We start from the raw sequence: 121,896 nt of genomic DNA on the forward strand, positions 1-121,896 counted from the left end.
CTATGCAAATGGTTGTCCTTTCCAACCACATTTGCCCTGTGGTAACTGGAACATGTTTTGAGCAACAGCCAAGCTGATGGCACATACCCAGCTGCCCAGCCAGAGTGCTAGAGGGAAACTGTGGAAGGGAGGGGAAATTTGCCTCATTGGTCCCCAGTTGTGCTTTTTAGCCTTCCAGACCTTTGTGAGGCAATTGAGTGATTTCACCACCTTGCTTAATAAAAATAAATAAATAAAAATAAATAAGGAGGCAGATGAGGTGATGGGTTGGCCTGCAGGTATGTGAGGTTCAGGGCTTAAGCCCATCAAGACAAAGTTCAAGAGGAGGCTTGCTCTGCACCAACAACGAAACACAGTGAAAAGGAAAACAGAACGGATCTCTGCTTGCGGAGCCATGTCCCAGTCACAAAAACACCTCCTTCTATCTTCCCCTTATGACGATGCCTTCTGCTCTGTGGCCACCAGCTTGGTGGCACCAAGAAGGAAAAAGCCTGGCAGGCAGTTGCATTGTTCTCCTGGCACGTCTGGCACATTTTAGCAATTTATTTGACAAAAGCCAGCAACCCTTTTATATCTTCCTGGAAAGAATAGTCAGCCATTTGTCCAGACAAAGTGCATCACCCTCTGTGATCTTTACATCAATGCCTGGTGCTGGGTTTGGTAGGGATGCCAGACTGTCCCAGGACCGTTGATGGTTTGAGCAGAACAATCACACAATGTGAACAAATCCTTTTCATATCCCATGGGGAAGCTGGCAGAAATCATAACATAACCCAGAGCTTAACACACCAGCAAATCTCAAAGCACTAAGCACAAACAAACTGGCTACCTCTGATGGAAGGGCATGGGAACAAAGAGGCAGATCTCCAAAGGCATTCACGCATCTACTGGACTCTGAAAAACTGTCGCAGCACCATCCAGGTGCAGAAGTGTGGCCAGATGTTGGGTCTCCTGCTTGCCTCAGTCGTTTCCCCAGTGTCCGCACCACATTAATGCCTTCTATTAGAGGCAGTGTGATGGCACTTCCTCCCCATGGGGTGAAAACCTTGAAAACCTTCATACACCTCACTGCTTGTGATCACTATCAGCATCTTCCTGTACCCTCTCAGAGAGGTTGCTGGCAATGCTCTGGTTTCCGCAGCATCCTGTCCCTCCCATATCACCTGGCCACCGCCATGGTGCACAGCTGTGTTGCTTTGCACGATTCCCAGCTCCCTCAGGCTCTGCTGTTCTCTGTTTCTAATTAGAGCCCAAAATGCCTCCCTCCGCGCTGATTTGTAATTCTAAAAGTGGCCAAGGTTCACGGCTTCCTCTTTGGCTTTTTTGGGGTGTAATCTCATATCTGCAGCAGGGAAATCTAATAAACCTCACCAACCTCAGTGCAACGACACTGTCTTTACCCAGATGTAACTCCTAACAGCAACTGGTCGTTCACTTCATGGGTTTCGGAAACTTCAGCATGCATCTCAACTTGCGCTTCCTTTTCTTCATTTGACACAAATCAATCTCTTTTCTATGTCCTGTTCTCAAAAAACTGTGGATTTCAGCAAAAATAAATAAATAAATAAATAAATAAATAAATGGAAACTTCTCTGCTGTATTCTCTTTCTGCTTGTTCATTTGGGTTGTTTTTATTTCTCAGGACTGGATAGAAGAAGGCAAAAAGGACGGAGGATCACACAATCCTGTTGCCAAGCTGAAAACAGAAGACCTCCACAGTTCCCCCGACCCTGGGGTGGCAGCAAGCCCTCCCACACTGCCTCCCAAGCCCAGGGCAGGACCAGCAGGCTCCATCTGCCCCCTCCCATTCCAAGGGCCTGACTCCTCCAGCATTTCTTCACACCTCCCACACTACAGGCGACCTGGGCCTTTCCATGCAGTCCTCACCTGCTCCCAGGAGAAAGGCAAGGCTCTGCTTCACCCTCCAAAATGCATACTCCCGAGGCTCGGCGATCAGCTGGACTATGGGCCTCCAAGTAACACAACCCAGCTGAATGCCCGTGGCTGTGCAGGGTAGGCAGAGCACATGGAGCCCTGCTGAGCTCATTTAATGGAAAAGCTTTTCCCTTACTGTCTCCTCTGAACATCAGAAGATAAAAAAAAAAAAAAAAAAAAAAAAAAAAAAAGCCTCCAAGACCAACAGAGAGCACCAACTTGGAGCTCAACCCTGTGAAATGGAGGTGAGGCCTCAACCCACTGCCTCAGTGTTTCTCCATCTCCCTGAAGAAGCTACTTTCAGTCCTTCCACTACACCACATGTTATCTGGCCTACGTGGCCAGTGCCACCGTGTCTTCACTGCTCTCTTGACCACTGCTAGATGATAGAAGCTGGCCGGTGTGACCTTGGTATGATGCTGTGCAGCTGGGTGGTCGCTCCCCTAGGGACCAAGGCAGCCCCTTGCTGGGGAAGGCTCCAGCTGTCTCACCTGAGCAGGGGATCAGGGCAAAGGGCTTCTTTGCACTCGAATGCACAGAGGTTTGTGCACTGAGCATCTCTGCAAGCCTTCAGCATGAAAGCCAGCATAATGAGCTTTGCATGGGTATCTCCAGCAGTGGCTATCTGGGAAAAATCAGCTATTTCCCGACAGAAGGCCAAAGGCAGCCATCGGTGTCCTGCTTGTTATCAAGCTCCATCCATGAAAAGAGACTAGAGTATTTGTGTGTTCCTAATGGTTCTAATTTTGATTAAGTAAAATAGAATTGATCTTCCTCTTCTTTCTCTCAGGCCCACAGGAAGCTGAGCTCAGAGCAGGAGCAGTTTTTGCTTCTTTACTTATGAGTAATGCAAGTTTGAACTCAGTTCTCAAAATACGTGTCTCACCAGCTCAAAGCTGCTTCACTGTAGTTATTCTTAGCCCCCAAGTCACCGTGATAAGAAGCTAAATTAAACTGATTTCCAACCAAAAACATATTGAAATGAAAATATTTATCATAACTGCTACTGGAAATGAGAAAGTGTTCTTCATTTTCAGGGCAAACAACATGATGTTTCTATAAGAAACCACTTCAAGGCTGATGCATTACTGGTCCGGACCTTCTGGAGTGAAAGATGAATGCAAGGGACCCTTCCTCCATTCTCCCATCTGGGAGAATATTTTCATTTTTGATGGATAATTCACAGCCCAAGTAGGGCAGATGCAACATGCACATGGGATCCCAGAGGGCTATCACAGTACAAGACTCCCCATGAGCATGCTGTATATTCAGGGAGGGAATGGAAAGAAGTCAAATGATAAATCTCATGCCCTGCATGTGAGATGTGACAAATCTGCTGTTCTGATTTGATAGTTTCTCACACAGATGCAAACAGCAGGGTGAGTTCTGTGGGAAAGAAGGCCCTTTCCCAGCAGAGCTCTTGGTGCAGTTTGGAGATGTGAGCTGTGTGTTCCCCTTTCATTTTCAGTTCCATTCGTGGTGCTGGAAAACATTGCTCAGCACCTACACATCTCCCCAGATTTTGTCTTACAAATCTGTCAGATAATGCCATGCCAAAGCTTTTGGGTTTGTCTTTTAAAGACCATTTTTCCAAAGCTCTTTGCAAATATTTTAATAAATAAACAAAACCTAAATTTAGTATACATAACAACTAAAAAAAATAAAAATAATAAATTGTATATATATATATATATATCCCTTTTTATCTCATGATACTTATGTCCTTACAGCAACACTTTTGCTACGCGAGTGTTCAGGGAGTTCACGACAGTGTTCAACATTTTCAGGCTCTGGTCTGACCTCCTAATTGATAGACTTTGGGATACAGGTGTGAAGCCAAGAGCATCCAGCACTACTGTGGTTTATAGCGTCCGTGCTGGGCAACCATGATGGACAAGAAGGACTGCTCACCCTTAAGATTTGGCAGCCTGAAATGAGACATCTTTAGTGTTTTTTCCAACACAACCAAGAAGCCTTATTGAGCCAAAGCAGGTGTTGGTGCTACTAACCCACCCAAGTTGTGGTCTTTCAGCATGTGTGATTCCTCTGAAATCTGCGTGAGATCTAAATGCAGAAACATGATGCTGGAAATACCCTGCCAAGCTTTCCTGCTTGGGCCAGTTTCTGAAACTGGTGAGGAACAGAGCAAAGCTTCTTTAACCTCTGCAGGTGCACGTCTCCCTCCTGTTTTCACCAGCTTCAGATCCCCTCTATCCTTTTCCTCTGGACATTCAGGAGAAAGGAAGCACTTGAAACTTTACTAAGAAGAGAAGAGGCAGGCCAGACCTTGACCAGGTAAGGACCAGTGCTGCTTTGGCTTTTCAGCTGCCAATAAAAGCCAGCTGCAACGAACCATCTTTCATCTTGGGTCTGGCTTTGTGGGGAGAGGACTGATTTGCCCAGCCCTGATGCAATTAACTGCACAAAGCCAGGGCCACAACCATGATCTTCAGTGTTTATCAAAACAGTTGGGTGAAGGGCAAAACAATGTAGTAAAATGAAAGAAGCATGTAGCAGCATAGACAGCAAATAGCAGGGAAATGAGAGCTAGATAGTGACTTGAAGAGTCACCAACAAGCTAGGTATATCCTGCCCAGCCCTAAAACAATTCTTTCAAGCTTTATGACTCATAGTTTTACCATGAAACACTCCCTTTCTAGTTTCCTCCTGCAGTCAACAGAAGCACTTACTGCTGACCTGTGGCAATGTGCAATGAGAACTCTTCTCATGCTGGCTCAGCTGCCTTGGCCAACCCTGGGATTGGAAGGTACTAACTTGGGATAGAAATGTGGCCCATTCCCCATGCCACCCACCTGACTGCAGGAGGGGACATGCAAGTCTCCAGGCTGCCCAAAGTTCAGACATGCATGTGCCTTGAGCCAGATGTCACAGGTTACATATGCTGCATCCTGAGGTGAATAAATCTCCCCTGGGCTACATGCAGCTGCTCCAGGGCTGGAAGGATGAAAGGGTTTGTTATGAAAGAGGAGGCTGGCACAGCACTAAGCAGTGTGATGGGGAAAGCTGTTGGTCCCCCTTATTCCAACCTACAGCTGGGGTAACCCAGACAGCTGAGCTCTGAGCTTCTGTCTCAGCTTCCCCATTCAGAGTTTAATCAAATTCAGCTTGGAATTAGTCTTTTCTTCAAGTAGTTTTCTGATGAGTAACCAAGTTACATCAGTGGCTGAGTCATAAAAATCAAACCTTTGTGCAGCAAGAGCAAGCTATGGAAACTCCCTGTCACATCAGCTTTATGACTGCCGTTTTCAGATGTTTCAGAAAAAACAGCTTCTCTATACCACAATTAGTTCAAAACTTGTCAGTGGAAGTGAATACATGTTTTGAAAATGTTAGCAACTGATTAAATGGTACCTTAATTGCAAAGAACAGAAGCAGAACTGCATGTGGGAAGGGGGACTGGCTCGGCAGGTCCCATGATACTTAATCCCCTGGGGACACAGAAGATCTAAGAGCACTTGCAGACTGTTGCAATCTCCCCCTGTAACCTTGGAAAAAATGGAGTTTCAAGGTTGAGCCCCAGTCAGTCAGGTTTTAAGAGAAACTTTGCACCCAATTTACCAATCTTTTTTCAACCTGGGGGAGAAGATGAGAACACTTACCACAGGACCATGTATGTACCATATTGCATAATATGCTTGTATTGGATCTTCACAATTCATATCCCCAATGGACTTTTCTCCCTTGAATTTGTCCAGTCACTTTCTGAATCCATTTATTCATCAGCAACTACAACAGAGCAGTGAGCTCTGCAGTTTAATGCAAGACTGTGTAAAGAAGTACTTTGTTCTGTTTGTTTAAAAAATGGACTATTGGAAAAAAATATCATTTTAAGACCCCAGGTTCTCATTTGAGAGAGAGAAAAAAAAAAATATATATATATATATATATATATATATATATAATTTTGTTCTCTATTCACCTTCTCCATTGCACTCTTGATATAGCAAGCTCTACCACAGACCTTTTTAATAATCCTTCTTCCTAATCAGAACAAAGTCTTCTCATGTAGAAACAGTCTTATTCATTTTGCCATTGTTGTTGCCCTTCTCAATATCCTTTCTACTTCAACTTAATTATTTTCAGTAACAGAGTTAAGAACTGCATGCGCTGCTCTGGGTGTGCAGCTTCACAGGTGTGAGTGAAAAATGTTTCTAGAGTAGCTTATTATGTTTTCGCTTTTGAGCTTTCTTCCTGTTTGAACAATACCTAACATCTGATTTGCCATTTTCTCTCTTCTGAACATTGAGTTGACATTTTCATAGGGTTATACGTGATGAGTCTAAGCTCTTCTTTCCGAGTGGCAGTAGCTAATTTTAGACCTCACCACTGTGCATGGTTAGGATTGTTTTTTTCCTTAAGTACATGAATTGCATCTGCTATTTTACCATTCAGCCAATAAGCATTACAAGATCCTTCTGTTATTCTCTACTGTCAGTTTTAATTTTTATTATTCTCAGTAAACTCTGTATCATCAGGAAGTGCTGTCACTTCTTTACTCACTCCTCTTCCAGATCATTTATGAATACACTGAAAAGGAACCCAGCATATATATCTATAGAAGTTTATTAGTTCAACAACTGAAAGTTGTGAAAACTTTTTTCTTCCTGTGTTTTAACCTGTTATTAATACATGAAAGTGGTTTCCTTTTATAGGTTGCGTGATTGTTCCTTTTTTTATATTTGAACCTTTGACCACTACTTTATTCCTCTGTTATTTTTGTGTACCATTTTTTCCAGGACAGTTTGAAGCCTACACATTCATATCCCCATCCTGAAAGACTTGGCTGGTGAGTCCTCCAAAAAAACAGTCAATTTATAGAAGCACTACAATGCCTCAGAGTAAATGCTGATGGTAGTCAAGTGTTTATGTACTTAGAGGTGATGCAGTGTACTGAGTCATATATGTCACCAGCTCTCCTGTTGGAACAGACCTCTGTACTTGGCCTGAATGCTGAAACATACCAAAACTTTAAGTTATTAGAGAACGTTTATGTGTCATTATGCTGTGTGATTTACATAGAAGACAAGTCATTCACGCCAAGCTCTGGCAGCTACCATTGCAAAAGCTCTTGCTTAATGCCAATCAAAGGACTGAAAGTGATCAAAATGTCCAAGCAAAAAAAAAAAATCACCCAGTAAAACAACTGATGATTTGCAAGAGTCTCACTCTGGTTGCTTTGTTCTCAGTTACATCCAGTTATTTGAACAAAGGCTCAGATGTTTACATTACAAACACATTGTGCCTTAAGCCAGCAATTTTCTGTGTTTCCAGTACAGCAACCCAAATTTTCTTTGCATTATAAGCGTAACCACAAAACAAACTGAGCAAATATGTTTTACATTCCTACAGAGCTTTGTTGACAACTTATCAAGAACTAATCTGCAGACCACACTGCCCCATGTACTTAAGCAGATGCTGCTGTTCTGTTGTTGGAACATCTCAGGCATCTAAGGATGGGCTTTGGAAGTTGCATTTTCCCCCTTTTACACAGGGAACAGAAGTGTAAAAGTTAGTCTCTAAATTTACTGTAGCATGGAGTTCAAGTTACCCGTGAAGACCAAGTTCTTCTTGGACTGCTTGCCTGTTGGTTATAAACAGCACAGGAATTCTGCCAAGGAATTTCCTACAGGGATAGGAAAGACAAGTTTGGAATCAATAAAGAATTTTCCTCTAAAATGATGCCTTTTGTTGTTGTTGTTTCGTTGCTGCTGGGCTTGAAACTGAAACACTTTGGCCTCAGTAGCTAGGTGGACAGCTTGCTCAGGAGAAGGCAGACACAAAATTAGCATTTCCTTGCAGTCAGGATGGCAACAGGAAACAGCCTGACTGTATCTGCACACCGGATCCAACCATGGCCCCTTTTATTTACACCCAGGCATGATGTATGCATGTACAATAGCCAAATTAACAAATATTCTAAGCCATTGTTGAGTACAGATTATGGAGTCAGCCGTTGTTCTGCTGTGTGCACCAGCTTTGAAAGAGAGCCTTTGTAAAGGAAAATGGCCTGCTGTTTGTATCAGTTTCCCTCCCCAAAATGAATTCTGCATTTCTCCCAAAAACACACACTAGGCCTAAGTCTCCCTCTCACAAAGGGGCTCTGTCTAGGTGCCTTTGCTTAGAACACAGATTTTATTTATCAAAACTGAGCATGAAATTCAGTACCATGTTGATACTTTACATACAGAACATGCTGCTTCTCAGAAAGCTAGGATAGTGGGAACAGTGAGGCTGGGGTTCCTTCTCCTTTAGGACTTGCCATGCATTCCCCTGCCATGGCACATCCTTCCACCAGCTCAGGCAACCCAGCTAAGTCACTGCTAGCACCAAACTGTCCCTCACAACAACAACAACAAAATCCCATGCCTTGCTCAAAACCAGAAGAAAGACCTTTGAGGGAAGCAGTAAAACAGCCTTTTGCAGACATTATATTGAAGAACAGATAGTGAGACAGGCCCTGCAGATGGTGGAGGGCTACTTCCACCCATGCTGAGCAGGCTAGAAGAAAGCTCAGAGAAATAAAAGGAGCTGTACTGGGCCACACCAAACTTTCCATCCAACTAGCCCCACATTTAGCCTCTGCAAGTAGCCAAACCAGATGCCTCACACTTGCTAGTCCTGTCTAAGTACGGCATATAATGATACCCACCCAAAATACCTCTCCAGCCTCCAGCATTTTGCAGCTTAGAGACTTCCAGAGCCACAGGTTGTATCTTAATAATACTCGGTCTGTTTTTCTTCTGTGAATTGGTCTTCAATGAGTTTTGACATCTGCAACATCCTGCAGCAAGGCATTTCACTGCTTAATGTCATGCTATGTGGAGAATAACCTCCAGTTATCACCTGTCTTGAACGTCTCTTCTACTAGGTTTCTCTGAGATTCTGAACTCTTTTGCTGGAGAAAACGCTAAATAACTGTACTGTGCTGTGCTGGATCCAGCCCAACAACATGTAGGGCCCAACCCTTTGCAAAAATCTTTTCCCAGAAACATAAAATTCTTTTTGCCAAATCTGCAGCTCCAGTATTCTGGGGAGTGCAAAGAGACTGGAGCTGTGTCATTAATGTAGTAACTTGGCTATAGGTAGCTGTTGTAACACACATTTTAAGGTGGATGCTCTTTCTCCCTATGGCTGCAGTTTGCTCCTCCAAAGGACCAACCACCTTCTGTCTCAACGTGCATGAACTACACCATGAAGACAGTATACAAAGGGAGAAAGGAAGCCACCGGTGAACCACAACAAAGACATGAGATGTAGGCTGATCCCAACGTGTTATTGAGGAACAAGGAGGGAACCGTAGGATGGGAGACCTACGGAAAAGCACCCCACCCCATGTGGTAAGAGCAGCTCTCCTCGGTCACCACCCAAAATGAGAGGGCAAAAAATGTACATGTATATCATAGCCTTTCTTCATTCCTGCAGGATACAGAAAGATTTGTAAGTAAAAGGAAAGGAGGATTTAGGACCAAAACCCTCAGTGGTTGCTGAAACTGGCTTCTGCTACTGCAGGCAACCCCCTCATCAATTGCTTTTCATACAGCAATGAAACTCCCTTTTAACTCAGCCTAGGATTTTTGGCCTTTCATCTCCTGACAGAAATATCACTTTTCTGACCATTAAAGAACCTCTTCCCATCTCCAGTGTAAATGCGTTCGTTTCTCATTAACACCCATTTGTTCTCGTGCCAGTGCAGTTCACAGGCTTGAACAGCTGGGGGGATTTTGTTCCTGCGTGGCACTGACACCTCTCCTGAAACGCTTTGAGATGATCACATCCCCTCTCAGCCCTCATTTTGTTACACTCTATCAGCCAAGGTCTTTTAATCTCATGCTGTAAAACACCACCGTCATTCCCCTTCTCAGCATTTGTTCCACTTTAAATTCCCCATTCTGGAACTTAGAGAGAATTACCTGCAGCATTTCAAAGGACACTCCTGGCTGAGTTATTAGCAGCGAGAACCTGCACTCCAGCCAGCCAGACATAAAAGCAGAAGGCTTTCCTACCAGAGCAGGAAACATTTCCAAGCTCTGGCAGGCCGATACATCTTCACAGAGCCTGGCTATGAGGTAGGGGCAGGGACACATCACCTGTACCCACAGTTTGGCTGACAAATGGGCATCCCATCAGCGAACAAGATATGTGGGTAAACTGCCTGTAAATGTTCTCTCCTGAGTTTGTAACCAGTCCCTTGTCCAAGGCAAGTGACAGAAAGTGGTTTTGCTGTACCTAAAGGAGCATCAGGCACCCTGAGTAAGGCAGATTTATAGGGCAGCCACAGTTGTATCAGTTAAAAAATGGTGACCTGTTTGTCCGTGCTTTGAGGAGATCAGTGTGCCTGAATACATCAGCACCAGGACTACAGCGCTTTAAAAATCCCATTAATCAGAAAACACATTCATTAATCCCATATAATGCACTAAACTGAGATTACATGTGTTATGTGGAAATCGGGGGGTGAGGAGAAAGAGGCTTTAGCCTCTTCTTTAACTGCAGTGGACCTCTGTTCTAGAAGCTTTTAGCCCCTTTGATACCACGTTTGAGATGCAATCACTGTTGCTGTGGAAATAAACATGATGGCACATAAAGAAAAAAAAAAATCCTATCAAGTGGGGACGAGGCAATGGGAGCAAATGAGCCCTTATGAAACAAAGGGCTCTCTCATTCTCCAAGCACCACGTCTAACAAAACAAAATATCAGGCAGAGTGACTGAAAACACCTTAGAAAAATTGTCTGTGCTTAGCTGTGTTATATAATGGGACATCATCAGATTGTTATCTAAATTACCCAATCTGAGGCATTTCACCCATTCTGTGTTTCTAGGCTTCCTAAATGTTCTTTTTTTTAATCTTCCTCCCATTACAACCTCTGAAAATGTGTGCCTAAATCCTCATGTATGTATGCACTGTTATTGACTTACCAACGCTAGATTGCTCCCCAGTCTCCTTACTTAATCTCCTGTGGCTCCGGGAACACTAAAACACAAAGATTATTGTGTGCTTGATATTGCAGATAATATCATCATCTTTGAGTCTCGAAACTCTCCTGGGGCCCCTCCCTCAGGAAAATTCAACCGCTGCTACCGCTTTGCAACTCAAAACCAGAAAGCCCTTTTCTTCTGCGCTGTGACCTTCGCTGTAAGCATTGCAAAGGGCGGGAGTGAAGGAACAAATAGATCCAAAAACGCTTCTGTGCAGCACATGCTCTTAACCTCGACTGCTGCTGGAAATGAGTTCTGCTTTAATCCAAGCAGGGACAAACACAAAAACAGCTCTTGTCATGAGACCTTGGGACTACAATTCCTGCAGCTGTGCAGTAATGACATTCTCGGTATGGCAGATCTCTATCTAAACCCCAGCTAATTGTTAGGAAGAGGAATGTCTGCACAAACATTCACGTCTCACATGCATTCCTGAGCTCTTCTGCAATCCTGCCTTCAGATCAGAAACCCCAAATGTTTCAGCACTCCTGAGGGGCAGGGCACTAAGTAATATACCAGGAAGATGACGTGGATCCCAGAACAGTAGGAAGAAACAGATCAAGAGAAAGGAAAAATAATAATAATAATAATAACAAAAAAGTCATCCAAATGTTGATGAAGATAATGTAAATACAGAGCAGTAAAGGCTGAGAGAGTTTGGGCAGTACTTTGCTCCACTGAAAAAAATGATTTTTAAGAGCTCAGTCCATCCAGGGCAACAATCCCCCTGAGCCTTCCAGCTGCTGCAGCATTTCTCTTGATCCTTCCAATCCTTTTTGCTGTGGGACAGAGAAACAAGGGGTAGCCCCACTATGGAGGCACCCAGCCAGGGCTTCCCTCCCTGCCAGGACCAGGTGTGTGCCATCAGCTTTTTCACCCAAGCCAAAGGGAAAAAAAAAGAAGAAGAAGAAGAAGAAGAAGAAAAAAAAAAAAAAAAAAAAAAAAACAGCCAGAATTAGAAGGGAACAATGGTCATGGAGCATCTTTGGTGTAACCAAAGGGGAACTTGGTCCATGTGGTGGACTTTGCATGTTTGGTGTATAATTGGCAGCAATAAGACCAAATGAAAGCAGCAATAGAGATATACAACAGCACCTTTGCTGCTCACACCTTCTCCAAGCAGGAGATAAGGAGCCCAGGGAAATCTCAGCTTGCTTTTTGAGGATGTGAGGTTTCAAGGAGCAAAGCACAGTGCAGGCGCAGGTCCCGCATCCCCACAGCCACACCACATCTGCACCCCCGGACACACATGCACAGCACGGCTTTATCCCAACAAAGGAGCATTTGTGTGCCTGCTGCTCGCCCCCACACTCATATCTGCTTTGGTCAAAAGTGATTGTGGTGGAAACAAGGGGCATTTCCACAGAAATTCATTTTCACTCCTTCTCTTGCCTTTGCTCTTCACTTCTACGTGATGGTGAGAGGCTCCGTGGTTTTAATTTATCATCCGTAATCGATTTTTAGTGCCATGAACATTGTCCCCCCGTGCTCAAACAAGGAAGCATGACTGTCAAGTGTCAAGCATGAGAGCAAGGATGAGTAAAGCAGTGACGCATGGGGGAAGGGGAACAATACCCCTTGTCTTTTACCCACCCAGGGTACAAGGCCATGGTGAGCAGCACGTCTCCTGCATACAGCACAGAGGCTTCCCTGCTGCCTCCCATGCGGCCAACCCCGCTCACGTGCCAGGGCAGTCCTGGGAGGAACAGAGGCAAAAGAAATGAAAAGTGGGCTTGAGTATGAAAGATTTGGCTTCCCTGTGCCTCTTCTCACACTGAAGTAGCAAAAACATGCAGAGAAGGGAAATTGGCTGAAGCAAAAACAACAACAGCAGCAGAAGACGCGGAGTATTTCCTAAACAACAGATAGATCTTTCAAAATCAGGTTTATATCCTCAGAGAGAGATTGCAGGGGACACATCCATTTTTCCTGCCACGTAGATTTGTACAACAAATTATGTACCCATCTGGGTATTGCATAAGACACCGGTTAGAAACATTTCTTTTGAGTAGAAGAATAACTGAGGAGCCGTGCCGGTTAGCTGCCATCCCTGACAGACGCCGTCTTCTCCCATTTCTCTCTTCTCTCACTAGAAACAAAGCAGTGTTTTACGAGCAACCGGTAAAATCTCAGGTCTCATTTTCCAATTTGAAGCCTCTGAGATGCTCATCGCCGTGTTCCTACCCTGTAACTACCCTCCAGTCTCCCGTAATCGCACTCAGCGGCGTGAGGCTCGGCTCTCAGCTCGCAGCAGCCCTTGCAAAAACACTTTAGCAGGATTTCCACGTTAGCTCTCCCCTTCTCCCCCCTTCCAGGATTTTTCCTGCTGGTTTTTCTCCTCGGATGGCCAAGCCCAGCACGGCAGCAGGGCTCTGCCTGAACACGGAGGGGAGTGACCGGAGGGGAGAGCACCCCGACCCGCAATGGGAAACAAACTTTTCCGCCGAACTGTCCCCACCCGGCTGCTAACAGGAGGCTTAGCTCCACAGTTTCACCCTCTACCCCTAAAGCCAAACCTCTCTGTAACAAATAACCCCCCCATCCCCTCTTTCCACCCAACCCAATCAGAGCCCTTCAGTGACATGGACCGCAGCGCGCATCCCCTGCCCGAGGGGACCCCACTCCCCCCAAAACCTCAACCCCAGCCCCTCCTGAAGCTGGGCTGGGCTCGGGGGGAGGATGCTCAGAGCTCAAAAACTTCCCCCCCGCTTTCCCTTCCCTTCCCCACCGCCGCCGCCCCCGCCCCGCCCCGGAACGGGGCGCGGCAGCCTCGGGCGGGCAGAGCCCGGAGGCTGCGGGCTCCGCTGGAGGCTCCGCGGCCACGGTGAGGCCGGGGGAAGGCGGGGGGGAGGCTGCGGAGGCTGCCGAGGGAGGCGGGGGGGGGGACACGCGTGGGCGCCGCTGCGGGCTGCGGGTGCGACAGGGCGGCGGGCAGGTGGGATGCGGGATGCGGGACATGGGATGAGGGATGCGGGATAAGGGATGCGGGACACCGTGGGACGGGGCGGGGGGTGTAAAGAGGGGGGGGGGGGGGGCGGCTGGTGGAGGGTGGGGGGCTGCGGGATCGCCGTGCTGGGAGCTGCCGGCCGAGCGTGCAGGGTTTGTATTTTTGCAGCCTTCTCCTGGTTTTGGAGGAGGTGTCCCGAGTCCTTCCCGGTTTTCTTGCGTGCTCCTCCCGTCCCTCATCTCCCCTTTTTTTTTGCTCGGTGGCTCCGAGGTGATGGAGGGGCTTCTTGCGACATCAGTGCTGGGGGCTGAATTCCAGGGCTTGGGGTCGGGAGAGGAGGGCTTGGGTGCACTGATCCTGCCCAAGTACCCCAAAACTGGAGGTTGTGACCCCCTCCCTCCCCGCACATTGCCTTCCTCAGATTCCTCAGGCTGGGGAATTTCTCCGAGTAAACACCCTGAAGGCTGTGAAACGCACCCGGGCAGCCTGCGAGGAAACTTCTGGCCTAAGTCAGTGAAAAAGAAAAGTTGGAGTCAGCAGAGCTGCAGGAAGGTTGCTCTTGTCCTACTGAACTTGCTTGGGATTTAGGGCAGCTGGCCAGAAATCCCATTTCTCCCCCAGCCACTTCAGCTTGGTTTTTCCACTCAGCGGCTGCCAAAGTTGAGGTGGCAGAGGGGAGTTGCCGGCAGCTATGAGCCCTTGTAATTTTTTGTGTGTGTGCTGTTATAAGTTAATAATCCTGCTCTAGGCTGCTGGCCAAGAATTTTTGCTTCAAAAATGCAAGCAGTGTACGAGGCCCACTGTGTAAAGAGATCATCTGAATGTGGGACAGGAAGGGACCTGGCAGGTCAGCAAATCTACATGCTCAACGATATGACGCCTTATTGCACGCTGCCGTAATTCATTTGTTCCCCATCTCCCAAGAAGGGGAAGTTTCTGAACTTGATGAACAGATATTATACAATTTCTTCCAATATCCATCCTTCCCTAACTTCATATTTGAGCTCAGTTGCTCAGTTCTCTCTCTCTTGTTCTCATTTTTCTTCATACCCATGTAGAAACAGCAGTTGCTTGCTTTTCTCTCTGCTGCGCAATGCCAAGCAGGCCAGAACTTGCCGTCTGCTTTCGTAAAGCAGGCTCCAGCTCCTGCTGATCCCCAGCAGTCCTGTGCCACGCGTCTGCTCACCGGCTACCCCATGGTTGAGCAGAGCTGTCGGGTGACTCTTCTGCTTCGACTCCTCACCGAGAAATAGATCCCTCACCTGGTAGGCATTGCAATAAACCTCCTCCTTGGGCTCTTACTGTCCTGTGATGGGAGTGGGAAACAGGGTGTTTCATTGCTGAGTGCCCACTTGACCTCTGTATTCTGCTGTCAGAGCTGATTTTACCCTCCCCTCCCATTAATCCCACTTTTACATCACATCCCCATGCTCTGTGCTGGTGCAGTCTCCTCCCAGCTTTCTCTCACTTGCTTCTTCCTGTGGAAGTGTCACGAAAGGAGATGTGGGGTGGGACAGGGTCTTCCTCACTCCCAGTAGTGACCCCGCCAAACTCGGACTGATCCCTTCATCCATGTGAGTAGTCCTCTCCTTTTAGACCTGTACCCTATTTATTACAGATTTTCATCCTCTGTGGCTTGCCTCCCGTTTCACTGCGAGCTGTGCAGCAAGCGGCTGTGCTTCAGAGGTGCTGAAAGCTGAACTCTACCCCTTTCTGTGTACCTGATATGCCTGGTAGATTTCTCGAAGCAACCGAGTAGAAAATTGTCCTTATCAAAGCAAACTAAGTTGCATTTTGTCCCTCTTTCCCCACCATTTACTTCTATGTCTTCAATTATTTTTTTCCTGCAGCGATTATTCCATTGACGAGGGGTTTTTAATCCTGCCATTGTACCATAACCAGCCACGAGCAGAAGATGGGAGTAACTGGGCAGTGGGTGGCAACACAATGCAGTGATCAGGCAGTGAACAATATTTGTAGAGCTGAAGCAGCTGGGGGAACTTCAGTCAAACTCCAGGCTTGTATCGGAGCTCAGATTTAACTCCCAGTCGAATATCCTTGCTCTTAGTGTTTGCAATAATGTCTATCAATAATGATTCAGAGAAAGCAGCACCCACTGAATCAACAAAGTCAACTTGTAGGATCATGCAGTGGCTCGGAACAAATCCAGCTCCGCTCAGTGCAAAATGCCGTAGCGGGTAGATAGGACATCATAAGGAGTTATCCCTGTTCCCTGTGTTAACATTGTGCATTGCTTTTTATCTAACTAGGCGAAAATGAGCCAAGTATTTAGCAGGAGCTCGGTACAGCCTTGCACCACGATGCCCTGTGTGCAGGAGAGAGGCTCCCCAGTAAGCTCAGCGCGTCGGCGTGAGAGTGACTAGGTGCTTCGGACCTAATATGTTATAATCCTTTCGGCATTATTCACCAAGATTGTTCCAGTTTCTCAGCATTGCACATGCAGCAGTGGGAAAGAAAGTACTGCAACAGAGCAGGCAAGCAGTTCCCTATTTCATTACGCCGAAAGCTCTTCAGCCCCAGGCTCTCAACTAAGATGCTAAGACCAAATTGGGAGAAGGAAGAAAACTAGGTCAGATTTTGAGCCTTGGCTTTGTCCAAAGCTTAGGCTTTGTTTTGTTAGGAACAGAGGCTGGTTTCTTGCTGATAGGGCTGCTGCAAGCCTAGGTGCGGGGTCATTACGTTCGTGGCACTTCTCAGTAAGGATCTTAGCCGAGGCTGCGTATCACCTGGTTCTCTTTTCCTAGGAAAAAAATCACCAGCGAGCAACAGACAAGCCTTATAATTGCTACCAGATGTCGTCAGTGGTAGACAAGGAGCTGATTTTGTGGAATTGAATGTAGAAACAAATAGGCAGAGGGTGTGTGGAATTCATGAGCCACTGAGTCATAGCCTGTGATGTGCAGGAGTTGCTGCAGTTAAAAGTAAGTGTTTGTACAGTGTGGCAGGTGTATGTTTGCTGCAGTTTTGTCAACACAACCTTTCGCATCTACAGCAAGCTTTGAGAGAAGGTCCATATTAAACAGCGTGATGATTTTTTCTATTTGATGTAACCAGCCAGTGTCATTCATGGATTCAGCTGTTTCTAGTAGTTTGATACCCATGCTGACATTTCAAAGTGCTGGAAATACTGAAGCCACAGATCAATGAAAATCTTAAGCAAGCGATAATGTTTGCAGAAGGCTCTGAGCATTTTCAAGGTGCTCTGGGAAACCTCCTGAGCTGATAAAGGAGACCTGGCAAAGCCAGCAGGAGGGACTGAGATTCAGTGGTTGGAATTTTAGTCCCAGAATTTGAGTCACTCAGCTGATTCCAAAATGTTTTAAATACCCTAAAAGTAGCATCTCAGTTCAGAAGGGACTTTGTTCCAGCACTGTGTCCAATAAAAAAAAATAAAAAAAAAAATAAGGCAGATTAATAACTGCCAAATCTTGTTGGGAGGGTGCAATGTTCAACTTGGTATGGTTATAGTCTGGTTATGGTTATATGTCACAAGGTGGTGCTATTTTGCATTGACATCCCATTTCTTTTTCTTACCATGACCATTATTTTGCCTTGGCTGAAGTGTAAAAGGTACTAATTCAGGGAAATGTTTAAAGACAGAGGGAGAATTTGCTCTTTGCACTGCGGCTCCATTAGAGCCTGTTGTGCAGGTATCCTTAGTCAATCCTTTGTGCTAGGAGAAACTCCAGTCGATAGGTTGTATAGCTGCTCGCAGCACACCCATGGCTTCAGTGGCACTGATTTCTCCCCACATCCAACATCCAAAGCCTTCTGTTGCCTCTGCTGTCCTGAAATGATGGTGAATGCTGAAATCAAAGCAGGACGCTGTCGATGGCTACCTTGGTGCCGCGTGGCTCATCACGCTTCCAGCTGGGAGAGCTGAGTCACGTTTTAACAAGCAGGGACAGCAGGGGAATTTGCAGCGTGCTGGGATAGCTCCAGAAAAGTGTGGGAAAGGAGGCACCATGAAACCATAAAATCTCTAAATTTAGTTCTTCTTTAAAATGGAAAACATTTACAATTTTAACCGTGTGTGGGTCCGACGCAGCAGGGGGAGAGGCGCCTGTCCTCCCAGCCCTGGGGAGGCTTGGAGGGTCGTGGGGTCTGCTCCCTGCCCAGCTCTGTGGCAGGGACATGCCCTGTTTTAGGGCACATAGTGAGCAAATCCCCAGCCAGCAATGGGGATACAGACAGGGAGGCTGCAGCAGCCCTGCATCCCCTGCCCGAGGCAGTGGAAGAGGATGGCATTGTTTCTCTTTATTTATTGTCAGCTTTGGTCTTTAGGTCTGTTTGTGTTGACGCAGCTAAGGAATAGCTGTTACCCTCCACGATGACAGTTAAATCGCATTATTTTTAATAAGGCAGCTATCTCTGCGCTGCTTCTGTTGTGCTGGTTTCTTCTATCTGGCAACTGTCTGCGTCTCATCATCCTGCCTTTCCGTTAAGTCATCGCGCCGTGTTTGCTGCAAGCAGCGAGCGAAGCATTAGCGTTATCTTCTGATGGAAGCTCTGGCTGGAAACAGAAGTCCCCACAGCATGAGGTCGCTGCTTTTTGGGAACGATAGTTTTCCTCCCGCAGCCCTCCCAGGATCCAAGCCATGGTGGATCAACTCCTTTCCCACCACCTGGCCCAGCTCAAGGTATTTCACCCAGATGAAAGGATGGTTCTTGCTACAAAAGGGCTCACGATGAGGGGCAGCAGCAGCTGCTGTGCATGGGAAGGGATTGCTCTGGGGTTTTGCCCCCTTTGCCCAGCACAGCTGTGAGTCCTGCTGCCGCCACGATGTCAGAGTATGTAACCCTTCCTCCTGCCCTGGGAGGTGGCTGCGATCTCCTTTGTGCACCTCTAGCTCAGGAAGGGCTGGTTCATTCCCTGAAGGAGATTAATTACTTCTGCTATTTAAAAAAAAATTCTTTGGGGTTGGTCAGCTTAACTTTCAAACTTTCATCCACGTGGACATTGCAGTAAAGCAAATATACGCCTAGCCCGAGCAAAAATGTTTGCATGGAAAAAGCAAATGGGGGTTGCAGAATTTACCCAGCAGCGGGCTCTGCGATTTATAAAGTGTTCGTGAGTATGTCTTGTTCTTGACTTCTGTGACAAACAGTGCAAAGTTGAACCTGCCATGAAGGTGAGCTGGGGAGCAAATATTTCTATTCCCTGCTGTGTTTTAATGACTTGTTTCCCCTCTGCTTTACATCACGGCGATGTGGCACTCAGCTCCCCAAGTAGCCTGCACCCGAAGCCTGGCCGAGCTGCTGGGCTGCTTCCTCTGCCGGCTGCTTCCCAGCCTGCTTGGCTCTGTGTGCTGTTTATGCACAGTAGTTCCAAATTTCAGAACAAGCTGTCCAATATTCATGAGTTATTTTGTGTTTATCCAGTCCTGAGGCATCTTTCAGAAGCCTGGGGATAAATTCTGGGTTTTTGTTTTTGTTTTTTTTTATAATTTCTGTTACTGGAAATGCACTGACCCTACACAACCAATTCCAGGCCCTAAACGTGGCCTCTGTTTAGCTGGGAGAAAGGTCAGAGAAAGGACTAGCACAAAGCTGAATTGTTTTACAAGCCTACGTTTCCCAAACCCCTGCTCTGATAATACTTGTAAGCAAGTGCCGGAGCAAACCATATGTGTAGAGATGAATCACATATAAAATGATATCCTAATATTAGTTTTATATTTAGTTACAAGATAAATACAGTGATTTTTCTCTTGAAAGTCAGTGACAGCCCCGTTCTCAGCTGATGTGAAGCAGTGCAGCTCCTTGGACTGCAAACTCACGGGTATGACTGAACCACTGATTTCTTCGTGAAGAAAGAAAAACAGTATCAACACCTTGTTTCTGAAGTGTTTCAGGTTATTGTGTGAGAAAAGCTAAAAGATATGAAAATGTTAAGATACCCTGCTTTTATATTAAAACTGCTTATGTTATTACGTTAAAATACATGGTGGGGCCGTTTTGTCCCCAGCATGAGGATATCTCACTGTAAACCTCCAGGTGGTTGTAGCATATTAAAATCCCTTCACATTAATTATAAGACTGTGGGTTAGAGTTGGAATAAGAGGTTTTAGGAGTGACAGCATTAGTTCCTCAGCTGATGCTGTAGCAAAGCAAAGGGTTAAGCCACTCAATGTGCTGGGATTATTGCATTATAAAAGAGGGACGTCAAACTTTTTCACTCAGCGGTGGAGAAAATAGTCTGAAGGCATCTTTGGAGTGGATTAGTTTTGAAATAATGCTAAGCCAGTCCTTTGCTCTCTGCAAGAATTTATTTTAAATGCCTCAGATGCTTAACTTTTTGAATTAACAATCAGGCCTGTTCTCTGGTTGCTCTTAGTAACATCCAGAGTCGTACCAGCTCCCAGCCAAGTATCTGGGTCCGATCTCCTTAATGTGTGCGATAAGCACTTGCCTGTGCCATTAGGAGTCCTGACTACCACCAGCCTTATCTGAACAATAGCGTTCAGGATGTTTGCTCTCGGGCTGTTCTCTCGGTACGATGCCAGCTAAATGGTTCATCAGCAGCTGCAATGGAAAAGCTAATCTCAATAGGAGGGAGTTGGGTTTGCAGCCTATTTGGGGAGCAGCTGGAAGAAGGCTGCCTCCTAAAGAACCCTTCTGCTGTCCCAGTAGCTTTCTTCATCAGGGCTGTCCTCAAACCTTGCTCTTTAGCTTAGCAGTACGTGCAGCCTTCTGCATCCAACCCTTTCCTCTGTGGACCTCTTGCTTTATACCAGCTCTTCTGGAAGAGCTCTTCCCTGCCTGCAGACCTTCTTCCTCATGCGAGTACGCCTCCTGGCACTGCGTAATGCAGGTATGCAAGATAAATAAACTCAATAGAGAGCCAGTGAGAGCACATACATCCTTTAGAGACCCATGCGTGAGGTTGTACCCTTTGCTCTGGGTAGAACTGCTGATGCAGGGCTTTTTGGTGTGGGGGGATTTTTAAGTCGTTTTTTTTTTTCCAGAAAACGTTGTCATCTCTTGTCCAGTGAAAGCAGATATTTCGTAGCTGTTCATGGTTCTTCCCTGGCTGGAAGCACCCTCCCCAAAACAGGATGTTTTTTGTTATAGAAACTTCCTACCAAAAGAGCTGTGGATTTAATGCTTTAGATATTTAAAGCAGATCTGCCCCCATTAAATACAATGTTCCAGGAAATATGCAAGAGCTGGCAGGAGCAGCATCTTTTATTTTCATTATCCAAAGCATCCATCAGATAAAGACTACTTCAAAAGGCCTTTTTTTTTCTCTCCCCCAGCATCAACTTCAGTGAATGTATTTAGCAGAAAGGCAGTCAGAGGTCTGTGACAAGAGGGCTGGGGAGTGTCAGAAACTTCTATAGGTAAAATCTCCTCCTCATTCTCTGATGAAAAAAAAATTAAGCAAGCAGAAGAGCCATCAGGCAGCTTTGCAGCTCCCCACGACTTCCTGAGGGTTCTTGCTCCCAAAGGAGGGAGCAAAGCCCTGGGTTTACATGGGAAGAACATCACCGTTCCACCCCGTCCACTCCCCACAGCTCTTCTGGACCTTCCTGCCTGCCCCTTGGCATGGGAGCATTGTGCATAGGACAGGCCCTTCCTTTCCCTGTGGGCAGGGGTAAGATTGGGCTCTCCTCGTAAATTTGTATGTCCTCACATGGCCAGACCCCCTTACATGCACTTTCAGCGCTTTGACATCAGTCACTCTGGTTGCTTAACCCACAGTTCTGTTCTCAGATGAATGAAAGACTGTTGAAGAAGTCTGGATAATTTAACCTGGCACCCTAGCTTTTCCCTGCAGATCCCATATCCATGTGCTCGTTCACCTGCCTTCACTGGCTCCACAGGGGCTGCAGTACCCAGCGAACAGTAGAAGTGAATATTGCATCGTGACTGCTGGCTGTGTGGGCAGTTAGTGATTGCCTAGTGGATTATAAGCTCCAGCCAGGATCAACTAAAAGGAACTATCGCAGCAAACCTCCAGAAATGAGCTGCACATCCACATTCCAAAAATCCTTGAAACAACTTCCAAGAAAAGTTGCTGGCACAAGAACTGGTTGGTCACATGAGCGTGGAGCAGTGAGAAGACACTGGTTGCTATACGGAGGAATAATCAATTTCTAAGGGGCAAGTGGGGTGTGTTATTTTCTATTTAATTGGATTCCTGTGCTTCATGGACCCATTGTGCGAGCAGAGAAGCCCCTGAAGATGCCCTCATCTCCTCCTGATCTCGTGATGCATAAGCTGGAAGCAGGAGCCACCATCCAAACCTGCTCATTTTTCTCATCTGTTCACGTGCTGATAGGCCTGCAGAGAGACATTGCAGCCCTGGAGCTGTTTTTGTGCTTTTTAGCCTGATTTCAATGCTTCTGCTCTTTTTTTTTTTCATTTTTTCTCTTTTTCTCTCTTTTTTTTTATTTGCAGTATTTTTTTCCTCTTGATTCTCTTATTTCCCCCCAAACCTGCTCCAAGAACCAGGTTAGCAACCGGTCTTCTGAGGCCTTGGGAATTACACTTCAGGAGTACACAGCAAAGTGAAATTTGTTTGCTGATGTAAAATCCACTATAAATGAAAGTTTACCTCAGATCATAGTGCTTTCTACAGCAGGACGGAGAACTGTGCAGTCATTTCCCTTAGCACTGAATTGTTATGGTGAAACTCATAACCCTCACTCACTACAAGGACATCGAGGCCATGGAGCATATCCAGAGAAGGGCTACGAAGCTGGTGGAGGGCCTGGACCACAAGTTCTGTGAGGAGCAGCTGAGGGAACCGGGGTTGTTTAGTCTGGAGAAGAGGAGGCTCAGAGGAGACCTTATCAAACTTTACAATTACCTTAAAGGAGGCAACAGCAAGGCAGGGGTCTGTCTCATCTCCCAAACACCAAGTGATAAGATGAGGGGAAATGGACTCAAGTTGCGCCAGGGTAGGTTTAGGTTGGATCTTAGGAGAAATTTCTTCACCGAAAGGGTTGTGAAGTATTGGAATATGCTGCCCAGGGAAATGGTTGAGTCACCATCCCTGGAGGTCTTCAGAAACGTGTAGATTGGTGCTTAGTGACATGGTTTAGTGGTAGGCTTGGCAGTGATGGGTTAATGGTTGGACCAGGTGATCTCAGAGATCTGTTGCAACCTAAATGATTTTATGATTCTATCATTATAAAACTGCCTTAGTTAGAAAGCACAGGGGCAAATCCTTCTCTTAAAAGCTAACTGAATTTGGGGCCAAAGGACAAGCAGATCAGTGTATTTCTGGTGCATTGATGCTCATATACTCAAGTATTGAGTTTCCCCATTAAAGCAGTAAACTTCTTACTGCAAGCTCCAGCTTGTGATTTATTCAGGTCGGAGGCCTTGTGCAGCAAGAAAAAAACAGCATTCGAGGTCTAATGGCTGTCACGAGCCAGGTAGGAGGTCTCTGCCAACATGGGCCCTGTTGAAATATTCACAATTTGGTAATAGCTGACTTTGAGTTAGCACCTCCCAAGAGGACGAATGGAGCCATTTCACAGCCGTGCTTCACAAGCTAGTCTCCCCAAGAAAAACAGAAAAGCACAAAGATGTTTTCTGTTTAAAGGATCTTTTAAAATCCTCACAGCCTTCTTGGCCCCTAAAGGCCAGGCTGGGATGAGGTGCAGGGGGACCTAGGGATGCCCAGGATTCCTGAAATTGCATCCTGCCATGGAGACCCCTTGTTTGCTGTGGTGCCCTTCTCCGAGCTGCTGACCTAAGTGTGCAGCCCTGTCTGACATTGCCCTTGTTTAAAGTGTTTTAAGCAATCCTGGCCCTGCCAGCATTTCAGACAGCTTGGAAAGCTTACAGTGTAAAGCCCCGGTGCTACAAGGCCTTGAAGCCAAAAAAAACAGCAGGGCTGAGGCAAGGTGCCGCCCCCACCCTCTCCATCCCACCCTAGCCAACTTTCTTCCTCTTTTTTAGTTTTCTTGCCTTTTTTGTTCTTTTTTTTTTTTTTTTTTTTTTTTTGGTTTGTTTGCTCCGTTTCCTTTGCCAGATCATTTCCCTGCTCTGAGTCACCCCACATCAGGGCTGTTTTGTTAAGAGCCCGGGGACTGCGGCCACTGGTAGATGCACGAGCCTCCCACCTTCCCATACGTAGTGCCCTAGCAGTGGCCAGCACAGGGTGAATGAAGTGGGTGACAAATGACATGCAAATGCCTTCCCTGGTGGCTACAGAAAAGTTATTTGCTTGCACCATTCAGAAGGCTGGTGTTTGCATATTATTAAATGCTGACATCCTGTTGAACTTCTTGTAGCATAAGATTTGCAGACAGTGACTCGTTCAGGGATTTGGACTTTATTGACTGAGGGTTGCTTGGCAGAGAAGGAGAAAATGAGCTGGATTGGGAAGTGAGCACTCGCACGGCTATTTGGAGAGGATTCTTCTGTGCGAGGGAGACGGGAGAATAATTTGGCTTCAGCTCCAAGGTAGGGATTCATTTTTTCTGTCCTCTTGGCTTCCTGTGGAGGTGTTTAGGAAAAAAAAAAAAAAAAGGCAATAAAAGAAGCTTTTTGGCTCTTGTAGTATCTGTTTGCGTGACAGCTTCCCACTGCGAGGGAACTGTGAGAATCTTAGAAAGTTACTACCGCACTTTCCATGTTGCTGGGTAACAGTTTCTGGTTCTCACGTGACCCCCCCCCCCCCCCCAAATCATCCTCATAAATTGCATCCAAAAATGCCAAACGATGCTGGCACCGCAGCTGCGGGGGTGCGTGGAGGTGCTGCCCCTGCCAGAGTGCGTGTGCTGGAGCAGGCAACCACAGACCTGTGGTACGTCCCGTTAGGGTTTCTGTGGGACCTGGACTGCAGTTGGGATACCATGAGGAAGCCCAATAAGACCAGGGTACGGGATTTACAGTCCCTTTAGCTGGCGGTGGTACTGTGCTGTGGTTTTTACCTAGTGCAGGCGGGAGCTGACATCTTCTGTGCGTGGGATGAGTGCTGGCTAACACGTGGCAGCCCTCTGACCCTAAATCTGTGGCTCCTCCAAGGACCTGTGGTACTGTGCAAGGGTGCTGCATGGCTCTCATCTGCTGTAGAAATCTTTTTAAATCGGTTTGGCAGATAGGGGAGACTCACATGTTGCTTTTGGCCATGTTTCCTCGGTGGCAGCAGTCATTTCTGATGTGAGGGTCTGATTTATGCACTGATTTCATTTAAACCTGGCTTACCGGGTTAGGGAAAATCCTTTATCAAGTGTCTTCACGCAGTGTTACTGTTGTAAGTAAGAGGGTTTTTAAACCCATTTAAAGCTAAGCTAGAAAAATCTTTAAATATAAATAAGGTTTTAGATCACACTGAAGATCCTAACATAAACATCCTTGAGCATCTCACTTTAGATTGATTTGTATGTGGTTCCTGCAGCAGCCTAATGATTTATTTACTTGTTTGTTTACTGGGGAGGAAAAAGGCACAGGTGATTATTTTTACCAGTGTAGTTAATCCTGGTTTAACCCCACCACTGCCAAAACATTCGGAATGGACAGATTTACCACTTGTATGAGATGTCACACAATATCATTTCTTATATTTGCCCAGGAGAGAGAAGCTGCACTGGTACACAGCATCCTAATGTTGGTGGGTGAGACTGAATGAGTACAACACGCTCTTTCGATGTGCAAGAATAAGCTATGCTAGCATAATACATACATATTTATACCAGTATGAACCCAGTCCTTTTTGTTTATGCTCTGAAATCCATCTCTGGGTGTTTGCTGATGGAAAAAGCCACTGCAACCTTTGTGCCACCTCCAGCTGATGCGTGGCCCCACTCCTGCCCGTTAACTTCTTCAGTAGGGCAGAGAAGGACTGGGTACTCATTCCAAACCCTTTTCATTATTTTTATCATAAATCACTCATTCATGCCTCTGATACAGGTGGGGATAAAGAATGTGTAGATCTGAAGGCAGCTGAGGCTGCTCTGTCCTTTTCTAGCCATAACCAGCAGTGGGTGGTTGGAGTGCCCAGCCTGGGTCTCAGCAAGTTTTGCTGTGCTCTGTTGGGCAAACCTTGCCTCTGTCTCAGTTTCCCACCAGAATGCTTAATTTAGACACCAATCTGACCCTCGTGTGAGCCCACCCTTGGTTCCTGCCAACAGCAGTGGGCTCACATGAGGGTCAGATTGGTGTCTAAAATGGAGTTGCCCCCCTCTTTGGGTGTGTGGGAGGGTGATCTCATTAGTCTGCGTGTGCCGAGCTGTTCAGACACTGCACGGGAAAACACAACAGTGGAAATGAAAGCAAGAAGAGAGGAGGAACGAACCCTTCAGGTTTTCTGAAGTGTTTTTGGAAAGCGCAAAGCCAGGATGTTGTTTCTTTTTACTGACTGAGCAGTCTGACATGTTGCAAAATACAAAGGCTCTGCACATTCCCAGCAGCAGAGTGAAAACTGGAAGTACCCAGAAGCAAAACCTATCATTAGCAGGCAGCCAAGCAGATCAGCCTTCCCAGTGCCAGGAACAGGCACAGAAGGGAGGGAGGGGCTGAGCAGTCCTAAAAGAGCTTTTCTTAGGGGCCAAGTGTGTGCAGCAGCAGCCTCATTGAGAGACGTGAAGGGCTGCAAGGCAACGAAGGCAGTACATGGGGTTGGGGTGGCTCAACCCTCCTCAAAGAGCAGCAGGCAGCTGCTGACCCTCCTTGCGTCCTTCTGTCCAGCAGCATGGGCACTGGGTCTGCTGCCAAAAAATCAGAGTGGCTTTGACCATAATTTTTGTCCTTTTCCTTTTCATCCAGCTATACAGAGCTGCCCAAAGAAATTCCCCTTGTCACGTCTCCCAGGTCCTTGCTGTGATCCACGTCACCCTGGAGGCACGTAATAATTGAGACAGAAAGCTGTGCTGTGCAGCTCTGTGCTCCGCAACTTCAAAGGATGGAGAAAGTATTGACGTGCCCTGATTTATCCCCTACAGATGTCATCTCCCTAGGAGCTGCTTCTACTCGGAGGAAAGAGGGGCACACAATGCTGCAGGGAAGCATCTGATTCAAAAAGAAAGGAGGAGGAAAGTTTAAAAGTCTGGGCTGGATGGGTGCAGAGAGCATCGCAGCTTTGCGAACCCAATGATCCAGACAGCACCATGAACCCCAGTGCTGCTGTGGCTGGGTGCAAGGGGATGAGCACTTATGATATCCGTATGTTTCACAATGGTGTCTCCTTAAATTTGGCTGCTCGGGAGTATTTTTACAGTCCTTTTTCTCCAGGTGTCATTCCCCATAAGGCCTAACCATCCTCGGAGGATGAGAAGCAAGATCAGGAGGGTGTTGCATGTATTCCAGTGGCTGTTGAGTGGTGGCTGTCCCCACTGCAGGAAGCACAGGTTCAGCATCAGGACGTGTCCGAGGGAGTAGCACCCAGCACCCATGCTCAGGATGTAGCTGGGGAGGGCTTGGGTGCTGCAAGCATGGCCAGACACAGGCTGAGCGCATCGCTTCCACCACTGCAGCCTCCCCTGCGGCCTCAGTAGCAGCTCAAAAAAGCTCCTCATGCCCCTCTGTAGGCAGGAGGCAAGGTGTATTCATTGTATTTGGGTCTAGCCCTTGTCTCTTTTGTTAGGGGGCTTTACTTTCCTCAGCCAGCACAATCTAAATTGCCTCCCTGACACAGCCAAATAGATGCTCTCCATTTTAATCCCTTATCTGGCTCACTCTGCTGTGATCACCTACCTGCTAATAAGCTCCTGTGGTCAGAGATAAAAGGTGAAACCAGCAGCCCTGTAAGGATGTAGCTGAGCGGCGTCACAGCACTGTGCTTCATGGAAAACAGGCAAAGATGCTGCATTCATAATATATCACTCATATCTCTGTTTGTAAACAGATTTATCACACCATCTGCAGAATTGTGCTGCGGTCTCCATATTTATTTCCTTTCCATTTATATAGTACAGCTCCTATTTATTTTATTCACTTTTTGTGGTTACATACATGAGTAGTCTTTTTTTTTTTTTTTCTTCCCCACAAAAAAGGGCACGCTCTCTGTGGGAAAGCATGTTTAATCAACCAAATTTGTTCAGCTTAGTGCATAACAGCACAAGCCATTACTGTTTTGAGATTTACCTGCCTGGGTTTGTTTCTCATCTGTTCACATCTGTATGGAGCAGGTGGGGAGGAAAGGATAATTTAGAACAAATCCACTGGTAAACAGGATGCTCTGTCAGTATTTCCTGTCTCCTGTTGCAGTGGTTTAGTTTAGTTTTCAGAAATCAGCTAAATTTAAGGTCAATAATCCTATTATAATCTCTCTGACTTCCTTTAACTGATACTATATGTAAAGATGTATTTGTCCTACAGGAAGAAAAAAGCCAGCCCGCTATGTTATCTGGTTTGATAAGAAAGGTTTAGTCATATGCAAATACAAAGGTGATTTAACGAGTGTAACAAGAAGTCACCAAAAGAGAGAGGGAGCCTGCAGTCAGCAGCCACTCCTGCAGCCCCTCAGTTCAGCAGCACCGGGCAGGAGCACAGGGCTCCTCTGTGCCCCCACTGGGGGCTGCAGGGGGCTCCTTTGTTCCCCCATGGGGTTAAGGGCAGCTGCGAAACTGGCTTCTGTGCCTGGTGCTCCCTTCCAGTTCGTTAAGAGCAAAGGGCCTGGGCTCCAGGAGAGCCAGGAGGAGGGACAGGTCCCAGCCAGTGCATCAGGTGCCAAGAGCGTGGGCTCAGCACTGACACATGCTTGGTTTTGTGCGAATTCTCTGCACAGGAATAAAAACTCCAGGACTCCCATTTACCTGGGTCAGCAGGAGGACAAGGGATCTTGGCTTTTGGGGAAGCCACCGAAGGAGGCTATGGGCAGGACGATCTGTGCTGCACCCTGTGTGGATGCTCCTCAGGTCCAGCCTTGGCCAGCAGACACTGGAAGAAGACCCCTGGGCTCAATGCAAAACACAGGGCAGGGTTTGACCACAGTTCCTTAGGAGCACCTCTGCAGCATGGGACCATAAGTCTGCTGTGGCCAGGGGCATGGGATGCTGCTGCAAAGCCCAGGCTGTGACCATGGGGCTGGACACTTTTGCTTCCCTCCCTCTGGGCAGGGAGGATTTCTGTTCTGTGTGTTGTGCCCAGCCCAAATTCCTGAGCTCGGGTACAGAGGAGCAGCTGGGGGTGACTAACTCCAGTGAGACTTTTGCCAAGAGTGAGTAGGTTCTGAGTTGCAGGCACTGATGACAAATCTTAGAAACTCTAGCCTATACTTTGGCAGGAAGATTTTTGTTTGTTTGTTTTTGTTTTATGGCCCTTTTTATTACTTCTTAGCTGTACAGTGTGTTCTCAGAGGGTATATTTGCAGCTTCACGTTTTTCGATCATGACCATCACCAGCTGGGCACTTGGCCAAGAACTTCTTTCCCCTCGGCAAAAGGGTTTCTCCAGAGCTCTCTAGAAGTGTGTTAGGATTTTCTGTGACCATACACAGCTAACTCCATCACCCCTTCCAATCCATACTCAACACAGCTTTTAATGCTGTGATTTGAGTGCCCCTGCCCAAAAAGTCCCACCCATCACCTTGCCCTGGGGGAACTGTTTGAGATACCTTGAATATCTCATCCCACCACTCTTGGTATCCATCCCAAAGGCAGGTTTAGGCCCATAATATCATGCCCTCAATGCCTACTGCAAATTAATAAGCCAACTATTTGACATGAGGGCTAGAAACCCCAGTGATGGAGTTGGTGATGGAAGGCAAGATTTTCCTATCATCCCTTCAATCCACCCAGTGCTGGGTTTGGGGGGCCAAACAGCCACCAGGTTATTCTGATCTCCATGCAGGCTCAGCAGCCTAAGGAAGCAGAGATGCTGGTGACATGACAGGGAGAGGAGGTAGTTTTGGTGGCTGGCCTCAGGGCACAGAGGCCAGCCCCAGGTTTATCCTCTCTCTGTGGGTCCAGTCTGGGAGCAACTGATCCTTAAAATGATTGCATTCAGCTTTGAAAAAGACTTGCGTTGTATAACTAACTAAAATCATTGCGTATCTGAAAAATGAGGATCCTGCCTCAAACATAAAGTTGGGTTAATTTGGCTTGGCTTTGGTAGTTCTCTGTGCTGAATCAGCTCCTCACCCTCCTTGCTGCTAACGGCGTGGCTGAGACAGACCATGGGAGACGGACCTTGGAAAGATGTGCTGTATCTCCTAAAAGATGCACTGCTGTTTTGATAGCCTCCTGCTGCAGTCTCTCTGCGTGCAACCTGTTGGGCTCGCACATTATCACACACAAGCACTGCATTTTGCAAACATATTTGCGATTACAGCAGACAGGAAGAGATTAAGTGAGTGCTGTAAAATTAACCTCTGCATCATTCAAAAGAAACAAAAGCAAAAAATAACATGGCAATCGGATGCTGTTAAAAGCAGGATATGCTCAAAATGGCCTCTACGTCCCATTACAAATACTTAGAAACTGCAGTCTTTCCACTGCAGTGAGATTTTTAAGTGGTTTAATGGACATAAGGAGTTCAGAGCTGATAATGCCACTTCCAACCTTATCCTTTCACTGCATGAAAACAGGTAGTAGCTATTGACTGGTGTAAATTGGCTACTTTTAAAGCTGTATTTGCTGGCTTAGATGTGCTAAGAGTCTCTTTACAGAGTTTTCAGGGCCTGAATGTAATGTGTGTTTTTAAGGAGGACATATATTTAGTTTCTTCAACAGAGGACTGGTTCCAGTGTGTGCCTGGCATGCTGGAGAGCTGGCCAAGGAGCAGGGACCTTCTGTGGTTATGTTTAACATCCTGAGCCCTAGGAGAAAAAAAATGGGGCTGCCACAGGGTGGTGGGCAGTCTAAATCAACCTCTCACTTTGTCTTTTCTTTCCCTTTCAGGACAAGCTTTTCATGATGTCAATCAAAAAGGAAGGTGCCCACAAGAAATGGGCTGCCCTGAAGGAGAAACTCGGGCCCCAGGAGACCGACCAGTCGGAGGCCAACCTGGAAAATGCGGAGCCAGAGCTGTGCATCCGTCTCCTGCAAATGCCGTCAGTGGTGAACTACTCCGGGCTGAAGAAGCGGCTGGAGAACAGCGATGATGCTTGGATGGTCCAGTTCCTGGAGCTGTGTGGGCTGGACCTCCTCCTGGAGGCCCTGGACAGGCTGTCTGGGAGAGGGGTGGCCAGGATTTCTGATGCCTTGCTTCAGCTCACCTGCATTAACTGTGTGCGAGCGGTCATGAACTCCCACAAAGGCATTGAGTACATCGTGAGCAATGAGGGCTACGTCAGAAAACTCTTCCAAGGTGAGGAAATGTCTTCCTGCTTCACCCATCACATGCAGTGTGGAGGGGGGCTTTGCTGGTGCTTGTCCTCCTGTCCTGCACCAGGCTTCTTGGCAGTTGTTGATTGCATCTGATGAGTGAAAGAGATCATTTTCCTTTTTAAAATAAGACTGCTCTGAAGTGACATTACCTTTGCCAATCAATGTCATTTAGCTGGGCTCGTTTCCACACCAATGTCCTCATAGTGCATTAAAAGGTGGGGATAAACTCTGCCTTAGATGTACATTGGCATAAGAAGTCCATGACCCAGCTTCTCAGCAGACATTTGCTATTTTAGTCTTTGTGAGGCCCAAGAGAAGGAGAGGAATAAAAAGCTTGGAGACTGGTAGCCTGTAGAGAGATGGGAGGGTGGAATGGTTTAGACTCAAGAGAGCCCATTCTCTGTGCTGCTTAGTCTTTTCCTTCTAGGAAGTGGCAGATAACTCCATTTGCTTTCTCCTGCCATTCACTTGGCTCCTCATTAGGTCAGAAACTCATTGGGGCATCTCCTAGGACTTGCTTGTAGAGCACTTAATGACAGTGGGGCTGGGAGTATAACTTCTGTGCTGCTCCGCGGAGCTGAGATCACAGCTGCGCCTGGAAACCTTTATTAATAGCTCTTCCAAATGCATTTAATCTGAAAGCTGGCTTGCTCCCCTCTACAGTCCTCTTTCTTTCCCTCAGCCCTGTATTTTCTTAACCAGCATGAAATACAGAACTGGCATTTTCGTACTGTGCAAGACAGGGGGACACCCTGGGCTTTTCAGCAGTCTAGCATCTTCATGCATTACAAGGGAAAATAAAATAATCTAATCCACTCCCTCCCACCTCCCAGGACTCACAAAGAGTGTAATGGAAGAAAAGGAAATACAAGAGGACTGGTGAGAACAATTGGTTTATTTGAAATGCAAATTGGGCGCTTCTGCACTAAAAATAAGACTCATTAATTGGGGAAAATGGTTTATCTGCTGTTCTAGAAAACACTCATAACTGAAAACTGGAAATAAAATGTGTGACTGCAAGTGCTGAGATCTTGGCTGCTGTTTTAGCACTTCCACTGGCACTAGGAGGAAGTGAACAGCTACAAGGAGCACCAAAATGACAATAGGGTACTTGAACTAGCATTTACTGTTCCAACTAGAGGTTACTACTACATACTGCTGTTGAGATCAGGCATCTGTAAATTGGGATATTTTTCTTCCCATCTTCCATCTATTGGCTGTGTTCCTTCAGTCTTTTTTCTACCACTGGCCACAAGCCACACAGCAGAAGACAGTGAGATTCAGAATACTACGGTGTTATTATAAAGTCTTTTTTTTTTTTTTTTTTCCTCCAGCACTTGACACAACTAATGTCATGGTGAAAAAGCAAGTATTTGAGCTCCTGGCTGCACTGTGCATTTACTCATCAGATGGCCACACTTTGGCTTTGGATGCCCTGGACCATTACAAGGCAAGTCTTGAGCTGCAGTAGGAGGTACTCTGCTCTGCTCTGACCCATGCAGGCAGGTCCATGTACCTCAGAAAAGGACTGGGAATGAATGTAATTTTGTATCATTTTGGTAAGAGAGGCAGGGATTCATGAGGTGAAATCTGGAGGAATTTTGGCCTGATCCCCAGAAGACCACAGGGCTGCTCGACAACTTCTCTCTAGGCAGATGACTTCCAACACAAAGTTATTTTTCAGCATGAAAAAAGCACTACCAGATTAGCAATTAGATAGTGCCACATCCATCAGTTTCACTGGCCACAAGCCTAGTTAGCAAAAAGCATAAAGGTATGCAGGAAGAGTCTCACAGACTTCTTCTGCTGACCTTACGCTGCTCAGTGATGGGAGTGCTGCTTTTACCTATATCTTCCTGTCTTGTACTCAGCAGCGTAAATTGAGAGAGGTTTTAAGATGCTAATTCTATTTGAGAGCCTGCATTAAAGAGGCAGACATTTCTGAACTGTCTGAGCAGAAATGTTGCTTGTGTTATTAACAGAGTGTGAAGAACCAGCAGTATCGATTCAGTGTCATAATGAATGAGCTCTCCAACACGGATAATGTGCCGTATATGGTGACACTGCTGAGTGCTATCAATGCCATCATACTGGGGAAAGAAGACCTAAGAACAAGAACACAAATACGAAATGAGTTCATAGGTAAGGATATTTGTTGCACCAAGTTTTTTCAGAAAAAAAAAAATCAGTTGCTAAGCACAGGGCAGTTTTATGGCTTTATTTTCAGGCGATCCATAAGGTGATTAAAGAGGGCTAGGGAGGAAAACTGCAAATATTAAAGCCAGACTTTTTTTTTTTTTCTGTCTGTTCTCTTTTCCCTTCAGTAACCTTTCTTTAGTCAAGAGAAAGGGACGTTGGGCTACACAGTTCATCTGACTTATTTTAGACATTTGATTTTGAGTGAGATGAATTGTGTCCCAGATGTGTCCCTCCGTAACTCTGGCTCACTCAGCTGCAGATGTGTGTGCTGCAGGCCTCTTCATTTGTCGAATGAACCTACCTGGTTTGGCAGATCCATCTTAAGATATTTTCACTTTTTATCACTGCAGAAAGTGTTTATGAGAATAACATTATATAAAGATCATAATAGATCAGTGCCAAGTAGGTCATAATGCCAATATATATATATTTTTTGTTCTCCCAGGGCTTCAGCTGTTGGATATTTTAGACAAGCTAAGGTAAGGATCACTGCTTAAATTTTCATTTACAAATGAGCTTTACAGCAACAGAGCTATGGAAACTGTGAAACGTACCCACGTGGAGTGGACCACACTGGTGTGTACCCATTACATGGGAACAAAGACATTAGGCCAATGATAAAGCTCTCTCATCAACCACAGCGTCGTGGGGACTGCTGTTCCAGGTGGCATTGGCAGAGGCTCTGGGCACAGATGGAGCACGGCTCAGAGCTGCATTTCAGACTGAACCTGAAGTGATGTTGTGGACTCACTGAGCATTTGCTGTCTTACTCTCTTACTGATGGTGTTTGTCCCAGAGCATCCAGCTAAAACATTTTTCTAATGTATATTTGGAAATACCTGTCTTCACAGGTATTAATTTTAAAATGATGTTCTGTCAGAAGCACCCAGGATAAATCCTAGAATGCTTATATATGAGTTGCAGTTATCCGTGTAATTGGAATTGCTCCATCTAAATCCTTTAACATGAGGGAAGAGAAGGCCTGTCGACACTGCCAACTAGCAAGAGTAGAGCTCCCACACTGAGTCTCTCAATAGTGCTGAAAAACTTGCCTTTAGGGTGTTGTATTTTTTTTTAATCAAGTTTTGAGCAGCATATAAGGAAGTTTTTCAAGCAGAATATCACTGGAATATTTTCAGTTTGTCTTACTTTAAAAAATAAAAGAAGGTGGCAGCCTGCTTTCAAAAATGTGTAAATGACACTCTGTTGTTATAGCTCCAAGGAGAAGTCCATACAAAGCATACCCTGGGCCAGATTATGCCATGAAAAGTCCTATTCATTTCCACATGTTGACTGTAGAAAGAGATACGTTCAGTTCAAGAGAGGATACACTGGTGGCATTTGATCCTTTATCAATAAGGTAGAGTTGGGTACTTTTCAGCGTGAACTGGCTGAGTGAGAAAGCCAAAGAGATAAAAGCCATTTAAGCAAAGATAATTATCTGAAAATCAGTGAGGAGCTCTCCAGTGAAAATGAGTGCTGTAATATTGCAGAGACATAGAGGAGGAGGATCTGCTTATCCAGTGTGATACATTTGAGGAGTTCAAGATAGAAGATGATGAGGAATTATTGAAGATATGTGATGGAATAAACATGAACGATCACCATGAGGTCTTTTCATCTCTCTTCAATAAAGTAAGTAGGCCCTCATGCGGGTTGCACAGCCATGCCATGGCAGAGTTAACAGACTTTGCTTCAAACCAGCCTGGTTCACAGCCTTGCTGTGATTGAAAGCCGCTATGTGTTCCAGGTGAGCCGCTCTCCAGTCTCCATCCAGCTGCTGTCCATTCTCCAGAGCTTGCTCCACTTGGAACCGTCTCATCACTCCAACCTCCTGCTGTGGGAGTCCTTGGATGCAGTAGTGAACAGAGCCCTTTTGCTTGCAAATGACAGTAAGGAAGACATACATCCAGCCTCGTAGTCAGTCTTTTTTTCCCCTTATCCCACCCAGTGCCTACAAAAGTCCTTCCCTGCAAAGGAAGCAGGGACAAAACTACACCAGCTGTATAGGGTCAAGTCATAATGTGAAGCCCCAGCCATGCAGATGCCAGCGAGAGCTGGCCATGTTTATCAGTGGGCTTGGGAGCCATCATCTTGCTGATGGTTAAATCCTGGTGTTGCATTGAGCTTCGGGTTGTGGGAGTCAGGGGGAATCTATTTTCATTGTCATCCTGCCACTGGTGCTGGCTAGCCTTGCTGGCAGGCATGCTCAAAGCAGTGTGTATGGGCCAGAATCATGGGAAGGAAATTGCCTGGAAGTTAAAAGTGCAATTGGGTAAAGTGACTCAAGAGAGTGGGTTTTGTAGCTCCAGGTCTGCTAACTGTGGGAGCTGAATAGCACGAACAAACCATGGGGCCCCATCCCCTTCTCTGACCCTGACCCATTTCTCTAGTCCAAGGAAACACAGTGGAAGAAGTCATTGAGAGGCTGTTATCTGTCAAGAAGCAACCAAACAAGCAAAAGAGAGCTGAAAACCGTCTTTCTGGGAATGCGAACAGAGGCATCCATACCGAAGTAGAACTAGAACCATGCGCAAGTGCAGTTCAGAGCCTGGTGGGATCAGCAAACCCCTCCAAGGCACCAGCACCTCCCTCAGGGCCTCCTGCCAATGAAGAGAAGATCTCATCCTGCCAGCTCTCAGCCTGCTCCGCTTTACCACAGACACCTAACCCGCCACCCAACGCTGCTCCTGCCCCACCACCTCCACCCCCACCACCTCCACCCCTGCCCTCTGGCATGGCAGCTGTGCCCCCCACATCCCCGATGATGAATACGCCTCCAGCCCCTCCACTCCCTGGCATCCCTCCTCCCCCAGTGTCCAACATGGGGGGCATTCCTCCACCTCCACCTCCATTGCCTGGCTTGGGTGGCATCCCTGCACCACCTCCATTGCCTGTCCTAGGGGGCATCCCTCCACCACCACCCCCACTGCCTGGTATGGGGGGCATCCCTCCTCCACCCCCATTGCCTGGTATGGGGGGCATCCCTCCACCACCACCATTGCCCTGCATAGGGGGCATCCCTCCTCCTCCACCATTGCCTGGCATGGGGGGCATTCCTCCTCCACCCCCATTGCCCGGCATGGGGGGCATCCCTCCACCACCACCACTGCCTGGCATGGGGGGCATCCCTCCACCGCCACCCCTCCTGCCCGGCATGGCAGGAGAACATATAGAAGCCGTCGTGGCCTCTCAATTCGGCTGCCCTCTTGGCTCAGCCAGGCCTCCCCGCAAGATGGTGAAGACGCCAACATTGAAGATGAAGAAGCTGAACTGGCAGAAGCTGCCCTCCAACGTGGTGAGAGGTGGGTGCTTCTGGCATAAAGGTACTGCTACTTTGTGGGTGATCCAAGGGAAAACCCACTATTTCTGAGGTTGTCAGATCTGGTTGACTCCATTTAGATACAGAACTTCCCTGATTTCCATTGCATCCCACCTTCAAAGCTTAAATAAATAAAAGCAGGATGAAGCCACTAATATATAAAAACCATTCCAACTAAATCAGTAGTTTTGAATAGCTTGTTTATAAATAAAATAATTTGAAATTAAAAGAAGGGGGGAGGATGAGAAGATTCCTCTAATACACCTTGGCATGCCTTATGCTTGAATTCTCAACAGGCTCTGATCTGGGTATATAAAAGTCATAAGTAAGAGTACAGGTCAGGATCAGTTCACAGTTCAAGAAGGACATTGAAAAAGTTGGAGAGACATGAGAAATATTGACTTGTTTCTTGATTTTTGGGTCACATTTCCCTCTCCTAATGGATCCAAAATGGAGCATGAAATGTGAGAAGCAGCAAGGACAGGTGAGGTCAGTTTTGGCCTAGTCAAGCAAGCCATCTGGTGCATGGAAGTTGGCATAGGTGAAGTCTAAATAAGGCACAGTTTTGATCACAAGGGCATTTAGTTGTTGGGATTATTTCAGTAAAGATTTCTACAGCCAAGTTCAGGTGATTTTTTTTTGAAAAAAAAGATGTTTAAGAAAGTGCAGTGGGGGTTAATTCAGGTAGGCCTATAGCCAGCATTAACACAGGGAGATGATTAAAGAACCAAAATATGTCTCTTGTTTCATTCACCTTCTGAGGAGTTTCCCATCTAGCAACTTACATTGACCCAAAAGCCCGAAGCTCTCAGCCGTCTCTGTAGCCAGTCTGAATACTTTGTGTTGTGTTTTTTTTTTACAGAAAGTCACTCAATGTGGGCTTCAGTCAGCAGCAGCAGCGAGGAAAGTATAGAGCCCAATTATACAAGCATAGAGCAGCTGTTTTGCTTTCCACAGCCAACCCCCAAGGAGAAAACGGCTGCCCCGGTGAAAGCAGAACCGAAGGAGGTGAGGGGGTCACTCGTTCTTTCGAGTAAAGATCACTGCAGACAGCTCACCTAATATGAGATATCTTCTTTTTCTTTAATGAAGATCACATTTTTGGACTCCAAGAAAAGTCTCAATTTGAACATATTTTTGAAGCAATTTAAATGGTAAGATATGGCCAATTTTCATGACAGTTGACAAAACTTTGAGCAGGTTTTGTGTAGTATTTGTAAGGTCCTCAAGAAATCTATTTTAGCAAATGTGTTTTTGTGGCCCGTGTTACTAAAATATCTGAATATTTCCCACTTTGCCATATACTCTCTTTAAAGTACCAGGTTTGGGAGTTTAGTTGAGTTTTTGCATACAACATTCCTGTAAGTTGGAAACAGCATTTGTGTCTCCTTGTTACAGGTAAAGTTATGGCATATACTCTTAGGGTGACTTAGGCTGTGGGACACCTCTAGAGGTCAAACTCTTCCTCAAAGCAGGGAAAGAAAATTAAGGGAAATTAGAATTTATTTTTTTTTAAGGTAGTCGCATACCCAGAAGTAGACATCTGAGTTGCCAGATTGACCTTTTTGGTCATTTGACTAGGGCCAAAAACAAAATTTGGGGCATAGTGAGGATTTGAACCTGGATCTACCAGGTCCCAATTCTGAGTTAATCACTGGGAAGTACCTTTCCTTTTGGATTACAGTGGCTCTCACTAGGGAAAGCACAGCCACTTACACGGGTATATGCCTCAGTAGCGTGTGATTGTGGAAGAAGAGCTTTGGGTGAATGCTTACTCTGCTTGTCCTCCTCCCTGCAGCTCCAATGAAGAGGTGGCTGCCATGGTCCAGAACGGGGACCGGACCAAGTTTGATGTTGAGGTCCTGAAGCAGTTGCTGAAGCTGCTGCCTGAAAAACATGAGGTCAGAAGGGAAAAGTGATACCCTTAATTCACAGAGCTGACTGGGCAGTGGAGTCCTACAGTTTTTGTTCTTTATTTCTCGTTAGATAGAAAACCTGAAGGCCTTCAAAGAAGAGAAAACAAAGCTAGCAAACGCAGATCAGTTTTATCTTCTCCTCCTTCAGATTCCCAGGTAAGGATGGTCATCATGAACTTCAAACCAATCCATTTTTGGTTTTTTCTATGGGAAATTTAAGTTTCTATATAGGAGTCTCACAGGCAGATATTAATGGATACAGCTGATGGATCCCCCCTTCTGCCCTAGCCATCCCTTCCCCCTTACCTTGGATGAAAGGCTATTGCTACATCAGCACCTTTTCTCCCTCTGAAGCAGCAGAATCTGGACCAGACCCAGGGTCAGAGCTGCCGAAGGAGGCCATGTAACTTACTGAAAGGCTCTTGGGAAGCCCAGTACAATGCCAGGAAGGGAGAACCCATATCTCATACCATGATCAGTCTTCCCATTGATGATCTCAGTGCATCAGCAGAAACTACATCCCCACATGGCCAAGGACAGGTTGCAGTGGAGAGTGGCAGCCCTCCACCACCCACCACAAGCACTGGTTTGATGTGGACGTGGTTGGCAGCATTGCAGGGTCGCCAGGCTTAGTGGTGATGTTGGAAGAGGGCTGCTGCATGGGCTAAGACTGTGGTGCCTTTCAGCTTCTAATCCATCTCCATCCCTAGCTACCAGCTGCGGATTGAATGTATGCTGATCTGTGAGGAGACCACCGTTGTGCTGGACATGATTCAGCCAAAAGCTGGAGCCATCCGGAGAGCCTGCGAAGGTAAATGACTTGGCCTCAATTCTGGCTCTTATTTAAGGCGATAAGCTGTAAAGTGAAGCTTGTCAGACCTTCCAGAGGGACTGAAATTAAACAGCAGAATTACAGCTAATTCATCAGCATTATTTGCCACATTAAGATCTCCACACAGCAGTTTTCTCTGCTTCCAGAAAAGCTTAACCCCAAACTTCCCGCAGAAAGTACCACTTCTGTATTTTTTCCCCTGCCTACAAACATAACCAGAAGAGAAAGTTTATTTTGTGTTCTTAGTTGCTGATGCCTAATTTTGTGAACATGTGGAGGAATTACGCAGTAGGTCTCTGCTTCCTGTGGGAGAAACCTCAGGTCCCACTCTGGGGAAAGCACTTCTCAGCGCTGTCAAGTGCCTCCTGTCCTAAAGAGCCAGTTCCTGCCGGGGGTTTCTCCAGCTGGAATTACAGCTGCCTGCTGTGATAAACTGAAGTTCCTCATAAAAAGTTTCTTCCTTGCAGTCCACTTGTCCTTTTAAAGCTGTTCCTGCCTCAGCGCTGAGTGCTTCAGAGAGCACACCACTGCAGCACCCTGTCACAAGGGCAAGGACAGGGACTGTACCCTTTATGCCCCGATAATCACCTCCACCATGCGAGACCAAGAACAGGGGGAGTGTGTCTGGCTTTTGCAGCTGGCAGATAGTTGCAGCCCTGTCAGAACTGGCTTCACTGCACAGCTGAATGGAGTCTGTAAGATTAAAATTACAGCCCACTTACCCTCACCCACACCAGGTTAAATCTGGGTACTTCCACAGAAGACAATGAGTGAGAAGAGTCTAGCTCCACATTATTTTCTATTAAGAACGAGAGACCAGATGTAAAGAAAGAAAGAAATATAGGTAAGCAAAAACTTATTGAGCCCAGCTAGTGCGACGGGTTCTATTTAGAATCAGCTTCTCTGTGGGATGGGCCTTTGGGCTGCACACCTGAAAAATTAGATTTGGTTTGAAGGAATTTAGGATCCCAGTGGTTATCCAATTTAGAAAATATTACGGTTTAAAAGAGGTTTTTGCTTAAAAGCCCTTTATGTTTTTCAGATCTTCTGAACAGTCATCGCCTGCCACTCTTCTGTCAACTGATTCTCAAAGTTGGAAACTTTCTGAACTACGTAAGGACTCGGTTTGGCTTGTCCTGCACCCAGTCATTAGAATATATGGATGATCTTCATATTTAGGGCTGTAATTTGGATGGACACAAGAGTTACATCTGCCTTCTTTTTATCTTGTAGGGAAGCCACACGGGTGACGCTGATGGGTTTAAAATCAGCACTTTACTCAAACTAACAGAAACCAAAGCCAACCAAACCCGCATTACGCTGCTCCACCATATTCTGGAGGTACCACTGCCAAATTCTGGGCAGCAGGGAAGGGGGAAGGCTTTTATTATGGGTGAACCATCTATCCTGCTCTAGTTTCAGTTAACATAACACGTTCTTACTCATATCCTCCTCAGCTAGCTGTGGTGTTGCAAGTTAAAAGTGTTGGTTCACTTAGGCTGGTGGAGGCTACTTGTGGGCACTACTTGGCTCTCAGGGAACTCCTTTTAAGAACTGTTGTCCTGCTTTCCTCCAGCATCTTTACCCACAATTGCTGGAACTTCCTTTTTTCATGTTTGTGCAATCTCCACACATGATCAACTGCAAACTGCTGGTCTATACCCATTCATCCCTTCTGCCTTTTCATGGCCTCTCCTTTTTCCACCAGGCTATGCTTGAGCTTTTCATACTCCCAAGTCCCCATGGCTTTCTTATTTCTTGTATTGCTGTTTTTGTTGTTGTTGTTGTTGTTGGTTTTTTTGTTATTTTTTTTTCTTTTTTCTCCATGCTTTGCCCTGCCATGAGGCAGACCTCAAAGTCTCTCAGTTCCAGTTATGTATAGTTAAGCCCGTCTTTAGTTCACAGTAGCTTCAGCAAGCACAGCCATGAAAGAAATTAGGCAAATAAGATTCAAGCCCTTCTAATGCCCTCCTGGGACTGTTTGAAGTATCAGACTGCATCAAACCACAGTCCTTCCTCCTCCCACGGCCAATAGTAAGCGTCTCAGAAGAGGGTAAAAGAAATTCCCTGTAAGATAAGGCTCAGCAGTGGGTCAGCTTTGCTTTGAACCATAAGCACTTCTAAACATTCATCTCTCTATGCTTGTATAGCCTAGGAGCAATCGCTTTGCTCTCTGAACATGCAGTCATGTTTTGAATCCTTCTCTGGCTCTGCAAGTCAAAGCAGACTGCAGAAAAGGGGCCAGCAGCAAGATCTAGCGCAGTCATCCTTCCTGAGCAGCTCTGCCCATTGCTCTTTCCTTCCAGCTTCCTCTCCCAGTTTGTGCCGCACAGTAAATAACACTTATTTCTCTTTTCTGCTTCAGGAAGTAGAAAACAGCCACACGGACCTACTGGAACTGCCAGAAGATCTTGAATACGTTTCAAAAGCAGCAGGGTAAAATTGCATGTCACTTCCTTCAAATTAAAAATAAAAATAAATCCCATGCACATCGACAATGTACCAGAAATTAGGACACACACAGCTGGTGCAGCATATTAACAAGATGGCATCTTACTTAGTTTTTACCAGAAGATTTGGTTGATGAATGCTGAAACCCCTTCAATATATGATAGCTCTACTACAGCTGGCACCACTTAGGGCTGCCATTTGCGGCACATTGAATTAATATTGCCTCACCCAAAATCTGCACTGTATTTGCAGTAACACAAGCTTCGGAAGGCCAACTACTCAGAAGCATTTCTGAAATGCTTTTAACCAGAGAAAGTGAGCTAATGCTGAGCACTGAGGGGTGGAAATAGTCCTTTGAATGGGTGGATTTCTGGGGCATTTATTTTCTCAGTACATAAAGTTGTGTTTATGTACTTTATGTACTACTTTAGGTAGACTTGGGCACCTTTCCATAAGTGCCATGAAAGAAGGCAGTTTTTCATGAGATCAGACTACACAGAGTTCAGGGCTCAGGTTTCAGTTCATCAAAGTGGGAAGCAGCAGGACAACCAACCCACCAGATCAGACTTGCCCTCTCTTTGGTCAGCACAGGATACCATAACGTGAATTAACATGGGGCATCTATGTGATTTCAGAATTAATCTTGACATTATACGCTCTGAGTCCAGTACCAATCTAAAGAAGTTGCTGGAGCTTCAACGAAAGGTCTCATCATCAAATGACGATGTGAAACAACAGTATGAGAAGCCTATCCAGGTTGGTAATGGAGTTCCCTGGTATTTTTCACCTTACACACACAAAGCCAGTGTGCTGCATTGGAGGCTCAGCTGAGGAGGTTCACAAAATGGTGAAAAATATTGCCACAAAACACATTCTCAGATTTAAAAGTAGGCTGTGATGCCACAAAACCCACTGCTGTTTGTTTGCCACTTCTACCCCAAACCATGATTATTCTCAAAGCCCCTGCCCTGGTGGTTCTCTCTCTGCCCTGCAAAGCCTCACTATGTCTGAGTCATGTTCTTTCTCTGGGTGGATCACCAAAGTAATCCCCTTCTCTTGGGATTAGGCTTTGCATTGAGCTTTCCATGTCTTGCTAAAGCTATCCCCATAAACTGGCACAACACAGTCAACAAGAGCAAAGACCAGGGACAATTCCCTGTTTGTTCCTGCTCCAAAAGCTCTGCTACAGTTAAACACCAAGGCCCCAAAGCTCTGCTACACTTCTTATGTTGACATCCTTTTGCTTTAAGTGTGCTTCACTTGTTATGTTTTTCTGTGAACATTAAATAATTTCAGGATAGCATTGATGCCGCCAGAAAGCTGGAAGAAGAATTTGAAACCATCGACAGGAAAAGAGAAGAGCTTGCAAATTATCTCTGTGAAGACCCAAGCAAGTTGTCCCTAGAAGACATATTTAACACCATGAAGACCTTCAGAGATCTCTTCATTCGAGCCCTGAAGGTCAGTGACTGTGCTCACGATGCTGAGCAGCCCTTGTAGTGGTGCATGCCTCTGCTCCAACAGAATGGTGGGACAGGCACAGTGTTTGGGATGGACAGTGCTGGTTATGGGCCCCTTCTTTTAGCACTTGTCATGAAGTCACCTGGTGAATGCATGCCTGATCCCTGCTCTGTTTTGTCCTCATGTAGTGCTGGTTCTCCTGGCCTGACCCAAACATTGGTGACGTGGGATTTTGGTGTAACTTTAGCTGCAAATACACAAAGATATTTTGGAGTCAAGTGCATACATTTTAGAAGAACAGGCTTATGAAACCTAATCCTTCTCATGCTGGTAGCTGTGTTAGGCAAATCACTGCTGCCACTTCTGTGGGTACTGGGCGAAGTCCTGTACAAACCAGCAGTCTCCCTTTCATTCTCTTGGCAAGACAGCCGTTAACCCCCAAACCCATTTTATTTATTGCAGAGGATTTCTCTTCCTCCTTTGCGACCATCTGCAGATCATCTTTCTCTTCATTGGCTTTCCTAGCAGATATTTAGCAAAACTTCTCATGCCCCTGTTACCTAATTGCAGGAAAACAAGGACAGAAAGGAGCAAGCTGCAAAAGCAGAGAAGAGGAAGAAACAGCTGGAGGAAGAAGAAGGGAAGAGACAGAAGGGAGAAAATGGAAAAGTCAGTGAGTATCTGACAGGGCTTCATAAAACAGAGATGCGCTTGCACTCCCAAATTGACTGGAGAGCTGGTAAGAGCTCTTTGCTGGTCCAGCTTTAATGACCAGTAGTGGTCATTTATTTTGTGGGTTTCCAAGTGCTGGCTGACTAAAGGCTTTTAGGTGTCTTATTAGCCATAGCTAAAAACTGACTTCACAGTTGCAGCTGGGCAGAGAAGTTAATTTTAGGTTTGCTAACTGAACAGCAGGGGAAAGAAAAAATCAAATTGAAACATTTCAGTTATTTCAAATTTTTTAGTTTCTAAATAAAAATTTTGAATCCTAAATCTAACAACAGATGTTTGACCTTCCCCCTTTCCCCAAATCCTCATATGCAGTTGAATAGTCTCACCCCAGTTTATCACAGGCTGCAGACATTCCAAAAGTCTTGCAGGTAACGTAAACCTGCCTTTTTGTGGATGAAAATAAAAGGCATATCTGAAAAGTACAATTGGACTGAAGCTAAGAGGAAAGAAAAATCAAGATCGCTTTCCTTCCATTCAAAAAATAAAAAGCCCCTACTAACAGGGGTAGCAAACAGAAGGCGTTTTAAGGTCTTAACACAACAGCCATCAGCTGGCACGGAGCCTGTAGCATGCAGACTTTGGGGTAGACCCTTTGACTTCACCAAGCTGCAGCAGGTGCTGTGCCATGCCCTGAGCTTCGGTAAGGGACAGAGCCCAGGAGTTCTCTGGGTCTTCTGAGCCCTGGAGGTTGGTCTTGGTTTTTCCTGCAGGATCCACAGCCCCATCTCATGAGTGGAGGGTTGGGGTCAGAGAAGGGTGCAGAGCACAGGCTGCTCCCACGCCTGGCATCAGTATCTTGCTTTTGCCTGGTTTGCACCAGGTACCAGCCCCAAATGACAGCACCACTGTGCCTGCCCATGTGTGTCCTTTTGTCCCTTCTCATGGGCAGATTTAACACCTGTCTCTCTCTATCCCAGTTAAGAAGGGGGTGGTGAAGCAGGAGGAGGTGTGCGTCATTGATGCGCTGCTGGCTGACATAAGGAAAGGGTTCACACTGAGAAAGACGAAGAACAGACATGAGTCGGATGCACCTCCTAAAACCTTACCCGTGGAGAGCCCAGAGGAGAACCAGGCTGGTAAGGACACAGACCTGACAGTCTTACAGTACCTGCAGCTGTTTCCATCTGCCTCTGAGCCTGAGCCAAGCACACAAGTGAGAAGCTTTCCAGCATTTGAGGTATCTTATCTAAGGAGACTCTACAGCCAGTGCTGTGGGGAAGAGGAGGAGATCGCCCTGAAACTCTGCCCCTGAATCAGCAGCGATTCAGGACAGCATGGCCTTGTGCCTGCACTGATAAACCCTCTGAGAGTCACAACCCATGGCTCAGCCACAGTGCCATGCTGCTGGGGCATTGGTGTCACCTCCACACGAGTGCCCCCCTGTGCCACCAAGTCTCATTAGCACAACTTGTCACTGCCTTAGAGATTGGCGAACCCCGTCTCAGTCGACATTTGGGAGTCTAAAGCAGCCCTTAAAATAGGACTAGAATGACCTATCTGCAGAAGTACCCAAGTCTTTGGGGTGTTTGTTAGGAGACAGGCCATGGTTTTATGGAAGGGAGGTCAAAAGAAGCAGCTTATCCTTGGCTGTAGGACAAACTGGTTCTGGCTATGTATGGCTCCTTTAGGGGCAGTGCACCCTCTACAGGCAGCTGTGAGCTTGTAGCCTCCCCCAGTGCCAGAAACACCTTGGCTGATCTCAGCTGCAGTTCTGCATGTGTGTCTGATCTCATGCTTTTTGTTTAAAGGGAAGAGCATTAAGGATCCACAAGCAGGAGGAATGCAGATCGATGATAAGGCCAAGCAAAACAGTGATGGTCATCCCTCAGAAAGCACCCCCACCTCAACCACAGCTCTCCCAGAGATGGGTAAAGATGTTACAGATGCCTCAGCTCCAAACCAGGCATTACCTGAAAACAACACTGGAGTAAATTTGCCACCAGGGTCCCGGACAGAAGGCCACCTGGTGGAAGCTGATGGGACCAGTCAGCCTGAGCAGGGTGCAGAGATGGCAAACCTCCAGCCAAGCACAAAGAGCAGCTCCATTGCCTTCTCTTCCACTAACATAGGTGCTGGGATAAAGTTTGTGAGCGGCATTTCAGGTGCTACTCTGAGAGAGCAGCTCAATGGGTCTGTCTCAGAGGAGCAGGACAACGAACGCCCAGGGAATGGCTTGGAGAGCTGCAGGCTGGCACAGGAGCAGGACACCCAGCTGAGCCAGGACGGGGTCGAGCCTCCATCTGCTCCCTGTGACAAGGCTCACCAGGCAGAGTCAAAAGAGATGGCAAAGGAGAACGAAGACCCTGGTACAGACTCACTTTTGGACACCTCCCAAGAGAAGTCCTTCTCGGAGGAGCCAGCCACCGACTCCTCTTGTTCAGCAACACTGCCCCCAGGGCAAAGTCACACAGACAGGGAAAAGCAGAGGACATCTGGAAAACGGAGGAAGAAGAGACACAGCAAAAGCTACTCAGGTAGGCTATATGGCACTTGGAGATTGAGTTAAATTGAGGGAATGGGATGGGGGACGGGGGGCTTACTAGTATATTTGTATAGATCTGCTCCTCCCCAATCCAAGGTCTGATGCTGTCCATAGGAGGTCCCTTGTCCCTATTTTTAACAGAGCTGTTATTTTTATTAACCTGAAAAAAGACGTAAAAAGAAAAACATGAGCATTGTTCATTCTCTTGACATTTATAAGCACTTTATAAAGGGGTAATGATGAATCAATAATTAAAAAGCCCATTACACATATGCAGTAAAGATGGCAATAAGCACATCTGTCAAGTGTGCTAAAGACAGCTACAAGGCACGGTTATGTGCAAACAAGAGCTCCATTAGACTCCAGAGCTGTGATTAAGAGCAGTTAATACTGAGTACTTAATCAGTGATCACTCCCTCTCAACTACTTATAAATGCATAAAGCCAACAACAACAGCACTTCTGTGGTGGCTTTTTTCTTTCCTAAGCCTCCTCACAAGAGCACTTTGCCTGCAGTAACTTGAAAACCTGCCCCAGGTGTACTTGAGGTGGCTCCATGGGTCCAAGTCCCTCAGACATACAGAGCTGGAGCCACCTTTGGGTGAATACTTGAATCCCAAATTAGAGGCACCACATAGGGAAAACACTTGGGTCTGTCAGCCTTCAGAAAGATACAATATGTTGTCAAAGCCTGTTTTCTGCTAGATCTCGGGGTCAAGCAGATGGGCAGGACAGTGGTCGAAGCTTCTCTTTATCAGTGTTGAATATTTTTGCTTTTAAGGAAAGTGGAGGCAAAAGAAAAGGAGAGTTTGAATATCCACTGCTGAGAGAGGCAGGGAGGGCTGACCATCTACTGCAGAGGAACTTACCCTTTTAGTGACAGTGTGACCTGGGGCTTTAATTATTTATGTTTCTAACATGCCACTGTCCCCTAGCTAAGAACAAGGCATGAAACAGAAGTGTTTTCCCAGCACAGTGGTTTCCAAACTTGTCTCCCAGGAGGCAGCAGGAGGAGCTGCAGCAAAGGGAGCTCCCAGCCATCACCATGCTTTCGTAGTGTCTGTAATGAGTATTTCTAGCTTAAGACATTAATCCCCCACAAAAGCCATAGGAATCTAGAGATGGCATCCTAGGAACCTCTCTGCTACTAGACAATGTTTTCATTTGCCTTGCTATGATCAGATATATTTAGTGTGTCTCTTTTGTTTAAAAGCAGAGGTTGAGACTGATACTGGAGATAATAAAACAAAACTAGGTTGTGTGGTACAATGAGGTATGTAAACTCGCAAAGGCGTTTTTCTGTGAACTAACCCTAGCATTGGGACTTTACAGACCTAATCAGTATTCAGCATATCAGCTCAGCTTTTTGTCTTTGTGTCTAATCACAAATACATTTAAAATAAATTTGCTACTCTGATTTTTACTCTTCAGGGTGTTGATCTTGTGTTGAGTGGAGTCAGTGCTGATCTCCCCACAACACAGGGTCACATCCCACATGTCTGTCCTCTGTGTCAACAGCAGCCAATCCACCTTTCCCTGCAGATAATTAAAAGTCAGTATTCTAACCAAGTAAATCCAGCTTCATGTGACAAACAGTCCTTGCTTTGATCCCGTAATTTTCTCAAAAATAGTAAAAATGCAATTTCAGTACCTACCTTCTGCAAAAGAACAACATTTAGGTTGCTTGTAGGTAGCCACTTTATATAGCACCATGTACATACAGGCCTCTATTAAAGAATAAAACACTGAACCCAGGGAAAAATTCTCATTGGAACAAGATACCAGCTCCAACTCAAAGCCAAGTTCAATTCCTCATGATACTGCACACGAAGTAGTGCATTGGAGCAAACAGACCGTGCATACTTCTCGTGTGCATTCATGCATCTTTCTGGGAGGAGGTAATTTGGCTTTTGTCACTAAAAAAAAAAGTAACACAGGTAAACCCTATTTCTAACAAAAATGCAAACCAAGTTCCCTGCATCTTTCACTGATACTGTCAGCACAGTTGCTCATCATAAGAAAACTTCAGACTGAGACTTTCATTTGTGAAAGTTTGCCTGTTTTTATAGCAGGTAGAAAGAAATGCCAGAAAAAGGAGCAGTCAAAACATGCCTTGTACTGAAATTGCATAGTTACTTGTCGTTTCCGTGCTGATGAGTGTCTCTTATAAACTGAATCAATGATGCCAAATCTCACTCTCTCATTTCTTGAAAGAAATGTGTTTATTCTTCAGCATCCCCTGTGCCTGGGGGGCTGGGAGCCCTGCTCCTGCCCAGCCCAAGGCCCCAGGGGCATGGAACAGAGGAAGCTCTGCGGGATTTCCACATATGGTTACTTTTGTTTCTGCACCTGAAGCATCGCTGCAAACAAGAGAAAATGAGACATATATTGGTGTAGTTACACTCCTGACTATTCCTGCCCACTCCTCTTGTCCCCTTCTGTACTGCACCACTGGATTATATCAAGGGCAAAAGGGAAGTAGCACTGTAAGTTTAGGAGTCCTAATGAAGATTTACAGCAAGAGCAAGAAATAGTAGCAGTGAGGCTTGGGTAAGAAACACAAGAGGACCACTGGTTTTGCTGCACAGGGAGGGCAGCTGAAACCAGGAGCTGTGTAACTCAGATTATGTACATGTATGTTTTAAACACAGGTACTCCAGCACACAGGCTTAAAAAAGTCATATTAAAAAAAAAAAAAAAAAAAAAAAAAAGGATATGCAGACAGCTTTGTAGTCTCCTTTGAAGATGTAGGAAAGCAATATAGAGGAAGGCATGGAAAACCAGCACCTTTAGGAAGTGACCAAGTCAGGCAACTGTTCAAGTACTTCCTCAAAAGGCCAACAGCAACCGCAAGTGCTTGCTGCTGCAAAGGCAGTAGCAAGCAGCACCTTAAAACCTGTAATTTCCCTTTTCCCCTCCTCCCATTGTTATGTCATTTGGCAAGGTTATCAGAAACAAAATCCATTTGCTTCTCTTAGTCTCCAGCTGCAGTGTGTCCTCCCCCAAATGCAACTTAAGTCTGTGCCTCTTGATATGACAGCCTCAGCAAACCTGAAGTGCTCCCCATCAAGTGATAGGGAAACCCAGGAAAAGAAATTAAATATTTTTTCCCAGGGTGATCACCTGATTTTTAACCCTGCCTATCTTTGTTCAGGTCACCTTTGATCTCTTGGCCCAAACACACAGTCTGTTCAGGTCACAGCACCAGTTCTCTTGGTACAGGATATTTCTCTGGCTGACTTGCTGGAGCTGGAACTTGCCGGGTTGAAGTGAAGCTGCAGGAATCTTCCTTCTTGTGCAGATCCAGTTGTAGTGATCAAGACTCAGTCTCCTTTTTCCCTAAATCTTCACAGCTTCTGTAACATCAGAGAAAGGGCCTACCAGGAACAGCCTGTGACTCTATGAAGTAATACTTCAGAGCTGTAAAAGGACAGCTGTAATCAGCTATTCAGCTCTTGCCTTTTGACTATAACTTGTTATACAGCAGTTTTTGTATTACCATCATTACTCTTTAAATGTCAGCTTTCGCAGCCAAAGAGTGGCATCTCATGCTATCTCCATATTCCTGAAGGAAATAGTTTAGCCCATTTCCCATGGGATCAAGGTACTGGTGGTCACCCTGTGTTTGTGTGTGTACTGGTAACATCTGAACTCATTTCCAACCACATTTGAAAAAGAATTTGAAAAAGGAACATTTTACAAAAACTGACAGTCAGAGGACAGTCAAAGGCCTGGACTTGGAGCCATTTGAGTTTCCCTGTATGGAACCAGAATAGTATAATTAAACTAATAGTTGTTTTCCTGTATGATATTTTCCTTCATGTTTGTCATTAAAAATTCTTCAGTTCTTGAGTGGGACAGGTGCTTAAAAATGACAGCACACAGCTCTGTCCTTCTGACCATCCAAACTCCCTCAAGAAACACCTCTGATCAAATGGGAGCCTGCCCACAGGTCAGGGAGCAAAGACACAGGATATGGATGTTGCTGCATCATGCTCTGACAAAAATTACATTCGCGCCCTCTGAGTTCCCCTCCTCATGGCCAGGACCTAGCTCTGCTCCCCATTAGCACCCCTCACACAAGCTGGGAGATCCTTCATCTGCATGAAATGCCACACACAGACTTCATTTCACAACAGTTTGGCAGTGGGGCCCAGGACTAAAGTACTGGACAAAATGTCTTTTGGACAAAACAAGGTGAGTCCCCAGATTTATTAGTTCAACAGTTTAATATCTAGTAGTATATCTACTATCCTGCTTGGAAAACACAAAACTCACATTGCTGGACCAAACTAGCACCTAGCTTAAAAGCAGAGTTGCCCAGACCCTTGAACATCAGTGCCAGTTCTAGAAATATAAGAGAGGCTTTTATCATGTACATAAAGTTTTAGCATGACCAGTTTAAGTTATCCAAGGGACATGAAACCAGTTTCCCTAGATCTCTCTCATTTTCAAGTTGCAAACATTTCTCATCTTCCCCTCCTCCTGCAGGCGTCACAGCAAGGCAGAAGAAATAACGGAGGCCTGGACACGTGCTAACTCGTCCCCAGAGCACTGCCAGCCGTTCGGAAGCCAGGCTCTGTGTCACTGAAACGCCTCCCACAGCCACCTCTGCCCTGACCAGATGTCATGCTCCCCCTCAAGCTGCCTTCCACCCTTTGCCCGAAGACCCAACAAGCTGCCCCGGAGACATCAGCACATTCAGCCCGTGCCTTACATAACCTGCGCTGCGCCCTGGCACCTGCAGGGACACGGGCCTGGTTGATGCGCGGCGGTGGGGAAGGCACGGGTCTCTCGGCCTCCATCCCCAAAGCCAAATTCCCCTGCCTGCTCTTAGGCCAAACTCCTCTTGATGTGCCAGCTGAGTGTGGCCCAAGAAAGGACTGCATCGTTCAGCCCTCGGAGGAATTTTAAAAATAGCAGTGCCTCGACTAAATGAAGGGTATAAATTCAGCAGTGGCTGTACCCTCACAGGGAGAAGCGTGTTACTCCCCCTTCTCATTGCCTACTGTCAATTTATATTCGACTAGATCCAAAACCCAGATCAGACATATGCATTTGCACTCTCAATCATTTAAAGCAAGGAAAATCAGTTATAGGAACAAAACAAAAAATGCATTTTAGTAAATGTCCATATAAACAGTGTCTGGCTCCCAGATAGTGCTTATGTGCAATGAAGTTGAAGCACATCTGTAGCCTTGCAGTAGTCTTCTCACACACACAGGTACGTGCATAAATTTTCGGAGAATCAGGGCCCAAGCTCCTGTTATTAAAGCAACAGAAAGAGTTTTTTCAGGGTGCTTGGTTAGATGTATTTTAAGCTTATTTAGTAAATCTCCAGGTTTTAATACTGTTGTCAGCTGCTTGCACTCAGAAGCCTTCGCATTCGAGCTGCAGAACATGTGCGTTCATGTTACTTTTGCTTTGAAACTGGGAATGTGCAGTATTGTGTTTTAAAGAGTCAGAGCTTTATTTCTTAAGTTTTGTAATAACATTGTATCATAGTTTTGTACATAGCTGTCGATTTAAAATTATCGATGTTTATTGAATTTATGATGTGATAGCGTGCTGAAACATGAATCAAGTGGAAGAGATTGTTACATTTAAGAACTATGCCTTTGTATGGTAACCACTGTGTTTAGACTAATGTTCAGGCTAAAGCTTATTATGCTTTGCTGAATAGGACTTGTAACATCCTTGTAATACTGAACACTTTGCTGGACTAATTTAGAAGTTACGCCAAGAATTAAATCACTTGTTTATTTTAATCTAAGCATTGTTACTGGAAAACAGTTAACAAAAGCAAAGGTGAATTTAGAGTAGATGCATGGGCAGACTCAGGTCAGGAAGCCCCATGGAGCAGCACAACCGTGTTGCAGCTCAAATCCGGTTCGCGGCTGGCAGAAGCAGGCTGAACTCCTCCACCCTTTCCTGCAAAACTGGATAACCCGCCCCAGCTATAACTTGCGTGACTGTCACATTTACAGTTCTCTCTTCCCTTCCTCCCCCTTCTAGTCTCAGAGCATGTCACCCATGTCAGTCTTTCTTGCTCTCATTAATCCAATTTCTCTGCTCTCAGATTAGACCCCAGCCTACAAAAATCTGAGTATCAAAGATTTTCTCAAGCACCTTTGCAACCTCCAAGTTTCCAGCAGGAGCCTGCAGCCCAGGCTGGCAGTGAGCAGCCAGCCTCCTCCAGCCCCCACCTTGTTGTTTTATCAATAGGGGAAAAAAAAAAAAAATCACTGATATTCAGGATTTGGGAGCAAACAAGCTTTCTTGGTGTTACTTAGGGAACATTATCTGCTGATACCCCTGGCAGGCTTATTTCTTCAGATACTGCAGTATTCATCCACTTCTTCATCTGGGTCTTTCAGCTACCCCCATTTCCACCCAGAGAGAAAAACGTATCACACAGAGTTTTTATTGCTCTGAATAGAAAGAGAGAGCATTCAAAAGAGGACCTTCAAGGAGAGGACATTTGGCATTACCTTTCCACTCTCCTCAAGATTTTACAGAGAAATTGGTTATTTTGAGCCACTGCTTGTTCTTTGTTCTGTAGTCATCCGTGAAAATTATATAAAATTATCTATACAATCAGATCCCAATAAAAACAGGACAAAGTGCAGCATTTATAATGTATTACTGCAGAGCAGCTCTGTTACCATTACAGTGATTATTTAACAAGAACAGGGGGATGGAGTCAGAACAGGTCAAAGAAAGATGTTTGACTGGCACTTGCAGTTTTGTTCCAGTTGTGACTTTTAAATAGAGTTCTTGATCCTGAAGATTTTTCTCAGTGTTTGCAAGGCCAAATTAAATGCTGATAAAAGCATTTACTTTTGCAGCCATTTCAACAGGTCTGTGCTCATTTAAGCCAACGGTAAGTTTGGATCTCAAAAAAAGAATTTGTATGGTATATTGCAGCAACTGGACAGAGTCCATTATCTAAACCAGCCTGTGAATGTTTTACCATTCTAGAAACTTGTGGTTTCTAGCTGTCAAATAACTGCATATTCCTTAAATAAGCATTGGCTACATGATGAAAATGAAGCTATGGAAGAAATCAGCAGAAGTTTTTTCTAAGTACTTCGCGTCAGAATTTGGATATGTTAAAGGGGATGGAACTTCAGGGTTTGATTGTTTTTTAATTTCAATACTGAAAATATTTCAAAATTTAGAATAAAAGAAGTCAAAGTACTTGACAAGTCTCCTTTCTTCTATGGGGGTGGGAGGAGCTTATCATTCACCAGAATTCGTCCAACATACAAAGTTCAATATAGAAGCTTTCTGATAATAAAAGCCAGCACCCTATCTGTATATGTGGTAGTAGTAACAACCATGACATATGAGTGAACATGTTAATCATGGGGTTATGTTCACCTAAGGCATCCAAAAATGAATACAATCGTGAACAAACTCCATTGTGAACCATGTCTTTTTACTCACCCCATGACTAAGGTATGGGCAGGATATGAAAAAGAGCTTTACAATGTTTAGAAACTTGGTTACAGAGGGTTAAAAACTGGGCAGTGATAGTGATAGGTCAAATCTAGGTCCCTTCTTATTAGTGATTATTTCTAATTATGATATAGTGACAATCTTGCAGAATATCTATGCCACTGCAAATCCTGCAAACGATAATGTGAGTACAAATAAAATGATTTCCAACTATTTAATGTAGAGCAGGTACCAGACTTTAAATGCCTGTGGAGAATTTGATCACTGCAAGTTAATCAGCATATTCAGCACTGTAAGTACAACTCACTGTCATCCATGCTGAACCAGCACTTAATACACATTAAGGACTCTCTAACACTAGCTTTGCTGTGGCATGAATGACTTCTGCAGGAATTCAGTGTGACAACTCACACATAGCCAGGTGTCAGTAGGAATTAGCAGGACCTCTGCTCTTCCCTAATAGAGACCTTAAGCAGACTCGGCATACATTGCTCAAAGTCATGAAGGATCAGTCTGTGACAGTCAGCTCCTATCAAGTCAGTTTAGATAGATTCCCAGCCTGTCAAAGCAGGTTCTTTCCTAGCATCAACAGTCTGCTGATGACACCCACATCACTGTTAGAGTTGGTTTGCCTAGTTCTCGGCATGCAGAACCTGATGTGTTTGTTCAGTACTTAAGCAGCTTCATAGTACATAATCTGCCATGAGTTGGCGACAAGTAATTACCAAATCCAGCAGTCAGAATAGATGGAGAATAGACAGAAAGATTTTGCCCAAAGGAGGAGCTGCAAAAGCAAGAAGAGCAACAGACTTACTACATCTGCTGCTGCTGTGATCATTTGGAACCCACGAGTCTATTTTGTAATCTAAATGAAGCCCATTATAGAATGATTTTTGAGAGCTATTCTGTAAGGTCAACCAACCTTTCTTATACACTTTGCAATATTTTGTAACCTCCATTCTTCAATGTTTTCATTGCTCAACTATTAAAAACCAGAGCTGATTTGGTCTACAGTGGTGGTAGTGATAGTCCTTTGAATGAGAGCATTGACAAATGATGTTCAGTGTAGCCCCAAAAAAGAAATTTGTAAAATTATTGGTTTAGCAAGAACTAGATATGAGAAATACAGTACTTCAGGAAAAGAGAGGAGGAAGAGGAGTCGTCTAGAAACCCTTTCAGGTGGTCTGTACTTTAATCCTCCTTGGTGAAACAGTGTGATAATGCTTGGAATGATATACCTCCAAAATAGCATTACATTCACTGTATCAGCAGTTCACAAGCTATACTGAATCCCAGACAGTATGGAACAAAGGGTTTGTTTCTCTAAAATACCAGCATAATTGGAAAGAGTCCAAAGAGAACAAAAGAAAGATTTTTGTCCATTCAGTTACTGTCATTGGCTCTACTTTTCTTGCAGAAGTTTGGAGGATAAAGGAGAAACCCTTACCTCTACAAGCCAGGTTCTGTGACACCTACCTGCAAAGGTCTAGATACCTGCAGAGGTCTGGGTGCAGGCCACAATACAACAGCATCTAGATCTATTGACAGCTAACATGGTAATGTCTTCTGAACCATGACCCCTATCCCAAACCTAGCAAACCTCTCAAGGTTAAATTTATTATGCCCTGACAATAATCTCTTCTGATATTAAAGCAACTGCTAAAATTCTTATTCATTTTGAAAAGTTAATCCCTACTCTCCACCAAATCCTGTTAATCCTACAATACATCTTCTCACACCTTTCACACCATTTATATACACCACCACACATTTCCTTGGTTGAAGTGTCTCACTGCCCTGTCACAGAGCACAAGGAGCAGCTCAGGGGTCTTCATAATATCTTCACCCAGTTTTAGTCATCTACAGCTGCTGCCGGCCCGGGTTCCACCTGCAGCAGATCCCAACGCTCCTGCCTTCCTGACAGCTGCCAAAAAGTGCAGCCAGTTCCCTTAAAGAACTTTTTTTTGTTGTTGTTAATTCCATCACTAGGATCAAGCCTACAAGCATCAAGCACGTAGACTTTGCAGCCATGACCATATTAGTGCCTGAATTTCCCCACCCATAAAACAGTTGCAGTAGTATCCCCTGAAACACTTTGAAAACAGTTGATGAAAAACCCAACAAAATAAATAATTTCAATAATAAGCAAATAATATCAGTAACATCAAAACACATTATGTTGTTATAATAGAGTCAAAACGAAAGGAAGACTGTAGTTTTCAGAGTGCTATTGTTCCCCTAAGACCTCTCTGAATCCAGACTGCAGAAAACCTCTGAAAATCCTAGGAATGTAGGTGAAAGGAAGAGGATAAATCTTATGATAACAAGAAAATAAATAAACATCGCTTGTTTAATAAAGGATTATGATCTCTGATTTCTTCAACTTCTTATTTTTATTCTTGTAGGAATGGTAAATACGAGGGATAAATCACATCTGTTGAAAAGTCAGCAGTGAAGGGTACCGCGTAACAAACCTCTTAATGCAAGCAGGACCCTGAATCCAAACCACAGCAAGCGTGTCCCATTGGGAGACAGTGAACAATAACTCTGTAGGGCCTTAACTGCATAACTGAGCAATTAGCACTATTCCCATCTGGGTTATACAAACTGTGGTTCAGTTCTAACTATTTTGCAAGCACATCTTCTTGCCTCTAAGATATCTCACACTACAGAAATTGATTCCTGCGCTGTCACTCTTAGCGGTTACCTTAAATGTTTGTAAGAATACTGTTTTTAAGCAACTTGAAAAAAAATAAAAATAAACATTTGAGAATATAATACAAAAGAGGAAATACCAGGTTTTCTGAAGTAGTCAATAAAATCTCTGCCATCAATATAATAATGACTACTAAACGAATTTCTAAATACAAAGAAAGTTGAGTCTTACTTGATAACATAGCCCTGTATCAGCCCCAAAGCAATGCTAGAAGTGAGGAAGAAAAGAAAAAAAAAAAAAGAGAGAGAGAGAGAGAATACTTACACAGCCCAAGACATAGAAATAAGATGTTTTGGGGATCTAACTTTAAATCTATATTCCATGCCATCAAAATACAACTCACCTTTCCAGGCTAACGAGAAACATGCTTTCTGTGCATCAGTAGGCAGATAAAAACAAAAACATGTACTGTGGCAGACCTCAAATATCAGTAGCTTTTCCAATAAAACAAAAGGTAGAATAGCAAAGTACTAAAATCAACTTCAAAGTTAATTGCAAATTAATTGATTTCAATTGATCATCAGAGTTGAGCTGGTGCATTAAATCAATCTCCATTCCCTGACTTGCCTAAATGGTGCCAGCAAATTAGCTTGTTTTCATGAGCAAGCCAGTCTTGCTTGGTTGCACTGAGATACGTGCATATATTTACCAGAGGTAGATGTTTGTATTTTTCCCAGAAGAAATTTCATGCAGAGATTTTTCTTAAATATACCCACAAGCTTATTTGAACAGTATCAGTAATTTAAGTTACAGCTATCTTGAAGTTATACTGAAGCTCTTATCTTCCTAACAGCATGGAGCTCTCTACGCAGTCTCAAAAGTATAATCTTTGGATTTATATTATTATAAACCTATTTATCTTTCAAAGTATATTAGATGTTTCTTGTGTAATATTCGTATTTTATTAGGTTTAAAAAAAAAAAAAAACCTTCCTGTATACAAGCCCTGTAGCAATTTAGAAGAGCTATCTGATTAGGCAGGGGAAAAAGAAGAAAAGAAAAAGGAGCTTCCTAATTAATAGTGTTTTACCGACTCTTTCAATAGCTTAATTAACATAAATAAGCATCAGAATTTTAACTTGATTATTTCTAATAAGACTTTTTATCAGCTTATTTTACTCCTAATATTTCTAGCAGAAAATAGATTACTCCTCATTAGGTTCTTTCACAGTGCCAAATCCCTTTCTTGTCCCGCTAAGGTAATTACAAACATCTGTACAAGTTCATCACAAAGACTGGGAGATCCTAAAGGGGATACATTAAGTTATTTACATAAATTAAAGTAAGTCTACTTTGCCTTTGGGAATGTGTTAGTGCTTATCTGTGGAAAAAAAAAGAAAATATGAAAGGCAACCAAAAATTAATTCAAGTAAACAGCAAATATATTTAATATTCATTTTCTATTATATGTCTTCAACTTAGCTATTTTAACTGCTTCCATTTTATATGTAAATAAAGATTTTATTTAAAATTTAGTGTCTTTTAATGTAAGTAATTTCTTACTAAATTGTGATTAAAACATGAATCAAAACATTTATGCCTTTCTTTTGCATTGGATTCCCTGGCTCACAATTTTACTGAGGCTGTCATTAGATCTGGACACTGTCGTTAGTAAAAACAGCAAGGTTTTAAAGACAAACTATTTCAAATTAGAAACTGCTGTAGAGGAACACTATAGAATGATGATGCCTCAGTGGAAGGTTTTAATATGGTTCCCTTAAAGAGTTTTGTTTGTGCAAGTCATTACTTAAAATTGCTGTGCTACAGGAAAAATGGTCATTCGTAAATATTAATCTGGTCCTTTGGGAACATAAACATAGTATATATACAACAAGTCTCTGATGCTGTGCTAAACACAAAAATGAAAGTATTCATCCAGTTAACTCCACGAGAACCACAAGTGCTATTGATATATGCTTTATTAAAGACTCATGCAAAGGCTGGGATAATGGGAGCCTTGTTTTCTGTCTACATGCAATCCCTGACGGCTCTGCTTCTGGAACATTGATAGTTCGCTCCTCATTCCCTGTTCAACATTTGGTGTCTTAACGCAAGTTAAGAGTCGCAAGCTAACTAGAGCTACTGGGTCTCAGTGTCCTAGGACACAGTTCATCCATAAAAAAATAACTGTTTACAAAAGAAAGCTTCATTCAGTCAAGCAATTAAGACCAAGTCCTGAGCCAGCCAGGACTGACTATCTCTGGTTGACTTTGGTAGGTCCAGTTCCATGTTTAAAATTGAGCATAAATCCAAACGGGGACATCTGCATGCCGTTTTGCAAGAAGGTTTTAAAGAAATTCTACAGCCTCAGGGCAAAAATAAAGATTTGTTCTAGATTAAAATTTGGTGAAAGGACAAAGCAAGACCATCTTACTCATACTTTTGCTTATAAGTCATTTCCCTGGGTGGTCACAAGTCCCTAAGCAGTTCAGCTCAAGTCATCCTCAGCTGCAGCTTGTTTAATTTATTAGGCTGGCGTTTCTCTTAAAACCCCCACCCTTCTGCATTTGATGTAAGATGTGGTTTCTCAGGAATGAGTGACTGTGTCCCTGCTGCTTGAGAAGTCCCCTGCATATAGAATCTGCAGCTACTGCCATAGGAAGAATTCATCTATCTCTTCAAAAGAGAAATCCCACTGAATGGCTGAGCAACAGGAGCAAAAAAGCAATCAGGTAGAGATTTATAATGCTGATAGAATTTGCCCTTCCTTTATATGCTACAACAAGGAGGTAGAAGGATAAAAATATTTGAATGAGTCTTATGGCCAGTAATACTGCCTTGCTCCTGAATAACACAACTAAAGACACTGGAAAATGTCACTTGTGAAGCAGATTAACAGCAAAAACATTTTTATCTAAATGGGAAGGTGGCTGTTATTTCTGCATTTTTCTGTGGGAGTTAGCAGTAGCCAGCAGCTATGGGGAACCTTGCTAACTCATGCACCTCCTCATTGTCTTGTAGAGCAGCAACAGGGGACCAGGGGAAACCACAGAGAACCTGCTACCAACCAGGCAGTGCTTGAATCATTGCAAATCATCATCCAGAAGATCTGTCCAGAAGGCAAACAAATGTATTCAGGTTGACCTAGACTTGGAAGAGGAGAACTCCAGTGCAGATCTAAGACTTTCTCCAACAACCTGCCTTTCTAAGAAGCCTCAGCAATGTCTAGGGAACACATCACCATCCCAGCAAGGTATTTCCTCATCCTCCCAAGGACAGCCTGCTGTGCCAGCTCTGCTACCACTGCTGCCACCCCCTCCGTCCCTTCCTCCTGGGCATAAGGTACCTCTCACACCTCTTCCTGTGCCTGGCATGTATGCCCCATCGCTCCCACCGCCTCCACCATGCGGTAATCCTGCGTGCAACCATCTCACCTGTGGATACAGAGGGCAGCCCAACCTACAGAAGACACCAACATTGAGGATGAAGGTGCTTCACTGGCAGAAGCTCCCCTCTGATGTGGTGAGACGTACGTGCCTGTTTGTAAAGACCAAGCTGATCGGTCCAATTCCCTCACATCTAAAAAAAAAATGCTGGGGAACTAGGCCTTGGCTCATTAAGTCAGGTCACACAGGAAGGCCCATTTCTTACCCTCACTTCTATAAAAAATAAAAATCAGTAATCACAAACAAATATGGAAAGCCAGAATATTTGCTAATAAATGGAGGAAATAATCGTTTGAGTAAAGCACTGAACTGTGGCTCTGTGGCCACTAAAATTTAACTTTTAATTTCTCTTATTCATCACTAAGTGATGTTGTAGACCTTAATTAGCTTAACATTTAAAAGATCACTTAATGTTTTACAAAACACTCTGAAGTATATTAGGTGTAAAGACGTGTGGAAATGCGATGCCCTGAGGTTCTTTCTAATGAACTCCTGGCACACTATACGGGAGTGTCTTTTCAGCTGAAGCAATTTTGTTTTCTCCCCCCCCTTCTTGCACAGCCAGATCATGCATCAGCCAAGATCTAAGGCTGAAAACCATTGTCAGTAGGGGCTGGGGAACATGTATGCTCAAGGCAGGATGTAGCCTCCGTATTCATTGTGTACTGACCATGGCTACATAATATTTTATTTTTTTTTCCACAAAAAGTAACACTAAGATCTGTGGTTAACATGGTCTGCCAAAGGGGTTTGCATGGCCTGTTCAGCCTTCAGCAAGCAGAGTGTGAACTCAGTTCCCATTTATGCTGCAGGTTTAAAGTTCATGTCATACAAGACATCTTGTAAAATTGCTCCATTGTCCTTATCACACAGAAAGGGAGACAGCAGGGAGGTAAGGATTTGCTGCTATGATAAAATACATAAATACACATGCTAAAAACTGTTTGGGTCACAGCCTACTTTCTCGGACAGTGCTGCAAATCCAGACAACCCCAATGACTTCAGTGACACTATCGCAATCTCCTCTGAAGTAAAGGAGGTGAGACCCTTTGTTAAAGATTCTGGTGTTGTAGATCAGTTCTTACTTCTAAGTACTGTGTGTTATTCAGATGGCTTCTGATGATTCTGGCAGTAATGCAGGGCTTGGGAGTCCTTCCTGCAAGGGGAGACATTTACCTAATTGGACAGTACATCCCCTGTGTGGATCCCACAATTCTGCATTGGTTAGCCAATCAGCAATAGTAACAAGAATTTAGAGCAGCCCCTTGGATTCATCTGCTACCTCCAGTTCAGAGTTTCACACGTGGAGATGATCTTCCAGATTTAATTAGCCTTCAGAACTCAGGAAAGTTGTCTCTGGGATCTGCTACTCTTCAATAATTAATATTAGTCCAGAACTAATGAGCATCATAGAATCATCTAGGTTGGATGAGACCTTCAAGGTCCAACCATCAGCATGACCTACCAAGTCCCATCACTAAACCATGTCCCTTAGTGCCACATCCACATCTCTTAAATACCTTCAGGGTCATATTTGATTCACCTTCTGAAGTGGTTTTGTGTGGAAAGTTTCTTTCCACAAATCACGCTGCCTTGAAAGTGCTCCTCTCTCTGTAGCCCATCTTGAAGAGTGGTTCTCTTCTAGGAAGCCATTGCATGTGGGCCGTTGTACCAAGTGGCAGCAAGGAGCTCATAGAGCCTGACTACGCAAGCTTGGAGATGCTTTTCTGTGTCCCACCAACACCACCCAAGGAGAAAACAAGGCCAAAAAAGAAGTCAAAAGAGGTACTGAGACTGCTCACTTTTTGTAGATCCTGACAAAATTATTGTATGTGAAAAGATTGTTCACTTTTTATTGTTGGCAGCCTTTTATAATAAGGTATAAAGTCTGGGATATTTTGCTACCCTTTGACTAATACCACCTTAAAATGATATAGGAGGGGTTTAGCATTAAACTTGGTGAAGCAATGCTGCTGAGGATGCTGCTTAACATTAACATTAACATCTTCTAATGCTTAACATTAGAAGGGGAGGACTTGGGAATTACAGTACTAATTCTTAAAAATTAGAATATTCTAAACAAATCATCTCCCTTCTGTATGTATTTGTGGATGTTAAACATTTCTCAAATAGATCAGATCTCTCAAATAGATCTTATTACATATGCTTTTGTAAATTGCTGTGAGTTTGATCAGTTAAGAGCGTTAATAATGTTATTACTACAGAAGAATAAATCTGGCCCAACAAATTCTTTAAAATTTTGGTTAAAATTAAAGCAAATTACTTTATTTTTCTGGTTTTGTTTGTTTGTTTGTTTTTGACAGATCACATTCATAGGTCCAAAGAAAAGTCTCCTCCTGAGTATATTTCTGAAGCAATTTAAGTGGTAAGATTTGGAGATCAGTGTATTCATTTGATGAATGTGTTTTTCAGATATTACATAAAATAGATTTAACAGGAATATTGTCTAACCTCTATCTCTCTTTAGCAAGTAGTCAGCATTTAAAAAAAAAAAAAAAAAAAAAAAAAAAGAAGAGAGAGAGAGATGTGGCAGTCTCTTTCCAGACAAGTAACACCATGTCTCAAACTGGCATTGAACCTAAAACAGAACTTCACTAATTCCTAAATAGTCAATATTAACAAAATCACAGAGAAGCATCTCTTTATTTGGTGTTATTGATACAAACATTAATTCCTGGCAGGAACTGTTAGTGAAGATTCCTGATTGGATGTTCCCAATTACTAAATTTTAGGAGATGTCTCAAGGAGTTCAGGTCCAAAATCATATATATATTTTTATTTTTTATTATAAATAGGAAATGGTTTCTATAATTAAGCAAACGGGAATCTGCTAAGTCACAGGCCTTACAGAGGAATGAAATGAAGCAGAATAAAAGAATCTGTATTAAATTTTAGCAAAATATCTTTATTTTCAGATTGCATGAAACCACTGTAGGATGAAGACGGATTTTCTGCTTTGTCTTTGCCTTTTAGTGCAATGACCAAGTTACAAGGGCTTCGAAAAGAAACTGAGCCTAGAAGTTCCTTTATGTTAAGAATAAATCATAATCAATCTGAGGGATTTTTAAAACTTTTTCCATTGTTAACTCTGCTTTCCGGTGGTGAAGAGCTGTGAATAACCTAATCCAGCTGCTATCTACTTTCTCTGATTCCCTGGGCAGTGGTTAAGCTCTCCTGAGAGCAGTAAGTGGTTGTGGGATCAGCGAGGTGATGGATGGGGCTGCTCTGTAGCTGGGTGCTGCCTCTGTCAGCACTGGTCGCTGCCCAGAGCTGAGCTCTCCAGAGCCCAAAGCAGAGCAGACTGGATTCATTTCAAAGACATGTTGTCTGCCAAAGTTACAGGCAACGATTTGGGGTAAAACTCTCTGAGATAGCCATAAATACCTCTCAGTGGGAGGAGAGATGTCAGGTTTAGCCTTAGTTTTGCAGAAAGCAGTGAAAGATATCCAGGAGTAGATCTCTTCTCAGTGATGCTGGACACCCACAGTTAAAGGAGAGCCCTCTGGGTTTGCTGTGTGAGGATGAGCAAAGTTCGGAAAGCACATCTAATCTGTTAGGAAAATTCCTTTAGGCTTCAAAAACCCTTCCACCTGTGGCATCTTTCTGTTTCCTACAGCTCCAATGAAGAGATTGCTGACATGATTCAGAAAGGGGATAGATCCCAGTTTGATACTGAGATGCTGAAACAGCTACTTAAACTGCTGCCTGAAGGCCATGAGGTATGTAGTGAGCATGCTGTCCTGATGGAGCTGGGTGTGCTTGGCACCTGGCTTGAAATTCTTCCACTGGTAGAGCAAGAAGCTGTGAGCAGATCCCGCGTTGGGCACCAGAAGTATCTATATGGGTATTTTACCGTTCTATTTCCTAACAGATAAACAGCCTGAAGTCTTGCAAAGAACAAAGATCAGAACTAGCAAATGCAGACCAGTTTTACCTCCATCTCTTGGAAGTTCCTAGGTAAGCAAAACTTCCTTTTTTTTCAACCCATGAGTGTGACCCTTGCTAGAATCAATGACTCTGTCCCTCTAGTACAGGAGACACTTCTAACAGGGATATTTCTAACATTTCTAACATATTTCTACGGGGATATTTCTAACATTCAGTGTTCAGGATAAACCATCTGACTAGTTGAATGGCTGGCTGGAGAAACATTTCCTTCCCACAGGCCAAGCAGATACCTTTGCCAAACTAGTATTAAATTAACCTTGGTATTAATAAAGTTGTGAGAAAAATTCTGACAGTTACACAGTTACTGTATGGCACAAAGGCACAGTCTGAATCCAGCCACCAGGCTGCTGACTCACTCCATCCCTGTTTGAGAGACTCCATTATACAAAAAGGAGGCCACAAACCCAGGGGTGAGTCACAGCAGTGCCTGTGCTTTGACCACCTCCCAGATTTTAATGAGTTTTACCAAGTCAGATGATATACATACTAAGAAATCTTTGTTCTCCTCTTGAAAATACAATAACATAAATCATAGGAATAGCTTGTATAAATCCGAACGGTTGCCTCTTCCAGAGCCTGAGATGCTTTTTTGGAACTGTAGTGGCGAAAATGGGGCTTTTATTTTTCTCAAATGTATAGCTAGCTTTAAAGTTACTTTAGAAAATGTATTCAAGACTCTTCCAAAAAATTAATCCATGGTTAGACGTAAATATCATTAAGGGGCATCATGGCAAAATAGTCAGAATTTCTATTTTGGAAGTTAAAAGGAAGAACAAAAATTCCAGCTAGTGCTGCCCAGGAACCATCAAGAATTATTGCCTCATTATGCAAGGAAATCACTGCCAGATTTCAGAGCAGCATTGCATTCTGAAAGAGGAGATGATAATTGTTTCTAGGATATCTTTGGAAATGTCAAAGTGTTTGATGTATTTATAATGCAGTTCAGTGAGAATGATCTTGTGTCAGACCGTTAAAAAGAACATAACAATGATGGTACTGCACTTTGCCTAAAATGGGCGATTCTCCTGCTGAATATAAATTAATTAGGCCCATGTTTTTTGCCACCTCCTGTCTCTTGTAGCTACCAGTTGCGGATTGAATGTATGCTGATTTGTGAGGAAACAAAATTTCTGCTGGAGTGTCTGTGGCCAAAAGCAAAAGCCATCAGGACAGCCTGTGAAAGTAAGTGCATTGGTGATGTGTCTATGCCCAGTGCTCAGTCACAGGAAGCTCCTCTTCTGTTCCTACTATTGATGCTATTTCTAACAGCATATGCTATAATCTAATCAAAATTAACCTTTTAATTGCTGAATATGTAGTGAATACCAGAAAGGTTCTGCAGATACCTGCTTCTAGAATTCACTCTGCAGGACTGTAGTTTGTGCTGTTCTGCCTTGATGTGGAGCTTCTGCTGACACAAATAAAACAAACACATTGCCTCTTCTCCTTCAGTGGCCCCTGTAGAGAAGGAGGAAATTTCCTATATGTCAATGCCAGATTTTGTTTGAATATAAGCTGAATTTTTGTGTGTAGCAGTGACTTCTGTCCACAGCAATGAATCTGTTCCAATTTTCCCTCCAGCCCATGCAGGTTGCATGGAGCAGGCTGCAGTGACATACCACAATCTGTTCTGGCTTCCAAAACAGATGTCCCCAATGATGTTTCAGAAGCACCCTCCACACAGGATTAGCCTTGGTTTTAGTTTTAACTCAGTTCTTTCTGAGTAACCCATGGATTCAAGCTTCACTTCAATAGTTTGAGAGACATTGACCTTTTGTTGAACAGTTAAGCAGTAAATTTTTTGTTTATGTTTGCATTGAAAACTTGGCTGTGCCTGGCTGTTTGATGTCAGTGTCATGGGTACTCTGTACTTTTACTATCAACAGCTCCCTGCAGTCTCACTCTGCCCCATTGTGTTGGGTGGGGTCAGCATTTCTTGCTGGTTTTGCCAAAAAATTGATTCTTACCCCCAGTTTCTGATGCCCAAGTGCACAACTTCTGGTTATCATGCTCACCAATGATGATAACGAGGCAAAAAAAATGCCCTTTGCTTTTCTTAACCTAGAATAAATGTACTGAAAATGGGGGCCACTGACTTTCAAAAACTTAAACACTTTTTCCATATGCAGTTCTTCCTCATGTGCAGTGATGACACATCCATACTCCAAGCTTGATGGGAAAAATAGTTTTCCATATACTTGTAGAGAAGAGACCACAATAGAAACTTACTCATTCCACTTCCATTCGGTTGAATTATTTCTGTACTGGTTGATTTCTAAATCCATAACAGTGGCTTTATATAACCTTGGATGAGAATTTTGCTACCCCACTGTCAAACCTAAGGAAAAATTTATTTCAGATAACTTCAATTAATTTATTGAAAATGTCCCTTTTTATTCTTAGCACTTCTTACTAGTCAGCGACTGCCAGTTTTCTGTCAATTGATTCTTAAAGTCGGAAACTTTCTGAACTATGTAAGTAAGCTGGTATTTTAATTGCTATATTTTTAAAAACAGCATAAAATACAAATGAAGCAAGGAATTTTTTTCCCTGTCTTCCAGGGGCATCACACTGGAGATGCTGGAGGTTTTAAAATCAGTGCCTTGCTCAGACTAACAGAAACAAAGGCAAACAAAAGCCATGTTACTCTGCTTCACCATATTTTGGAGGTACAAGGGAACTGTCAAATTATTCCTGTGTGTTATTCTCAAATATTAATTCCTCAGAAGCTAAGGGGCTTTAATTTCAGAAGCACCCCACCATAGACATCTGGAGGGTGAGCTTCTGTGCCTGAAATAGGATGAAAACTTCGCCACAACTCTCTGGGAAAGAAGGATAAAACCCATTTGCAGAGATGTTTAGGAAGCTAACGTTAGGTTTTCTTCCTCAAGTTTGTTTAACATGTCTGCTTGCTGTTTTCTCTCTCTTCTGCAACTGCTCTCTCGTGGTGACATGCCTTCCAAATGCATCTGTCAGATGAGGTTAATTTTAGTGATACAAAGAAGAAAATCTCAGATCAGCTTGTGCACTGTAGCAGCACATGGCATGTAAGCCTGAGCAGTTAAGAGCCTCTTTTTTATTTCTTCTTACCTCCCCGCGGGTGCCACCTATGACAGAAAAGAATAAACGAGGCTAAACTTACCCCAGCACTTATAAGGAGGAAAACTGAAGTGTTAATTTTTCAATCCAGATATTGTTCAGCTTGAAAGACTTTCCTACTCTTTGACTAACAGTGGAAGGTAACCATCTTTCACTTCAATTTTAGGAGGTTGAAAAAAACCATGCAGACCTGCTGCAGCTTCCCAGAGATCTTGACTTTGTTTCCAAGGCAGCAGGGTAGGACATTATTGTTTGTTTTTGTCGTGTATGAATTGCCAGCCTCTTTGTAGCCAACAAGGATCTGAGTCATTTATGGTGGTGTAATAAGGTCACAGGACTTCTCTGCTGTGTGAGCGAGACTTTCCCTTCTGACTCCAAACAGTTTGATTTACAAATCTCAAATCTGGTTACAACTTTTTCTGTGATGTTCAGTACAATTTTTCTTTTCGATGTGCCAGTACTACCTTAGAGGTAAAACTGAGTAAATAATGAGCTTCATTCTTAATGAATCGTATTAAGAATTATGGAAAAAGAAGTATATATTTCCTGAAAATTTTCAGTCATATTCATGTGTAAGGCCATCAGAAGCTACATGAGCAGATCTGGGGCAAGGAGGGAATGGCTAGGGCAATTTACTAGTAATCAGGAACCTCAGGACTCCCTGAGATAAATATCAGCAAAAGCTTCCAATACACGTGGGTGGAGGAAAAAAAAAAAAGCCTGTTTTTGGTGAGTCTAACACCAGCTCATTCTGTTTAGCTCGAAAGAACCATATGGGGGATATGCCAAATTCAAAATCCAGATTTATTGCACCAGGATTACCATTTTTACTCCTGTTATAAATTCATGGGAACGAACCTTGCAGTGTTTTAATTCCCCTTGCAACTAGAAGCAGAGGTAACCTGTAAATCTGGAGGTGGATTGACATTAAGTAGCTCCTAAATAATTAAAAGGAAAAAGTATTTTGATTCAGTAATGCAGAAAGCATTAATATAGGATTAGGGCTTTTTGTGTTAAGGTTTCTGCTAGTTATCTGTGCAGAATTTAAGTTGGATGTTGTTTTGAAGCATCAATTTCTTTTTGGTTTGGGCAATAACAGAGATACTTTTCTTATTTGAAACTAAATCAGGTGAAATAAAAATAATTGCTCTCAAGTCTAGTCAAACCCTCAAACATAAAATTGATCTGCTAATTAACACCCAGACAGCTGTTTATAGTGCAAACCCTGCAAGGCATTCTTCTAACGCTGTTCACATCTGGATGCACCTTGTAACACAACATAAGGTTTTGCCTGTTTCAGTTATTTCTTTTGACAAAAATGTCTGTTTGAAGCAAAAAATACGTTTCTTGGTTCTGCAGCATAACATGTTTCGTCCTCCACGTGAGCTAAACTAACTGAGGAGAGGCATAATTTTGGATTATAAATAGATGAGGGAGAAAAACAGCAAAGACGGAAAAGAACCACTTAAGTAATGACAGTATTGGCACAAGAGATGAGCGTGTGGTGTCTATGAATAAGAACTGGCTGGAAACTGTAGAGGTTTTTGGACGCTAGAACAGCAGGATTCTTCCCTAGGCTGTCTCAGGAGGTAGCACAGGCAGAAGCATGGCTACTTTCTCAGATGGGGAATTTAGAAAGCACTCAGAAAACACTGAGAGAAAAGGGTTTATATGGAGGAGAATTACCTGCAAAAACAGGGTCTGGACTGGGGAACTAATCCTACATTCATTTGGAGAGATGTGTTTACAGTAACCTTTTAACTTAATGAAAACAAAAGATTCACCCCTTCAATTACTATCCCTTTTGTGGGCCTTTCAGGTTTCACTTCAATGCTATGAGGGCTGAGGCAAGTGCCAATTTGAAGAAACTGTTGGAAATAGAGAAGCATTTATTTTTGTCCACGGAGGATTTAAAAATACAGCATGCAAAATCTGTTCAAGTATGTAAAGTGGGTATGATGCTTTTCCCATCCTTCTTCCCAAACACTTTCAGTCTCTTCTCAAAAACACTGAAATTCAGGTGGCAAATTGGCACAGAGGTCTGTGGGGAGGGGGTCCTAATGATGAGTGCTGTGTTAGAAGAGGGTCACCTTTTTTCCCCAATTCTGCAGTGTGATATTGCGATAAGGAAACAGCTGAGGACCAGGCAGCTCTGTGTGTGGGCAAAAGAAAGGAAGATGCTAAAAATGAAATGTAGGATACGGCTATAAATATGTATATGACAGTAACATGTTTTGTCTCGCTGTTCTTTGGGGAGGGGGGGAAGAAGTGAACAGATTTACAGAATGTTTTTTCTGCATATATTTCCAAACATCATAGCGTTAAATGTTCTCAGAACAGGTCTGTGTAACTAAAGCTAAACGGAACAAGCCTTGGTGCTGGGTATTACCAGGATCGGTCACTCCAGGTTTCCACCTGGTTGTATGATGAAAGTGGAAGCATACAGTGATCTGCCTTGGTCCAAATGAAACTGGGGGAAATGCAGACAGTTCAGTTAAGATGACAATATTGCCCACTGTGACCCAATCTTAACAGGCAGTTTTTCAAAACCCAGTTGCTCAGTGGTAACTGACTTGGGTCTTGGTTCTTGGGTGTTACTTCTTAACGTGCATAAACTGTGTTGCAAACCGTTTCTCAGGGCAGCATCAGTGCTTCAAAAAACCTGCAGGAGGAGTTTGACAGCATTGAAAAGAAGAAGGAAGAACTGGCTGATTATCTTTGTGAAGACCGAAAAAAGTTGTCCTTGGAAGATGTATTTAACACAATGAAAACCTTCAGAGAGCTCTTCCTCAAGGCTTTACAGGTGGTTACCTTTTGTGACTCTTTAGAAATAGATTGAGAACTTTCTTCTTTCTTTTTTTTTTTTTTTTTTTTTCTTAATGACAAGAATTTATATTTTTTTTCTACTTCAAACTGGGCTACCTACACCCTGGCTCAGGAGTAAATGAAAGTAACTGCTTATTTACTTGCAGTCTACAGCAAGAAAAGATCATGTGGGCAAATATATATATATTTAATTATAATATATATATATTATATAATATTATATAATATTTATATATTATTTAATATATATATTTATATATTTATATATAAATATATTATTTATATTTATATATAAATATTTATATATAAACATTTAATATATATATTTATATATATTTATATATTATTTAATATATATATAATATTATATAATATATATATATTCTTTTGTTACAGAGAACTCTCAGAGATGTTAGTCCCACTGTAAAATTATTAATTGGGCCTCAACAGAGTAGGAGCTTAGTGGCATGTGAAAGAATGAGCAACCTGATATGTTTTACAGCCTTTGCCAATAGGCAAGAGGTAAATTTTCTAATAGGCAAACTCCAGTTGGAAAATACATTTACATGTAGGTAAATGTATTTTCTGCGCTGGTGCGGCCTCACCTCGAGTACTGTGTGCAGTTCTGGGCACCACAGTATAAAAAGGACATGAAACTGTTGGAAAGTGTCCAGAGGAGGGCTACGAAAATGGTGAAAGGCCTTGAGGGGAAGACGTACGAGGAAAGGCTGAGGTCACTGGGCCTGTTCAGCCTGGAGAAGAGGAGGCTGAGGGGAGACCTCATCACAGTCTACAACTTCCTCGTAAGGGGGTGTCGAGAGGCAGGAGACCTTTCCTCCATTAACACTAGTGACAGGACCCGCGGGAACGGGGTTAAGCTGAGGCAGGGGAAATTTAGGCTGGATGTCAGGAGGGGGTTCTTCACAGAGAGGGTGGTTGCACACTGGAACAGGCTCCCCAGGGAAGTGGTCACTGTGGCGAGCCTGTCTGAATTTAAGAAGAGATTGGACTGTGAACTTAGGCACATGGTCTGAACTTTTGGGTAGACCTGTGCGGTGTCAAGAGTTGGACTTGATGATCCTTAAGGGTCCCTTCCAACTCAGGATATTCTATGATTCTATGATTCTATTTTACTGAATTAGTTCAAAACTGCATGTTTTGTCCACTACAAAAGGGCAAATCTTATTGGCAACTGATTTGTTTATAAGACCTAGTCCTTGCACTGAGGATTAAGAAAAAAACAACTTCACCCTAAAACTTGTGCAGACCATCTCCCAGTTAGTACACTTGAAGTTCACATTCCCTACTGCATACGTAGTGCCTGAAATAATGTACTTAAGGCCTTCCATGGAGGTCTTCAAGAAATGTGTATTAGAACTTGGTTGAATAGTGGATTTTAGTTCTAGGTTAAAGGTTGAACTAGGCAATTTTAGAGGTCTTTTCCAACCTGAATGATTCTGTGGTTCTCTAGGGCTTTCTTCAAGTTGGGTGACAGTGGCTTCACATACATGTATATATATATTACTGACACCAGCAGAACTCAAGTCTGGATTTGATGTTTACAAGCATTGCTGGAATAGAGATATCTTTGCTGGGCAATGTCAGGGCAAGGGAGAGTGAGGGGTGCTTAGGGCAGATATCATAGTTTCAGATGAATACAAAGGGGCTTCTGAGCAAGTGTCTGAAGACAAAGGATGAAAAAGATATTCTCTATGTTCCTACAACTTGCTCCCCCTATGAGACACCAGGCTTCAATTTTGCAAGCCATACCACTGCCCAGGCTCAGAAGCAATGTGATAGTGCCACAGAGAGTCTGGAAAAAAAATCCTACAGACCACACATCCATCAGCAATAAACTTAGCCCTTCAAGTTCCTAAAATATCTAGGCAGGAAGTAAAGAATTAAGAGAGTCAAGAATATCATGGCTCAGGATCTGTGGAGAGCTACACTGGAAAGCTGCCAGGAGGGACAACCTCAGGAAGTGCAGGGCTTTTCAGAAGCAGTCCCAAATAAGAGTTACGTAGTGACCTAGTACAGCTGCAGAAGATTTAAATTACACTTTTGGGTGCTGCTTTTTCACAGTCAGGTTAGACTAACTTTCAAAATATGCTTCCTTTTATCTGCACACCATGCAAACTCCCTTTCACCCTACTTCTTGTTCCGTTTCTCAGCAGCTCCTCACCTCTGAGGTACCACAACCATTAGCCACAATTTATGCATGTTACCTCCGTTACAGACCTGTAATGTAACCTTCTCTGCCTTCTTGCCTTGCTTTCCTTCCTGTCATTGTAGTAAAGACACTGTGCTTGAAATTGCAACATCCTGAAAAGTTTAAGGTTTTCATTTTTAAAGCATTTTATTGTTCTGTGATATTGATTTTTACACTGGAATCAGCCAAACACAGCATTTCTTTCTATTGCCATTTGACTTAGGAATCTTTAAGGATAAATTGTCACTTATATTTTAATGTGAATATTCTGTTTAAGCAGGTCTCTTGGCACTACAAAAATAATTAATGTTATCTTTCTATGTTCACATCAAATAAGAAATCATTCTGATATATAGTGAGCTTTCACAGGGACAGTTTGGTTTTGTTACTCTTTTAAAACAAAGTTCTTCTCAATTCCTGAGGGCTTGTTCTGGTTTCTTATCCCTCAAGTAACAAAAACAGATCTACACAAATGAAATTGGATAATATGAATCCGCTTTCTTGCTCTCCATCTACTCAAAGAGCAAAAAAGTTTTTCAGACACCACCCCTGACACAGAAAGGAGCTGGTTTTCACCCAGGGCTGAACGTTTCCCTACTTCTCAAAAAGTAAAGGGACCAGATGGCAGGAGGAAGGAGATGGAGAGAAAATAGCTTCCCAGCTCAAGATAAAAACCAGAATTGCAGATACACTGAGAACTGAGTTGTAAAATTGCGGGGAAAAAAAAGAAACACTGTGATTATAGAGGATTGGGAGAAACATTTTATTTCCCTTAGCACTTGCAGCTGTTCAAAGAGGGGAGCTCCCCACAAAGAGGCTGTCTAATTTCAGGAAAAGGAGAAAAAATGTTAAACAAAATCTGCTCTAGGAAGCACTCAGATGATCATAGAGGTTATACAGACAGTGCTGCGCAGGGATAGATTCTCTGAGTGCTCCCCTAGGATAACCGAGCTGGAGCAGCTGCTCCTCAGTAGGGTGCATATGGTGCTGGAACAGGATGTGCTTTAGATAGTGTAGGGATAAACAGTTGTCATGGAGCGTCTTCTAATTCAAAGATCAAGTAAGTATCTAACATCCCACAAAGTGTAAATCCAAAATGATACCCCTTTTATTTAATCTCATCCATACAGCTGCCTTCAGTAATCCAGGAGATAGAGAAAGGATTGTGAACATTCATTCCTCTGCCTTGGTGGATTTTCTTGCATTGAAGAAATTCTGTTAACAGCATGTTGGTGTCAAATTGCCCTTTTTTCCTTTTTTTCTTTTTTTTTTTTTTTTTCCCATTCTCTGAACAATTCAGTTTAGGTTGGCTCAACCCATACATTTTTTTCCTAACATTTTAGTTTGCTTTCAGTACAGTGTGTGCTGCTTAGGTAGCAGGACAACATATCCCTGAATTCACCTCTTTAATTTCTTGTGGCATGTTATATGGAAACATTCTCCCAGGGCTCACAGATCTGCAAGCCTCTCAGCAGTCATAATATCTCCATGACATTATGCTAAAACACAGCAGGAATTTATCAGGCGAGCACATGGGAGGCATACGATGATGAAAGGCTTCTAGCCTCCCCATAAAACTTCACCAACTGTACCCCTTTTTTTTCAGAAGCACCCTCCATTCAGGGAAAAATGCATCTTTTTCTTTCTTTGTCAAGAATGCACCATTTTAATCCTTGTTTTCTAGGCATCCAGGGAAGGTCCCCATAACCTCAAGCCTACAATGTTCCTGTATTTCTGAGAGATTAAGTCTTGATCTTCACAAGTTTGTTTCACTTGTTTGGAGGTTTTTGTGGAACAAAGGATCCTAGGCTTTTATCTTCTATAAAAGATTTAAGAAATTTGTGCATGTTTCTTGGGACTGTTTCATGGAAATAGCGGCAGGTTATACATAGCAATCAACCACATCTATCAGTACTATGAGACTTAGTATTATCAGTACTATCAGTACTATTTCTTGCTGCCAAACTCCCTGCAAAGGAGACCAGACGTCTCAACAGGAATCCTATCTGCACCAATCATCAACATCTTCCTGGACATTATTAAATTTTGTAATATGACACAGCGACACACTCCTCTTAGCATCACAGATCCCTACAACAACAAGCCCAACAACCACTGATCTACCTACAACACACAGATTAGCTGCAGACTGGTTGCAATCAAAAGCAGGCGATCTTCCAGGTGGTGATGGCAATGTTCTGATGATGATTGCAGCTCTGGAACAAGGACTCCATAAGCTTTTAAGAAAATGGCTTTTTGTCATCTTGATGTTTTGCTGCAGCTAGCATAGCAGTTCAGAGCTACTCTCTCCTACGACTGTGTTACCTACCAAAACCCAGAACCACTCCTCCACTGAGTTAAAGTCTTCCTCTACTAGAAGTAATCGTTCAGATTCTTTTCCTGCACTAATCGTATCACCCCTGTACCAAAACCTCTAAGGAAACTAGAGTCTTATCTGTCTGCGTGAATGTTAACAGGACTAGGATTTATGCAGCTTGGACGTGTCTGATGCTGAACACTCGTGTAAAAATACATTTGGCAAATTCAGTAGGTGCCTGGAAAGAAACTGTGAAGTATTGTTTAACAGAGTTGAAAGGTTCCTGACATTTTTGGTAGAAATCCCTGAATGCAATAATATAAAATCAAGGTTGCTACAGGATAAATACCTAGAATGCTAATTAAGTTAAATAAATGTGTTTTGTAGACAAAGGGATTCATTAAGAATCCTATTTCAGTCCACAGTTGAATCAATGAAAAAATCAGTTAAAGCAATGAACTCATTTGCTAGTAGCATCATCAGATGAGGAAGGGATTGACCAGGAAGCTTTGTTGTACTGTTTACTCTCAAACCCCAGCAGCTGAGCAATGTCATTTTAAGTGTTTATAGGGCATATTTAGCATACTTAGCATATTTTTTGTTTGGTTTGTTTTTTCCTTTAGTAAGTCTTATTTAATTTACTGTTTGTCATTTTGTCTGAATACAGGAAAATCAACAAAGGAAGGAGCAAGCTGCAAAGTCTGAGAAAAGGAAGAAACACCTTAAAGGAGAGGACATGAAGAGGCTAAAAAGAGAGGATGAGAGCAGTATATTTAACAAAAAATAACTATGGTTTTATCAGCCACTCAAGTTAACTAGAGGCAAATGATCTGTTTAGCTATGGATGATCTAATAGAATAAGTGGGATTTAGCTATGGTTGGTGTCCTTGTCAAGCAGATAGTATAGTAAGACATCAATTTTCAAGTATATGTGCATGGTCAGAAGAAATCACAATAGGGATGTTAGAAAAATTATCACTCCCAATGAGGAAGTTACTACCATTTTGCTTAGAGGTGAGTAATAGCCAGGTATTGCTCTGAACAGTTGTTTGAAGGCTTTTAGGGAATATAGAGAGGTTGCACATTCTTGAACTTCAAGCTGTACAGTGTCACTGTGGTAAGCAAGCTCTGTCAGCTTTATTGTTATTGTTACCAAGGCCTCTGCATTTTTCTGATTAGAGTTCTGATTCCTTAAAATGGTTACATGTGCGCTTTAATTAGCGTCTGTGATTTGCTTAAAAAAGAGATTGACTTAACTGCAGCAAAATATTTGCAGTGCAGATCTGAGCTGGGTGTGAAGCATTCCTGGTATTAATATCAGCGTATGTATATTTTAAAACTATATTTTGGCAAATACCTGACAGTCAGTTTTCTTGAAGATTTCTGCTGATAACATTCAGTTGTGATTCTTGATTCTTCAGAGTACTACTGCAAAAATGGCATTAGTAAATCTGAGTTGGGATCATGTAAATATTACCTTGGATGCTCACCCCTTGGAAAACTCTGTTTTTCATTGTATTTCTCATATAAATAAATGGCCTTCTTTTAGCTCCTTTTTTCAAAATTACTCATCTTTAGAAATGTATTTTAAGATACATAAATATATTGAAAATTCACCAAAGCAATGTTTTCCATGTTGTCTTGACAAGCTGTACAGCAAATATGTTTTACCTACTTTGCATACTTGATGTAAAGCTATGGATTCAAACAATAAACCTTTTTTGCTGTAAATACAGAGAAGTAACTTAGTATATGGTAAAACAGAACTATAAAGCAACATTCAGCAGCTGTAAGGATTAAAGGTGTGCTTCTGCCCTGTGAAGAGCAAAAGCACCAGACCAGAGTACATACCTTCACCACACAGTTTAGATGGAACTGATGTAATTTTGGGTGTCTTGTAAGGAAGGTAGATTTATTTATTGGGATATAAACTTAAACATGAAAAAGAGATGTTAGACTCTGATTTATTTTTCAGTATTTATTTTAGAAAGCTGTGCCTATCACTGGTGACAATGAAAATCAGACATTTTTATAAGCTGGTTTTATTTCCCTCTTGATATGGTGACACAAACTGTAGAGAATATAGGGTATGACATGGCAGGGGTCTGGAGCTCATCTTCAGATTCTTCATCCTCTGTATAAGGTTTGATGTTATTTATTTATTTTGGATCATATATTTAGCACATGAAGTAACCGCTTTCTGAAGGAGGGAATGAAGAGAGAGTAAATTCGGTGAAACAAAAGGCCTGGGTCCACAAAGAATCACATACACCTTTCACTTCACTGGTATCTCCCTTGAAGTCGGTGATATGCAGCACAGAGGGGTAATCTGTGCATAAATCTTTAAGGTCTCAATCCTACAGTCTCCAAATCTCCGACCTTAACGCCAGTCACACGCTCTGTTAGTGTCAGTATCTGGTTTATCCAGTTGTCTGAGGATCATTTCTCTGCAGTTGACAGCCCTGCCCCAGACAGCACACAGCAGCAAGGTCTCGGTGCAGGCATTAATGTCTCTCTCCCCAGTCCAAATAGAAGATGTGAAAGCAGAAGCACACATCGCTGAGGTATTATTAATAGTTTACAAGCAAAGTTTTGCAGCTGCTGAAAACTGCCACAAACCAATCTGAGTCAGAAATTGTTACCAAAATTCATGATTGAGAGAACAGATCACAGAACTACGTGACTGCATGTATTAAAAACAGCTTTCCTGTAAATGAAACTTAAGGTAGCATTTCAAAAAATAATAAAATTGTTGACATAATCCTGCTGATTCTAGGGATTTGGTTATCTAGGATTTTTTGAAGTCCTCTGAATGTGTTTACATATGTATTTACACAGTGTTTTTTTCCATACATATGTACTACTATTATTTTTCACCCATACTGAATTAAGCAACTCTACTGCTTTACTTTCTTCAGGTTTTGTTGTAGCAGCCTCTGTCACTGGCATTTCCATTCTTCAGGAGAATTGTATTAGTTACATGCAAAGACCAATACTCTAAATTATTTCAACAGACCATAAATTATTTGGGGTTTTTATTTACAAAGGGAAAAAAATGAGTTGCTTCTAATGCAAAGTTGGGGATGCAGTTAATGACCATAACAAACCTCCTTAGGAGCAAAATGTAAAACCACGCAGAGAAAGTTGTGCTAAATATCTGGTGAGAATTCATGTACATATCTGTAATACTGTAACTGCAGCAGAAAGGGAAGTGCTATTAAAAGATGAAGAACAAGTAAATTTTGATGAACAATACTGGAGTTTTATAACATAGCTATCATCTTTACACATAGAAATCAACTGCAAAAGCAAGCCCCCAGCCCAATTTCTTAAGTTGATATATTCAGGGTCCAATACAAGAGCTTTTATCTGGAAAACCTCTTATTGTCTGTATGTACACTGGACTTAATCATTTGTCTGTAAGTAACAAACTGATATATGATCAAATATCATCAGCATTAATTGGTCTTGCAATAATAAAAGCAATAAGTCTTTAAGAACAAGAGAAATAAGAAAAATGTTCTGTTGCTGAAAGGTTTCTGTTGTATTGCTTGGATTTGCTGTTTTAAAGCATGCCTTAATGGCTTCAAAATTGTGTTTTAAAGACAAGTACAACTTTCAGTGCAGAATTTACTCAGAACTGCATTGTACTGTGGTATGTATTTGCACTTCAGTATGCATTTCATTTGGGGATATGTTCATTTTGGTAAAACAGAGATAAACAAATGTGCCTGAATCTTTGAGGCTTACTAGTTGTGTTTTTAAATCACATACTGGCAAATAAGATCCTGAGTAACTGCTTCTCCTGTGTCAATTCTGAATATGTTTGTGTGTTGTTTTTCTGGTTTTGATTTAAGGGGATTTATTTTCAGGTACAGCTGCAAGGACAGACTATCTGGCTCTTAATCTCCTACAGATCTTCTGTACAGATTCTGCAGATGAATTAATAAGTAAAAGCATCTCAATTACATCCGACAATATTTCACATGAATTCAAACTGAATTCTACAAAACTGCAAAGATTAAAACCAAAAAGCCTGACCCCATGACCTGGAGTACAATCAGTTAGAGAAAGTTCTTTTACTGGGAGCCTGGCAGACTTCAGGCCATGCTCTCACAAGCACAAAGGAGCATAACCATAGTGCATTATTCCTTTTATCTCTTTTGTACATTCCCTGCAGAATCTCTAACGCATTATATTGGCTGAAGAGGTGACTCAAACTGAGCTTATTCCATTAAAATGTGTTTTCAAATCTTTACACAGACTTTATACGATCTTATTTCTGTGCATATGAGTTACTCAGCTGAAATAATGTGAAGAAGCCTCAAAATTTGATATCAGCTTGAGTATTTGTTGGGCAGAGAAAGATGCTATGAGAGGACTTATCTGTGGAAGTCAGAGACTGAAATCTCTGTTCACATCTCTAGCCAGGGGAAAAGCACAGATTTGAGCAAGTGTCTGTCACATCACAGCTGAGACTCCTAACTCCTCAGCCAGCATGTGGTCATGTCCCAAATACAGTTCTGTGGGGCATTTAGCTTATACATACGCAGTTTATTGAGGGAGGACCACGCAGCAAAGCAGAACACCCAACGTGAGACTCCTCACGGTCTGACACTACAAAATGAACGGGATAAACTGCATGTGCAACCCACAGACATGTCAGTGACTATAGCATTAGGTGACAGCTAGGCAGATTTTAAACATGCTACCTAAGTATTAGATCTGGGCATCTAAACAGGTGTATACACACTTTTTGAGTGTTTGGGCAGAAGTCTTCAGAAAAGACTTACAGCATTGGGACTTACTGGGTTACTAAAGTTGGTCTAATTCAAAGGAATTCATGCTGAATAACTTTTGCCAGACCTATTCTTAAAGTGCCCAAGGATACAGGAACTCCACAGTCTAGGTAAAGTGTTGCTGTGCTAAATTGGGGATATCTTTAGTAGAAGGACTGCAGCAAGGCTGGCCTTACTGCTCCTGTTTCAAGCTTAATAATGCTACATATGCTGTAAAGTTTGTACATGTTTATCAGATGAGTCAGTATAACAAAAGATACAAACATTTTTTATTTTTTCATGGCCACCACAACCAGAGTCAACATGTTACCACTCCATTTTCATTTGCAGGAGCTTTTTACATACTTGGTGGCTGTTATCACAAGACCTCTGGCCTTTTTTTTTCTAGACTAAACAACCCTGTCCCTTTCAGATTGTCACCCTTGGGCCTGTTTTCCAGACCTGGGTTCATGCACTTGTGGCTGTCTGCTGGATTTTCTTCAGCCAGGTCTCATCTTCCCCACGGTGCAGCTGGATCTTAGCTGGATGGTTCAGCAGGTCTAAGGACACCTTCGTTTTACAGGTTGTGCTTCCAGTTCAGTGTGGTGTTTGCCTTTTTTTTTGTGGCCACATAACATTTTGACTCCTATTCAGAGAAACATCATGGACTGCCGTGTGATTCTTCTTGTTTCTGACTTTGTGCCATCTGCAGATTCAGCAAGTACACTTTCTGTTGCATGCTCCAAGTCTTTCGTGAGAAGACAGAAGAAATTTTGAACCACAAGCAGAACCTTCACAATTTGATCTCCACTTTGTCCAAATAAATTCTTTACTGCTCCCGGAGTACAGTTCTTCAAGTGCTTCTGCACCACTATAGTTTTTGTATCAGGGCAGTGAGCAAACAAATGTTTGGTGAAAATGTAGGTCTGAAAAGAGACAGTTTAATTTTGATTAATTTGTTCTGCAGTAAATCTAAAGTGCATTGTTTTAGTCATTTGGGCATATATAGCTCGTATTTGTTGACCTGAAGTTAAAAGTGTTGTGTATTTAATCTAAGTAGGCAGATCTTTGAACATTTTTCTGTGAAACTGCTAAAATTAAGCATTGTTAGGTGGATTGGTTCTAATGGATGAGCTCCGAGGTACAGGCAGCTCCCCTGAGATCCTAATACTGATTCTTTGTCAGGACCAAGCACCAGGGGACAGGGAAACCAAGTACCTGCAGCCTTTACAAGTCCCATGTCACTCTGCATGGCCTCCCTGTTAATCTCATGCATTTCTCAATCTGCAAGTCAAACATTTGTTTTGAACTGAGCAAAACCCACCTTGAAGATTAGATTTTTTTCTCATGTTAAACACAAAAATGCATTTAAACCCATTGATTTCAGTGGATTTCAGTTTGTTTTTAAATTGGTATGAGAAGAAAAATAAATCACTTCAAGTCATCAACTGCTTCATACTTCTTCTATGCAAAGTTAATGTTCTGAACTTTTATAAAGATATTTTTTTCTCCTGGTAGATTAGTTTGTAAAGTTTTCAATATTATTTTCACAAGAAATTGAAGGTTTAATATTGCTAGCACTGGAAAGAAAATGCAGCTGGAGTTTCTGAACATCTCAGAAATACAGTGAATATGATTACAGAAATGCTAAAGAGAATATCAAAAATTCTTCAAATTTCCTAAATCTGTAACAATATAAAAGAAAAACACAGAACATTTTAAAGTACTTTTTGGCTATGAGGAGCTGAGAAGCTGCACCTTTCTTTGCACAAAAATGTGCAGAAATTTCCTCCAAACCAGTCACTGGCTGAGAGGCAAAAAAAAAAAAAAAAAAAAAAAGGAAAGGAAAGGAAAGGAAAGGAAAGGAAAGGAAAGGAAAGGAAAGGAAAGGAAAGGAAAGGAAAGGAAAGGAAAGGAAAGGAAAGGAAAGGAAAGGAAAGGAAAGGAAAGGAAAGGAAAGGAAAGGAAAGGAAAGGAAAGGAAAGGAAATAGCTGAAAACACTGTCATCTTGTTCTCACATGTCCTTAAGCAAGACAATTTACACATATATAAATATTCATCCCAGGATTATTTTTGTTTAAAAACAAACGAACAAACGAAACTGAGCATAACCAACTAGCTAACCAAAAGAACAGCAGTACATCTACTCTGGAAAAATACGTGAGTTTCTACGCCAACAGATGGAAGGTATGATAAAGACAGGAAAAAAGCCATGCCACAATGGCAATGCTAATCATTAATCAAAAATCGTTACAATATATAGCTCTGGGATCCTATCTGTCTTTGGAGTGTAGCTCTGTACAGGTTCTCCTGCAGAGGAACAGCACCAGCAATATATATTTCTTGCAGCAAAGAGTATTTTTATATCCAAGATATGTTGAGCTGTGACAACTAAGTGACACTGCTGATGATTTTTGCTGTTTACAACCCATAAAAAATCCATAAATGTAATGCCTGACAAATAATTATTCCGCAATGAGATGACTCTCTTTATTATTTAATGAATAACATGATTTTGCTATTAGGCAGCAAAAAACTTGGAAGATTTGATGGAACAGTAAGGAAAGCTTTAGAGGAAACTTCGAAAGAAAATAAAAAGCCTGGGATAAAGCACAAAAGGGATGAGCAAAAGCAGAAAGAGATCACTGGCACAGGCTTCCTTTGCCTACTATTGAGACAGAACAAATGTAGGTAGGTATGTATTTCATTAAGATACTCAGTGTGGTACTGAACACGGGGTGAGTACAATTACAAAGGGAAATAAGGTATTAAGTAAAGAGAAGTTTAAGTTGCTAACAAGGATTTTAGCTGCACAGCAGGAACAGGCTGCCTGCAAATGGTTGAGGAGACGGCAGACCAGTGCAGAAGCTTCTCAGTTAGGTTCATGAGCTGCCAGTGCACGGCTGTAATGAGAAACAGAGCCAGTGCTGGCTGTTCCAGAAGGAACAAGTTTGAGCTCAGCTGGTCTGGGATGCTGGGCAGCTCTAAACTGGCTGGTACTAAAGTGAGAAGCCCAAAGAGTCTGGAGTAAAGCCTATGCTTGAGTTGTGGCCAGACATCTGGTACATATGGGACCAAAGGGATCGAGTACCTTAAAGGACTTTGCAGTAATCTTCCATCCTTACAACTGAAAGAATGGTCAAGACAAAAGTAAAGGTTAAATTTTTACAGTGCAAAATTCTGAAACCCAAGCTGGAGGCTTGTATTTCAGGCCACGTTAGACTGCACATGGCATCTGAATGTGAATATATATGCAAAATGCCAAGTAGCTGTATCTTGCATGTGAAGTGCAAATGGCAGAAAGAGGTAGCAGCATTTCAATGTGTGGAGAAGTGTGGGAGAGGAGCTGACTTTCAACATGTCTGTGAAACTTGACAAGTCCGGGAATGTCTTAGGTGAGATATTTCCAGCTGAGAGGAGAAGACATTAGTTCCTGTGCAGAATAGGGAACTTCACGTGGATCACGGTCTACAATTCTAGCCACCCATGCTCAAGAAACACGAACTGAGTTCAGAACAGGTGCACGGCAGGCAGATGAGAAAAGGGAATTGAGAGATGAGTGAAAAACCTTACTTTTTTCAGCCTAGCAAAACAAAGCCTGAGACTGGATGTAATTCCTTCTATAAATACATATGTGGGAAAGTGAGAGGAAGTATTTAAACTAAATGACAATGTTAGCACAGAACATATGGATATAAATTGGCCAGAAGGCTAGAAATCAGCAGACGTTTCTAACTAGAACAGCTCTGGAACAGTTATTCAATAGGAACAGCGGGGTGTTGTATCATTTAGTTGACATCAGTAGTAGGGAAAACTAGACCCAAACATCAGGAGCTCGCTTCCAGTCTTCTCTTCCATATTTATCACCTCCACTGATCAATGCCAAATACTCAGCTGGAGAACACAGTGTGTTAAATCTTCCCTCCCTCCTTTTCCCAGAGGAAACACTGCAGATGCCAGAAATGAAGTAGAGCAAATGTCTGCTCTGCTTGCCACCATGAATGCTGACGAGGTGCTGGAGTCTGGAATATGTTCTCTCCATTTCTGTGCATGCACATACATAAACTCTCACAAGCATGTATATTTGTATGTCTGTGCAGATACACAGTGCACACAGATGAGCATTTGAAATGGACTATACACAGTCATATTTTTATTTCTCAGGAGTTCGAATGTTACAGTAGTTTCTCTTCGTCCTTATACTGGTAACAGAGTGTATGAGCATTTTTCTGCATTTTGACCACTGCAAATACAACATATTTGCATGATCTCATACATATCATAGTATCGCTTCTGAGCCACAGTGAAAAATAAGGAACTATGCCAGGAGGGGACACCTGAAAATGCTGAATTTTTGCCACTTGAGTGTTCGTGGATGTGTGCATGCAGGCATGTACATTCATACACATGCCTTCTGCTAACACAGGTACGTGTGTCTTAGCCTGGCCTGTGATCTGCCTCTTTCCAGGTTGTTTTTGCAGGTGCACGGTCCCACACACTAGAGGTTAGTGCATTAACACAGACATCAAGCCCCTGGTGTTGGCGTGCCACACCAGGGAAGTGTGTGCACCGATCTGTCCCCGGGACATGGCCCGGCGTGCCTCACGCTGAGCTTATTCGCTTGCCTCACGCTGAAGGCCACGTCCTTTCTCAGGTCAGCATGCAAGTATATGCATGGATGTGCATGTGTGTCCCACCACAAGGCTCTCGGGTGTCACGGGCCACCGGGGCAGGGCACGTGCCCATCAGCGCGGTGCGTGCCTCATCGGTGACAACACCCGCGTACACTTCAGGCGCGTGCGTGTGTCTGTCAGCACACGGCCGGCCGTGCTCCTCGGGCCAGCACATGTAGCTGTGCCTTATGGCCACAGCCTCGTGTGTGTCGGAGTGGCCTGCGTGTCTGTCCTTATGCTGGTGACAGCTTCATGCCACGGGATGCCAAGTGTGTGTGCGCACTACTCCACATGTGCTGGTTGTCCCTTGCGTGTGTCCCACAGAGACAGTCCCAGGTGCCTCAGAGCTGTGTCCTGCGGGGTCACAGGCCCGGTGTCTGTCTGTCTGTCTCACACTGTAACTCTGTGTGTTACTCAGGTCTCTGCGTGCCTCACAGCGACCCAAAACCCAGCGCGTGTCACTCCCCGTGTCCCTCAGCGCCATGTGCGAGTCACAGCCACACTGCCCCACACCCCCCAGCCCTGCAGCGACAGCCACGGAGCCCTGCGCTCTGCCGCGTCCCGACACCCCCATGCCACGGCCCCGTGTGCCCGGGAGCTGGGTGTGTGTGTGGGAGGGCAGACGGCTGCGGGAGGCAGCGGAGGGCGAGAGCGGCGGCTGCGGCCGTGCCCGGCGGGGCTGGCAGGCAGCGGGCCCGCACGTCAGCGGGGCGGGCGGCGGCGGCGCCGTTAAAGGCCGGCGGCGGCAGGGGCTGTGCTCGGAGCCGGCGGCGGAGCGAGGAGGAGGAGGAGGAGAAGGGAGGAGGAAGCAGCGGCTCCTCCGGCCACCATGTCGGGCACCCGGGCGTCCAACGACCGCACCAGCCACCCCGGCGGCGGGCTGAAGCGGGCGCGCAGCGAGCCGGGCGGTAACAAAGTGACGGTGGTGCTGGGGGCGCAGTGGGGGGACGAAGGCAAGGGCAAGGTGGTTGACCTGCTGGCCACCGAGTCGGACGTGGTGTGCCGGTGCCAGGTGGGTCCCGGGCCGGCTCTCACTCCTTTTTCTGGGGTCCCCCTCACTCCTTGCCCCTTGCTTTTTTATTTTTTTTCCCCTATATCCGTCCCTCCCGTCCCGCCTTCCCCTCGCTTCCTGCCTTCTGCCCTCCCTCTGCCCCGCTGCTTTTTCCTCCTCGCCCCTTCCCTCCCTCGCCCCGTCCCCTCTGCTCTCCCCCCCTCTACCCCTCACCCCTCCCCGGCTGCGCATGGAAATGCCACGGGGGGAGGGAAAGAAAAAGCCCAGAACTATAAATAAAAACAGCTGACCCTCGGCGATAAGCGACACAAGATCCCCCGCGGGTGTCAGATGGCGGCCGCGGCTGGGGGAGGCCGGGCGGGCAGCCGGGGGTAAAAAGGCGTGTTTTGGGGGTAAAAACCTCCCTGCAGGGCCCCTCGGGGCGGGCAGGTCTCGGGTCCTTGCACGGCGCCTGGAATTTTCTTCTAAAAATAGCCGCGAGTGGAGCGTGAGTGGGTAAAATGGCAAAAAGTTGTGCGAAAGTACAGGGTTTGCACAGCCTGAAAGCAGGGAGCGCTTCCCCTGGCGTTGCTTATGGATATTTCATTGGATATAGGGCTAGGGTTCCTAAATCCTTAATCCACTTACTGCAAACTAAGTTAGCCGCAAGAGTGATCGCAAATAATTGCAATAAATTTTAAAAGAACCATAGTAAAACATTAATCACAAACATATTAGGCCAATACCGCTTATAGCTGGCCCTGTAATGCTTTCAATAAGCTATCTGATTGTGTTAATTATTACTTGGCTTACTTCAGCTCCCTTGCTATATGCCATGAAGTGCATTGCTTCTGAATGCATGGTAGGTAGTGAAAAGCTACAGATATGATAGGTAGTAAAAAGCTGCCGATAAGGTGATAAACCCAAGGACGTTGGTGTAATTAAGCCTATTGCATAAATAAATATTGCCCTGCGAGTTAAATATTTAGAAAGCGGAGGAAGCTTTTTCAATTGGAACATTAAACTCCCATAATCTTGAATCACCTTGGGGAGAAGTTGTCCTGCAAAAGTTAGCTTGTGAATATGTATTAACAGGGCTATAGCAACTTTTCCATCTTTTTTTTTTTTTTTTTTTTTTTTTCCCACCCTCCTCTAAGTTGTTGTTGCTGGGAGTTTCCCTTATTCATAATTGCTTTGGGGACTTTGCAAGCCCTAGCAGCATAGAAGCACTTCACATAGGCCGCAGTCATGTGTTTGCCATTATTACTGCAAGAAGTCGTACTGGCTCTTTTTAGGCTGTCTTTTGAGCGATGCCCTGAGGCTGCTTTTTAAGATGGCTTTGCTGTCCCTCCAGAGAGCTGACTCACAAGCATGGCCCCAGGCGCAGCCACAGAACACAAGTGGAAGGATGCAGGGCTGTTCCGTGCATGAGTGTGCTGCGAGGGTTGGTGTGTTAACAGCAGACTGGGTAGATTAGGTGGCCTAATGTGCTGCTGAACACGTCTAGATCAGCTTGCTGTTCCAGATCCGTGAGACCAGGATGGATGGAAAGCAGGTGGATCTGGAGGACCTCTGGACTCTTTTCAGAACAGTATTCACTGATACAAATGCACACAGCGTGTATATGAGAATACAATAGCATTACCAATGCGCTGATTTAACAGAAGCAAATTCAGGATTAGTGTGTAGGGAAGAATGTAAAACACTTGAAAGAGGAGATTCGAGAAACTAATTACTTTTGAGTAGCAAAAACTGTACAACTTAAAAGCAATCTTTTAAAATATTTACATGCTTTTTTTATACATCTGGTGATACAGAAGATGTTTTTTAAAAAGTGCTTCTTTAATAATTTAATACGTTATACTTTCAAAGTCAGTCATGCAAGTAGATAATGTTATAATATTTGTCTTTGTTAGAACTCAGGTGGAGTAAGTATCTGAAAATTTGTTAGCCTGTGAACAGTACTAACTGGAGTTCTCTCAGTGGGGTAATGGCACACGATTATCTTATCGTAGCAACCAGTTTGAGGGGATTTTATTTATCATATTATTGACATCATGTAGAAAAACAAACAGCAACAACAACAAAAACCTTCAGCATTTGGGCCAGAACCTTGCTTATTTCCCATTCCTCCTGGAAACTAAGAAAAAGCTTTCTTCCTGCAAGAACACTTGTCTACTGGAATAGATTGCTTAATCAAGAAACACTGAAGGCTCCCCTTACTAGAGTTTTCAGAAGTTGTTTTCTCAGGAATTGCTGATGTCTTAGAATATGGTGATTGACTAGGTTGGTTCCTGATGCCCCATTTGCTCTGTTGTCTGAGACACTGATGGAAACAGTGTTCGACAGTATGTCTTAGTCCTAAGCAAAATGGAAATAGAAAACTAGAAAACTAATAACTGAGAGAGAGATATTTATGTCTTTTAAAACATTGTCTCAACGAGGCTAATTCTTCATCACTGTAGGGTTCTCTTTGATCTAACATTTTAAAAAGCTTTTTTTTTTTCTTCCCCTTTTGGAATAGAATTTAAGCTCAGGGCCAAATGGGAGTTTCAAGAGCTTTCTCAAAATAGTAGTTCCCTAATATTTCTATGAGAGGAAGTATAATTTTCATTAAATATTTCTCAAGTATTTTTAGTTTGTTGATTTAATGAAGAAAATCTGTTGCAGCTGGATTGCTGCACAGGAAATTACATATTTCCTGGGATACAGGAGGAAAGGCAAGCAAATGAGAACAGGGAGTCAGTCCTTTGCAGGCACAAGGGAAGTTTCAAGTTGTTTTAAATAAAGAAAATTCAACATTAAACCCCTGACATCTTTAATTTCCCTGAGTTTTTGGAATCTGATTTCAGATGAATGAAAGATTCTCCATTTGATTGCATTGTGTCTGTTTTTCTCAGTACTTAGATTGTACACAATCCAAGTACAAAAAATTATGATATGTTCCATAGTTTATTTTTGATATTAGCGATACTGAAATGTTTGACTTAATATAAAATTTTAGCTCACCTGAAGAAATTGATCTCAATTCACTTATATATTTGAAGCATTCTTTGTGTAAGGAGGATATTTCAATAACTTTAAAAGATTCCTGGATATTATGATAGATGATGCAGAACAGAGCTTCTTATAGGCTGGTTTCATAAAAACACCAGATACGTGGGCATGCTTTTTTTTTTCTCCCCCTAAACAAAACACAGAAAAGGCATTTCCAAATAAATGAGTAACAGCAGGCAGTTTAAGGTTGTTAAAGAACTGAGTAGGTTTCAGGTTATTAATGGAGAACATCAAGAGCATTTTTCCTCTAAATTGCTCTTTCAGCAGGTGAAGGCATTCAGAAACAGAACAATGACACAGTTAATATTTCTTCCTTATTTTGGCCTCCTGGGGCATAGAGCTGTCACATTATGCTATGCAATGCTTTAAATCCCAGGTGTATTTTCAGGGAAAGGAAAATTTCCCTGTCAAAGTTCACCTGAAAATGTTTAATTTTGCTATTGGCTTTAGAAAGAGATTTTGTGTGCTTGTGTAAAGCTGTTAACTGTCAGAAAATAAGGCATAAAGAGAGAAATCCACTTTTTTCTAGTATTTTATTGTGTCGTAAAACAAGAAGTCCTAATTGAAGTTTAAAGAATCTGCATACATTATGATTATATCAGTGATGAGAGGCTCGGGCATTGCTTGAAATACGGCTTCAGACTGCGTGTTCTTGAATGACCGCTCTCTGTCCAGACACCGTATGTCACAAGCTTCTTCATTGTGTGGCTGCCTTCAATACTAAGAGCTTGTGGACAGATTTTTCTGCCTGTTTTTTAATCGTTTAATTTTACGGATCTGATTGAGAGTGTGACTGAGCAAACAGTTGACTGTCACAGCTGCAAAGGTGCAGCTCCAGAGGCATCACTTAAATTACATTTGTTCCCCAAAAAATCATACATAGAACTACTGTAATAAGGTCACAGTTACTTGAAGGCAGCTGGCTGGCCATACAGTTCTGGCTGTTCCCGTAAACGAAGCTGAAGCTTTGCAAGGTATATTTGTAATAACAAGCTTTCACTGAATATATTTACTGCATGGGTCTGTGTGGATATGAATGGAAGAGGAAATAGCATGTATTGTCATAAAAAGGTGTGAAACGTACTTCTCATCTTTGCCAGTAATGGTAAATTACTCATAAGACGCTTTCTTTTTTTATAATAAAGGTGAGTGCCAAGAATATCTAAGGGTTTCTGCTGTAAAGGACAGTAAGCAACTCTGCCTTTTCTAATGAAACTTCTCTGTACAATAAATTTTTCCACACTTTGTTGAAAAACACTGGAGGAAAAGGATCCATAAACAATTCCATAAAAGAAAATGAAAGGGAGAAAAGACAAAACAGTTCTCCAAAAGGTCAAAGTCAAAGATGCGAAAAATGCTGCTAATAAATCCTTAGCGGAGACCCTGTGATAGAAATCACTGTTTGCAGTGGATTTGATTTCAGTTTCTGAACAGATTAGCAAAATAGCTGCAGTACAAATGCATGTCTTTCCTTCGTTTCCTACTGAGGGTAGTAACACTGAATCATCAACAGAGACTAGTCTGAGAGTTTTAAAGGGTTTTCAAGCCATCGTTTGGCACTGCTGTTCCCGTGCCGCCCAGGCCAACACTGGATGTGTCAGACCCGTGACACTTGCAGCTTCTGGACGTCTGGAAACAATCTGCCTGATGTTATCAGCATTCCCTTAAGAACTGGCATTGAATAAAAACACCCACCAGCTTGTGAGAATGTTTGTAATAAGAAGGGTTGTTACTAGATTTGTTGAACTTCTAATACCAATATGCTTTTAATTTTCACTCAATATGCAGTCACTTCTTAAAACATTGCCTCTACCCATCTCTGTTTGTTTTCAAGTTAAGAATTGCTTCAGTTTTAAAAAGGATCGTCTGATCTTTTGAGACAGAGACAAAAATTTTAGCTGTATTTTATACTGAAGAAAAGCCAAAGCAATTGAAATGGGTACAGAAAAACTTGGTTATGGTCACTTGTGGTTGATTAATATGCAGTTATTTAGACAGAAAAGATTTAACCAAGACAGTGTACACCAGGGATGCTGAGTAGTTTTCTCGGTGTAGTGGATGCTAACAAATAATGCCAAGAAGGGCTAAAGCCGTAAGTAAAGCATAAGGAAGTTTTGCAGTGATATCTCAACCCCAAAATTAGTAAAAAATTGTAGTTTTTTTTTAGTAAAAAAATTGGTAAAGGATGTACCCAACATATGATACAAATAACTGTTGCACATTCATAAGTTTCCTTATTTCCTTTTTCTAGTGGATTTAAGTACCATATGTACTAGAAATGGCACTTTGAGGAATGCAGAGGAATATACCGCGGGCAAGTGATCAAATAATGAAAACCAAACAGGCAGAAATGCCTTTTTTTTTTTTTTTCAGTGGTTTAGGTGTGAGACAGGAACGCTTCCTCTGTTTCTCTGTTGTGCTGCTGACAGAGGACAAAGCAGCCACATGTTTTGACTGTCCCTATTGATCCTGGGCAGCTGGGACTGTGCAGTGCAGTGGGGTTTAAATTAGGTCACTTCAATGCAATGAGTACGTGCAGTTGCAGGGGCTTGTTGTCTACTGTTTTCCTCTGTGTTTGTGTGTATGTGTCCTGTTGCTCTCCTTTAGGTGAGATTTAACCCTGGTATTTAGTATGACTTCTTCCTACAGGATAACGTAGTGTGTAAAGACTTTAATGTCCTAATTATTCAGTGCTTAATGCTCATCAGTAAAGGGACTGACCTTGGAGCCATGAGTGTGCCGTGACAGTAGAACTATTGTGTTTGATTTCAGTAATGTTTGTGAAGATTGATAATCCTGTTGACAGGCATGCATGAATTTATTTAGACATACATAGTAAGTAGTCATTTGTAGGTTTTCCCTGCAAAAAAGCAAGTAGGATTTATTTTTCTATTCAACACAGAAGGGAGAGGGCTCATTAAGTGTGAGCATTGGTTTCCTTAATTGAAATAAAGACCACCCTTTGAAAACGGAAATTCTCTGGTAAAATGCTTTATAAAATTTTGCTACCAAATTTTATTTTTCACTTTACTTACACCTAATTACATGCTACACTATATCATTTTAGAACAACATGGTGACATTGCTATTTTAAACCAGCCGCTGCTCTGCGTATCAGCGAGATCATCTCAGGACCACCAGGATTATAAATACTGTATGAGAAGGTCAGGTTTAAAGTTTCCAAATCTCCATAAGAAAGCTAGCTTAATTTCCAATCCCTTCATAAAACCTGATAAATTTATTATCTTCTACAAGCATTGAAAGAAAACAGCTGAAAATTAAGATGAAATGACATCTGTTCTATTTCATTCCTAACTCACTAGCTGTTGCTGACTTGTTTACAGATATAAGAAAAGTTATGTTCATATCCTTGGGTCATATTACTTCCCACAGGGACATGACTACACTTCTTCAAAAAGAGAACTAAAGATGAGGAGACGCGTCTAGATTGTTCGTGATTTTGTGATCCTTTATTTTAGGATTCTGCTGACATTAGTCAGAAAGCTTTTTCCACCATCATTTTCAATCTGTATACCTTGAATTAGTCATTTTCTTTACAGCTACTGCTGGAGTTCAGTTTTTGTTTTGTTGTAGCCAGCTGTCATATTAGATTTTATTTTTTCCTGGCTTGACAAAAAAAAATAATTTCAGTTCGAAAGAAAATAACTAAAGGTTAAGAATATCTAGTTTCCCTATGGATTTGTATGATGATCAGCGTCAGGAGGTGAATACCTGCAATTCAGGCCAGCTCCTTGTCACCACTCTAATTTTAAAAAACCCTGCTCCCCAGGTTCTTGTTAAATGTACTTCTGATCATCCCCTAACCTAGCTCTTACCAATGGCTTTGGTTAAAAAAGAAAAGTTATGATCCTCTTCTTGGAAATGTGCTGGGGGCTATCATGTGGAAGTTCTACTGGAGAAGTTAGCAAGAAGAAACTTCAGTAAGGGAAATGGTAAGCCTTTGTATCAACCTCCCAACCTGAATGGACAGCACTTTCAGTCATCTGGCAGAAGTTTTCACACACCCATGGTTTTGTGACATTATGTGTAAGGATATGAGTGTTCAAAGTACTTAAATGCATTATAGAATCACAGAATCATTAAGGTTGGAAAAGCACCCTGAGATCATCTGGTCCAACCGTCTGCCTACCACCAATATCACCCACTAAGCCATGTCCCTAAGCACCATGTCCAAGAGAAGTACCATGAGGGACCATTGATTTACACTACTAAAAGTTCATGTAAAAGCCAGTTACGCTGGTAACACTTCACCTGTATTTATTCAAGTTAATTCCAGGCAGTTGCTACTATAAACTAGAAATAGCCATTGTTTCATTAAATAGTAACAAGAAAGAGTATTTATGTAATGGTGTTCCTTCTCTTTTATTCAGAATCATGGATGAAATGCTATAGACCTGAGGAAATTGCTCAGTCTAGTTAAGAAAACTGAAGCCTTTTTGCAGTTTCATACTAAATGAGAGGTGTTTGGCCTGCAGATGCAGCAGTATGTCAGAAATATTTTAGTTTCATGCAGATGGAATTAGTAGAGCTGGGACGCTTCTTACAGAAAGAGGTGGCCGGGAATTGTGGCATTTATTTTCAGATGCAGACCTCCCAGACTGTTGGTTTGTAGCTGGTGTTCAAACTCAGAGATTAGAAACTCAAAGATTAGAAATTCATAGACGATAATGCCAGCAGGGATCATTCTGTAATCTTGTCCGACCACCAAGGACACAGTATTCCAGTAGCAGTTGCACCGCTGCCAAAAGGAGAAGTAATACAATCCCCCTACTCCTACTTGATATTCCCACTTACACTTGCAAGGATCGCGTTAGGCATATCAGCCCGTGTGCCGAAACTGTGTTCAGGCACCTCCACGTGCTTCCTGGCACAGATACTCCATGTCCACTGTTTGGCATACCTGCTTGTTTCTTATTTATTTATCCTAAACGTGGTCATGACAAATTGTACGTTCACTGCTTACACAGTTTGGCTAAGGAGTTCAGGCTTGTGTACTGTTGGTACACCACTAAAGTGATTGTTGTGCCAGCTGCAAGTCGTCAACAACGAGTTTCTATTTTCCCCATGATATTGATTAACGTTGTTGACTGGCAGAGAACTGATTGCTATGGGACCCATCAGAAACATAAATATTTGTAGTTGTAGTTAGAGACCATCGGTCAAGTTTTAAGGGATTTTAGATGAGCTGTGTTGATTTTTATATCAATCCAGCTAGTTAAGCAATGTTCAGACGTTGTGGGGAACACTGCATGAAGTAAAGGTGCAGCAACCAGTGGAAACCAGAAAAACACCAGGAAACACTCCTCCCACAAATGCAGAATGCATTCTCTTGCGCATTGGCTCCGTGGCAAGTGCAGCAGAAATTAATCTGAGCACCAGGACACATTTCTGCCTTATTCAAATGTGTATCATGAGGCTAGGTGGGAGCAAAGAGTTTCTGCTGCAGGTACGGAACAGCCTCATTACTGCTCTGAATGGAAACTGTTTACACCTGGGGATATTTCAACTTCAGAGAGAACAAGAGTTGATTTAAAAATAAATAAAAATAATCAAACCAGAAACCAGCCTTGAAGTGGCTGAGCACTTTGGAAGGTGAATTTGTTTCTTAATATTTTTCGTAGGCTTTACTAAAAATAAGGTAAACTGCGTGGTCTCCTGTACCAACCTGTTCATAATAATTATTAATTTCCTTAAAGATATTATTTATACCAATAAGTGGTCGGTAAAACTGGCGAGATACAATAGATTGAGAAGCTATTACATTGATGCAGTGGTTTTGTTCACATAGTATAGAACAGTAATCAAAGTACGTCACTTCTTTACAAGAATACAATATAACAAATAGGTCAGCAATAAAAAATGGGAAAAGCATTTTTGAATAAACTAATATAGTAGAAAAAATCACCATATAGGATTATTCTGCTCCGAAAGTAATGCCTAGTATGTTTCCTGTTGCCTGAAAACAATGTTACCGTTCTTTCCATGATCTTATAATCAAAGTTTATTTCCAACCTGAAATGACAGGCATTTTAAGTTGCTGAATTTAAAGCACTTCGCTGGTGGTCTGCTGGCTTTTAGGAAAGAGGAGGTATGACTTAAAGCAGCACAAGGTGCTAGAGGATCCCTTAGACAAAATAAACTGAAATTGTATATTTTTAATGCTGTTAATAGAGCGTCAATTTGTAGAGTTTAAAAGTTAATAAAAACTTTGTTAAGCAGTGCAGGTGCTTTCATAAAACTGAATATTAATATGCTCCTGCAGGCTGTGAATGACTTCAGTAAAAGTTAATTTTTTCCCTAGGCGCCTGATTAAATTTAAACACCCACTAAATACGGTCAGAAATGAGCATTGTTCAGCTCTGAAACTCGAATACAGCCATGGCCGTGCAGTCAACCAGTATTCATGGGTCTGGGTGATGCTGACAAAGGAAGGATTTCTCTGTGTTCTCTGGAGATAAGATTCCTAAATGACACCTATGACTGTTGTAAGATATCTATCATGTTATCTTCGGCATGCTTAATACTTTCTAGTTCTCAAATTCCGTTTCATTGCTGGTGTTTGTTGCTGTAATTGATAGCCCCGATCCAATCTCATCGTAGAGGCCTCACCAGGGACTGTCTTTATAGTGCACCTAGTAGGTTTCTTGCATCTGGTACAGTTTTAGTAGTTGCTAGAGGTGCAGGTGGCTGCAAAACGTGTTGGAATTGCTGCAGGAAGGCTTCAGGTTGAAGGGGTACTAATGTTGTAGATGTCATCCTAGTTGCACTAAACTTCTTGAAGCTTCAGCAGCTCTCTTAATGGTTCCTTTGGGGCACAGAACTCCCCACACCTTACTAGTTTAATGGGAATGCTCATGCCTCCCAGATTTTGGAATATAACACAAACCATTTTATTTCTGGTTATACTGTGATTTCACAGTATAGATGATGCCAAAGTAGCACTGATGATTAATCTGTCAGTTGTCACCTTAACACTCCCATCAATAAAGAAGGCTTTTCAGAATCACGACACAAGGCAGATATGACCTAGAAAAGTGCCAGTGTTGGAAGCTGTATAAAATTCAAGCGAGACCAGTGGACTGTACTGTGATTCACAGGAGAGATTCAGTGAGCTGGGTCTGGATATTAAACAGAAGCTCGTCATGCAGAGCTGAGTGCAGTGTGCTAGGTAGATCTCTGGGCCTTCGATCATGTAATGTTCCGATTAAGTCCATGCAAGCTTTCAGGTTCCCCTTATATATACTTCATTAGAAAAACATGGCTCTCAGAACTTAGATAAAAGTAGAAAAGAAGTAGGTGTCTCTAACATCTGAGCTATCAGACTGGCAATATGTCATCAGAATATCTCTGGAACTCAATATGAGAAAGATGTCTAATGAGATGATGAGAAATAATGAGATATAACGAGATGATGAGATGGTGAGAAAGATACCTAATTTACTAAGGTGACCAGGTAATAATTAGAGAGTATCCCATCAGACCAGTTATGTTTTGGATGTTTGATCATGTCTGTTGGACTATTCAGTGCTTTGCTATCACTTCAATTGTATTAGTAGAAATGTGTTAAATTCAGCTGTAAACATATACTTGGAAGACATTTCTTCAGGAAATGCAGATGAACGTGAGCAACATACAAAAGCAGTCCCAGGGCTGCCAACTCTAGCTTTGGGTTAGAAAAGTGCTGTTTTGTAGGGTCTGTCACAGAATTCTTCATTTATATTATCTGTCTGGAGGGACTGAAAGTGGCTTAAAGGTTCTGGCAATTACAGGATATATATATATATATCTGCTGATGTTTCTGTGCTTCAGCATTTTTTATATATGCCCTCTCTCAGAGCCGATTGATTAAGAAGTTAAAATTAATGTCCCTTTTTAAGCATTTGCTAAAGAAAGAGACAGCATTTGTTTGGGCTTCAGTTGTTCCGGAAACATTTGAAAATCATAAACTGTCTTTCCTAAACATTCTCATACTGTTACATCCCAACTTCTAAAATTTTAGTATTTTAGAAAGCACTTTGATTATAATTTAGGAGTGGTTTTCTCTCAGATGGTGGATCCTCAAGCCATGATTTCATTTGTTCATCTTCCTGTTGATGAACAAAAGCAGAATATAATTATAGTATTAGTAGCAACAAAGACTTTTGAAGGAACCAGGTTCCCCATTTTCTCAGGAAGCATGACAATTGGTGTTTATAGCAGAGATTAAATCAGTGTTAAACCAGACTGAGTTCATTTCCATCTTGCCGCCTTCCATACACAAACAGGAAAGGAAAGCTCATTGTCTCAATAGTTACTAGCTTCTTTCTTAAGCCCCATACCTCTATAATAAAATAAGTTAGTTTTCTATCACTACAATCCATCCAATCTCTGGCCTTTTAATTATCATGTAAAGAGGAGTCTCCTGCATGATTTATTAGCCTGCTAGGTTAGCTCAATACCTCTGACTGGATTCAGGTTCCTACAGCTGGCTTATTATATCTGATAGGCAAGCTAAATACTGTGGAAGGTTCTGCTTTCTTCAGGATTCTCTGGACAAGTTATAACTCTGCATTAGCAAGACACTTTAAAGTCCTTCCCAGCCAAAGGATGATCTACCCAGATGTTTGCTAAATCAAATGCAATTGGTAGTCTCCTTTGGCATGGTATATTTTTAAACTTCACTGTTGACCTCACATCTTCCAAAACATGATAATTACTTTTGTCATATATAAAGGCACTATTTCTTTTTAATGTTTTTCTCCATCCCTACTTCTTTAAAAGTTTTGTTTCTTTTTTGTAACCCATATCTTTTTTTCTTTTCTTTTTTTTTTTTTTAGTATTGTGTTTCAGCATATACACACATCTTGAAAGGAACATTAGTTGCTATTTTCCTGTATGCTACATGCAAGCAAATGGGCAAATGAAACACTGGGCAAATGTTATGTTATTAATTGTTATAAATGAGTGTCCTTTCCCACATTCATTCCCAGTCATTCAGCCAACACTCTTTATTATTTGCAAATTACCAGGAACAGTGTCAGTAGACGCCCTCATTTCAGACACTTCCACGTCATTCAGACCCCATATCAAATCCACTAAAATTTGTAATCATTTTAGAAAATAGAAGGAAGTCCTGTAACACCAGAGCAGACAAGCAGTCGGGCTTCCCAACCTTATCAGTAGAAGAAAAAGCTACATCACTGTCAAAACAGCAGCAAGCATTATGTCTACTGAGAAAACAGGATGTTTAATTTGTAAAGTTCTTTGCTGTTTCAGTTTCAATCAAGGCATGACCTTGATTTATTCACTTCTTTCCAAGTCTGTGGTGTCTTACCATTGTCTTTTAAAGCCTTATTGGTAAAAATCTCTTTCTTGAGAAAATAACAACTCCACTCTCAAGTGTGGTAGATGATCATCCAAGTTAAGAATTGCAGCAGGCTCTGTAAAGGTGTGGTGGTGGTTTTCAGTGGGATGACAGGGATACTCTGTGAAGCTACAAAGACTACACATTCCATGCTTTTTCCACCTCGAGCACCTAGAGAAGTGGCAGCTGTTGTTTTTTTTTTTAGTGGGCAAGAAGAGCTTCCATTCAAAAGGAAATCTTGGGAGATGTAGGCTTAACCCCAAAGAAATGACCAGGCACAGAAAAGGGTGGGTTTGTGTGGGTATGCCAGAAATCTTTTGGCTTCATAATTCTCCTGTCTGAGCCCTTTTTACAATATTTCTGTATCTCAGGAAACTATAAGGTGGAGAAAACAGTGACCTAAGACATAAAGGTGTAAATAAAGTGCATTTAGAATGAAGGTATAGGGTAACTAACCTTGTCTTTCTTTCTGTTCCAGGGTGGTAATAATGCAGGTCATACTGTGGTTGTTGATGGGAAAGAATATGATTTCCACCTGTTTCCTAGTGGCATCATTAATCCAAAGGCAATTTCTTTTATTGGTAAGACAAATTTGGAACTTACTTAATGAAATAATACTTAAGGGCAGTTAGCTACAACCACAGTTTATAGTAACAAGCAAAGAAAAACATAGAATTCACTTTAGCTTCAGTTGTTTGACTTTTCATTTCACTGCCGCTTTAATATGAAGTAATTCTACATCATCTGCTGCTAGAAAACAAGCTAAGAATCCCTCTCTTTCCATCATGCTGTCCTTTTTTGTTATAAGTGTGGATCCTGCCTTCTACTTCTTTTTTCCTGTCATAATTTCAGAAATGTAAATGCTACACTTTGAGAACACAGAAAACAACTAAATAGGCTAAATAAATAATATTATGTACCCCTGGCATCCACGTATTGACTTCCCAGAAATAGGCCCCAAGATATATGGCTCTGCTTGGAAGGTCATCATCCAGTCTTTTATGTATATATATATGCATACATTTGGTTCACATTACAAAGCCGACGTTACATTTCACTGTAATGATATTTGATGCAAATAGCATCATTAAAAAGTTTGTTTTGATTACTGGGCATTTGCCTCCTATTTAAGTGATAGACAAACTGAAAGCTTAGACTTATCCAAAATTATGATCCTTTCCAAAAGAAAAAATATGTACAAAATGTGCAAGAAATGAGTAAATGAGTGTATTTCAGTGAGTCATGGATTTGTACTTTGTTTTGTTCCATTTGATAATTTCCAAATGGATGTTTGGAATACATGAAACTTGTTTTTTGTTTCATTCTGCTAAGTATGGCATAGTATTTGGCTTTCCAATTTACCCTCTTGTCAAGTAGTAAAGAGTGTAACTAAGTTACCCTAAATTTAGGCAGAGACTGCAGATATTTCTGTTCCCAAGAAGGAAGTAGCATCTGTTTTCAGCCCACTACATCATTAATCCTCCACATCTCATCAGTTCTGTATTGCTTGTGGATCTTAAATTGTAGCTCAATAGTAGGGAGAAGGCATTGCTAATGTATTACAGTACTGGTTTGAGTTTGGTTTGAGATAAATGCATGAATACTGAGGAAAATTTAAATATTGTCACACAGACTTGTCAGTGTTATAAGGCCGCAGACTTCTTTGAGCTTTCATCAGTGAACAATGGCAACTAAATTCCTTGTTCAGAGTCTACCACAAACAACGAAAAGAATTTGCTTTAGTCAGCTGACTTTGGATCAGGCCCTATGTTCAAACCTGAAAATAGCAAGTTCTGTTCTTTCTGATCTTAGCAGACTTGCAGCTGCTTACCCAAAGTGAAGATTTATCAAAAAAAAAAAATTGCTTAAGATTACATAGTGAGAAATGTGAGAAACTTAGTCTTCCTTTTTAAATAAAATTTCAGACAGCGAGTATTTGCATGCCTTGCATCCTAAGAATGAGCATTTTATTGCTTGCTTTAAAATAAATCTTTTGTGTTCCCAAAGGTAACGGAGTGGTTATACATTTACCAGGCCTATTTGAAGAAGCTGAAAAGAATGAGAAGAAAGGTTTGTATCATGTAATTTAACCTTGCTTGACATTGTCAGCCAGGTTGAGGTTTTTTATTAAGCCTTGGTTTATAACCATAAATATTCAGTGCGATAACATTCTGGATTTTAAATAATGAAGAGAGCAGTATTCAAAATTGTGTTATAGTCTTCAAAGAGATTTTCAAAGTAATCTTTTCATGGGTTTTCATAGCGATATGTGACATTTTAAACTATATCAGATAGAAAATAAAATCCTTACGTGTGTTGCAAAGCTCCATTTTACCTCAAAGGGTAATGATTTAACCAAGAGTTTCTTCGTCCCTGTTTCCCCAGGTGAATACAAAGTCCTGCTTTGAGCAAGGGTTTGGAGCAGATGACCTTCTGAGTTCTCTTCCATTTTAAATTGATCTATGATTCTTTATGTAAATTCTCTATTTTCTAGACACAAATGAAGTTTAAGTGTTTAATCATATATGATCCTTGTTTAATTTGCTATTTCTGTATAAACTAGATTAATCTTTTCAAGAACTGTGTGTAAGCCATAGCATTATGGTGTTCAAGAAGAACAAATAACTTAGTCCATACCAACGTGGGAAAGCTGAAAACAGAAAACGCAAAGCTTGTTACCAAAAACATTGCTGAAATTTGAGAGTCACTTATATTTAACTCATTTTATCTACAGTACTCTTCAGAAACTAAATAAGCTAGAAAAAAAGAGAGGAAAAACTCAAAGTAGATCTCAAAGTTCAACCAATCAGAGCATCTGAAATTGTAGAAATTGTACTTTTTTTATATATACTTTTTTTTTTTTTTTATACAGGTTTAAAAGATTGGGAGAAAAGACTGATTATATCAGATAGAGCACATATAGGTAAGTGGTGATTGAAGGTTAAGGAAAGCTAAGCAACCATTTGTGAGTTATGGTGGAACTACATTATTACTCTACAAAGCAGCCATGCATTTCATCTAATATGTCTTCATTCTGTTGTGTACCTGAAACAACAGAATTTGTGCCTGCTAAAGAACGATGCTTTATACGTTTTCATAGTACTAGATTTGTTTTCATGTGAGAAGTCCTTGAACTATTGTTAATAACAAAATGACAACAAAGCTAGTTCTAAAATTATAGATGTCTGTGATTTAAAGAATGCTTTTCTCCTTTGGTCTGCAGTTATGTCTGTTTGGTTTTCCATTGCAGTGTTTGACTTTCACCAGGCAGTAGATGGGCTCCAGGAAGTGCAACGTCAAGCACAAGAAGGAAAAAAGTAAATATTTTCAGCACCTTCATATCATTAATAATAATTTGGAAAACAGAAAAGCAATATATCTATAAAGAGCCTTGCTGATTTTACTAATTCTGCGTGTCTATTCTGTGCCTACATATTTTAGTGTATGAATTCTGAGATACTACTGAGGATATAAATTCTTACTTCCATTTCCCAGTTCTCTACAACATATAAAGACATTTTCAAATTCCTAACAAATCCTCTAATCTCGTTTGCATTAAAGCGATGCTTCCAATCCTCTTTAATATCAACTAGTGATGCTTTTTGAATCAGGTCTGAAGTGTTGGCAAGATTAGATACTATGCTGGTAATTGTTTACTGTACATTCAGTTATACTTCGTGGAAATAGTAGTTTCTATTTTAATCTTACACAGTATGTAACTATTCATACTTCATTGTTCTGGTTTCTGAAAGAACAAAAGCTTATGTGAACACACTATAATAACACAACATTAATAGGTTAGTCACCTATTAATGTTGATCCCATTGGACAATTTCAACCAATCTTAACATACAGAGGTCTCAAAATTATATATTTCTAAAATACACATGAAAATAGGCATGCAGATAGGAAAGCGGCTTCATTTTTGTCCTCATCAAGGTAAAGGCTGCAACAGGAGTTCACAAGGATATGCATGGTATAAATAATGATTTGGATGGAGTTTTACTTAAAAAGACTACTGGAATCAAAGCCATAGGAATTGAGTTTCATCACTCACAAACTGGTTGTATACAGCATAGTCTGTGCTGCAGCTGTGACAATTACATTTGTTTTCTTTCCTGTTTAGGAAGGGACTTAGTAGTACCACAGGATAGCATAGTAACCATCATTGCTCTGTTAAAATCTGTATATACACAGACACTAAACTCAGCTTGTTTCAGCTAGATCCAAGGCTTAATGATTTACTGCATACCATAAATATTAGCAATATTTATGTAAATTCAGTGAAGCGTGAAACTTGCTTTATACTATTATAGAATGTTGGTGATTGTTTTTTTTGTCTCAGAACTTCTGCCCAGTATATAGAATACTGAAGAGCTTTAACAAAGTAGTTAGCATAAAAAATATTTTTGCATATGTTAATACGTATTTCATTTTTGTTTTCAACTAGTATTGGCACAACAAAGAAGGGGATTGGACCAACATATTCTTCCAAAGCTGCACGAACAGGTCTTCGAATTTGTGACCTCCTTTCTGACTTTGATGAATTTTCTTCAAGGTACAACTATTTTCATTTCTAAATATTATGTTAGCTGTATATTTTGGCTGGCAGATTTACTTTTAAGGAGATGTTTATAAAAATGTGTCTGAATTTTGTATATAAATTATCTAGAAGGAGAAGAAACTGGAAAGAATGTATGTGTGTGTATTTTCTATGCTTCTCACAGGTTTTTGTGATTTAAATTATAATATTATATGTTGGGAAATGCACTGGTTGAGGTATCAAAGTTCTGTGTATTTTCTTTATATAACTGTCAATGTATACAGTTTATAATATAACCTCACATCTTGCCAAAGGTTCTGTGAACAGTAACTTAAAGACTGTTCTTCATTGATATGATTCTAAATATTTTACAGATTCAAAAATCTGGCACAACAATACAAGTCAATGTTTCCAACATTGGAAATAGATATAGAAGGACAACTGAAAAAGCTAAAGGTAAGAATATAGCACTTAATATTTGTTCAGTTTTGAGTGAAACCATAGAAAAAATACTCTAAATTGAAAATAGAAAAAAACTAGTTAGTTAATACTTATTGCTATTAAACTAATTAATTTAAATGACAAGTGTGTATGATAAGGAAATAACATGTTATAAAACCTTTTTAGTAGAAGTAACTGTTTCCTAATAGAATGTTCTGTTGTGGGAATTAAAATATATTTCGTAATTTATGTAATTATTATTCTCATACAACGTTTTACTTTTTAAACTCCAAATAACTGTGTTGTGTTGAAGTAGTCAATAGGATGCAGAGTGATGCTTGCAGTTAGTGGTTTCATTCTGGCAATGACTGATCTAGGCTACCTGAAGGACCTCCATACTTACTAAAGAATTGTTGTGGAATCTGTGTTTCAAGATCCTGGTGTTATTTACAAAAAGTCATTTTTCTTACAAATTCAGAAGAGCCACTGGTAAAACATCTTTGAATATGTAAGGATAGAAGATACCAAAAAAATCTCTTAACTTCCCCACATTTTGTCTGCTACTAGTTCAGTGCTGATACCCTACCTTTAAAGATACTTTTTTTAACATTCATGGGAAGTGTTTTGTTTTGTACTGTTTTTCCTCTGGAGCTTGTATTATTTGTAAGTCCCAGTCTCTATTATTTGTCAGTGTGTCTAGATTATAGTCCATCAACAAAATGAGGTAGGTATACATCATCTTCATGAACAGAAATGGTATAGAAATTATGGCATTCCAATGCCGGAACAAACTGTGTTTTCTTATATGACTTGTTCAATATATTAATTTGTTTGTAATAGACTATAAGCTAATCTTTGAAATTTTCAGGTAAAATACAGTTAGTGAAGCTGGTGTATTAGGGTTTATCTGTATGTTTCATCTTTCAAAAGTGATCAGAGTGTTCCTTCCAGCCATTCAGGTAGCGTTATCTGGGAAAGTTGACATTTACACTCAAATTTGCAGGGATATGCTGAAAAAATAAGACCGATGGTTCGAGATGGCGTATATTTTATGTATGAAGCTCTTCATGGCTCCCCAAAGAAGATTCTTGTTGAAGGAGCCAATGCAGCACTACTTGATATTGACTTTGGTAAGTTAAACTGTAAACTCGATTTAACTCCTAAGAGTCTAGTTTTATTTTGATTTGTGTTTATATCTACTTTGTAAACAGTAGGGAAATAGAGACACCAAATAATCTTTAATAGGATCAGATCTCCCAAAAGTAAAACACAGTAAGACAGAGTTTGTATCATTAATAGGATTAAATGCTGAGGGTTTAAATATTGATTTTTACTGAAGTTTTATTCCAGTGGGGCAGAAATTTCACTCTTAGATATTCTTGTCTTTATCACTTCTAAATGGTTGTGCACCATGTCATGCAGCTAACCCACTACAGCACTGCTGAGAGTAATTCCTTTGCTGTGGAGAGAGGATTAAACCAGTGCAGATAACCTGTAAGCCTAGTTTCTTCAGTTGATCTCTGCTCTGCTCTCTTACCAAAAGTCTAATTAAACCACTTAAGTCTCCACGATGGCGAAACAAAGAACTGGAGAGGTGCTCTGATCCAAAGTCACAGCGTAGAGATCATGATTAGCCTCCTAAGGTGTAGAAAATTCGCAGCGGATACACAGAGCTACTTGTGTAGGGCACTGGGAATGTCAGATTGTGACCTTTACACCAGGCTGTCTGCGGATGTTGCAGAAATACTTTCTGTGATACATAGGGCAGTGAAAAAAGCTTTACACAGCAACAGCATCCTATAATAGATCGAGTGTCTGATGGAAGTAGTACTGAGATGCTTTCAAATTCCTCCCTTGTGGGCAGTCCTCAGTGAGAGCTGCGAAGGATGAATGCAAAACAACTTGTGCATTGGAGCAGATCACACATACTTGATTCCTCATGTGTAAGAAAGTACTGCATTTTCTTATTTGGCTGTGATGTTCTTGATCACTAATAACATGTTTATACAAAAATGCCAGGAAAAGTCAGCTATTTGACCGGAAAAAGTCATTCATTTGTGGGGTGGGGGTGTTGTCTATGGAGCTTTAGAAATCTAAATACATATCATTCGCTACAAGAGGAAGCAATTCGGGAAAGAACAGCTTAGCTTGTTCTCTTAGGGCAAAGTGGGGGCAAGTAGTAAGGAGGATTTACCTTCCCCTTTGACTACTATTTCAGTTCAGCTTTAAAGCCAAATATACAGACAAAAACCTCCTTGAAAGGAAAACGTTCACATAAAGGCAAGTCAGTATTAGTTTCTTTTAATCGCTGAAACAGGATTCTGCTGTTTTTGTTTTTCTGACAGGCACGTATCCTTTCGTGACTTCATCGAACTGCACTGTAGGTGGTGTATGCACTGGACTTGGTATTCCCCCCCAGCATGTTGGTGATGTGTATGGCGTGGTGAAGGCGTATACTACTCGGGTGGGAATTGGAGCCTTCCCCACTGAGCAGATTAATGTAGGTTTACTGTTACAAAATGTAATATATACAGTTGCCAAGAAGTAAGTTCAAGGGGTAAGGGTATGCTGCCAAATAAATAAGCTCTATAACAATGCTAGGCTGTTGCAATCATGAAGACAGGAGTTGCCTGATAAACTTCAGGCATTTTTCTTCAGAGGAGAAAAGCACAATCGTGGTGGCATTATTTTGCAGTGACAGTTCTGTTGCAGTGAAAGATACAAAAACAGATTTCATCATTGTATGTAGTCTAGTTAGGTGCATTTCAGTGGGTTTGTTGTACACTGGAGCTGTCAGTGCCTCTCAGGAAAGCTTAAATTACAAGATAGAATTTATGAGCTTAACAGCCTTTGTTCCATATGATTTGCTGAATAATTTTGGTATGTGTCAGCCAGTCATGCACAAATTCATCAATAAAAAGAGGGGGACAGATTTTGAATCTTTTGAACTCTCTATTATATTTTCATTATCATGAAACCAGAAAGCTCAGGATATTGATTAGGGCCATACACACAGCATTCTCCAGGTCAGTGATCTGAATTTGATTTAAAGATGTAGTCACTAAAATCCATTCTCTAATGGCTGCAAATGAATTGATGGTATCCTTTAGTTTTATAGATCATGAATGTGAAGTTTTCTTAATTTTTTTTCCATGCTGTAAAAATTGCCAACCCAAATGGAACAATTGGTGTTCTCATATTGTGGTAGAACCTGGGAGCTCTAGGCATGAACAAAGCATCTGTTATCCTAGAAATTGTACAAGCTTTGGTCTGTCCCAAACATGTACAGTCTTGCCCCTGAAAGCGATAGATGCCAAAAGACAAGACTGAGAATATAAATGCAAACTCATAAAAGAAAAAATAGTTATGTTAAATAAGTATTGTGGAAATACTAGTGATGGAAATATAAACATCTAGCGTGTGAGGGGCTTTATTATCCAACTAAGAAACTCACATTCTAAGAAAACTTTTTTTCATTTCTTATATTCTTTTTTTTTTTTTCCCACAAAAAAGCCTTGGGATTAAACAACTGTATTTTTCTTGCTATCTGTTTGTATTTGTTCATATTTTCTTTCCTTGCTATTTTTCAGTGAAATACCATCATCATTCTTCCTGTCTTTTTGTAGGAAATTGGAGATCTTTTACAGTCCCGTGGCCACGAATGGGGAGTAACAACAGGCAGAAAGAGACGCTGTGGCTGGTTAGATCTTGTCATTTTGAAATATGCTCATATGATCAACGGATTCACTGCGTAAGCATCACAGATTTTGCGCTACATTTGGAAGTGATTATTTTGTGCTTCGCAGAATAAATATGTAGGTAACATTAATATAAGTCAGTAAAGTGTTACATTTTAAGCAATGAAATAATTCACAGTGGGCAACTGAAAATTGTCTTAATGATACGATAATTGACAGTGGGCAAATGAAAATCTTCTTTATGCTAATAATAATTTTATCTCCTTAGACTTTTTTTTCGAAACTGAGTGATTTTACATTATCATAAACACGATTCTTTTTCATACATGTTTTCACTTTGCTTCAGATGACCTTTTTGCATCTGATGTGCCTTTGCATCAGATGACCAGTGTAGTTTGGATTGATATAACAGTTTTTGCACAAATTGTTTGTTCTACTATTCTTGATCCAGTGCTTTCTTATTGACTTATTTAAAAAACAATTGGTTTTGAGTTTTGGTTGGCTCCAGTGGATCAGACTTGTAGGACCCATTCTGCATCATTCAGACATATTACCTCTTTAAGTGAAATAGTTGGGATCACACAGTGTACAGTAGCTGCCACAGCTGGGACAGGTTCATTTTGCCTAGAAAGATGGATTCTCATTTTGTATTATAAATACTGCTTTTAATGGTCTGAGCTGTTATTTTAATTGTGACTGAGTGACTTATTTGGTTGATGAAATATATTTTCAATTATAAAATAATTTGAATGGATGTTTTAAAGGAAAAGTGAATGTTTAAAGGAATTGGTCTAGACTATAATGCCATCAGGCTAGCTTATGTCTAATGCTGGTAACTATGGTGAGCCATTAATTTAAAACTGATTATCAATCTGTATTTTCAGAAGAAGTTGCATTACAGTTGTGTTCATATAAAGTGTAGACTTACTCTTTGCATTCAGACAAATTGTTCATGTACACAGATACGTTACTGTGGGCATTTCAGTATTGCATAATCTGAGACTTAACTTACATTGTTTATGCTGCTAGTTCTAAAATGAAACAATATGTATAATGATCTCTGTTCATTAATTTCTCAGAAGGGTTTTTAAAATCCTTTTTTATTTTGCTTGAATTTATATTTTGCTTTTTGTTAAAGCAGCTCTTGTTTATGTTGGAATATTTCTTAGGAAAACATTATATTTCTTTCCATTTCAGTTATATACAGTCACTTCACTTCCATCAACAGAAGTGTTATGTCTGGTAACTCTGACGCTTAAAAACAGGGGAGATAAAATCTTGGAAAAAAAAAAGATGAAGAACTAGCTCTATGTTGCTTCTTTCCCCAAAGTTGGTCTTGTTTAATCATTACATTCAGCGTATACTTACTGGACACATACAGCTTGGGCTATATGTGCATAAACTTGGCCAAATCCTTCTCTATTCACAATCAGTCAAGGCCTGGTGTATTGTTTCTAGAGGATTTGACTAGTTCTAAAATGCAGTTTTATTCCAATCAGTGACTTCTATGATGTCTTATTGAGGTTCCATTTTTGTCTTCCAATGTGGTCATTCAAAAGATGGAAAAGGTTCATTAAACTGATGACACAGATAGCTCAGCTGGAGTACTGGAAGTCAGACTGAGATCTTCCTGACTGTACTGAATACAAGCATAATCTGGCATCTAAAACCATGTGAAGTCTGTTTTAAAAGTGTAATTTAGTAAATAAGCTTGTCTTATAGTTGTGAATTGGGAAGAATAACAGAATTAATTACTGTTGGTGACATAAAGTGACGTGCCAATGTACACACCCAAAATAAATCCAGTAAGTAGTACTTTTAAACAGTCAATTTGCATTTTAATACAATGAACTGAAAACTGTGCACCTGTATGAGCAGCCAAGCATTTGGAAACGCATCTTAGTAACTCTGTCGTGTATTCATCCCAGAGGCATGAATTCAATTAATAATGTTCATATTTGTGTGTTTTCTGCTACTGAGTTGCCTGAGTTGGATCTCTAAATACAGAGCTAGGGGGAAAAACACACAAATAAACAAAACAAAAAAACATGTGCAAGGGATTGAAGAGGAAGATGACTGAAATATTCATCATGTGTATGACTTTAACCAATGTTTTTCTGTGCAGTTTGGCCTTAACAAAGCTGGATATTCTTGATGTCCTCGATGAGATTAAAATTGGTGTTGCTTACAAATTGGGTGGGAAAAGAATTCCATATTTTCCAGGTATGCTATCAAATATCTATGTTCATTTTTCTCTTTCCTGCCTCTTAAGTTGTATGTGTTGGGAAAGACTGCTTCTTGAAGTCAGGCTTGATTTCTTTTTTTTTTAAGACCCCATTGTAGAAATTTTATTATGCGCATGTGTGCAAATCAGAACCAAAATTGCAACTATTCTAAACTTCAAGTAAATTATTTCCTCATGAATACTGCTGTAGTTTACTGACAACATAGAGTACATCTTAAGGTTTTGACAAGAGGAAGCTGGATTACTGGGTCCTCTTGAATCAAAGTTATCTTCCCAACTAACAGAAATTAATCCAAATTAAGAACGATTTAACTAACCAACCATTAAAAATCCTGTGAGATTTTGTTTGTTTGTTTTCATTTATCTATTTTTAAATGTAGTCAAAAAATCTTATTGGTCAAGAACCATAAGTGTGCTCTGTTAAGGTGGAGTAACTAAACTCAACTGTGATGAAAATTCTTCACCCACAGCTAATCAAGAGATATTACAGAAGGTGGAAGTAGAGTATGAAACAATGCCTGGGTGGAAGACTGACACAACTGGTGCACGAAAATGGGAGGACCTCCCACCCAAGGCCCAGAATTACATCCGATGTGTGGAAAACCACGTTGGAGTGCCAGGTAAATCTTTCTGCAGACAATACACATGAGGATGCTACAATACACAAAAAGCTATGTCAATGCATGCAATTCATTAGTCAGGGAGTGGCCTGATTTGGGCAAGAGGTAATGGAAGTGTCTGTAGTTAGGCTGATGATGGTAAATGACACCTTGCCAAGAAGGTACAAAGGGTGATGTTCTCCAGGCTGCAGTGTTGCAAGCAACTACAAGCTGCTGCTGACAAGAATTTATGCAGAGGAAAGATGAACACATACTGTTCTTGGCAAAGTGCTGCCTTCTGACAGTGAAAACTTAGGAAACTCTGCGCCATGCTTCAGTGCATACTTAGTCTAATGTCCTTCCTTTACTAGTCTCTTCGTTTTGCTTCCTGCACTGCATCACTGTTTGAACATAGACTACTCTCTACTTTTAATTTTTGGCCCTCTTCCACACTTCTCGGTGTAAGGAGATAAACGGGTACATGACTATTTAGCCTAATTCTTCCACTTGGGAAAATGAGAATCTTAACAGGTGTTTAGCTATACAACGTATCACTCAAGACAGTGAGAGTTAAACCTGCAACAAACAGGCTTGACCTTCTCTTAGATCTTCCATCTGCAACACTTTAATTATTTTGTGCCTTCTGAATGCAGTATGTTGTGCATCTAGTCTGCTAATGCAACAGAAGTAAAGTATTTTTGGATGGTAAAACTTCCCAGCAATGTATTGCAGCATAAAGTTGGCTAGTTTGTTTTGAAGCATAATAAAACACTACCATTCATTCATTGTATTTACTCTCTAAAATCTTCTAATAGATGTTTTTTTCCTCCCTAGTCAAATGGGTCGGAGTTGGAAAATCAAGAGAGTCAATGATCCAGCTGTTTTAAACAAAGGAAGAACTTCAGTGATGAGAAGCACAGTTCAGTGTTCATCTGTTCCTTGCTGCTGCTTCTTCAAATGGAGATGCTATGTAAAACCAACATGTTCTTCTAGGAATTGAATAGAAACAAAATACATATTCTGCATTGTACCATTTTATTTATCTTAAATGTCTCAGTACATGCACTGTAAAATCTACTTGGTGGCCATCATCAAAAAAAAAAAAAAGTGCATAACAAAATAAGGAAAATATATATTTTAATTTGAGCCATGTTGCTATTTGAAAGACATCCAGAGTTATTCCTTCTTGCTGAAGCTGCTATTAAGCCTTTTCCAGCAGTTACTGGGTGACTTTAGAATCGTGAACATTGCATTTATTCTTCAGGTGTTAAAAGTCTGTGTCTTTAGATTGGCAGTAATAAAAGTGACACCATGTACTTAGAGTATAGGATTATACAGATTTTCAATTTATGAAATACAGTAAACTTAGGTAGGTATTTTTGACTGCACAAAGCAAAGCAAATACAATTATCTACAATTTTTATATTACTATTTTTTTAAGAGCCCACTAAAATGTATGGAGAGAAGCTAACGTATTTTTATCACAGAGCCTATTCTAGTAACTGAAGTGACATCTGCAGAGGGGCCAAGCTGGAGAAAGTTGACCTAATAATTCTTTAAAATACACTGTGTACTAACAGGCAGTCCCTGTGGAGACTGTCAGATGTGCAGTCTTCATTTTATGCAGTAGGTAAGGAGTGAATGAAGATGGAAGGAAAAGTCCTCAGGGTACAAAACACATGGGGAGAGTGGAGCCAAAGCAACACGTGTTTTCTCAGCGAACCTGAGATATTTCTTCCTGCAAATGCAGTGATAGTAATTTCCAAAGTTTTACTGTAGTTATCTGTTGAGGAACTTGGGACTTGCAGCTCTGTATGGCACACTTGCTTCCACAGCTCCTATGTTTCCAAGAATAAATCAATGCATGACTTAACGATGACTGCTGCAGTATTTACACCCCTCACACATTTTGACCTTCCTCAGCAAAATGTAATACCTAATAATAGAAGGGGATGACATATGGCAGCCAGGGTTCAGACGTGTAGAAGCCGTGGAGAAGTCCCCAGAAACTTCAAGAAGGTTGGATTTCTTTGTGGAACTTCTATAATGGCTATATTGCAAGAGCTCTCAAAAAAAGACCTACCTCTTGTAGAGGAAAAAGAATACGCTAGAAGCTGAGTTATTCCATAACTGGAATTTTCAGAGTAGTTGTTTCTTTTCTATATATGTCTCAGAGAGCTATAACAATATTTTTGTATCATTCCCTGAGGCTGTGGAAAAAGGCATCACAACCAGTAATGTCATTATGTAGTGTGTGAAAATAATCCCTCTTCTGTGATAGTAACTCAAAGGATACAAGGCAATAACATTGCATCAGAGATAGGGAGAAACAAAAACCTATCTTGTGTAGCTCATGTTCAAAACCATTTGTGTTAAGACACAACTGCAAAAGTACTGGCATAAGCACATAGCATGCACTTACTTTAACTCTTTACAGATGTGTTGCTGCTGGTAGGGCAGAATTTTTACACCTCTCTCTGCAGTACAGTCTCTTCCTACCTGGTTCACCACAGACTATAGCTTCATGCCTTAATCAAATACTTAAAATCTAATAAAAAAGGTATGAATCCAGAATTCAGCCACAATTTCTTTGTTGGTCTTTGACAAGTCATTTAATTTATATTACTGTTTTTCAAACTGTAAAATAGCAATTAGGAAAACTTCCACACCTATTTTACGCTATTTTTTCAGAAGTCTGTGAGGCAAGTCCTGCAGTCTTTGCTCTAACATACACGAAGAACCTCTACCCTTCATGTTTATGAGTGCTCTTATGGAAGAGCAATGAGATTTCTGACCTTATTTAATGTTTGCAAAGCACTCGTGAAAGATGCTTGGTAAGTGCTAATTAGTACAAGCACTGTGAAACGTACATCCTTTATATGAGTTAATTTAAGCATAAGGATGCTTGGAGATACAGTAATTAAATTTTGTTTTCATGTGGCTTAACCTTGTGACATTGTCCTACTGAATGGTCTAGATCTATTCCTTTTCTTGGCGTCATCTTCATGAGTGCATTTGTGTTAGGGATGGATGCTATATTTAAGCTTTACTTGATTTATAAACTAAGTCCACAATGACTAACAAGCCACTTGGTGCACTGAATAACTGGATTAAATCTGAGGGGAGTATTTGGCATATTAAAAAGAAAGAAAAAAAACAAAACTTTTTTTGCCTTAATTTTCACAAGATTACTCTCTTATTCACCTAATCTTTCATTTTCCAGTATTTTTTTCCATTAAGTCTCCGTTAGATCCACATTGCCTCTATTTGCATTCAAGATTTCTTCAGAAACACAGCGACGTTGACAATGGACTTGATACAGTAGACAATTATCCTGTGACTTACTCTGTTGCAGTAAAAATAATATCATGCATTTCATTTCACAGCATGTTTTTTTTTTTTAAATGACATTCTACTCCTACTGAATTTCACGTGTTGTCATTGCATTAAATGCGAGTAAGTTCAGGCTTTTGTTGAAAAGCTCTCTAATCTACTGAGTGACATGATGCTTGATAAGATCTTTTTAAATGTAAAGATGTTTTCATTTGGGCTGTTTTCCATTATTTTTTGGATTATTTTGTATTGTTAGAAATTTCATTTTAATAACAATCACTGTGATGAATTAGACTTCTTCTTTCTCCCCAATTAAATGCAGTAATAATGACTGAAATAGGTTGACGCATCATCCTGTGAGATATCTTGATGGAAGAATAAGGGTAAATGTCTACCAAAACAACACAATTTGTTGTAAAAATTAAAGTTTTTAAAAAGCAGCAATTACTGATTCACTCATGCACATTAATATATTTGACATATTTGCTCACACTTACCCTTATAACATGGCCTTCTTAGTCAGGTGTGTGCTTCTTAACATGCGCAGTATAAGATTTTGAAGCTTTTGTAATTTTTAATTTGGCTTTCTATGGTCTGACAGTTCTGGCATGATGCACTTTATAAAAGGAAAGAAAAGCATTTCCATAGTAATGTGCAAACTATGCTTACATCTTTCCCTCTATGCAGATTTTTCAGATGAATTTTGGATCCACACCTGTTATTTTGTCCTGGAAGACACATTAAAATCAATTTGAAGTAACAGTGCGTGTGCTCTCTCTCTCCTTTTACTTTTACAAAAATCACTTCATACAAAAATTTGGTTCAGTGTTTCATGCATTCTAGAAACTAACTAACAGCACTACTGAAAGAATGGATATTTTCTTTCAGTCTATGAGGAAAAAAATCTCAGTATTTGGATTTTTTTTTGTTATTGTTATTTTATTACATATTCTATAAACTTGATCAGACTCCTTTTCAGAAACTGGGCGGTGATCCACCTTTACTGATGCGGAGTCAAGGTTAGTCCTCTTCAGTTGTCTCACATGGATGAAGAATGGTTTTACAATGAAGCAAAACGTTTCCTTTCTGCATCAATTAGGAAATGCACAAATGTTCTTTCTGTAACAGATGGCTCAGAATAACGCAAATGAATTCCATCAACATTCACTGTACTAGAAAGGAATGGTAGATATCAAATCTACAATGTGTAAGGGCTTCAAACAAGTCATGTTAGGGCTTTTCAGAAGCTTTGATAGAAATGACTCTTCTCATCTATTTCAGAAGCATTTTAGAAGGAGCCTTGAATTGCAGGTGAGTGACCTGTCCAGCAAATGAGAGCAGGCACACAGGAGAGGTAAGAGACCTGCACAGCTAATTAACTAATGTTTCTTCATTTCCTTTGCATTGGTTATATATAAATTCCTGTAGAATGATGCTTGATTGGTAGCCAACACATCTGAGGCAGTTTGATCAAACTCCTTGTGACACTGGCATCACTCAAGGCAAAAAAAATAAAATAAAAAATCTGAGTAAGTATCTGCTGAAATTCCCCGCTGGGCAAGCACTCTGTTTTGTTGCTGGTCCATCTGTTGTCTATCAGCTGGAGAGCAGAGTCTTAAGGCTGGGAGGGAGGGAAGAAGGTACACAGCATGGTAAAAATGCGAACAGTGGGACCGTCTGGCCGTTGTAGCACTGCAATTAATATCACCTCTCTGCTTGTACCCACTTCCAGTAACAATTTATATGGGGTCAAGCCTTAGGTGGCTCCTTAAACCTCATGGAAATAGCCTGGTTTCCTAATATTTAATGTCTCATTTCCATCAGAAGGCCAATTTCAAGTTCTGGATGTTTGCAAAACAGATGAACTGACATCGCCCTTTTAACTAAGCATCAGGTGAGAAAGAAAAATACTGCTCCAACCCTATTATCTTTAGAAGAGGTCCCTATTTGCAGTGCAGGTGTTGTATCAAGGGAGCAGCTCATGGATTTGTTGGCTACTAAATATAGGAGAGTTTATTTGTGTTGGTTTCATGTCTTCATTAGCTCTATGTTGCTGATTAAAAAGAGGGTGCCTGAGGCGTGGAGCTGCTTGGCCGTCACTGTCCTGCACAGGATCCGTGGTGTGTGAGGAATACATGGTGCAGCCTGTTTCGCGGAGGTGAGAAACTTCGCTCTTTCCTTCCCAAACAACAGGTCTGTCAAAAAGAAGCTCTGGGAGGGAATACCATGCAGAAACTCCTTCCTGTTGCTTTTACTCTTTGTGAGGCTGAACTTTTACATATTGCTCAAGTTTAAAGTGAAACATCATCCATGCACATATCAGTCATAGGGACATTTAAAGACATTTAAAGAAGTAAAGTCTGAATAAGAATTTCAAGATTTACCTTTCAATTTCCTATATCTTCACAGTAATCTAGTTGTTCTAAAATCCCTTTGTGTGTTACTACTCTCTGTTCATTTCTTCAGTAGAGACTGCATTAGATATTTGCCTGTCAGCCCTGTGAGACTGTCCAGAAGCAAAAAAAAAAAAAAAAAATATCAGGAAAGGAGATGTTCTGTAAACACAAAGTGTTTATAGCTTCCTTTCATATATCAAAGTTTGGCCAGCAGCTGCATTTTGCAGTGGTTGGAAGTAGTACACGCTTTAAAACTGTCTACACAAATGTCTTTGGCAAGGAAATGTCCTTTTCAGGAAAAAAATAACACTTGTGCAAGAATGGTCTTGCAATTGAGATATTGTACCCTTACATGTACATTGACAGGCATTGCCTTGTAGAAGTTGAGCCCGTGTACTGGAGTTTGCATTGCCTCTAAATAGTGCCTCAGACAACAGCGTTAGGTTTCAGGAGACACCTTCCCTGTGCTTGGTAAGTGACAGAGTGCTCGGAGAGTTTTTAGTGGCTGCTGAAATCCTTAAAATGCCCCGGGCGGAAGAACTGGTGATTTGTTTCTTAAGAAGCCACAGAACAGCCAAGTACCCTGACAGCAGAGATGGCAGTATGCATCTTCATCTTCCTCTTAATTGGACAAAACTTTGAGGTCAGCTGGGCCTAATTCTCCAAATGTGTGGAAAAGGCATTTGCTGCTGAGGTTTGGGGAAGCCTGGCTGGCCTGTGAATAGGCAACTGCTGTGCAGGGGTGCTGCAGTGAACCTTTGGTGCACGTGGCAAAACAACAAACTGGATACATACAGTGTATTACCAGGCACTGTCATAGAAAGGTATTTAGTGGTGGTTTTTTGCTTCTGGAAAGGAAATTCTGAGTCACAAGCCTATTGTATTTAGAGTCATGTTTCCACTGAGAGTCATGAACCTGTGCCATGCTCTGCCATGCATGGAAACCCAGCCTGTGATGAGTGAAAACATTTTGAACTGGGAGGAGTGGCTGCCAGCAAAAGGCGATGACCTTGATAAGCTTGAGGGCTGGGCAACAAAAAGCTCGTGAGGCTGGGGCAGAAGAACAGGGTTCCCCACGTCTTGGTACAGATGGAAGCAGCTGGCTGAGTGGCAGCTTCGCTAAACAGGACCCAGGCTGGGCATGAACCAACAATGAACAATGAATCTTGAATAAACCAAACAGTGTCCTGGGCTACAACACCAGGAGGATAATGGCCAGGAGATAGAGGGAAGTTATTTCCAGTTACTTGTGCTGGTGGATAATACCACTCAGCCATGCTGACAGTCCACTGGCATCTGTTGCAATGTTTTGTGTCCTTGAGAAATGGGTGAAGAAGAACTGGACAGTCAGGTAAGATGCTGGGCCATGCTTATTTCCAGAAACAGCCTCACTACAGGTAAGACTAGCAATTCACAGTGCACGGTCACACGTACATCAGTACTGCAGTTACAGCTTTACTGCTTACTTAGCACACTACAGCATCAAAAATAGGCAATGCTGGTCAAATTCAGAACTTTGCATCTTGTACCTCAACATTTGTTTGCTTCACTTAACCCAGCCAGGAAGGCGATTTGCAGACTACAGAGTCTAGATCATCACCCCTCAAATAGTCAACATAGTTTTTTCACTGTCTTCTTTAATAGTATTACAGTTGGTGTCCTCAAAAAATATGATACCGTTCCCAATTTGAAAGATTTATTAAAGACATTTCTTCCTGCCTTGCAATCACATACATGCATTCTTTCAGAATTCTGGATTGCATTTTGTATCTGTACCAACAGAGCTGTAATCATGTCTATGTCAGGTAAAATGTAGTTAGAAGACATTTATTGGATAAGTTTGCAAAAGATTTGCCTTGCCATTCTAAAACAACATTATGTTTCTCTCCATAAATTCTAAAGATTACTGGCAAAGGTAACCAAGAGACCAAACCCATGTTTTAGGTTAGGATTTGGTCCACTGATTTTGAGCATGTACATTCTGCAGACAAGATCTCTACTTCTACACCAACGATCTCTACTTGCCTACACTGAGTAGTGAAATAAATTTGGGGGCTGGACAAAAAAACATCTCCCACTTTGCCAGAAGAACTGAAGTTTGAGTACAACAGCAACAAACTCCTGCAGAACAGTGCTGGGTGCTGAACTCGGCCAAAAGAACAACCAGGGACCCAGAGAAGCACTGGAGGGCAGTGAGCTTTGAAGAGGGATGTCAGGCTACCCTTCCACTGTTTCGTCAATGCCAGCCTTACGGTTTTACATTTGCACCAGATTTAGTGATGATACATTTATAGGGTAGCTTTTTGTAGAGTCTAGGTCGCTGTAAAGAATCAGGATTAGAGACAGAGGCAATGCTGGATGTCTTTGCCATCAATCTGGAGATCTTCCAAATCTTGAAGACGAGAAAGTTACAATAGAAGATAAGAATATGCTGTTGTCTGTCTCATCGCTATCTTCTCTGAAATTCTGGTGCAGAAAAACAAAAGACAAAAGATTAAAGAAAAAAAAAATCAACACAAATAAGAAACCAGAGCATATAAATGGCAGGAATGTAGTGAACATAGTATACAGAATATGATGCATTTCAATATACACAACAAAAGGTCAAGTGGAAGAAATAAAAGATGCTCGTTAAGGCATTACAAACAAGATAAGACAATTTGCCTATTAGAGATAGCTTTGCATGAGATTACATGATTAAAAAACCAAAGCTGGTCCTGCTGGAAGTCTGAGCCCTACGTAAAATGTACTGATGATTTCCATCCTGGGGAAACGCCAGCAGCACAGAAAAGTCTTGATTAATTGGCACCCTGGATAGCAGGCCTAGGACTGGATGTTACTTTTACAGCTCGTAGCACACCACTCGTGCAAACTGCTCAGCAGAGAGCAAAGAGACAGAATGAGTGCCTTGAAGACTTCCCAGCGTAAACAGCTTCCAACCCAAAAGGCTGTACAAAGAAAATGTCCAGGTTAGCCCTAGTGATGGTTGCTGTGGCTGTGCCATGTTATCCTGGCACTGTTTGGACACTTGCTTTGACTCTGTGCAGTTTCTGTTTTCCAGACGGAGATCCTCTCTGCCCAGGGTTGACAAGATAGTCACACAAAGTTAAAATAAACATGCTTTGTGGGCTGCTGCTGTGGAAGCGCCTGTAATACCTCGTGAGCGCAGTGCCTGCTCCTTTGCCAGCACGTACCAGTTCTGTCCTTTGGGGCTGAATGGGTGCAACTCAAGCTGTTCCAGCTAACGGCTGCTTTAGGGAGTGGATAAAGGAGAGCATGTGAGGCACAACGAAAAGCACTGTCCTGAAGCAAGGCTTCATTCCACAAAATAACAAGGCTGGGTATGGACTGGGCGCAGTGCGGAGGCAGAGAGGTTTTCCTGGCCCTCCCATGCCATGTGAGGAGGAGGAGGAAGGTGTCGTGTATTGTGTGGGACTGGTGAAAGGGCAGAGGTACCTGCACACACCAAGTCATGGAACAGCTCTTCTTGGACTACAGTTTAATGAATTTTTGCACAGTCTCTTAGAATTAGATGGAAAACATTGTCAGCTGTAGAGGAGGAAACCAGAGCCCCCTGCCGCCCCTCTGGGTCAGTAACAGCAGTTATCTCAGCCAAACTCGGGTGGCAGATATGGGCACGGGACTGCTTTCACATCCAGACACTCATTCAGCCTCACACAGGGGCTGGTTACGTGCTGTGGTTTCATATCCACACAAAACACGTGGATGTGCATTGCTAGTGGGTCCTTCATTCAGTACCCATTAAGTGTGTGTGCGTGGTGAGCGTGCACGGGCTGTCTCATATCCAGCTGTGTGAGTTTGGGGGCTGTCTTTCTCCTTGATAGATTGAACTGGAAAGAGGCAAACTGAAAGGAAACTGTGTACAGCAGACAGGCAGACACACAACTTGAAAGGCCAGGAGCAACAATAAAAACTGGAAAGCAGCCCCTTTGTACATGCTGTCAGCAGAGCAATCACACCTTGTAACAGCAGTAGCAGCTTGCAGAGTGCCCTCTAGTGTAAGTGGGACCTTCAACTATTTTGATCTGCTGAACAAAACTAGTCTGTGTCATAGGAACACGCTATGAAGTCAGCCATGCCGTGCAGGCGCTGGCTGTGGTGCTAGGGTGGCAGGGGCTTGGCTTAGCAGCAGCATGCTTCAAGAGCCAGCCCTTAATCCTGCTCCTCCCTGGCTTATCAAATGGTTTTTGATGTGCGAAGCGGCTCATCAAGATTAGGACGTGAGCTGTGCTGCTCGCTGGTCATAGTAAAATGACACGCGGCTGTGTGCTGGCACTCGCTCACAGATGATGTCTGAAGGGTGCAGCCCTTTGATAGGGGCTGTAAACGGGTTGTCTGGTAGGGCTGGCAGCGTGATACGGAAATAAAAGGGCACAGAAGAAAGGAAGCAGCCCTGAGCCATTCTAATAAGAACAGGCGTGTTCGAGACAGTTTTATTATCTTTGAATCCCTACTGCACATCACGGGAAGAAGAGTACGGTGGGGCTGAGGGCATGGAGTGTGGTGTTATACTTCAGTCCTGTGCAGCAAACACGTGTGCATCCTGATCCCAATATATCACCTGCTCCAAAACAGGCTGCGTATGGCATATGGCCACCTACAACCACCGCTGTAATATGCGTTCTACCTAAAAGAATTTCAAGATTATTCGTTTCACCATTTTATTGTGAAAAAGAACTAGAGAATTGGCCAAAATGCTCTCCTTTTGCATCAGTACAAATTGAGAGGAACCTTTGAGGAAACTCCTGATATACAGCTGTGTGTACACATAGCCCCACCTCTGCCCCACCTCTAGGTATAATGTTCTGATTTTTTTATAATTGGCCTAATAATGAAAGAATAAATGGGAATCTTTAATTACAAATACATGTAGGGAAGGGCTTTGGTGTAAAAGAAGATGGAGAGAAGGATGAAATATTTTTAAGGCCCTCCAATGCTTATAAGAGCCTACTATTAGACCCTTAGAATGACTTAAAAGCTAGTATAATCTTCTGGATTGCTATTTTTCTGCCATCTGTTCCTAAAATTGAATACTTTAACTTGTTACAGTAAATGGATAAAGGTTGTTTGCAAAGCAAGGCATAGACAGGAAGATTGGAGTGATGAATATTTAGATTCACAAAGCCAAATCAGACATTGGGAATATTTAGTCTGACACTCTGACTAAAACACAAGGCAGAATTTTCCTCAATTTATTCTTTTCCAAATGCATAAGTTCTTTTCCCTTTAAGAAAGCATCCGATTCTGATTTGCAATGTTTGCAATTTACACTGTCTGTGATTTCTATTCCAGACTACCCGTTTATTTCTAATTACCAAAAATTACATTTTGGAGTAGTTGAAAGCATGGGCAGACAGGCAAACATTTACCTTGATTGTGTTACTGAAGGATCAGAAACAAAAATCATCTCTTAGTGCTTACTGGAGTACTGAAAATCTAAATCTGCCCATTTCATAGGCAAAGTCTATTGTAATTAGGGTTTATATGTGATGTTTACTTAAATTTGTCTTGGTATGAAAGGAACGTGGTGCCAGTCTTTACAAAGGGATCTCCATGATCCTGAGGACTAAACTCAGGCAGGTTCAGGCAAGATGCCTGTGTACATCAACTTATTTATAAGTAATCTGAGAAAGGAGATGAGCAGAGAGGTATCGGTGTTTGCTGCATTATTGTTTAAAGTCAAATCTAAAAGCCAACTGGGAAGAGGTACAGCTGCGTATTTTCAAGACTCTCTGTACACCTAACAGGCAATAAATTGGCGGTGTCAGTAAGTGTGCAGTAACACACATGGGGGAAAAATAACCTCAATTATATACATAGAGTGAGGAGTTCTGAATTAAGCAATTAGCACTCAGGGGAGTGATGCTGCGAGTCATTTATGAATAGTTCCCTGAAAACATCGGTTTAGTTCTTAAGCAGTTATCACAATGATCACTTAGATGGTAGGAATTATTAGGAAAGGGACCAAGAAAAACTATTTAGGCTTATGCTGTCTGGATGCCTAGCATGTCCACAGCTAGAGCGCTGGCCACCCTCCTTCAGAAGGGACACTAGGGGCTATAAGAGGTACAGAAAATGATTGGTTTGGTTTTTGATAACATTTTGCAAAGTTGTACATTTGCCAGACAAAAGAAGAAATTAAACATTACCAGTTTTGAGAAAGGGACTGGACAGGTTAATGATGAATGGGCTTGCTGACAACTATGAAGCATTAAAATCCAAATGGAAACTTGGGCTCAGAAAAATTCTAGGCTCTAAATGGCTAGAAGCCTCGAAGGAGGTGAACTATGGCCAGAATCCTCCTGTGTGTGCCCCGACCTCATTGAAGCGCTGGTAGAAATGGAGTATTAAAAGAGACAGACTTAGTGAGCACAGCCCAGTCCGTTTTGCTCTTCAAATTTGCTTGCTGGAAATGGAAGCTATTGAAAATTTGCAATGCAATTTTTCTTTGTTCTATAAGAGAGAGCTATCAACCAGGCAATTTGTCTGTAATATTCACACGGGCATGGGAGAAGCAAAGTAGCAAGAAAAATACTGTCATTTTTATTCTCTGCTTCCTTTTATAAACATGTTTTTGAGGATAAACCAAAATTATCATATTTCACGATTACCATTAGTGGTTTGGGATTTGTTTGGGCTGCTTTTTCCTATTCAGAAGCTGTATAACAACACACAATCTCTTCAAATAACCTGGGAAATTGTCAGCATTAATTTTCATGAACGCTCAGTGCCAGCAGTCTTTGCCAGATCAGATCTCAGCCTTTTTTCTACTTCCAAATCACCAGTGGATCTTCCTCAAGGCTTGCTGCTATGACATTAATAAAGTACTGGGAATCATCCTGTCGAGTAGCAAGTCAACAGACCGGCAGGTGAACCAATTCCCTCCCCATAGGATGCTAAGATACATTGATACAGACGGAACAAAATTATTTTGCCATAATAGCTCTCACAAATAGGAAATATCTGATCAGTAACAGATGTTATTAAGGTTGAGGCTTGCAGAGCAATTAAAGAGGGGTTGTCAACACCCGCAGATGACTCAGTAGCAATCAGATTTCTGCATCTGCCCTGCAGTGGGACGGTGGTGGCAGCCTGCAAATGTAACAGCCGTCAGAGAAACTGTCCTTAAATTTCCTCTTTCATGACAGCCCCGGCAGCATCCCTACAGCACGTGCTGCTCACTTTCAAATCTATTTCGTATCTTCAGATCAGAGTTTTGGAGCATTCCAGGCAGAACAGCGCTTTTAACTT

At 42.0% G+C, this 121,896-nt stretch overlaps 2 protein-coding genes across 5 annotated transcripts; both read left to right on the forward strand.

The window, feature by feature from the left end:
• Nucleotides 1–13,714: 13,714 nt before the first annotated feature.
• Nucleotides 13,715–53,651, forward strand: INF2 (inverted formin 2). Of its 4 annotated transcripts, none has more exons than XM_084288412.1 (23): nucleotides 13,715–13,758; nucleotides 30,701–31,109; nucleotides 32,464–32,579; nucleotides 33,112–33,271; nucleotides 33,774–33,807; nucleotides 34,822–34,963; nucleotides 35,079–35,220; nucleotides 35,722–36,633; nucleotides 37,513–37,658; nucleotides 37,743–37,804; nucleotides 38,449–38,551; nucleotides 38,637–38,722; nucleotides 39,277–39,377; nucleotides 40,441–40,511; nucleotides 40,632–40,739; nucleotides 41,764–41,834; nucleotides 42,485–42,605; nucleotides 43,146–43,310; nucleotides 43,881–43,983; nucleotides 44,960–45,118; nucleotides 45,791–46,516; nucleotides 47,737–47,796; nucleotides 51,015–53,651. In XM_084288412.1, the coding sequence occupies exons 2-22, from the start codon at nucleotides 30,713–30,715 to the stop codon at nucleotides 47,793–47,795; spliced, it is 3,984 nt and encodes a 1,327-aa protein (XP_084144538.1). In that variant the 5' UTR covers nucleotides 13,715–13,758; nucleotides 30,701–30,712; the 3' UTR covers nucleotide 47,796; nucleotides 51,015–53,651. The 4 variants fall into 4 exon arrangements, with proteins under 4 accessions (XP_084144538.1, XP_084144540.1, XP_084144541.1 ...); XM_084288414.1 differs by having other exon boundaries at nucleotides 47,740–47,796; XM_084288413.1 differs by lacking the exon at nucleotides 13,715–13,758 and adding an exon at nucleotides 24,247–24,324.
• Nucleotides 53,652–84,588: 30,937 nt separating this feature from the next.
• Nucleotides 84,589–112,990, forward strand: ADSS1 (adenylosuccinate synthase 1). Its single transcript, XM_084288393.1, has 13 exons — nucleotides 84,589–84,969; nucleotides 97,848–97,950; nucleotides 99,377–99,439; nucleotides 100,242–100,292; nucleotides 100,620–100,686; nucleotides 101,820–101,927; nucleotides 102,287–102,368; nucleotides 103,357–103,483; nucleotides 104,699–104,853; nucleotides 105,980–106,104; nucleotides 108,177–108,274; nucleotides 108,767–108,916; nucleotides 109,730–112,990. Exons 1-13 carry the CDS (start codon nucleotides 84,787–84,789, stop codon nucleotides 109,780–109,782), a joined length of 1,365 nt encoding a protein of 454 aa, XP_084144519.1. The 5' UTR covers nucleotides 84,589–84,786; the 3' UTR covers nucleotides 109,783–112,990.
• The last annotated feature ends 8,906 nt before the right edge of the window (nucleotides 112,991–121,896 follow it).

Source organism: Netta rufina, assembly GCF_964035555.1.
Source record: "Netta rufina genome assembly, chromosome: 5".
NCBI classification, from domain to species: Eukaryota; Metazoa; Chordata; class Aves; order Anseriformes; family Anatidae; genus Netta; species Netta rufina.

Coding starts and splice junctions, on each gene's coding strand:
- INF2 (XM_084288412.1), top strand. CDS start 30,713: ATGATGTCAATCAAAAAGGAAGGTGCCCACAAGAAATGGGCTGCCCTG. Junction 37,805..38,448: donor TTTTTGAAGCAATTTAAATG/GTAAGATATGGC, acceptor TCCTCCCTGCAG/CTCCAATGAAGAGGTGGCTG. Junction 42,606..43,145: donor AGTATGAGAAGCCTATCCAG/GTTGGTAATGGA, acceptor AAATAATTTCAG/GATAGCATTGATGCCGCCAG.
- ADSS1 (XM_084288393.1), top strand. CDS start 84,787: ATGTCGGGCACCCGGGCGTCCAACGACCGCACCAGCCACCCCGGCGGC. Junction 99,440..100,241: donor TGAAAAGAATGAGAAGAAAG/GTTTGTATCATG, acceptor TTTTTTATACAG/GTTTAAAAGATTGGGAGAAA. Junction 101,928..102,286: donor TTTGATGAATTTTCTTCAAG/GTACAACTATTT, acceptor AATATTTTACAG/ATTCAAAAATCTGGCACAAC.